A 140,648-nucleotide genomic window follows, 5' to 3' on the forward strand; every position below is an offset into this window, starting at 1 on the left:
TTTTTTTAAGAGCTTTCTACTATTGGTTTAATAGCACAGTCACCACTATCACTTCTCCTCTTCATAAAACGTATAGCTGAGTCAGTTCAGTTTTAGGATTAATCCCAGCACGATTTACTACAAGTAGCATCAATTACAGCAAATCCTCAGTCTCAAACTTTGCCAAGCAGGCGGATGAAATAAAACTATCCATGTGCACTAGGTTGTTGGGGTTTTTTGGTTTGGTCTGTTGTTTGGGTTTTTTTTTGTCGAAGTATTTTAATAGAGCATCTACACCTTCAGCGGTTTATTAGCTCGTATTTAAACTGGATACTTTAAAACATGATTCACCCTCCAATGAATGCAACAGAAACATACAGAATGTTTCTACTGTAATTAAACCCACGCGTGCTACGGTTCATCATCACCAAGGCAAGACTTCGAGGAAGAGATCTCTGCCCAACAGAAACCAGCATCATCAGACACAAGGCCATTTCACTTCTTTTATTAGAAAGAAGAGGCAACTTCCTTCTAAGTCTCAACAGCTTCAGTATTAGCTAAATGTGGATAGAAAATAAACTAGTTGATAGGCAAGGGAAGAGATGGAGAGTATTGCTGCAAACAAGCTGATGGTGTGAGATTTTTGGCCCTTTTTAGTCTAAAAGGTAAAAACGCCTACTACTAAAAGGGATAGAAGACACAGTTTTGGCTCGGAATTTAGACTGAAAAAATGCTTTCTAAATCCTAGCCTAATAACATTAAGAAATTTGGAATATAAAATCATTTAACATCATTGCAAGCTTAAATACCAACCAAGTGGCATTGGGCACTGTGATAAGACAAGAAAGTTGGTAACAAACTACAAGAAACATCAGTTCATTTCTCTAAGTTGAATCAGAAGAAATCTACAGAGCAAAAAGGTACTTGGCTCCTCGTCTCCGTGGGCAGCGCAAGCGGGAGCGCTCATCGGACAGCGTCCCTTTCAACAAAGGGGTGTGGGCGACTCCCAACAGGGGCCACTGCCCCACCCCGGGACTGTGTACCCTAAATATTTCCTTGATCGCGTCCAAACGAATAGATGTCCAAAAGCTCTGCTTACTCCTAGAAAGAGTCCGGACACGAACATATTCCTGCAAAGATACCACTTGCAACTGAAGTGGGAGTTTTGCGCTTAAGCTCCTGATATTCAAAAATATCCTGACATCAAGTTATTCTACATCTTAAATGCCCAGTACTGTATAAACAGTAATAAAATGAACACAAAATAATTTTAGTTTTAACTTTAAAGAAACAAGGTACCAGTTAAAGTAGTCTGTCTATTAAGCTGTTTTATTCAGTCTCCTCTCAGACGTGACTAGTTAAGCTGACTTTGGAGAAGAAAACCAAAACATTCAGAAACTTCTCCCAACGAAAAATAAGTGTTAAAAGCAACACACAGACCAGACACACAGACCTATGAGCTGCACACAGATTACCAATAAATATACAGAAACACCACAATAAAGGACAAGGTTCATCATAAAAGAAAAAGTCTGATAACTGCTATTAAGACCACTACAAAAAATGAAAGTGTGTATTTTTTGCAGGCATGTGCAAGCACATTACAGTGTAATCAAAGCAGACCTTTGCTATTATTATTACTTTATGCAGCATTACAAGGTTACTGAGGTGCAGTGTTTAATAGTCTAGTCTACAGCTTTTCCTGACCGGAGGAATGCTCACCAAACTCGCCATGGACCCACACCTTCCTCAACCATCAGAGCGGGGCAGCACCCCCCGCCCCGCCGAGCTGTTCCCATGCAGAGTTTCAAGCTCCCACCTGGGAACCCGAAGTCCCACCGATACACGCACGTCGCTCCTTTAAACACACGAGCCACACGCGAGGTCTGCTCGCAGCAGGACTGCCCATCTCCTGCGTCTTCGGACAGCTTTCGGTTTGTCTACTTCATCTTTGGGAGCTTGTTACATCTAAGAGCGTCCATCCTTCGATAGCCACGGATTCCCTTTCAGCACCGATTGCCCCGAGAGTCCCGCGCTGTTGCTTCTCCTACACTCCCCCATCCCACCCCCCCGCCCCCTCAATGTGAAGAGGTAAATTGCATTGACTAAACCAAAACCAGTTCTAGCCTACCAGCTGAATTTGGTGATCGCTCCTCAATGCCTCTCCCTCCAAATGAAAACACCGTCCTGGTTATTCTTGGTCCTGACTCAGAGAAGCTGACGCTTGAAAGTACCTGAAAGATACCATCAAACACTTGGCATTTTCAATAATTTATCTTAAATTTTCAGCCACGTACAACTGGAAAATAAAAATCTACAGCACCATCTTCTAAAAAGGCACTTTCTGAGGACTGTCTTGCTTAAAAAAAAAAAAAATCACTCCAAGTTTTAAACAGCGGAACAGATTTGTTTTAAAAGGACCCTACGTTAACTACCCGTGTCAGGTGAGGGGGTACCTCCGACAAGATTTGAAAAGGCCAGGGCACGTGGGATGGAAAGTGGATGGAGTCTTCCCATCAACACCCTTGTTTCTGTAAAACCGACGCGGTGGTATTTTCCCTCGCAACTCCTTCCCCTCCATATGCACCTTTGCCTACTCAGGGACAATTTGGTTTTGTCTTAGTGTCATAGAGATCAGGATTCTTGAGACTCTGCTAGGGAGGTAAAACGTAGGATCCTGTACCTATCCCGTTCATACCTCAACTACTGAAAGTACAAAATCTTCTACTAGCAGAAAGCATCAGTTAGCTCAAGCTCCAACCACTACCTTTTCAGATTTACAAAAAACCATGAGTGAACTGGCTAAGTGAACTTTTATTTAAATATGTGCCGAAACAAAAATGATATCCTAACACCCAGCATCGATCTAAAGTACCATCTTTGGGTAGAAAAGACAGACAGGAATCTTTCCCTTTGACATCCCTATGGATTTTTTCACTAGATCCAATCAACCTGCAGTAGCAGCCACAAAACTCCACAGCACTGAAAGGGACACAGTATCTGTCTGGCGTGACCAGAGACTAAGATGGCCATTTAGAAACAGAGATCTCTGAAAACTGATTTTATAGTTTCAACGTACATACTCCGAGCTTTTGATTCCTTGGTTATAAAAGTGCTTCGAGTACTTTTACGAGTTCACAAAACGGGGAAAATATCCAAAGAGGACAAGATATGAAGTGTAAAAAAAAAAAAAAAGGCCTCAGGCTTTTTTTAAGTGTAGGCTGAGCTTGGAATTTCACCAGAGCAGACTTCAAGACTAGTAGAAAACCAGTAATCGTAGCTGGAATTTGTACAGAAGATGACTATCTGATATCTCATGTTGAGCATTTTATAGGACAAAAATTCATACATGAAGAAGTGAAAATAGTTTAGGACCAATAGCATCTTGAAATAATTTGACTGACAACTTCCAGAAACCCATTTTACTCCTGAAAACCATTTTTGTGGCCAAACAAATTTCCAAAAGGATGCCAGAATGAACCCTATAAAAATAACTTTTGGATACGTTTAACCAGATTACACACTGAACAGTAAAACAGCGATCCTGAGTAAAATGGCCACAGCTGAAGTGCCCTACAAAGGGGGAAAAAAAAATAATAAAAAATAAAAAGCTACTTACAGTGGAGTCAGTCACTCTGTTAGCAGATGTTGCAAGTTTTAATGCCTCAACTACAAAACACTCTACTTCTCTCCAAGTCTGGATCTACTAGTGGCCAGATGGCAGGTTTCGGCAAGGCCTTCTGCTCGGTCAGGAGCAGCAGAGCCGCCAGCCCCGGGCTCTGCCCGCCCGGGCCCCCGAGGCTGCTCCTTCCCCAGCCCGCGCCGGGGCCCTTGTGCGTGCTCCCACCACGGAAGCAATTAGTGGCACTTGTTAAGTACAAGTGAGGTCTCGGTGCAGTCAACTGGTGCAGTGTCTTAGGAGACTGGAACCGTTTTTCTAGGTAGGCATAAAAGCGAGGCCAGTACGTCTGCGGAGCGAGCAGAACCGTCAGCCTTTGCCCACGTCCCTCTTTGGACTTTATACAGACACCTCCCGGGGAGAGGGGGATCTGGTATGCCACTCAAGATTTCCCCAAACAGCACATAAACTTTGAGATTTTTTTTTCTTTTTAAAGGAGAGCAGGTACAAAAATAAAAGAAATCCATATACTCTGAAAATATACTGGAAACTGCCACCACAGATGAGGTACCATTTATCCCGACCCCCCACCCCCAAACTGCAAACATCAAAATATATATGTTTTTAAACAAAGGAAGAATATCTGGCTATTTAATCTCAGTTAAAATGACAGCACCCTTTGTTACACTTGATATTTCACACCATTAATTCTCTTTTGAAAAAAAAAAACAAACCAAGATATCTAACTAACCTTGATTCCTTGCTTATCTCCTCATTCCTTAGTGCAGTAATTGTCCATCTCCATTTAAATAAATATAGCAGCTACAGCATCATAAATGTGTGGCCCTCACAACGCCAGTAACTTGATATCGTAATACAAAGAAGTATCGGCACTTTACGTAGATATTTGCAAAACCAAGAAGAGAGATTAAAACATCCAAATACTCTTCACATGAAAACCAGGTAAAACGCTAGCTTTACAAGTCATTGAAGTCACTTTCCCAATGAAGTTTCTTTAGGGTTGTCTTTTTTTTTTTTTTTTTTTTTTTTTTGGTGAAAGTAGCAAGCGAAAAAGCTTCTCAAATCAGAGTCACTGAGAGTGGGCAGGATGAGAACCGTACAGTGTCTTTGAAAGGAGTGTTAAAAGACTTTTTAAAAAGGGTTTTTTTCTCCTAAACGCCAGAAATCCACAAGAAGTCTTTGTAAAATAGTTTGGGTTTTTTTTTTTTTTGCTTTTAAAAATTCTCTATTTTAAAACAATTTTCTGTAAAAAGCCTAACCTGAACCTTTTATAAACAGAACTACTAGCTAGACCGCTTCTACGAGAAAACTGCCAGGTCACAGACTCAGAGAAACTTTTGAGAGACTCACTCGGAACCCGCCTCGCTCGGGGGCCTGGGGGCGCTCCCCGAGACCCCCCGACACGTCAGGGTCGGCTCGGCTCCCCCTCCTCACCCTCCCACCTCCTCCCCGGGGAGCCCCAAGCCACTAGCCAACTGCCCACCGTCACGACTATTTCCAGTGCAATTTTAACTTTGCAAAGTTAAGTCTTTTTACATTATCTTCCTTGATATTCGGAGATAAAATACGTATATACACTAACCGCTGAGTAAAGCTCTTTGAGACAGTGTTGTGAACAGCACTACATACATTTCAATACAATATACAAATGCACAAAATACAGTACTTTTGTTTTCTGGCAGAAAAGATGGGGGAGATTCATGCCTGTTGAAGCAAACCGGGCTCAGATTTTAGGCTCAAAATACAGTATATTGGCAAACAGCGGATTTCATGAGAACGACAGGAGATAAGCTACTCATACCAACCCACTGGTTTTCATGTGGAGAGCAGGTGGAGTTCAGAAGGGCTGGGATAACAGCAATGCCCATACAAACGATCTGCAGTATATATACTATGAACCAGTGCAAATAAAAACAGTCAAAAATGCAGTTCACGAGTTTACAAAGTGCAAAACTCCCCAGTCCCCCGCATTGAATAAATGCTCGTCTCTGACATCTTAAATATTGTTTTACCTTTAAAGTGGAATGAAAAGAGTCCCATTAATTTGTTTCACATTTCAGTGATTTAACATGTTAGAACTATCCCAGCCCTCTTTATTTGCAAAGTGAAATGAAGTTACCAATAACTTAATTTTAAAAGGAAAGTCATTATCAAAGAGGAAAAAAGCCTAAAAACTTCTATTAATTCCACACATTTTACTGATGTCAAATAGATTTAACTAAGCATGTAAAAACTCAGATCTTAATAAAAAACCCTTTCCATTTAATTCAAATATCCTCCACATTTCAAAGCCAAAAAATACGGCCAATTCCTTTGTTAAATCAAAATACTGCAGTGACAAGTAAAGCTTGCAGAATTCTAGAAGCATTTTTGCTGTTTTTTTTGATTTAAAAAAGGAAAATTCAAGATTCCTTCTGACTATAAAACTTTCCTTTCAAAATTAAGGCTTTTACTTTGTCCTTTTAAAATCATGGAGGTGTCCATTCTTCCACAGTTAGTGGTACAAACACTGCTTTAGTACAGCTCAATGGACACAGTTTTTTCTTTAGAACGCTTATTGCACTAAAAGATAGCAAAACAAGTTGTCAGTTTTTTTTTTTAAAAATAAACATGGTTACATTTCTAAAAAATAAAAGTTGATGTTGACCATATGTTCTGTAATAATTAAATTAAAGCATTATTATTACTCTAATAAATACAAAAAGAAACAAAAGGAAGCTAAACTTCAAAAACACATACGTATGAAATCACATTAAGGTGTGAGAGGCAGCAAGTAAACTAGCATTTTTCTTTTTTTCCAAAAAGACCTTAGCTCTAAAGTTTCAGTTCTGGTGTTTACTATATTTAATCCCATAAAACTTGGGACATCTGATCTCGTGTGAAGCTTCAACGTATTTGACCTGCTAGATAGAAAATAATTGAAACTTTTGGACTAGGTAGAACAGCAGCTTTAGTAAATTCACCAGGGAGCAAGAAGAGGTTGGATCACTACTGCCTGCACATAATACCGCTAGTTTCTTTGCTTTTTAAAAGGGAACTATTGGAGCTGAGAACTCCAAAGCTGTGAATAAAGACACAAAGGCAGCAGTTGGCTAAATCATGTTCAAATTATTGGATTAGTGTGCAAAACATCCTCCCCCCCTCGATTTTTTCCTAGCTAGGGCTGTACATTCAAATGTACTTGGATATGTTCACATTCGAATGCTTGATGGCAACACTGAAAAGATTCCTCAATGCAGTGGGGTAAAAAACTTATTTTTTTTTTTTTTTTTGCACACTTCCCTCCCCCAAACAATCATTGTGATTGCTCCTGTAAAGGTGGTTTGCTTTTTTTTTTTTTTTACATGACACCATCGAGTTTTTTATTTTGTTGTTATTTTTTTTTTTTTGCAAAGATATTTTTGCTGCCGAGCCACTTGAGGTAAAGGCCTAAGAGGATTAAACTACAAGAAATTAAAAAAAAAAAAAAAAAAAAAAAAATGATGGCGGTGCTTCCGTGCCACAAAAGCAGTTGGCTGGTTTCATATTGCATAATAGTGCTGTGTTCCTCGATGAAGTAAACAATCTTCCTTGTGTCAATTTAAGGGTTAGCCTCTCGCCCCTGCACAGTGTCAACTTCAGCACGATCGGAGGCTCACCCCCTAAACCAACCCCACTGGAAACATACATTGTATGTGGATTCATTTCTCAGTTCTTCCTTTCAGTGAGTATGCTTCCATCTTATTGACTTAAGCGAAGTACATCGTGCGTAAGGTGTCTTGGTGAATTTGTACAGCCTTCGCGAGGGCCTGCGGATCTCTGCCGTTGCTCTGTCCTGACACGTGGCTTCCTTCAGCACTGCAAGGGAACGAGAAAGACACAAGCAGGGCTCGTCAGGTCAAAAAGCCACCACATCTCCACAACGTTCAGGAGAGCCACGGGGCAATAGGAATAGAACTGGATGCTGAGAAGAACCTACTTGTCTATTCACCCGGCAACCTCAAGGCTTCTGACAAATCCCTTTACCTTGGCTGCTCAGTTCGTTCATCTAAAAATAAGCCCGTTACAAACATATTGATGGCCCGAAGGTTATAAAACACTTCTGACGTACACAGCAGAGTTAGGTAAGTGGAAGGCACTTAACATTTGCTTCCTTCGTGACTACTCTAATTTTAAAGTGAAAAACTAAATGTGTGCCTTGATTCCCTCAGACCACGTCAAAAATACTTCATTAAATTAAACTTAATTCTTTTAATCTGAGTGTTATTCAGTAAAATCCACCAACCCACTCTTGTCTGATACTGAACTGCAGCTGTCAGCAATGATTCTCTTAAGACTAGTCCCAGAGGTAACAAAAATTAACTGCAAAACAGGCAGTAATTACCTACAGTCAGATGGTTTTATGCCTGACAATGGAGCAAAGACCAATGGAGACAAAAACTTAAGCCCACATTTTCATTTACCTGTCATGTTCTTTGTCCACAAGATGGTATCGTGCTCTGAATGCTACCAGATGAGCATAATAGGCTGGTGCAGGTATAGAAACCGATCGTGTACAGCGCACGTATGTGTGGCAGAGCTGGTAAGTCAGCAGCTGAAGTTCATCTGCAGTAAAACAGTTATCATCCCACAAAACATGATAGTGTGAGGGACGGCTGGTACCCTAAGGAGAAGGGAACATCGATTCACTTATCCAGCTTTTCCATACAATTGAGTCAGATTTTTAAGTTCAGAAAGGGCCAGACTATCTAGTCTGAACTCCTACATAACAGCAGCCAAAAATTCGGTCTTATGTCAGCCCTAAATATGATAAAGATGAATAAGTCTAACATTTACATGATTATGTTACTCTAATTATTCTTGCTTGGAAAAAACCCACATGCCTTCTAAATAACCCTCAACGATCAAAACCTGCTCCCAGCATGACTAAATCGTGATTACACCACCTCTTAACTACCCTCAGTTAAAACTGTTTCTCACCAAGACACATTTCCCAGAGAAATAACTGTTGCTTTTAATTCTTTCCAATTCCTTAGCATCCTAACTTAAAGTATGAACACTAGAAATGGCTCCAGTATTTCAGAAGTCAACTATAGAGTTCTACACAAACACATACACTTCCTTACTTCCATACAGTGTCGTCCTTCCTACAGGTTGAGGAGTTGCACTGCTCTTTGGCTTTATGGTGAATCGGATTTTTACAAGTCACTGGTGTCAAGGTTCCCCCCAGATACACCTCTCACCATCAGTACTTTACCGTAACACGGAGTACAGCTCTTAGGAACTCTCAGGAGTTCTCTGTTTTAAAGGTGTAGCAGAGACCACCTCTTAAACAAATAACACTATTAGTCCCACAATAATGTGCTATCTTGGATAAAACTGAGCTAAATGACATTTCCCTACTAAATAACTAGTTGGAAACACAGGGGTCACAAAGGGAGAAACCCAACATATTCTAAATTCCCATCTGCTTACAAAGAAACAATCATACCTGTATTCCAGCGTGGCTACAGAGGTAAAAATCAAACTCATATGGATGTGTAATGTCTGTATCTACAGTTGTTCCAGCTGGAATATTGCCACTTCGTCCAACCTAGCGAAAAGGTTTTGTTAAAAAGTGCAGCTAACGACTGTTTATACATCTCAACTGTAAGGAAAAATACAAGTTTCTCTTCCACACACACGAGGTTCCAGCGGATGAGCGGCCTCAGCAGTGTCTGGAACGTGTCAGTACGGCAGCCTGGGACGCTGGACCAGGACACACCTCACACAGAACACTCCACCCGCTGCACCTGAACTTCTGATCTCAGGACAGCAGAGCTGTGCACACATTTGTATTCGGGAGTGTCACTTTGAGTTTGGATCGACTCACAAGAACAGAAAAGTTAAGGGTTCCATCATATTTTCTCCTGTAGACTTGGTCCTAGTTAGTTACATGAATACTAACTGCTGTTCACTGACAAAGACTAGTAGCAAGGTGCAACATGAAAAGCCTGATGGGGTTTTATTTTTTTTTTTAAACATACTTAAGGTGAACGATTTTTCAATTTGGGGCCACATTTTTACTTGTCAATTCAACTTCTTCCCTGAATGCAAAGACAATCAGATTGACAGAGAAGCCCCATGCTAATATTTTCTCCAGCAGCGTGTTTGACATCAAGCTTCTCACATGAAGCTACTGTAAGAGGGGGCAGTGATTACCCTTTCTGTTCTGTCAGCACAGAACAATCGTGTATGATGTCGCTTCTGCACCACAATATAGGTTATTCCAGGCTGGTAATCCTTCTCCAAACTGATGCAGGCTTCTCTAATGGCTAGCAGTTCATAATACAAAACCTACAAGCACAAGAACAGAATAGTTTAGGTTTTGCTTACACTGTATTCCACACACAACACCTAATCAATGGTTTGTAGTTAACACTAAGAGCAGTTTTGCCACACAATCAGTAATCTTAGGAAGTTCTTAAAAATATATTGTTTCCCACGTTCTAAGACCTCTCCTTCCCAGACGGGAAAGAAGTTGCAACTTTTCTTACCCAATATGCTTAAGAAATCCTCTCCTTAAAAGTCTCAACTACTTTGGGGTAACATTGTGTAAATGGAAAAACCTCAAACACTACAGCTATTCGAACAGGAGAACTGGAGTTATGTGGTAACACAGTCCTTCAAGAACCCCAGAGATGAACCAACCTGTCGAAACTGTCCTTCAGAGACCCCGTCCCTATAGAAGATGATACGTGTGGGCTTGAACCGTGTGGACTTGTAGAACTGGATGAGCAGCTCCCTCACCATGGAGGCCAGATCTTGGATGATTTCCTGCCGGGGTCGCTGAACTCTCACCGTGGCACAGTACCGGCTTGGATGAGCATCCATACTACCTACAACCTTCAGGGGGAGATTACATGAGTAAAGGCTTCAAGACCAAATCTATTATCAAAAGAAATTAAAAGAGTAAAGGTTCAGGTAACGATGCTTACGTTAAAACAACCACCACCACCGAAACATTTTAAACTGGAACTTGTCATAGGTACAGGTTTAAAACCTTTAAAAAAGAGGTATAAAACTTGCCCTCCAAGCGCCCCAAAATGAATCTGCAGAATTCATCTGCCTTGGAGTCCTCCCCTCTGTCGACAGCACACTAATGTGTATTCTTATAATCCAGACAGACTTTTCCTCTTTGACATTTTCTCATGTTTTACACAGAGAAACGCTTCAGTTTGCCCTAGTTACTTTAAACAATGACAGTTTCCGTAACTGCAACCAATGCCAAGTAAAATATCAAGGGGACAAAATAGGAAGGGACTGACCAAGCATCCGACCACCACCTTCACCTCCTGGGCTGTACCACCACAAAAAGGTAAGAAGTATCAAAAACATTCCTGTCAAATCAGGCCTTTAATTACATTTTTCTCCTTTAAAAATACAAAAATCATAGAATCACAGACTGGTTTGGGTTGGAAAGGACCTTAAAGCCCATCCAGTGCCACCCCCTGCCCCAGGCAGGGCCACCTTCCACCAGCCCAGGTTGCCCAAAGCCCCGTCCAACCTGGCCTTGAACCCTTCCAGGGAGGGGGCAGCCACAGCTTCTCTGGGCAGCCTGTGCCAGGGCCTCACCCCCCTCACAGGGGAGAATTTCTGCCTCAGATCTCATCTAAATCTCCCCTCTGACAGTTTAAAACCGTCACCCCTCATCCTATCCCTCCCCCCATTCCTGCAGCCCCTTCCAGCCCTGGGAGGTCTCTAAGGTCTCCCCGGAGCTTCTCTCCTCCAGCTGAACCCCCCAACTCTCCCAGCCTGTCCTCACAGGGGGGCTCCAGCCCCCCCAGCATCCTCGTGGCCTCCTCTGGCCCCGCTCGAGCAGGGCCGTGTCCTTCTGCTGTTGGTGCCCCCAGAGCTGGGCCCAGCCCTGCGGGGGGGGGGGGGGGGGGGGTGTGTGCGTGTGTGTGTCTCATAAGAGCAAATGTTATTAACTAACATCACAAAGCTGCTTTATTTCCTTTAGAGTATTTTTGCAGAAATATATTATTTAACATGACTGCCGTTCTACCTTGATTTAAAAATTAAAAAGCTAAGTAAACAGTCTGAAGTATCAAGTAGTGGCTTTCTTTTTTTTTTTAGACATGATTTTTAAGAGTATCAGAAACGTGTACAAAGAACCAGCATAAACCCTGAAAGATCTGACATAGTCCATGAGTTGCATTTACTATTCTAATATTTACCAAAGGTGAAAAAATAACACGGATTTAATAAAACTTACAGCAGCTATGGAAGGCTTCTTTCCATCTCCAGCAGGAGGGTGAGTGACATCAGCTCCCAAAAAGATCACTGGCTGCTGGAACACAGAAGGTCTTCAAAAAGAAAAAAGCGCTAAGTCACACTTGTAGATGAACAGTTGGCGCAAGGTTATTGCTCAGTCTGGGGTTTTGTTTCTATTCCAGCTAAGCTGCACAGAGAAGCCTTATCATCAGGTATTTGGCCAAAGCCAAACAAGGAAATCTTTGTGCACAAGACGTGAACTTCGAAACCACCACAGCAGTCATTCCAAAATACACTGCCATTAAACTGTGGCATGATTCCAGTGGAGAAGAGCCACAGAGCTGCCCCTGAATGGTACAGAGAGCTTCTCAGAGACACTGCCATTCCCCAGGACGGACACACTCGTGCTCGGAGGTCAGCGAAGCACCACTCTGGTACTGCAACAAACGGCTGGCTGTGCCAGCACACGCATCCTTCTGGCTTACAGGAGTTAAGCAGCAGGATGGTCTCCCAGTGCCTTTAAAATATTCTTCCACGCACCATTGTTTCACATTTAAACTTTGATTCCAAGCTCTCAGGAAGTCTTAGGAAAGAATTCTTAAGACTTGCACCCCAGAGGTTTTTCTGGCTTGCTACCTTGCATTATGACTGCTTCCACTCAAAGAACAGATCTAGTAAAGGTTAGAGTCAATCCAAATTTCTAGTTTTCAGGACCAAAAGACTTGTGCTTCTCCAGAATGAATCCATGTGAGAACAACGGGAGCACACACGGGTTGAACCTTCTCCCTTGCAACCTTCTCACCGAATGCCCCTTATTAACGGCACATCGATATGTCCAACAGTTACACTGTGATGTTGTACGTTCTTAATCCTGCAAAACCTTTTCTATTTCAGCATCTCTAGATGTGTAGTTTCTCTTCAAATTTTTGATACTGATCAGACATCTGAAATGAACCTTGGCTTAAGACCTAACTCATGGGCCAACAACCCCTCAGAGCCCACACTAGAAGCAATTTAATTCTACCTCAAATACCACATACTATTGCCAGAAGAATATATCATCTTAAAACTCGGCCACATTTACATTTTGGGTGCTAAGTAGCAAACGTAACCACATCTGTTAAACCCCAAACCGGTCTCCACAAAGAGTCTTACCGTTGGTGAGGTACAAGGATATTGTTGATTCCTCCTAGTTTAACGTTAATCTTCAGGCACAGATTTGATAGGGTCTGTGGAGATGTTTTAATGACGTTCTTGACTTGAACACACTGCGTGGCCATGCCCAGCAGTGTATCTCCCACACGCTTCACCTCCGCTGAGAAGCAAATATTAAGATACAACTTGAGTCCATCTCGAATTATTGCTGTTTTGACCTTAGCTTGAGTCACAATAATTGAAGTGTGCATCCTCTACAAAATAACTTCCAACTCATCTGCATGCTCAGACCTGCTTCCAATTTATTTTATCTTCAGACACAAAACATTGGTTTCTAATATCTGAAGACTGGTCCTGAAGTATTTTCTAACATATGCCAGGCAGCAAATGTCTCAGAATAATACCCAACCAAACAGGTTGTATACCAATACAGAGGTATTCCCTTACCGTACACCGGAGTCTTCCCTGGCAGGATGACGATGATGAGCTGAAGCCCCGAATAGGTGTTCTTGAGGTGTCGAAACATGGGCTCCACGCTGTCCGCACCCTGGGCGTATTTACAGAAACAGGGCTGCCCCTGGATCGGCATCCCCGCGTCTTTGGAGATCTTGCGCAGCTGGTCCGTGAAACCCCTGAAGAGAAGAAGTTTTTTGAATTGTTGCAGCAGCAAAGCACACAGCCACCAAAGCAGAAGGGGACAGCAGAACTGCGTTACGCAGATGAAGGCGATTCCAAATGGCTTTTAAAGCAGGATTTTAAAACCGTTCATTGTGTGGAGGCTGCACAGCTTTGAAGCACCACAGGCCAGAATGGGGGGAAAAAAAAGTTTAAGCATCTTTAGTACTTCGTTGAAGATGCTAGAAGGAACCAGCAGTGACACAGGACCAGAACCCCACGGTGAGCCCAGGTACAGCATTTTGACTGTAGCTTCCAGCAACAGCTTGGATCCTGTGCCTAACATCTCAGGGGATTAAAACCAGGTGAAACGCTCATTAGAAGTCCTACACTCATGTTTTCACTAAGATGGCTTCATTAAGAGAACAGTCCAAAGCCTGAACCATGACATGCCTTACTTCAGTATTTCTTCTCTGCATTGCCTCTGTGTTGCAAAGCAAGCTATAGCCCACATTTTGATCTCAACACCAGTGTGAAACTGCTTTCCTCGCATGTCCCATACCCCATGGCTTGGGGTTGCCACCGTCCGATTCTGTGGAAACAAAAGCAACAGATATTCAAGTGACCGAAAAAGAAAAAGCCTATGCTGTTTCCAGTTTCAGGCTAACAAAAAAAAGTTTTACCATTCAAACTCTGATCCCTGTATTGCACAATGCAACTGAACGGACTAAAACAGTCAATGTGCCCGGGAAATCACTCTGTGAAACAAAAGAAAGAAACCTCACCCGTCCCCCGTACTGCAGCATCGGGGCTGGGAGCACGCGCCCCGTCACATGGGCCATCTCATCCCGGACTTTGAACTGGAACTCTTGAACAAATGGATCTGCATCATAATTTGCACTTCTCACCTAGAAGACGAGTTTTTCCATGTTACAGAAATCTCTACTATAATTCATATAACAAAAGACGAACAGGAACGCTGCTCTACAACTATTGTGCTTGTCACTGAGAAAGGCTCAGCCCAACACTATCAACCCATCCCCAGTGAGAACAATTAATACCACGAGATACATCAGGTAAGATTTCTTTCTGTTCCCTTAGTTACTCAAGTGCTCATTTGTAGCATGCTTATCCAAAAGCATTTCGTTTACTCACAAGATAGATCAAAAAGCATTCTCTTTTAGAGACAAGCAAACCCAAGACTAAACAAATTAATTCATTTTGATACTGCATATTCGTGTCTTGTTTATCTTCCGGAACAGCCTTACTTTAATTGAAAAATTTTGGCTAACTTGTCAGCCCAAAAACCAGACTGTTTCAAGTAAGAGCTATCTGTTTATAAGAGTATCCAACTAGAAATATTAAAGTTTTAGAATATTTCAAGTCAGAAAAAACACTGATGCTTAGAATGTCTGGATTCAGCACCAAGAAAAAAAAAATTGGGAGTTATCAGGTGAAAACATTTAGTGTGTACTAAAGAAATCAGTCAAACATCTCACATGCAAGACTGAGGTTCAGGAGACCCAGAATCACTCTTCTACCCCGTTACGGATTCTTGTTGAGTCTGGACAAGTAAGTCACTCCAGTTTGTTTTCAGTGCCTGTTAAATAGAGTGATGCTACCCCCCTCAAGCTACTAACAGAGAAAAATGGGAAATTCTCAAGACCTAAGTCTTCAGAGTCTAGCTCGTGATTTTAAAATTATTTAGCACTGCTACAAATATAAGCATCCTATAATAACAAGAGAAGTATGATGTTCAAATATCAACAGGAATCAAGGAAAAGTACCTAGAACAAAATCTTACTTTCACGAGTTTGTGTCCTAAAACCTAAGCCCATTTCACAAATTTGTTTAAAAACCCTGAGGGCCCAATACAGCAAATCACTGAAGTTTGAACAACACCTACTTGAAATTAATCGTACAGATTATAACACAAGAGCCCACGCTGCTGGGCTCATGCTACTGTTGCAAGCTATTTTAAATAAATCCCATTCAGAAAAATAATAAATATTCAATAAAATAATAAATCCCAATTAAAAAAATAGTTAAAAGCTATTAAGTTAGGAAGGAAGGAATGAAAACGCTAGGATGGTTGTATGAGAAGGTTTTGCATTAACGTAACCTAGTCCAGTGTCATTTAGTAAGCAGTATCACACCAAACGGAAATTAAAGAACTAACCAGTCTGCTTATTTCCTCTTGCCGATCTGGAGCAGATCTCGCTGTGGCCTTTATCATGGTCGACGTCTGATTGTCCGTCAGCTTCTTGATACACCGCTGGCCAGCCACGATGTTACAGACCTTAAGGGAAAATCAGAGGTGCCGATACGCTACAGGAGCACTTACAAACAGATCCCCACGTACCGTACGCTACAGGAGCACTTACAAACGGATCCCCAACGTACCGTACGTACAGGAGCACTTACAAACAGATCCCCAACGTACCGTACGTACAGGAGCACTTACAAACAGATCCCCAACGTACCGTACGTACAGGAGCACTTACAAACAGATCCCCACGTACCGTACGTACAGGAGCACTTACAAACAGATCCCCAACGTACCGTACGTACAGGAGCACTTACAAACGGATCCCCAACGTACCGTACGTACAGGAGCACTTACAAACGGATCCCCAACGTACCGTACGTACAGGAGCACTTACAAACGGATCCCCAACGTACCGTACGCTACAGGAGCACTTACAAACGGATCCCCAACGTACCGTACGCTACAGGAGCACTTACAAACGGATCCCCAACGTACCGTACGCTACAGGAGCACTTACAAACGGATCCCCAACGTACCGTACGTACAGGAGCACTTACAAACGGATCCCCAACGTACCGTACGTACAGGAGCACTTACAAACGGATCCCCAACGTACCGTACGTACAGGAGCACTTACAAACGGATCCCCAACGTACCGTACGTACAGGAGCACTTACAAACGGATCCCCAACGTACCGTACGTACAGGAGCACTTACAAACGGATCCCCAACGTACCGTACGTACAGGAGCACTTACAAACAGATCCCCAACGTACCGTACGTACAGGAGCACTTACAAACAGATCCCCAACGTACCGTACGTACAGGAGCACTTACAAACAGATCCCCAACGTACCGTACGTACAGGAGCACTTACAAACAGATCCCCAACGTACCGTACGTACAGGAGCACTTACAAACAGATCCCCAACGTACCGTACGTACAGGAGCACTTACAAACAGATCCCCAACGTACCGTACGTACAGGAGCACTTACAAACAGATCCCCAACGTACCGTACGTACAGGAGCACTTACAAACAGATCCCCAACGTACCGTACGTACAGGAGCACTTACAAACAGATCCCCAACGTACCGTACGTACAGGAGCACTTACAAACAGATCCCCAACGTACCGTACGTACAGGAGCACTTACAAACAGATCCCCAACGTACCGTACGTACAGGAGCACTTACAAACAGATCCCCAACGTACCGTACGTACAGGAGCACTTACAAACAGATCCCCAACGTACCGTACGTACAGGAGCACTTACAAACAGATCCCCAACGTACCGTACGTACAGGAGCACTTACAAACAGATCCCCAACGTACCGTACGTACAGGAGCACTTACAAACAGATCCCCAACGTACCGTACGTACAGGAGCACTTACAAACAGATCCCCAACGTACCGTACGTACAGGAGCACTTACAAACAGATCCCCAACGTACCGTACGTACAGGAGCACTTACAAACAGATCCCCAACGTACCGTACGTACAGGAGCACTTACAAACAGATCCCCAACGTACCGTACGTACAGGAGCACTTACAAACAGATCCCCAACGTACCGTACGTACAGGAGCACTTACAAACAGATCCCCAACGTACCGTACGTACAGGAGCACTTACAAACAGATCCCCAACGTACCGTACGTACAGGAGCACTTACAAACAGATCCCCAACGTACCGTACGTACAGGAGCACTTACAAACAGATCCCCAACGTACCGTACGTACAGGAGCACTTACAAACAGATCCCCAACGTACCGTACGTACAGGAGCACTTACAAACAGATCCCCAACGTACCGTACGTACAGGAGCACTTACAAACAGATCCCCAACGTACCGTACGTACAGGAGCACTTACAAACAGATCCCCAACGTACCGTACGTACAGGAGCACTTACAAACAGATCCCCAACGTACCGTACGTACAGGAGCACTTACAAACAGATCCCCAACGTACCGTACGTACAGGAGCACTTACAAACAGATCCCCAACGTACCGTACGTACAGGAGCACTTACAAACAGATCCCCAACGTACCGTACGTACAGGAGCACTCACAAACAGATCCCCAGGTACCGTACGTACAGGAGCACTTACAAACAGATCCCCACGTACCGTACGTACAGGAGCACTTACAAACAGATCCCCAACGTACCGTACGTACAGGAGCACTTACAAACAGATCCCCAACGTACCGTACGTACAGGAGCACTTACAAACAGATCCCCAACGTACCGTACGTACAGGAGCACTTACAAACAGATCCCCAACGTACCGTACGTACAGGAGCACTTACAAACAGATCCCCAACGTACCGTACGTACAGGAGCACTTACAAACAGATCCCCAACGTACCGTACGTACAGGAGCACTTACAAACAGATCCCCAACGTACCGTACGTACAGGAGCACTTACAAACAGATCCCCAACGTACCGTACGTACAGGAGCACTTACAAACAGATCCCCAACGTACCGTACGTACAGGAGCACTTACAAACAGATCCCCAACGTACCGTACGTACAGGAGCACTTACAAACAGATCCCCAACGTACCGTACGTACAGGAGCACTTACAAACAGATCCCCAACGTACCGTACGTACAGGAGCACTTACAAACAGATCCCCAACGTACCGTACGTACAGGAGCACTTACAAACAGATCCCCAACGTACCGTACGTACAGGAGCACTTACAAACAGATCCCCAACGTACCGTACGTACAGGAGCACTTACAAACAGATCCCCAACGTACCGTACGTACAGGAGCACTTACAAACAGATCCCCAACGTACCGTACGTACAGGAGCACTTACAAACAGATCCCCAACGTACCGTACGTACAGGAGCACTTACAAACAGTCACCAACGTACTGTACGTACAGGAGCACTTACAAACAGATCCCCACGTACCGTAGTGCTATCGCTACAAAACACACCCCCAACGTGTGTCACTAACTGCATGTTCTTTCTCACAGTTTTAAACTTTAAAGCAGTTTTAAACTTTTAAAATGCAGACAGTCTTTAGTGAAAGAAAAACACATGAATGCGTAAACACGCTGGTAGCGCAGAGCGCACTACTTAACGTTCTGCAGAACGATAGAGCCTACCAGTAACAAGCTGATATATCAGAACAAGGTCCTTACTTCTAAAGGCAGGTAGGTGTGTTTCTGTTCTTGTCCCACTTGTAGGCAAGGAAGGTGAGGGTATTTCAGCTGGAGGTTGTATTTCTCTCTGAAATACTGTGCTACTGTCCTCTCCACAGTCTGGCCATTTTCTAACTGTAAAGGAAAGCTAAAAAGACATACATTTCAATAGAATTACAGAAATCTTAGTTGGCAAGTATCAACACCCCCAAAATTAATAAAATCCTAGGTCCTGTTACACAGTGAGCGTTAAGCTATCACCCATTCAATGCTCTAACAAAAAGCATCTTACGTTTGATGACTTGCAGGCCTTCTGGTTACGTTACAAACACGGTATTTCCTTCTCATCGTTCCACAGTGAGTCACTTCTACCTTTAGACCTGCACAAAAGCACCAAGAATCCTGATATCATAACTACACAAAAATTTGTTCAAGAGACACAAGGTTTCATATACCAGAACACGTTCAACTCCAACAGCTTTGACGGTCGGTGTCAAACAGCACAACATTGATTATTTTATAAATATTTTTCTTTCATTGTAATTTCATTTCTGATTAGGTATAAATTAAGTATTATCCTTTAAATATTATGCATTATGACATCTTTTTACGTTCAGTGTCATCCAAATTTCTTGTAGCAGTCCCATCTAACAGGCACGTGACTAATCTCAGCTGGCTGTTTCCACCATATTCCTTGGTTCTCGATGCTGTATACCAGTTCAAACTACCAGTACCAATATAAATGAAGTTAAACGAGCAAACCCAGCCCTCCGCCTTACTGCTCATTTTCTCCCCCAGCTTTGTGTCCACATTCAGCCTGTAACTTCCTTTAATTTCACGGACCAAGTTTAACCTTGGACTTTGAGCGGCTGAAGATCTCATCTAAGAGCACCCAAGCTACAGGCCAGAGGCTCGGCAGCCTTGACTCCACCCGCAGTGCGGACAGCAATGCTGGCAGCTCCGAGAGGCTTTCGGTGGCCACGTCCATTAAGCGCGTGCCCACGCTCTGGGCTGGACGTTGGGAACAGGCTCAGCGTCTGCGGGAAGCACCGAGCGTATCGCCGCAGAGCATCAGCACGCTGCGACGCCTTTCCCCAGCCCCACGGCAGAGCAGGCAGTTGAAAAGAGCCTGTTACCCAGGAGATTCAACCGACAGGCACAGCCTAAGGTAAAGGCTTTAAAGAGAGCAGCTGGATGACTTGTCCTGTGGAGGTGGGTTGTGGGCCACAGATTGAACACCCCACAGCAAATCCGGTCCCAAAGTACCGAGAGCAGATACTGTGTTTAGTTTAGAAGAGACACAGACATGCCACAGAAGGATCAACTGCACTTCACCGATTCCTGACAACGCTAATTTCAACATTAACATCGGTATTACTTAGAGGAAGGCGTAATCAAAAATAAACTACCGCTGCCCTGATACAGCACTGAGAAATTAAAAGAAACCATGAGGCACTGTGGCCAAGAGAAGAGGGTTGTGCACGTACAGATAACTGGAAGCCACTCACTGCTTTGTCACACCGATCTGCTGTGACACTGCAGAAGGCACCACCCTCCCACAGAGCTGCTCACAGAGCTGCTCACAGACTGCCAACTCTTTAATGCAGGGTTTGTTTCAGTCCTCGTGATCACAACATCTTGCCTCAAGTTCCCAGATACTATAGTAGTAAAAATAAATATTGACAGCAAAGGTAACCTTTCAATATTGTCTAAGTAACAAAGTGTCTGAGGCATCCAAGGTCAAGCAGAGGCAGCTTCTCTTTCTCCAGTTACCTGTTCTCCAGAATGAAAACAGACAGGTAGATGTAAAAAGGAGGCTTGTTAGGACAACTACAAAATAATTCTTTTTTATTTTTCCTTCTCCATTAATGGCTCTTCTATGAACACATCAGTTTGTGACAATAGTTCAGACTTTTTTGTTTGCTGTCTGGTATTTCAATATAGTCTAATTTTGGAGCAAGTAACACAAGCATTTAAGAGAAGGGCTTTGAAGAGCTGAGCTCTTTCAAGGCTTCTCTCTCTGCAAATTACACTGGAATGAAAGGACAAGGAAAAATACAAAGCAAAGTAGCATATATGGAGTGAAACTACTCAAACCACCAGCTTATGCAATTCCTTTGGAATGGAATTTGGCCTTCAGCTGCAAGTCAGCAAGTGGTACTGGTTTTTCCATAAGGCAATCAGTTATTAGAAGTCACTGCAATGGCATACTTTCAAAGAATCAATGACGTTCACTTTGAAATCAATTTTCACTTTGCCTCAATATTTAAACAGCGGAAGACCTTCGATAGCACTATGGCCTCGGCGAGCCTTGCTCAGCAAAGGTCAGCCATCCGGCTAGGCAACAGCCACTTACCTCCATCCAGGCAAGAAGCAACACAATTTCTCTTTCTCTCTGGAAGCCACTGGGAACACATCTCATTTTTAACCTTCCCCTTGTGCGGAGCTGCACTGTTTGACCCAGGACTGGAACTACAGACAGGGCGTAGGGCAATTGTCCTGGCAGTTCCAGGGCCCTTCTGATGCATGCTAACCAGGGGGGCTTTCAATTAAAACAGGTCCCTTGGAAGGAACTTGACTGCGTTACCTGGGACAGAACAGATACGCTTCTACTCACCCTTTATCTCTTTGGTGAATTTTACCCGATGAGAATCAGTCAGAGGTCTCGGTTGTTCATCAATATTATGAATGTCAAGAACTTCACACATAAACTGAATGACAGGTTGTGCTTTGTAGAAGGCAGTGGCAGAAACTGAAAAGAGCAAAATATTGAAGTGTAAAAAAACCCAAGTGAGAATGTTGTGAAGCAGTATATATATAAACAAATGCTTTTTAAAATTCCACATAACCCTCAAGCAAGCGCTGCGAGCACACGTTTTTAAAAACGGATCAGTAGGCCTTGCAAGAGCGTAGTGCGCAAACGCCAGAGTAGGGCCCACGATGACACAACGGACCCCAGCACAGTCATCCTGCAACTCCTTTGCATTTCAGGGGTTTGAAAGGGTTTTTCCCCAGATAACACTTATTTCTAGAGAGCTGTAACGTCCCCGAGGGACATTCTCTTTCGACTCTGCACGGAGCTGCAGCAGAGACGGTATTAATGTATCTCTGCTGAAGACTTAACATGAAAAGCAGATTATTCAATATGCAATATAATTTTGTCAATAATACGATCTGCTCGATTACTGAAACAATAATCGGTAGAAACACAAGCACTACTGTGATTATACACGAATTATGTTTGCGTAGTGGCGCGTGCAACCCTTGCTCTACCAAAATCTCTTGCCCTCCCCATGTATTAACGACACAACGACATTAAGTGACAATATACTGGTTTTAAACAGGACAGTTGACCCATTCCAGGGAAGACCGACCATAAACAATCTGCTTGGCAAAGGTACAAGCAACTGAAACAATACCTTTTAGTAAGAAAGGTGAGGTGGCACTAGGTATAGCTCAAACACAAAGCAAACTACTCCTTACATTTAAAACTTTAGATGGCAACTACAGAAAATAAATACTTGACAAGCATTTTATTAGTTCGTCAGCTCTCATGTACCGAAACCACCACATTTCTGTGCTAATACAATGAAACATTCTTCAGACATGCGTCACTGCAGCAGGCTGCCAACTCCACATGACGCACTCCGGCCAACCCCCCCGGAGGCCGTTGCTGAATGAACACACCGAGCTCCCCGCCCGCGCCCGCCCCTCCCGCAGCCGCACAGGGAGAAGCAGATCTTGCAGAGAACCTCACACAAGTTCAACAACAACAAAATCAAGCGACGGGATTTGAACGTAATCTTCGCAGCCTCAAACCACAACGTAAAGCGATCGCCCCGCAAGTTGTAGCTTAAAGTTCTTAAGTTTCTCATTCACAGAAAGAATGGGAAAAAAAAAAAATGTTTCCTGCAAGAGTTACTACTACGCTTGCTAATGCTGGTAAGAAAAACTTGCTTCACAGGAAGTAACAGAGCAGTGCATCCTAAACTGGGGTGAATTAATACTCTCGTCCTACCTGAACTGTGGTTACCTCAGTACCTGGCATGTAGATACCAGTATCGCTTATTGCTCGGACTGGTAAGATTTTTACATTCATTTTTCAATCAATAGCTGCCCCACAGCCACTGTTTGTAATTTTACAAGAACTAACCCATCTCAAGTCACATCAGCATCATTCACAACTTCGGTAAACCAGAGCACATGGACTTGCAGATTTTCAGTGTGAAAGCTCAGTTATCACCTGCAACATTTTATCATGCTCCAAGACAGACACTGAGCACAACCTGACTGAGAGCGCTCAACCTAGTGCAAAAAAAGACAGACTGTTTACTTCGGGTTTATAAAGCGTTTCAAACAGTGAGAACAGAACATGAATTAGAGAAAACTTTAGGCAGCACCTGCACCTCAAACACTGACATTTTTCAATAGGGGTTTAACATCTAAATAGAGTCGGAGTGCTTACAGCACCAAGGAGTCTGACACAAGCACCGGTTGATCTCAAACGCATTCATCCGGGACTTAATAAAGCGGTGCAAAGCGGATCTGATTTTGCATAAGAAAGCCCATCTCAATTAGCCCTATTCACAAAAGTGTTGGGGATATATTTGACAGTTTCCTTGGAAGTACTGAACACCACCTACCGTGGACAGCTGGAGACACATCTTAAGCAATTTGCCTGTGTCACTGCAGATGTACCAATACAGAAAATTAAGTAGGAAAATAAGCTATGCAAGGCTTTTCCTTCCTATATAGATTTTTTCCTTTTTTTTTTAATTTGGCAGGTAAATTTCTGTTGAAACCCTGACATGATGACAAATCCAGAAGAAAATACTTGGATTTCTAGGTAGCCTTTGCCATATAGGTCTGGTTCAAACTGGCTGAACAGGAAGCCAACGTATGCACACCTACGCTGCGTTACAAATCTCACTATTATCATCATTATAACTTCTACAGTAGACTGACTGCACAGTTAATGTTGTGTTTCATCAGGGTATCGCAAGAGACAATTACTAAATCTTCAAACCAAGCAAGGAAACACAAGTATTTTTCAGGTGAAAACCCCTTGTCTACAAAAAAAGTTTGAAAGTTTTCTTGTTCTAATATAAGTTCTAGCAAAATACCCCAAGATACTTTAACTCTTTATTATTTACAACATGAGTTAAGAAATTGCTGTAGAAGATGGCTTCTGCTTACTAAATCTCTCTTGCACAGATGGCACCGAAACTTATCAGCACACAGAAACATGGTACCACAAACTCCAGCAAAATGACTGAACGGCAACGTGATTATCCCAACGTACCATCGATATTGAGCATCATCTTCCACATGGCAGGCCGAACGGACTGATGGAATCCAAACCAGACCTCCCTACCCCCACCCAAGGGGTGATCATAGCCTTCCGGAGCTGAGAAAAAGGAGCGGCCCACAGGGGTATACCTAGTGAAAAAGATGACCAGACATTTATGCCTTTGCTTTCCAAATTAAAAAATTCTATAATAAAGATTATAAACACACATCATTGTTATTTTTTGGAATTTTGCACACCAGGAATCTGTGCCTAGAATCAAGTATGAACAATATACTCTGAATGCTTCTGTTCCCATTGCAGTGTTTTGAAAATCAAGACAGAACATTTACTAGTTTCAGCAATGCACAACCACTTCCAGTTTTCACAACAAATCAACAGCTAAGTTAACTTACCCTTTCTCACCTTCCACTTCAAGACAGTATAATCTCCATCACAGCGGATTCTGTACAACAGCACTGTGTATACTGGACTGACCCTCAAAACCAGCCTTTTGCACCTTTTACATGGGAATATTTGAACAGACCATACACAGAGAATCGTGGACGGTTCGAGTGGGAAGGGACCTTAAAGATCACTAGTTCCAACCCACCTGCCACGGGCAGGGACACCTGCCACTAGCCCAGGCTGCTCAAAGCCCGCTCCAGCCTGGGCACAGGTAGCTAGTCTCAACCTGAGAAGCATGCACTGTTGATGATATATCAATGAATTAAAGAGACTCATGCTTTTCGACAGCCACTGCCATCAAGTGCACGATACTTGGCTCAACTTGAGCAGAAAACATGAAAGCGGTGCTACTGCATGCTGCGATCTCTCAGTATTTCAATTAAGGCCTATTGGAAGTGTCTCCTGTTTCTTGATCTCTTCAAATACATCACCTGCTTTGGGGTTTAAATGTCTACAGAAACACACACTTCTACACAATTAGCTCCAATCTCCCCAGTTCAGCTAACCGGCTGTGCTGCGTAAGGGGAAATGATCATTTTTTTTTTTCTTTTCACCTGTGAAGAAACAGGGATGAAGCTCTCCCAGTGGGGATACTTCAGGTAAAGACAGACTGCAGGAAGACAGTGAACCTACTTCATGGAGGGTAGGTGTCGTAGCACCACATCGACAGCATGAACAGGGTTAGTGCTGATAGGTTTGTCTAGTTCCAGAGGCTCAGGCAAGGTTCTTCCTGTCAAAACTTCATGCAGCAAGTGCCAGCTCACCCGAGAAACAAACTTTATTGACACTTTGAAGGGACGATCTTTTCCACCTTCTCCTGGTAATGTCACATCCAAATCCACCTGGGTGGGGGTGGGAGGGGAAAAAAAACAGTCTTTTATTCTCGAGTCGGGTGGCCTTGAGTTTCCACTCCTTCCTGTAACTGGGCCAGAGACTTAAAACCTCAGATATTTAGGACACAGCACCTCTGATGGAAGTACGTTATCAAATGCACAAAATAAAGAGAAATGGGTCCTCACCAAGCAGAAGAGGATCACATAACTTTGTCATCTTGAATGAGAAAAACTCTTCATTCCAGAGAAATTGTGGTTTGATTTTTTAATAGTACTTCATTGTAAGATAACGTATTACGGTCTGTAAAACTGAGTATTTAACAGGTTTTGCTGTAGAAAGAGGCTACTGAACTCCAGGGGAGGTTCTGAATGCAATCTTACATGCACATTTACATACACTGGAATCTGCAGAAGATACATTAGAAGGACTTCATTTCTCTACAGCTATTATAAGATACTTCCAGTTTTTCTGAACCCAGCCATATTAGAAGTTGGGCTTGTTCTTCTTCTTTCCTATGAAGCTGATACAAGTACCCTTTTTTCTCCCCGTTATCTTACCCCAGTAGTGGCCACGGGAAGCGGATTGGCTGTATAGAGGCTTCTTTTCCCATCATAAACTGGTCTGCGGTCCCCAAATATTGTCACTTTAAAATGCTGCACCATTGAGTCCACCACCTCCCTAGAAAAGTTGATATATTCACAATGAAGATATTGTCAAAGAAGTATCAGACTGGAACTGGCTCCCACACACCCTGTGTTTTGCTGAAGTAGTTTCAACAAACATATTACTCAAGTGAATTACAGAACACCCACTGGTATTCCAAAAAGGTACTGCACATAATTTAACTAAAAAACAGATAAACACTAAGGAATAAAGTCATAATGCAAATGCTCAAATACTAGCAAATACTGTTACTGAAATAATTTCAGAAAGTCCTAGAAACGACTGAGGCCTTTGTATAACATTTATTACAGAAAACAAGGACACATGTACCTTGGAAGAACACCCCCAAGCTAGGATTATGAAAAACTAGTGCAAACTCACAACTGGAAGCCACGCCAGCTCGCAGGGCCTGGAGTTAATTGTACTGTCTACCTAGGAACATTCTGTAGTCATCTGTGCTCCAATTCATAAGAGTTCTGATTTCTGCCTACATTGTATATAGAAATGAGGTACCCTAACAAAAATGTCTTCGTTTTAAATTATTTCAGAGTTTTTACAATAAAATCTAGTAAAAGCCTGATCAAATCTGCACACAATTACAGATTCTCCTGACTTCCTTTATTATGGGTTGACGGCAATAAAGAAAATGGTAATCTGATACAAGCACTGAAATTACACTTGAAAAAACACCATAAAATTTTCGTCTTACATAAAAAAAATGCTTCTTGTCACAAGCAGTAGATATATCAGGTTCAAAGCAACTTTTGCAGTGCCTCTAACTGAAACATGCCTCCAGGATTTGAATTCTTTGGGCATTCCTTGCTTTCAGTGGCACAACAACCGCATCTTACTTGACACGACGTAACTCCCTTATTCTACAGAAATTAAACACCTTTCTTAAGCATATGCAAAGTAGCATTCTTGCAAAGCAGAAGCTTACTAGTATACTCTTGCCTGATCAGGAAATGTCAGCCTACAGTACTTCAGGAGATAAATATCGACTTCCTCTTCAAGCAAAACTAGTAGCAGCACTTTCACCTCTCAGCTGGGACTGGGGGAAACGGAAGAGAAATTCTCCATTTCACAGTTCTTTACATTACTGGTCTCTCGGGATCCAAGCTCTTTCGTTGGCTAAAAGCACATCAATACACTTAAGCAATTTCAAAATACCTACGTAGTACTCAACTGTGCTCCTGCACAAGCCCACCTCATCCAAAAACCCCCTCCCGCACCGGGGCGCTGCCCCCCCGTCACGCTACGCACAGGGCTACGCGTGCAAAAAATCTCTTTCCATCAGTGCCGGCTTATTGTCACACAACCTGTGACAAAAGCAGAGGGATAAAAGCCAGCGGTGAAGAGTCGGGGCAGGAGGGAGAAAGCAAGAGGCTCTGTCAAACCCAAGTCCCAGGTGCAGCTCCGCTGCCCATCTCGCACGCACGGCACGCTCCCAAGCACGGCGGCATTACCTTCCGCCTGCAGCAGCAGCAGGGGGAAAGAGCACTGCTACAACGGAAAGTGAAAAGGAAACAGAAGACACTCGAGATTTTTAAGCCTCTCTACAGCTAATAAAGGTGCAGGTGAATTTAAAAAAACCCAGCAGCTATTCAGGAACTAAACCCACTATTTATTCCAAATACAAGCATGCAGACAGGGTGTTAGTCAGAAACTATTTCGGAATAGCTGAGTCTGTGTAAATCCACGGAGTTCTTAGAAATAACTATCACAGCATGCAAGAGAAAGGGAAAAACAGTTTCTAAGGGAATTTCTTCAAAGCAGGTATTTCAGCACACTGATTTCAATTTAGACTAATGAAAGCCATTCTCCTCTGCGTAATCCACAACACACCGAAGTCATTTATTCAGCAGACATTAAACTCTTTTATTGGGCTCATTTATACAAGCTCTTGCAGTTTTTAAGTAACATCTGCCGTATTTTTTACACACATGAAAGTTGGTGAAGTAGTAGTATTTTTAAATAACCAATTTCATGGTTCCCTACTTAGAAAAATCCAGTACGTATGCAAGATTTACCCTCAGCTTTCAGATTTTAAACTGCAGTTTATATTAGGATTCGTAATTTACATACTGTGTTGCTGTCAAATTTGAAAGCAAATTTAGTCCTTCATTTGAAAACATTTGACTATTAAAGCAACTCATTAGGCTTGCTGCCTGCGTTCAATTAGTCTTCTCCGTTTACCTTGACAAAAACCAGACAACTGCTTCTACCAGCTGGTAACACAAACAAGGAAAAGCAAGACAGTGTCTTTACTGGGGGAATAGGAAGTCGATGAGCTTCTCGACAGTTACACATGCATCTGACCTAAACAACTAGATTTATGAATAAGAAACTTCAAAAACCATTTAAATTTAACTCCAGTCCACAAAAAGCACTTTTAGGAAACAACCCACCGTCACACAATCTAACAAGAGTCAAAAGCAACGGTTAGATACGCAATCCGAGACTTGCAAAAGGTGGGAAAAGTTGTCTCAGCTGCAAACATGCTCTTCTGGAAATCACAATTATTTAGGTAAGCAAAACTATTGACCATTTCACACAGAGTTACTTTACAAACTCAAACCAAATGCTTTTACCTCTCTCCACATGAACTGAAAACTTCAGAAGACACAGGATTTATCTAAAGCTTAACCAACTAAAGCAAGCTGTGACCAACATCAGTTCTGGTTTGGGAAGCAAGCTTGAAATTACCCTACAAACAGGACAGATGAAAGGGACTTCTTTTTTTCCTTTTAAATCTGAAATAAAATTTAGTTGCTATTTTAAAACAGCTTATTTCAAATGCACTATTTTCACACATCTGTAGTTTCTCCCGCTGGTACAGTACCAACCAACCACACAGAATCACAATCTGGAGCAACCAGAGCTCTTAGAGCTTTGTCTCCCTTTGTCTGTTGTATGGCAGTGCTTGATTAAAATAGACTAAAAAGTGGGTTTAGTCAGGCTATAAGTGAAATCACATTTATCTTCGTTACAAGAGCACCCTAGAAAAGAACTGGACGTACAAGTGTAAGTCAGTGCAGAGTGGTTTGTATTCTCCTTGTATCCCTACGAGCGTGGCTTCACAAGCATTCTTCATTTAACAATACAGCAGTAAATTCACCTTTCATAACAGTAGGATTATATTAAATATTAACTCACAGAATTATTATATCCCAATTTTGGCAATTTATTAGTTTCCTTTTAATCAATACTTATTATAGGCATTTATATAGCCTTCATAACTGCAGGGGGAAAAAAAAAAATCCCCAGCCAGAATCAGGCCCTAGCTATATGTTATTGCTTAAATGTAAAAAAGCAGTTGCAGATGGAAGGGGGAAAAAATGATTTTCAGCTACCCTGAACTTTAACTGATGAAAGATTTCACAAGAGACTAACAAGTAACTCCTAAAAAAAAAAATATTCAATGCAGAGAAGAAATACAGGAAATACAAAATGTTGTAATCTTTAAAAAGCAAAAATGGTTACAGCTCTACTGTCAGGTTTTCAGTTAACTACTCCTTCTGAGGAGGCTTCTCTGGCTCCCAAAATTCATGAGGTTTAGGACAAAAAACCCGAAGACCACATATAAAAAAAACTGTACCAGCAATCTGTTAGGGCTGAAGAACCCAGCACTCGATACGTACAGTTTGTGGGATCACTAAATGAACAGGGATACAGAATGTGAAAATATTCGCTGCATTTAACCAGCAATCTAGAAATAAAGTAGCCGAGCAAGAGATTTCACTGACCCCAACACACAGCAGACATGAAAATAAGATACAGTGTGCTATACAAAATGCTCTAACCACAGAGGAAGGACACAGACGGAGCTCAAACCAAGTCCGATCGTTTCAAATGTACTAAGCTGACTGCGTGAAATCTCTGCGAACAAGGGGGGAACTAGTTTGTCCGCAGTGCTTTCATACCACTACTCCTGCCGGGAGCTTTCCAGCTGAAGGATGTCTCCTGCTCTACCTACAGCGATGGTTTTTAGCCCCTAGCTTCTGACCACAGTACCCGAGTGAATCAAACTGGGGAGCCCTTCAGATTAATCAAAGCTGCAGCGTATCTCAGCATCAGCTGAGGATAAAAACACCCATAGGAGCAGATTCCTGCTAACTCAAATGATTCAGCAGCCGGCACTGCAACCAAAACAGGTAGCTGCCTACAGCTATACTGTATTTATGCTGCCCTGAAGGACAGGGGTTGCTGCCACACAGCAGAAGTACCATGACCAGTACTGGCTGGCCCGCTGCGCGGCGTCTGCTCACAGCTGAGCTGAAGAGAACCTGGGAAAGGTCTGGACCCACCTCACAGACGTTCATGAGAACTCGCCCACAGGTCTCCACAGCATAACGCTCACATTTTAAGCTACACAGAGACTGTATTTACTTCAGCAGGTCCCTCTGCTGTTTATAAATTTCAGTATCTGTCTAATTTACAAGGGCAAATTTCACCGTCTTACCTGTTCACCCTCCGAGGACACTTATCTGGTTTGATATCCACCTCATAGAGGTAGACATCAATCTTTGGGATTTCAACTTGGAAGCAGTTGGCCAGCAGTTTAATGGGTTTGCCCATGGTGCCATAGCCAGGACGTCTGGGCACCATGAGTAGGGGCTGTGCCCCGACGGGTCCTGCGAAAGAAAAAAAGATAACAGATTAGAAGATAAGCACAACACACGAGCTGTGTCGTGAAGATACTACTTGCTTACATTTCAGCAGCTTAAAAATACATAAGGCTCCTTGCATTTGCAGGCACAGACACTTGTCCCCCACTGAGACTTCCCCTTTCTCGGTTTTAGGCAATTCCCTGAACCAACCCGCAGGAGGACTGGGCAGGCACCCGAGCCCGCACATGGAAGAAGGGAAAATGAGCTGCACGGAAGAGCACACATCCAACAGCCCGCTAACCCGGTAAGTTCCAAGTGAACACTTGCCCAATTTTCCTTCACGAGCCTCCACCCACATCTACGCTGTTTTCCCACTGCTGAGTTTCAGATTCTGTGATTAACATGAATAAAATCCAGAGACTTCCTAAACAACAACAGTAAGTGTGCTTTCCCTTGTAACACTTTATTATTGTGGAAAGCCTGTCTGCCACTGAAACACAAAAAGTTTTACAAGTCTTTTCTGAACACCTAGGAATAACAAAGTTGCCACAATACGAAAACTCGGAAGCAGGTCTGGAGCCGTGCATGTTATTTGGGATAAACTCTTAATTTCATTGCCATTATTAGCTTAGTCTTGGAAGACAGATTATTCTTGAACTTTGTCAGCTGAAAATGGATGGAGAGTAAAACCATTAGGTCCTGTCTAATGGCACCAGTAAAGCTTATTGACCACAAGAGGAAAGACTCGGATTAAGACACAGGATGGTAAAACCTTTGAGGACTTATACATTAGAGAAGAATACCCACAGCTGCTCAGAGAAACCATCCCAGTCTGCAATAAGCGATGGGTATTTTGAGAGTCAGTTAAAAGCACCCATCTAGTAATACGTGTTACATGCTCCTCTGGTTATCTTTTCCATTTACTCTGCATCATTTAGATGAGAATCCTCAGTTCAAGATGTGGGTTATTCAGGCCTCAAAAAACCAAACACAGCAGTACACGTAGTCCTCTTTCAAGAATTTCTACTGGTATTTCCACTTAAAAATATCTCTTCCCAGTCAAGAAACAACAAAACCAACATGCTTTGCAGCCCAAGTTTTAAAAAATTACTCATCATACAAATGTCATGATTTACAGAGCATTCGATTAAGTTAGTTAAAAGTTCTCCCCTCTACTCCTACTCAGTGACGCAGATAGCAATTCCAGCCCACTCATTTTCATAGAAGAGTTAAAATGTCAAGTGCTGGTAAAAATGTTTTATTTGCCTTTTGATTAATCTCCACCATTCCTGGAAAAAAAAAATAAATCTCATTATCTTGAAAGAAACCATGTACTGAGAATAGGTGAACATCAAAGCTAAGTTCATCTGTAACATTTGTCTGGCTCTAACCAGAAAACTACCCAAAAGTTCTGAGTGGGCTTGGCTTTGAGCCGTAAGATAAAACAAAAACATAAAACAAGACGCATCATTTAAAACACCCTCACAGACTATGCTTATGCAAAACTTGTTCCAAGCATCTGTTCTCTCCAACTTTTTCTTCATTTTAATACTGTCACATGAGTAAAAGCAGCTCTACAATTTACTCCAGATATATTTTCTGAATATAAGCATATGCAAAAAGTTACTACTAAACATCTGAGTGACACAAATGACTCAATAGCTTATTTTAATATTTTGAAGACGTACGTGCCACAGTTTATACTTAGCTCATACCTGTAGGAAAAGCTAACAAAACTGCTGAAGTAAAGATAACATTAAAAAGGTTGCCATAGCCTGGTCTGCCCTGTCTCCTCCCACCCCACTGGTTAAAATCATGTAAAATGTAAAAACAGCTGTCAAAATCTGTAAGCCCAGAAGAAACAGTCGGCACGAAGACGATCCTTATGAAGGTTAGGTGAAGAAGTCGAAGCGCATGGAACAGGGAAACACACTACGGCTGAAATCTTTGTCACCGTCTCCTCTGGAAGTTGCACCAAGCTGAGTGTTTTAAGGGAGCACTGAGGAGTGGAGAAGAGATAAATCCCTTCAGGGGAACGAATGCTATCCTGCTGTTGAGCCCTTCGCTTAAATTAACAGAATCCTACTGATCGACTGCACCAGGGCAAAAACCTGAAAGGGAGGAATGATATTCAGTTACTAACAGGAGGCAGGGTGTGCTTCAGAACCCTGGGTCGTAACAGAAATGCTCGACCCAAAGCCAAGTATGCGAGCAGGCCTCCCAGCTCTGCTCCCTGGAAAACAGCGGTGAACAAAACAAGAAAATACCAGTTGTTAGACAAAGGCGTTCTTTAGCCTCACTTGTTCGGCCGTACGGCACAGGGCTCCTCAGGAAACAGCTCTTCCTGGAAGAAGTTAAAACCCAGATTTTGGCAAACAGGAATCAAGTGACCAAGAAATGAATAAGCAGTGCACTTCTACACGCTAGTCAGGAGTAATTCTTTCAAAAAATCCAGCTGATTTTGCTAGCATTTTGTGCAACACACATGCTCCCTTGGACAAATTAACTTAAAACCACGAGCATGTTGTAATCCAATTCTGCCATCACTGTCCAAATACACTAGCACCCACTCACAATATCCTGCTTTCAAAATACACTAAATTGCCAGATTGTATGTTGTGAAAGCCCGTGTCACTGGCTTCAAACCTGTGACTCAAAACCCAATAAAACATAAATAACAAACGACGCTCTCTGAGGACAGCTACTGCTCCCGGATCGTATCAGTGACTCACTCAACTTCATGCCTAAGTCCTGTGTCAAGCTAATGGAAATAAACACCCGAACCAAAAATACTAAAAGTAGTATTATTCTAAGTAGCACAGAATGACTATGACTGGCAGACTGATTATTCCTTCGTGTTATTTAACCACTGTGAAAACAAAGCCATTAAAGTTTCAGAAATCCTTGCGGGCAGGACGGCCTGACCCCGCAGCAGATGGGGAACGGCCGGAGTCCCGGCGCCCGCGGACGAGCAGCAGCCCTGCACCCTTCAGGCACCCACCAGTTTTAGAGGAGACACTTCTTTAAGAAACTATTACTGCTCTGCCATTAGAGCATCAGATATGAACATATGCCTAGCGTGTTCTTCAAAAATCCAAGAAAAACCATAAACCAAATCTGTTTAGCATGCCAGAACAGTACTCAATTCATAAACCACGTTACGGAAAGTCCCCAACATCGACAGTCAAGTGATTTATAACATAGAACAATAAAACCAGAAATGGGAACTCAAATCCACGCTTCAGATCCTTGGAAGGCTTTTCTACAGCAAGAGAGAACATTTCAAGAAGATACAAGATCCAGCACTAAATAACTCGAACCTTCTGAACGTGCAGTTACTCATTAGAAAACATAAAAGAAAAACCTGCAGAGAAAACACTTAACTAAGCATTTAAACCAGTAATAATGCAAGGCAGAAAAAAAATCATCTCTTCAGGACCTAAAGGTATATCATTTTATAAATTATTGTTCGTAGCATTTGCTGAAGTCATTATTTATGAACATCCTTCAGCAACGCTGGAAGACTTTTCTTCTCATGAGCGAACAAGCTCAATAAACAAGTAGGAGCAGAAACTCTTACAATATCTCTGCAAAACAGATACAAAACCAGGAAAGTTCCATCTCCCAACAGTGCCCACGGTGCACAAGGACGGGGCTTTGCTCCCACCACCGCTGCCTCGTTGAGAGGTGGGTACCTCGAAGCCCTGCTGCGTCCCACGGGCACCCCACAGCCCAACAGGAGCGTACGCTGGTACCCGTGTCTGCCCCTGGGCTGGGTAACACGCCAGATAACCTACATCCCATAACCACGGAGCTCGCCGATGAGAGATGGAAGAAGGTATTCTGAGGAGCTTTGCTCATATTTAATCCAAGATTTCGACAAAACCCAAAAAGGGATTGAAAAATAGGAATTGGCAATTTTAGAGGGCTCAGTGAGGAAACTAATACTACAAAAAGTTAAAAAAATGCTTGCTGAAATGGCCTAACGTATTGTTTACGAAACTCTGAAGAAAAAGCTCATACCAATACTACTTCTCCAAACAGCTAAAGTTCGCAGTAACATTAAAAAGACACGTACATGAAATTAATTTCAAGTGCGATTATGTGGCACCTCCGCCAACAGAACCATTTGATGGTTTTGTGATTTACACGATTTTACAATTTACTCCAACAGAAAACAGTGGAAATTTGCAGTTGTCAGTATTCAGATCCACAACGTGAAAATTCCTATTCAAGTCAGATCATACTCCAGACCAGTATGGAAGTCCCTCTAATGGTTGAAATGAGCTCTGAATCGGAATCTGTTCTTCTGTGGAATTATAGACGTTATAATAAAGATTAAACACAACAAAAATCAACTGTAATTTCTATGGCAATCCAGCCAGCAGTATAGAACACATCTGGCACGCATCCAAAACACAGGCTTGAATCTACCTAGCAACCAAACGAAGTCCTAATCGGAATAAAGCCTGAGCAGAAAGAGCAGAAGCACAGAAACCTGCAAATACTTTCAACAAACCGTTTTACGGAAAATTGAAGCCTTTGGCAGGCAAGACAGTTTTACAGCGCGAAGCAAGATACCGATTTCTAGCAAGATGCTAATAGAAAATACAGATTTCCTTACATGATCCTTTCCTTGCAGAAAGAGACATCAGTACCAAGCTTCTGGCAAAAAATGATCCTCTTTCCTACTGTGGCTTCAGCATTGTAAACCCAAAAAAGATTAACAGATGATTACTTAATAGTTTTATTTTTGTTTATAAAACAGTTCTAAATCTCTAATTGAATGGGTGACTGAACAGCCTCAAACACATGATAGAGGACTTTACCGGTAAAATATTATTTAAACTCCGGCTCAGTAACACAAGACAGATTTGTCTAACAGATCCTATCCTCAGGCTGAGCTCCTGAAAGCTCTCCATGGAGGGGGGAGAGGATGGAGGGGGGAAAAAAAAGGAAAAAAAAAAAAGATTCCCTTTCAGAGGGCCCCTGGCCTCTGCTTGGACTCAAGAGGCCCAGCCTGTGGAGCTCAAAATCTTATCACTACCAAAAAGTTAATTCTAGATTTTAAAAAATAGATAGGAAAGATTATATTTAAATGTTAGTTTAAAGAATTGAGCTCCTTACGGCAGAAATCATGAATTCCCCGATTTCTGTAGCTGCAGCCTCGCTGGGTGGCATTACATTATTTATGAGTAACGCAATCCACGTTTTCTAAACATTCCTACTTGCAATTTGGGTGCTTTTTTTGTTTTGTTTAAGTTTCCAGATAGTAAGTCGTGTCAAAACTCATCAAAAGCCAACGTTTCGACACCATGCTCAGTGAGAGCCAACTGCACAAGTAAATACTAGTGTGCTAACTTGTGTTATCCTAACGAAGTTACAGAGAACACGGGGAGGTGTTCTGGAAGCATTTACAAGATAATTAATGCTCCTGAAGCATTAAAAAAAATCTAATCATAAAGAAGGTTAAGCTGAAAAAAGCAGGTTACATGCACGTTGTAAAGTTAATATCTAACTGCTTCAGGAGAAGAGAACACGACAACCCGCACGAGCGGAGCAATGCTTTTCCTTTGAAAGTGCTTCCACAGACCGGAATCGGGAAGGTAAACTGACACAATCATTATTGTTGAGTGTAGATACACCACGTTTTGCCACCAAAAGGAACCTGTATCAATATGGACTTGCATTTACGCTAAAAAAAAAAAAAAAAGCACTTTATAAGAAAATATGCAATTCTTAATGCACTCGTATTTATTCTCCTGGTTTCACATTTACGGTTTGAAAACTCCGCAATCCCTTCCCCAAACCCGCTAACTTCAAACTGCTGCTGGGGAGAGTGAAACGTGCCGTCCGCCCACTTGCTAGTGCAGTTTAAATTTAAGATGCAAGCAGTTTCCCTTTTTCTAGTTTACTGCCTGAAAAATATCTAAGAGCAGAACACCAAGATCTGAGACACGGGGTCACGTTACTGAATTTAGAACCATGTTACCAGGGAGCCCCTTGCAGAATAAAGTACAGTTTTAGCAGTTACTAACAAAAGTACTTTAAAACAGAACGTGAAAGTTTACTTTATGTCCTAGCAAGTTTCGCATGTGAACAAAATTAAAAGCAGCAATAAATTAACGACAAATTTCATCATTTTCGGAAAAATGCATTAGAGCACAAAGAAATGAGATCCTACGACTGAAGAACACGAAAAACGGAACCGACTCGGATCTAACCGCAAACTTTAATTCAGAGGTAAACGCTCTGCGTGACAGTTCAGTTATACAGACTACTCTAACGAGAGAGAAAAACTACTTGTTATCAAGATCTCTCTGACCGCTTGGCAAGTCACCCTCTTGCTGCTACTTCTCACTCCAGATTCAATACAAGCCTCGGGACCACCGGCTGAATTTTCACATCGCCCACCAAGACTGGGAGACTGGGAGACACCAGCCGCAGGCTGGCTCCCTGCTGAACCCAGACCAGACGTGTCAAAGGCCATACCAACCCTGCGTCGCTGCCACTGCTTTAATTTTCTACTGGAAATCAGCACAAGAAATGCCCTGACGCCTTTACCACTAAGGAAGCAAAGCTGCGAGGGTCAAACTATTTGTAAAGTTCATTATTGTGAGTCAAACAGCTTCCACCGCAGCTCCAGAGGAAAACTTCCATTGCAGCTCACATCACACGTGTTCTGGAGCAGAATAACCTCTGAAGGCACTTATGATTCATTCCCCTTCCCTTCTCTACCCCACCCACAAAAACATAAACTTTTAATGGTCCTCCCAAATCACTGCTCTTAACACAGACAGAGCAAAGCAAATTCTGAGCGTTTTATCTGCGGGAGGTTTGTACAGAAAAGCGAACAAAAGATTCAAGATGTCTGTAGTGCTTCGTTAAAAGCGTACCACACTAGAGTAAAAAAACCAACAGTTCGTCGCTTCTAACACAAAAAGCTGCACACTTGGAAGGAACAATTTACGCGGTGTAAACGAAGGCAGACACAGCACACTGATTTGACTCGGCCGTACCCCAGAGCACCCCCGGTCCCGCGGCGGCACCGTGTGACCCCCCCGCCCTGGGAAGCCGACGCTCTCCTGGCAAAGCGCGAGGCACGACACCGAACTGGAGCTGCTACCGAGAGCGGCTCTTGCTTCGCTCCGCCTTTTCACCGAGCATTTTATTGCTATTCCTCAGATTATTTGATTTCACCGTAAGCGCACCCTGAAGAGCCAGCTGCACATCCTTCTACTTTAAACTACGTGCAAATCACGTGGACGAAAAGAGCCACGCTGTCTGGACGGTGCAGGCTAAGCCCATCGCACGAATAGGAAGGCACCTACAGAACCGCTTCCCCTAAAACGTCCTGGCACACGCCCCAACACTTTACTCCAGGTATACTCACAACTCTACCTCTGCCTCCCCACTCTGCTTGTCCTACCCCACGTTTTCCCTTCACGCACAGAAAAGGAAGCACGTCTCAACGTCTTTCTCCCATTCCTGACAGAACTTTAACCCTTATTTGCCCCACCAAGGATGGTCTGTGCTCTCCTCTACCAATAGTGATGTCCAAGAGCCAGAAGGTTCCCCAAAACATTAACATGACCCTTAACACTTCCCTCCTTACGCAGCAGACGTGGAAAGGAACATCCATCACGCTGAACGCAACACTCAGCGGGCTGAGCCCACGGGGAGCAGCATCTAATGGGATGTTTTGCCAAAATCTAACCCCTGTAACCTAACAACAGGTAAACTCATACCACAGAAAAACCACAGGGTTTACAGGCTACTCTTGCAAATCTACTACTTATCATGAGACAAGCGGAATCGTACCAGGTTATAATTAAAGTCTATTAAACACATGGTTTATGAGCGTACCACCTGAATTCCACCAGATTGCTAAAATCCAGCATCTTCCTACAAATGGTTTCAGCTCCTCAACACCTCATTAATCGGGGCCACTAGCCTAGGTGGCCAGTTCTTCCAGCCAAACCCAATCGTTAACTCAAATCCCCACGTCTGTTACAAAGGTATCTACGCACAAAGAGATGAAAACACGTTTTGCATCGACACCTGCGGGCTCACACATGTATTTTCGCTACGTGGCACCTCTTGAAGCGACAGAAACGGGAACTCCGAGTAGGTTTTGACATTCCCTTCGGCACCCAGCTACGGCACGAGGGGCCGATCAGACACTGCCCAAATCTGAACTCTCCTTCCACTTTGCTGTCAGACTCAAAGATAAATTCTTCCGACAAACTGAAGCAGAACTTCCTCCTCCAACTCTCCAAATACATTTTAAACACAAAGTTCATAAAGACTAAGCACGTGCTGCCCATATAAAAGGATCAAATGGCCGAAGGCACCGATGTAAAGCTCTTGGGCTGGTCGGTGTGTAGGCACGTGCAATTAGCCTGAAAATTCGAGGGTCCCGCGACTGGCTGCACAACGGCAAAACGCCTCATCTGCGCCCGACGGAAGACGCCGGCACGAGCACTCGACAGTAAGTGTCCGTTCCGCCGGTAACGCTTCGGTTTTCGAGGCGGTATCTCAAAGACATCATCAGTTACAAGATTATGCAAGCTGGCCTACAGCCGCTGCCTGGGAAACACTAGTTATGAAATACAAAAAAAAAATTAATTCTCTACTATCTTCGGCACAGGGAAACGGGCGGCAGAGGAGGGCTGGACGCCCGGCCCTTCCCCGGTTAGCGGAGCTATTCCGGCCGGGCTCCCGCGGCTCCCCCCGCCCAGTTCACCCACGAGGCGAGCCCGCACGGCCCGGACCCTCCGCTCCCGCGAGCAGCTCCGCGAAGCTCCCGCCCTTCAGCACGCGCTGCTCCGCCGCGGCGGGAACCGGGGCGGGTAGCTGGGGATGGAGGGGGGGGCGAGGGGAGGAGACGGGCGGTGAGCCCCGCTCCGGCCAAGTGGCGGCGGGCGGAGGAGGGCCGGCGCCCCTTCCCCCGCGGCCGAGCCCCGGCCGGGCCGCCCCGCCGCCGCTCACCTGCGCTGCCGATTTCCATTCATGGAGCTGGGCGCAGCCGCTCGGGGCTGCGGGCTCCGCCGCTAAACCGGGCCCGGCGGCCGGCTCGGGGCTGCGCGGGGTTACGCGGGGCTGCGCTGGGCGGCGGCCCGCCCCGCTCCCCGCAGGCCGCGGCCCGGCGGCGCCTCCTCCTCGGCCGCCCGCGGCTCCCGTCCCCTCAGGCGGCGGCGGCGGCGCGCGGAGCCCCCCGGGCGGAAGTTGCGTGGCCGCCCGCAGCCCCGGCTCGCGCTGCCGCTCTGCCCCGCCGCGCGCGCGCGCGTCACCCCGCCTCCCGCCCGCCCGCCGGAAGTCCCGCCCCCGCACGCCGGGCCGCGCGCGCGCCCTTCCGGGAGGGGGGAGGGCGGGGCTTCCGGTCGCCGCGCGCGCGCGGGGGAGGTGGGGAGGTGGGCGTGGCCGGAAGGGAGGGGAGACCGCGTGACCAGGGCGCGGTTGCCCGGCAACGGAGCGGGGGTGGGAGGGGCGGGAAAAGCGGCGGGAGCGGCCGGAGCCGCCTCAGGGCCGGGCCCAACTGGGGCGAACTGGGGCGAACTGGGGCGAAGGCGAGGAGCGGGCTGAGGCCGCCGGCCCCTGAGGGCCCCGCGGAGCGTCCCTGGGCGGGAAGAACGGGCCTTCCCCTGTGGGGCCGAACGCGGGCGCCCCCGCGCGTGACAGCACGGGCTCGGGTTTTCCCGGTACCTCAGAGAGGAGAATTTTCAGCTACAGCTGGAAACCCCCACTGCGGCGCTTCTCGGCTTCCCTCCAGCCTGCCGACCCCGCGCCCTGGCAGCAGTAGCCACACGACAGCTTTCAGGACTTCTAGCCCAGTTCCTCACGAATGACGTTGCTGTTTTTTTTCATCCTCACTAAATCTGCCAGGAGCAAACCCACGGCCCGGCCTCAGCCACGCTCAGGCAGGCAGCACGTCTGTAGGAGGCAGCGACACGCTGGCCGGGAGCTCTGCCCGCCGCTGGTGCTGCCAGGAGCGCTGAGGGAGCACTCGGACCTTCTCCTCTCCTGAAAACCCCTAACACACGTATCGTGTCTGACTGCAGCGCGGAGGGGACCCCGCGGAGCAGCAGCTGCAAGAACGCGGGGAGAGACTGGGCTGATGGGGGAGCCCGGAGGGCGAAGCACCGAGCGAGGCAACTGTAGGCAAGGCTGAAACATGAAACGCTGCTGCAGATAGTGAGTGTGCACGTGTTACCGTCCGTACCGGCAGCCGTCCTCCCGCGAGGCTCTGAAGCGGCCTTCTCAGGGAGTGAGGTGTAAAGACATCTGGCAGGTGTACACTCAACTGACTAGAAAACCTGAAAAATGCACACTGTCCCTCGACACCCCCGTAACAACCAAAGGATTGACATCAGGCTTGTGTTTATTCTCCCGATTTGCAGAAGAGCTATGAGACTCTAAGTAACGAGGGTTGATGAGAAAAGACTATGATTCACTGCATCAGCATAAATTCAGAGCATACGTCTGCCCTTTCCTCAGTTCTTGGCAGGGTTTATTACAATGTTTAGTACCACTCTGTTAGGATTTGGTACACAAACTGTCACCAAACAAGCACAGGGTAAAACAACTGTGTGCACGTGCGGACGTGACTCAGATGTACCAGGCTCGGCGCTGGGTCAGGCAGCGGCACCCTCATCTCTATTTCCTCTGCCTCCAGAAGAGCATTTTTTTGGGTAGAAACAGTATATTAAGACTTGCCCGAGCAGGTTTGGACCTGCTGCTTGTTATGAAGAAACAACGTACCCTTTCCTGGTGGGGAGAGGGGCACTACCCCAGACACGCACCTGGGGGGATACTGAAGCACTGGAGCTTTGGGCCAGCAGAAGAGGAGTTTGAGATTGATAATCCAGGTTTCAGAATCATTATTAAGAATGACCATCCTGGAGACTGCCAGCTAAATTCGTCTTAAAATGTGTAAATTTAGTTAACAGGTAAGCTACACTGTAAGTATTCTAAAACCATGCAAATTAAAAGTAAGCTACTAGAATATTTCCTTAACTGAAATCCTGAGAGGGAAGGGGAAATATGATCACCGAGATCAAGCAGATAAGGCGGAGGGAGACATCTCTGCAAAATGCACATACCTTAGAGGCACGCAAGCACTTCTGGTTCTGCAGCTTAGGCCACTGTAATCAGAAACACGGGCCAGGGCTCAAATGCCAGTCTAACATCTGAAACCAAGGAGTCCGACCTGTTTTCCAGGACTCCAGACCCAGCTGTACAAGATGCAGTTTTCTGTTATACCCCTCTCTCTAAAACAGCCCCCTGAAACTGCAAGGGCAGGTTTCTGTTATCTAGTAGGACTCGTAAAAAAATGTGATACAACCTTAAAAGCAGCAGGAGGACGTGTGCAGGGTCTGTACAGGTGCTCGGTTCAGAACAATACATCGTGTGTGCTCCAGTCTGAGTAAATTAGCTAGCGAGTACGTGCATGCCATTAGCAAGCAGTTCCTTAAAACTGCTCAGCATTATTCAAAAACCCCGTTACAGCTCAACTGCTAAATAATTCATCATCTAAAGGTTATGTCAATGCACGTTTGCAAGGTAAAGCGCAAAGAATTCAGAGGATGACAAACAACCTCCAGCTTTGGACCCTGAGACACAACCATGAGCTGTTGGCACTGGAGAGGGCTAGGATGGCCGGAAGGAATTCCAGTGCTGGAACTGTAAACGTGAGGCGGTACAGGAACCCAGAGGATCAAGTTGAACCCCACTCCAAAAGGAATCGAAATCTGTCCCAAAAGCACCTTGGAGCCCAGAGCCTTTCACAGCCCCGAAGCACAGGCAGCTGGAGAAGCAGCACATCTGGGCGCATGCTTCTGGCATCCAACAACCCAAGGAGCTCAAATCAAGTCAGTTCTCAGACAGATGGCATTTTAATGAAAAGTAGAACTGGCTGCCACGTTCTGAGAAGTTTTAAGCGCGTATTTTTCCGCTTGTTTCTCCCATTCGACTGAAATCTGGAAAGTGAGGGGGTTCGGATCCTCCGCCGGACCTGAGGCAGCTCGGCCACAGCGTTTCACCCTTTGGCCCCAAGCCCTTCTCGAGCCAGCAGCCAGGACTGCACATGTACCTTCCCCACGCAACCCGACTCAGGAGTGTCACCCCAACATATTCACATTGCTTTTATTTAGGTCTTCTGCCAACAGTTACAGGGTAACAGACACTTGGGACTGCAAAGTCAAAGTTGCAAGCAAAAATCAGGACCGAGGCAAAAAAAAAAAAAATTAAAAAAAATTTAAAAAATCCACAAAGGCAATCAAATCAAATCAAATATAAATACAATGTTCTGGAGCTCTTTAATCATACCGTTTTCTTTAATAAAGAGGTGGTTATGATCTTACAGTATTTCCTTTTGGCCTAATCCAAGGATTTTGTTACTCTTTACCAGTCTTAATTCCACGCATACAAAAAAAAAAAAAATTGATATTCAACCTTTAAAATATAAGCCATATTTTCTTAATAAAATAAGTTTTGTGCTGCTGCTTGTTTAGTAAGTACTGTACATCAACTGTTCACGTCTATTTAACAAATGGACCATACAGAGTTCAAGCTAAAGCAAAAAAAATAAAAAAACCAAAACCACAAGAAAAATAACAACCCAAACAGAGTGTCTTGTGAACACCCCATGTACAGTTCAACACTTGCTCGTATAAAGGAGGTACGAAAGGGGCTAGAAATTGAACACAAAAGCACTGGAGTCCCGTAAATTTTCTTTCACAACTATTGAAGTGCAAATCACTCAGGCAAGATATGAATTTTCACTTGTTTATTGCTGTCCTGCTGTCTGGCTTCCCTTCCTGAAAGAATCACATTCCTTTATTTCACACTGATTTTCCAAGAAGAAAACCTTCCGCGAGGCAACGTTGAACGCTTGGGCTTTTTGAGACTAAGACATCGGGTCGTACGCTTGCGAACACCAGGACACCCCGACCGCCCCTGGAAGCTCTGGGGGGAGAGAGGGCTGCTCTGCCCCCTCGGCCCCGCTACGTTCAGATATGAGATAAGGGAAACAAACAGCATTCAACAACTGACAGGTAAATGAAAGTTACTCCTCTTCCCACAAAACTGCATGCACCTGGCGATGTTTCCAGTTGCAGAAGGAACACGTGCGCACGGAGAAGGCAGAGACTCGGGAGCCATTCGGGATGTCCGTGGGGGGTTTGTGGCTAACTACAAATCCTGATATGTATCCGGGTTAACACTATCCACTACGGGTAGCAAAACGCACAGCACCTCAACATGCAGTTACTCGTTTGCATCTCGGACAAGAAAAGGGTAGAAATGCTGAATGCTGGAGCCGCGTAGAGGGTACAGTGCATAGTCCGTTATACAAAACATGCGGGTAACTCAAACCCCTTCTCGATTTCTTCAAAATGGAAATAGGGTTTAAAGGGCACAGCAGCTACTGAGTTTGGCTTTTTTATTTATTCAAAACCATGAAAACCCAACGCAGACGGTGAAATAAGGGCAGAACACGATCTGCAAGTCAACAGCTGAGAGTTTCAGAAGCTGTGAAGCTTTTGTGTAGTTAAAATTGCTGTTAAAAGTAGGTGCTACATCAGCGAGTCTTCATTCATAGTTTTCTATGAACAGCCACCTTACAAATGAGTGCAAATCTTAAAGGTCCATTTTACATTTCAAGTCTCAAGGTTAAAAAAAAAAATTGTTACAGAGCAACAAGCTGTTTCTGTAAATGCCCACACTATCTCTTTTCAAATGGTTAAAAATGGCACGTGCTATGCCACAGCTACTAAAAGACATTTCAGAATTCTAGACCCAACTAAAACACTAAAATAAAAACTAGAAACCAAAATACCTTTGCCCCTTGCTGCAGAAGAGCAGCCAGGTGCTTTCCGTTGTAATGCTGGTGAACAAACTGATTTGCAGAGAGAACCTTGACCTTAACCCCAATTTTATTCTTAACGAGGGGCTTTCTAACACAAGGTGAGTGGGTACAGCCCCTCTGAGATCATTTTGCTTTCAACGAACACAAGCCCGAGTTCTGAGGATGAGATGGAGGTGCTGGATTTGTGTCACTATGCAGGCACTTGTGTACAGGAATGTAGGCTTCTCATGTTGACACTTAGTGTTGATGCATTCCCTACGCTCTAAAAGCCTTCCTAGGAGTTCACTACTCTACTGACCATGAATAGTTCCTGGTCTCCTCCCCGTCACCTTGCAGATATACAGCAGTGGAGGTTGACACAAGGTGCAAAGGAGAATATGAACCGAATACTGTAGTCTTGAGGAAAAAACAGGACTGTGCTAAACGTAGGATCTTCACAAAACATGACATCAGAGGGCTCAGCACTTAGTTTGCATAGCATATCGATGTCTTCATTTTTCACAAACACGTTGCCCAAAAAGAAAATGGGTAGAGTGAATTCCCGGTGTTAGGACAGATCAATGGGCCAACATGACCAATGTGGTTTTCATGAAGGCAAGGCAAGTTTGAATGTCAGAAAGTACAAAACCAAGAGGTGTGCTTCTATCCACGCGGACTGACAAGGGGCAGTGCTTGCGGGGGACCTGCCTTGGAAATGCGTTCACGTTTGGCAGTAAAATAACAGAGCTCTTCCCTTTAAGAGCTTGGTAGGAGCACGGGCGTCATTTTTTCTCCTGGAGGAAGCGCTGTGCCCACTTTTGTAGAAAAAACCCCAGATAATCTGCCCACATGATACTGGTAATGAGTTGCTACTACTGCCCTGCTGTGCAGAACGGTCATTCTGTGCAGCAAAATGAGGCTGAAAAGCAGTCACTATGGTACTGTTGGGAAAAAGGCTTTTTTCCTGTTACAAACACAAATCGGTAGGAGTTTCCCCCCACGACAGTAACAAGGATTTCATCATTCTGACTAAGGAACAAACCTGGTGCGCTTTCAGAATAAAAATCCCTGTGCATGAGATCAGTGATACCATGGCACAAAGAGCAGCATAACCTAGCAGCAGAGAGGGTGACAGTTTGGAGGTGCTGGAGTTGGGGGACGTGGTACTTCGGGAAGCAGCCGACCCGGGCAGAGACGTGCCGGAGGCACAGGGCAGAGGGGCGCTGAGGGGTGCCCGGCGCTGCAGGGACTGCAGTTGGTAGCACTCATCGGCCAGGAAACGTCAGAAATCTCTGGTGTGAGCGCACAGCCTCAGGAAGCGCGGTGATGTAAACTCTGAGAATGTTAATGACTTGTGGATTTTGGCAACAGACTCAGTATCGTATAAAAATAATGTTTAGTAAAAAAATCCCGGTGTCCATCATAAAAATTCAGGAAAAAAAAAAAAGAAAAAAAAAAAAAAGAAAAAAAAATCGATTAGCGATTTCTGTCCTCATGGGATGAAGATGCCCCCATTTGTCAGAAAGGGTTTTAAATAACAAGTAGTACACTGGAAACAAAAATGGGTCAGCAGCCATTAAACGTGTCCTGTATGAAAGTGCACATCTTTCAATGGAGTTTAACCACCATGAGGTCGTGATCTAACACAAACTGCAACTTAGGACCGTAGAAATTAACTCCTTCCGATGGAAATATGGACCACCATCAAGACAAGATTACTATTTTCCTTACAAGATTAAAAACATTGAAATTTTGCAGCATCGTAGTAAGGCACTCACCCATGGAAAAGTCTGTGACTGTTGCTTCAAATGGCAGCAGCTAACTAGCTTTTAACACGAGGAAGACAGTTTTCAGTTCTGAGCTAAGTGCTAGGGTGCCTTACATTATATGGGGGGAATTATTCGGGGGCGGGGAACTGTTAGTGTTAGAATTCTCCTATAAACTAGTTGGTTTTTTCCCCCTTAACCCATTAAAGCATCTCATATTCTAAAATATTAGTTTTATAAATCTAGTCTTCTGTTTTAAGGCTCTAAAAATCCCCTCCCCCCAACCCCCACAAAAAATACCTACCAGCGCCTGGTGGGCAACGGAGGACCAAATCCGCCATTTCACAGTCAGGAGTCTATAGTATTGCATCTTAAAAATGAAAACCTGCTTCCGCCTCCTGGGAGTTTTATCCCTTCCTTGAATGCCTTCATGTGTTTGGTCAGGTCAAAATTTTGCAAAGCCAGAAAAAATTAAAAAAATAATCATCAGTCTCTTCCAATCCTACAAAGGTGTTGGATCTTTCTGTCCCGTGGTGCTGGTCTCCTGCCTCGAATTGACGCTGCCTGCCCTGCAGTGATTTCTCATTGGAAAAAAAAACAAGGTGTCCCAATGCTTCCTTTTTTGTATGGCTCCTACAAATCTGAAAGCTTTCTTGAGTGAGGTAACAAAAGTTAGGCTTTCAAGCAAAGTACATGGTACGTAAAGTGTCCTGATGAACCTGCACAGCCTTCGCCAAGGCCTGGGGGTCTCTGCCGTTGCTCTGTCCAGATATATGGCTGCCCTCGCCACTGAAAAATCAAGGAAATCATTGCATAATTATTTCATATTTGCCCCCCAGGAACACTGAGAACCCCCCTGGAGATCAGGGTCCGCGAGCACCGGCAGCACAAGGTGGCCAGGAACGCTCAAACAGCCCAGGGAAGCCCCTCCAGGCCCGGGATGAGCTCAGGAGGGGATTTCACTCCCTTTATCCCCAGTTCCCCCAGAGCTGGCACCGAAGAGGATGCAGCTGGGGGCGGGTCTCCCCCAGGGAAGGGTCTGACACGGGCACTTTCGAACCCCCGGGCAGGGTGCTCATGGCCCCGGGATGGACTGGGAGGTGTGGGACCGGGCACAGCGTACGTGGTGTAAGAGAAGGGGCAGACACGGTCCTAGTTTCAGCTGGGGTACAGTTAATTTTCTTCCTGGTAGCTGGCACAGTGCTGTGGTTTGGATTCAGCATGAGAATAATGCTGATAACAGCTGAGGGTTTAGTTGTTGCCAGGTAGGGCTCACCCTAAGTCAGAGGATTTTTCAGCTTCTGCCCTGCCAGTGAGGATGCTGGGGGGGGCTGCAGGAGCTGGGGGGGGCTGCAGGAGCTGGGGGGGGGCTGCAGGAGCTGGGGGGGGCTGCAGGAGCTGGCGGGGGGCTGCAGGAGCTGGGGGGGGCTGCAGGAGCTGGGGGGGGCTGCAGGAGCTGGGGGGGGGCTGCAGGAGCTGGGGGGGGGCTGCAGGAGCTGGGGGGGGGCTGCAGGAGCTGGGGGGGGGGCTGCAGGAGCTGGGGGGGGGCTGCAGGAGCTGGGGGGGGGCTGCAGGAGCTGGGGGGGGGCTGCAGGAGCTGGGGGGGGGCTGCAGGAGCTGGGGGGGGGCTGCAGGAGCTGGGGGGGGGCTGCAGGAGCTGGGGGGGGGCTGCAGGAGCTGGGGGGGCTGCAGGAGCTGGGGGGGGCTGCAGGAGCTGGGGGGGGCTGCAGGAGCTGGGGGGGGCTGCAGGAGCTGGGGGGGGGCTGCAGGAGCTGGGGGGGGCTGCAGGAGCTGGGGGGGGGCTGCAGGAGCTGGGGGGGGGCTGCAGGAGCTGGGGGGGGGCTGCAGGAGCTGGGGGGGGCTGCAGGAGCTGGGGGGGGCTGAGCCCAACTGCCCAGAGGGATATTCCAGACCATGTCACATCACGCCCAGTATATAAACTGGGGGCAGCTGGCTGGGAGGGGTGGATTACTGCTTGGGGACTGGCTGGGCGCTGCTCAGCAGGTGCTGAGCAATGCATTGGGCATCACTTGTCTGTCTTGGGTTTTATTTCTCTCTCTTTTTGTTATCTTCCTTTTTGTTACAATTATTATTATCATTATGGAGCGAGCAAGTGGCTGCGCGGTGCTTAGTCACTGCCTGGGGTTAAACCCCACCAGTCCCGGGCACTCGTGCCCCTGCCCCCCTGGGGTCTGCCCCCCCGGGCCGCGGGCAGAGCCCCCTCACCTGTCGTGCTCCTTGTCCACGAGATGGTACCGGGCTCGGAACGCCACGAGCCGGGCGTAGTACGCCGGGGCTGGGATGGAGACCGAGCGGGTGCAGCGCACGTAGGTATGGCACAGCTGGTACGTGAGGATCTGCAGCTCATCCGCGGTGAACCGGTTGTCATCCCAGAGCACGTAGTAATGGGATGGCCGGCTCGTACCCTGCGAAGGAGAGGGGGCAGCATGAGGGGTGCTGCCTGCACCCAGACACAGGCAACCACAGGCAGCTGCCTCGTGTCCTGACCACCCGACTGTGACGAGCCCGCGGGCAGCCCGGGCAGGAGAGATGCCCGGGCCTCCCGAATTTGAGGGCCCCACGGGTGCACGGGCACGGCGAGGCCTCAGCACCGAGGTGCAACACTCGGGGCTTCTGCGCCGCCACCCCCAGCTCCCGCCACCACACAACTCCCGGCGGCACGAATCCCACCGACCCGGGCCGGCTCCCCGCTGCCCGCGCAGGGGGAGAGGAAGCCAAGGAGCCTGCCTTGCGGAAGCAGCTGTAGATGAAATAAGTGCCATTTTTTCAGTACAGTTTCTGACTAATCTTGGCTGCCTGCAGAAAGGCAGCTGCGAACAAGCCGCCTGCTCCAGGGACGGCTGGGCCCAGCTCTCCCGCCCGCAGCCAGACAGCAGGTCCCTGCTGACGACCAGGCGCCCCAGCGAGCCCGGCACGCTCAGACACCAGCTGACAAGCTGCTGAATTGGCCACTCTGAAGGAGGAAAATCTCGTAGGAGAGATCCTTGGCTCCAGGAGAGAAACTGAGTACGTGCTACATAATGCAGCAGCAGCGCCATCCTGGCACCTGCTCGCCAAACCCCCGCGACAGCAGCTCGGCTCGAGATGCCCACGGCTCCGGCGCCGCAGGGAGGGAGGGAGGGAGGGAGGGAGGGAGGCTACGACGGGGCCAGCTCGGATGCACGATCTGCAACAGCAGCCACGGCTCCGCGGCGCGGTACCTGAATGCCTGCATGACTGCACAGGTAGAAGTCGAACTCAAAGGGGTGGGTGATATTTGTATCCACTGTTGTTCCTGCTGGGATGTTCCCGCTCTTCCCAATCTACAGGGAATAGAAAGAGAGATCCAAGCGCTGCAGAGTTTGGTTATTTCCAGCTGCCCAGAGCACCGTCCGTAACACACTCGCCCTGCCCCAGGGCCATGGTGCAGGGTCCCCATCTCGCAGCTCAGCTGGGGAGCACCATGCAGAGCCGCTCCCCCAGTGCCTGTTCACTGGAGACAGAAGCAGCTTATCCTGCTCTGCTCCCCGCTCAAACAGCCTTGCTGGCATTTTCCACAGGCACCAACACCAGACATGACACGGAGATCCAGCAAACAGCAGCAGCAGGACAGCAGGCAGGGCGAGGCTGGGCACCGGCCCATCTCACTGCAGAAACGAGGATTAAGTGAGCAGCACTCCAGGAATCTCTGCAGAGCATATGCTAGAGTCTCTGCCCTGAGATGCTGGGGCTTCTACACCCTGATCAAAAACTGCCCTCAGTTCCCAAGATTAAACCTTCATGCTTAGGTAGAGCCAGAGCTTCGTTAGACTAGACTTAACCACTAAATTCAGACTGAGTCTAGGAAAAGCTACAGCAATCAGTGTTACTGCACAGCAGAGACGAACAAGCTGTGAGCAAGCGAGGGGTTTATCATCCTGTCGCGTCAGCGGCTCCAGCTATCACCAAAACAACAGATGTTTTCAAGCTGACAGAGGCTATTTCAAGAGAGTCACCAGGATCATCAGCACCCAGTAACTCATAATAACAGCAAACAGCTGTCTGGGTTTCTGGAGGCTGCCTAATCCGCACGGATGCGGGACTCAACCAAGCAGCACGTTTCATTGAGAAGAGCTCTCTGCCTGCCAGCGGCGAGCTTCCCCCGGCGGAGTCAGGGCTGGCTCGTCCTAAAGGCCGGGGATGAATCAGCTCCGGCCCCGGCCCCCCGCGGCACTCACCCTCTCGTTCTTGTCTGCGCAGAAGAGACGGGTGTGATGCCTTTTCTGGACGACGATGTAGGTGATGCCAGGCTGGTAATCCTTTTCCAGTTTGATGCAGGCGTCTCGGATTGCTAGGAGCTCATAGTGAAGGATCTGGAGAGACAAGGGTGGGCAGTGTGAGGGGACACAGGGGCACCCAGCGGCCCCCTGCACCCTCAGGGAACCCCGCGGGAGCCGGTGCAGCCGGCGGGGATCCGAGGGGTCCCCACCTGCGGGAGCTGCCCCTCGGGAACGCCATCGCGGTAGAAAATGATCCTGGTGGGTTTGAAGCGGGTGGATTTGTAGAACTGGATGAGGAGCTCCCTCACCATGTAGGACAAGTCCTCGATGATTTCCTGGCGAGGACGCTGGACGCGCACGGTGGCACAGTACCGGCTGGGGTGGGCGTCCATGCTGCCCACGACCTGCGGCGACAGAGACGGGCCAGGCCCGCGCGTTACAACGGGAAGGACGGAGGGGACACGGGATGTTCCCGGCCTCTGCCTGCTTCCGACCCCCACAGCTGGCAGCGGGCAGAGCACCCGAGCTCACGGATCAGGGGACGGGACAGCAAATACTGCACAGGCAACTAGAGCCCAGAAGGGACATCCCTGGTCACCGCCACGCCCCGGTTTCACGCTCTGCTGTGCCCTCTGCAGCATTTATGGGAATTTCCACGTGAGACAATTTGGCTGGTGCCACTGAGCGACGTGGCTGTGGGGGCTGCTGCTGTTCTGCCCCGCTTCGCTCCTCCCGCCCAGCAGCAGAGGGGTGAGGGGGGAGCGGGGCTGCCCTTTCCACCTGCCTAAGCCCTTCTCCCTCCATCCCTCACTCGAGAGGTTTTTCCTTCCACAAAGGACTGCGTGACCCCAAACCCTGCTCTGCTGTTCTCATCAGGGCAATGACGCCCCCGGGGTACAGTGACACCCCCGGGGTACAATGACACCCCGGAGACCCTCCGCCCAAAAGGTGCCTGAACCAGGTCAGCGCTGCACGGAGCATCTCCCGGCATCACAGCCCTGCGCCGCCCCTCGCTCGGCCGCAGGCAGCGGAGCTGCCCCAGCCGGCCGCGGGCTGTGCTGCCGGTGCCGGAGGACACGGCGCGGTTGAGCCGTCGAGCGGGGAGTTCCCAGCGCAGGCGGGCGCTCCGCAGGGGAGACCTCAGAGACGTCAGGGCACGCAGGCCGAGAGCAGCCGGGCTTGGCCGTGACGCCGGGCTGGGGGCGCAGCCTGAGTCACGGGTGTCAAGGCAGATGGTGGCCCACGCTGGGAGACAAACGCCCGGCTGCTGCGCTGCACCGCGGCCAGCGGGGACTTCCCCGTGTGGGTCCCCGAGCGGAGGGGAAGCACCCCAGACCCCACACGCCCAGTGCTGCCGAGCCTGCTGCCCCTGCCCGCCGCAGCGGTTTCACTTTTCCTTTGCAAACAGAGCTCCAGGGTGGGGGCTGCACCACCAGACCCAATGCACAACAGAAATGTTTCCTTTGGCTTCAGCCACGGACCCCCTTCTACTGTCTCATTAATAACACACCAAGGACAAGATCAAGGGCATCTGAAGGCTCTATCCTCCTCCTCCCCTGCAGCTTCAAAAAAGCTTTCATAAAAAAATTAAGGAAAAAAACCCCCAGTGGTCCCGCACAGAAAAACACAGAAGATGTTTTCAGAGGGGAAGCACTGCCGCCAGGAAACAGACTGTTCCGTCCCACCCACACCTACAGCAAACAGCCAACAGCATTTCCCAACCCCTTCTAATTAAGGAAAAACACTCCTCCAAAGAAACATCTGCCTGCCAAGGAAAACCCGAGCTATGAGTTCAGGGAAGTTAAGAAGTTAATAGGAAAATGCTGATGTGCTTAATTAAAACAGACACTACAAGAACCTGACACTCTGCTTCGCCGCAGCGAGCACAAGGTCTTACAGCCTGATGGGGGGCATGAGCCCACGGCCTCACCGGCCCGCGGGCAGCACCTCCTCCGTGGACACTCATTACCCATTTGAGAAGGCAAAATCTCCTCCCCAAAAGGCTCAGAAGAAGCCCAGTCCACCCCAGTTTCCCCCCCACCTCCAAAACCCAGCTCTCCCACCTGGGGGCTGCACGGAAGGGCTGGGATGTGCAGGGAAGACCCCGGCACCGCCCGCGGGGTCCGGCACATGGTGAGCCCCATCTGCTGGCAGCCGCCAGCGGCTCCCCAAAACCACAGCTCCTCTGCAGAGACCCACCGCCCCAGGAGCGGGATCCAAACACCCGATGGGGCATGGAGCCACCCCGGGAAGTGTCCCCACAGAGACAGGAGTGGCACAGCCCCTTTATGGATACACGAGTCCGGTTCCAGCTCCCACGTCCCCGCAGAGCTCGTGGGCACCGAGCCCGGCCCCAGACAGGGAACTTACAGCTGTTATGGAGGGTTTCTTCCCATCTCCTGCTGGTGGGTGAGTGACATCGGCCCCGAGGAAGATCACGGGCTGCTGAAAGACGGCAGAGCTGGTGGGAGAGAAGAGGAAGCAGCAGTCAGCCTTTGGGGGCCAGCTCAGGGCGATGCAGAGGCCAGCAGAGGAGCAGATCACACAGAGGACACCTCCCAACCTGTGGGCTCTGGCCTGGCCACATCAACAGCTCATGACAAGGCGAGACACGCTGCGAACCCCCATTTCAAACAGGCTGCGAACCCCCATTTCAAACAGCTACTTTGCGCAGCCGCCCACAGGCCCCCCCCTCCCAAGGTAACACCAGGCAGCCCCCCCACGAGGCACTCGGGAAACAAGCCCCAAAAGCGCGAGAGGCAGCGGCCGTACGAACCGCTGGTGAGGCACAAGGATGTTGTTGATCCCGCCAAGCTTGACGTTGATCTTGAGGCAGAGGTTGGAAAGGGTCTGCGGGGAGGTCTTCACCACGTTCTTGACCTGGACGCACTGCGTGGCCATTCCCAGGAGGGTGTCCCCAACGCGCTTCACCTCGGCTGCGGGCAGAGGAAGCGGGTGAAGAGATGGGCAATCAGCAACGCGCCGCCTCCAGCGGCATCCTTGGAAATGGGGCGAGAAACCACCGCGGGAGGAGCAGAGCTGGCCCTGCGAGTGAGAGCAAAGCCCCTCTCCCCTCCGCTCACCCCTGCCCCGGACTCACCGTACACCGGAGTCTTCCCTGGCAGGATGACGATGATGAGCTGAAGCCCCGAATAGGTGTTCTTGAGGTGTCGAAACATGGGCTCCACGCTGTCCGCACCCTGGGCGTATTTACAGAAACAGGGCTGCCCCTGGATCGGCATCCCCGCGTCTTTGGAGATCTTGCGCAGCTGGTCCGTGAAGTTCCTGTGCCCGAGAGGAGAAGCCCTCAGCCTGAGCCCTTCGGCACGGCAGCTGCGCCGCGCGGCCCGGGCACCGCAGCTGGAGGGCTGCGGCGCAGGACAGCGGCGGGGACATCACTCAGCACGTCTGTGGTTTTACAGCATCCAGAGAGCGCCCGGCACGGGAAACGCAAGACCAACACGTCTTAGAGCTGACCCATCCCCTCTTGGTACCCTCTGCCTGAAGAGTGACAGAGCTGTGAGCCTCCTCCGTGAGAAAGCCGGGGAAGGGGGAGCAGACTTGCCCCATTTCCAGATGATCTGCAAAGCTGAGGCAAGCCTGCACTTACCAAACCTGACAAAGTGCTCTGGATTTTCGGACTGCCAAGGATATATTTGATGCAGGGAGAGCCAGAGGGAGCATGGGGTTCCCAGCTGCGCCCCAGAGGGATCACAGGAGTGCGGTGTCACTCCCCCTCCACCCAGGTACCCAGACTTTGAGCTGCCCCAAACCATCCCCAGCACCCAGCAGAGGCACACGCAGTGCACAGTGCTCCCACTCTCGGTCAGGAGAAACTCGAGTGCCCAGCAGAATCCAAACCTGAGCTGACTGTTTCCCTAAATCAGATAAACTGGCCCCACTCTCTTGTCACTTTGCTACCGAAGCAGAGAATCTCAAAGCTCCCAAAGCTTTTCAAAAAGCCTGACTCCTCTGTAATAAAAATCCACGGTGAGTTAGGATACTTCCTGCATGAATTATATTATTTCAGAATGGGTATTGGGGGAAATTCTAATTAAATATCCCTCACAACCCTGCCTCTCTGAGGAGGTTCAGCCAAGGAGAGTTCAGCACAGCTTTAGGGCTGGCAGTTATCAATCACGACACTGCAGCTGCCCGAGGCAGAGAGCAGGTGGGAGAGCCTGACCGTCAGCTCCCACGTGCTGCAGTGCCGACGTGCTCGCCCCGACCTGGGGGGCTCTGCGAAGGCTCAGGGGCTGGCTGCAGCCAGGATGAGCCGTCAGACACTGGCTAAACTAACAGGACTGAAGAGCCAGCCCTGAGCTGGGTCAGATCTGTACCACAAGCCATTCAGAGCCAGCGTTAACGCTGCGGGACATGCAGGCCCAGGCTGGGAGCAGCAGGGTGGCCGCATCCCGAGCCACGGCTCCCCCACGTCACCCCACCCGCGCAGGCTGCCCCTTTCCTTACTTCAGCACTTCCTCTCGACACTGCTTCTGCGGGGCAAAGCAGGCGATCGCCCAGACTTTGATCTCAATGCCGTTGTAGAACTGCTTCCCTCGCATGTCCCACACGCCCTGGTTGGGAGTTGCAATGGCCCGGTTCTGCGAAGGCAAACGGACGATCAGAGCGCGGCTGCGTCCTGCCCGGCCCCACGCCGGCAGCCCCCGGGGAGCACCCGCACGGCCCCGCCGGAGCCAACCCCCTGCGCCGGCAGAGGCTGCCGCCGCATGTGGCGACGGGCAAGACAGAAGCTCAGCTCCTCAAAGGTGACAGAAAATTCACCAGAGCTCCCTCTCCCCTTCAGCTCCCTCTTTTGTCATCGAGTGATTCCTGCCTACAACTTTCAGAAGAGTTATGTCGCAAAAAAAAAACCAAAACCAAAACCCAAACCCAAGGCACTGTGAGAAAAAATTCCATCTCTAATCGATAACCCTGACGGTAGCACAAGTTTTGTTGAGACCCAGCGTTTCCAGGCGTGAAAGCTTCTCTGTGCACAAGGCCCTGCTTACCCTGCCGCCGTACTGCAGGATGGGCGCCGGCAGGACCCTCCCCGTCACCTCCGTCATGTCATCCTTCACCTTGATCCCAAACTCCTGAATGTACGGATCCAGGTTGTAGCTGGCATTCTTCATCTGCGGAGGGAAGGAAGGGCCATGGGAGGGAGCGACACCAGCTGCTGCATCCCACAGAGCTTCAGCTGGCCGGGAAACGCGGGCACCTGACGTCCTGTTCTCTACAGAGCTGAATCCCCTCAGTGAGGGGGGGCAAGAGGTTCAACGCAAAGGACCAAACCCCGTCCTCCAAACCGACCCGCGGGGGCCTGATTTCTGACTGCACTGACCAACGCAACTGAGAGCAGGGCCTGCTCCTCAGATTTAAGGTTTCTGTGGGAAGGTTCACACTGACGAGACTGTTATCAAGAGTCCCACAACAAATATCGAGTGTCCCCGGCCTGGAAAGCCCAGAGGCAGCGGTGTGGGTGAGACCAGCAGCATTAACCAGCTCCCGCCCGGGCGCTGCAGGGCTGGGTTCCGCTGCCTCGCCCCAGCCTGACCCGGTGGAGCTCCGGCACCGCAGCCCCGCAACGCACAGTCCCCACGGACATCCGGCGCTGGGGCCATTTCTCTAATTTGTTTTTCCTGTTTTTAGTTCCAGCTCCCTTTGGGTCAGGTTCCATCAGCATGAGGACCTGGACTCGCCGCACACGAGTTTCCATGGTCCCTTTGTGCCCACGACACACACGTGGGCATCTCTGACTGGGGATTCCGTGAGAAGAGGGGGATAAAGTCAAGCCACGAGCCCCACCAGCACCTTCGGGGCAGGTCCCACTGTCCAGCGCAGAGCAGCAGAACCCCAACAAGGTCCATCACGGACACGATGCCATAATCTGCCATCAGAGCCGCAGCCCCAACACTGTCCCCCTGTCCCTTCCAGGTACTCGGGCCACCTACCAGGCGACTAATTTCCTCCTGTCTGTCCGGGGCAGACCTGGCTGTTGCTTTTATCATGGTGGATGTTTGATTGTCGGTGAGCTTCTTGATGCACCGCTGGCCTGCCACGATGTTGCACACCTGCACGGCAGGGGAGAGACAGCAGCCACGCGTTAGGGACCGGCGAGACGCAGGGGACCACGGCTGAGCTGCCCCGCGGGCACGGCCCTCGAGCCCGGCAGCCAGCCCCAAACCAGAGGTGCCAAGCTGGCAGCTGCAGGAAAATGGCATTTTTACAGCAGTAAACAGTCTCCTCTCTCCGCAAAAGCGGCTCTTGCCAGGTCAACACTGAGGCAACCAGCGCCCAGGACACGTTAGCTGCAGAATCTTGTCATGCATCTGCCAGCAAAGGCCACTTCTGCCTTTGCTTTGCACAGCGCCCGGCACTCACCTCCAAGGGCAGGTACGTGTGCTTCTGCTCCTGGCCAACCTGGAGACAGGGCAGGTGGGGGTATTTCAGCTGCAGGTTGTATTTCTGCTTAAAGTACTGTGCCACTGTGCACTCCACTGTCTGACCGCTCTCCAGCTGCAGGGGAAACCTGGCAGAGGCAGGACACGAAGGATGCACCTACTCAAAACAGAGACTTCCAGACCTCGAGTACTACTTGCTCTGGCTGGGCAGAGAGGGAGCTGGCAGCTCCCGCTCCGAGCTCCCATAAAAGAAAACAAAAAGCACAACAGTGGTATTTTCAGAAATCGAGTCAGGAATATTCCGACCCCAGCGTGGGACTGAGGTCCCTAAATAAAGCTCTCCCTCACTAATCCAGCTAATCAGGGCAAATGTTTATTGCAGGACGTGCCACGCATGCCGCTGTCAGGTACATAAATACGCTGGCACTCGGGGCTTGTGCCCTCCCGTGGAGCCAGGCTGAGCCCCGGGGAAGGGTTAACCGGGACGGGGCAGCAGCTCCGGGAGGGCAGAGCGCGGCGGGCAGGAGGGGCACAACTCCCTTCACAACCACAGGGAGTAAAAATAAAAATTAACCTTCCCAGAGGCAGGGCTGAGGGGGCTGTGCTGTCTGTAGCCTGAGCATGTGATACCCGGCCTCACCCAGCACCAGCTGCTCCCGGCTCCAGAAAGAGCTCCGTGAAAATGAAGAATTGACCCGATATTCTTTACGGAGCCAAAATTAGACAGACGAGCAGGCCCGAAGGCCCTGGCGAGGCGTCGCATTCCTCCTGCGCTCACCAAGCCCCGGGGCTGGGACCCAAGGATGCTGGAGCGCAGGGGAAGAGGGGTGCAGGCGGAGAGCCCCAAGAGGCCCCCCCAGAGACGGGGCTGAGTGACGAGGAAACGCGGTTGTGGCGCGGGAGGTGCCCCCGCTTCGGTGGGGGCTCTGCAGCCCGACGGGGCCGCCCGGCGCGGGCACTGCTGGTTTGGTATCAGGCACAAATCGGGAGCAGAGATTTTTCTGCCAGCACTTGGGTTTGTACAGCATGAGCCAAAATTTATTGTTGTGTTTTTTTGGTTTTAGGCTGTTTTTTTAAATTATTTTTTTTTTTACTGTTGCCAAAATTTCCAGAAACACTGCAGAAACACAGGGGGCGAACAGCCTGAAAAACACCCCCCGCCTCGCCTCCAGCTCCCCTCATGAGCACCCAGCTGAGAGCACGAGCGCAGCCCCTCCTTCCACTGCCTGCGCGGGGGGGCCCCACCTGCTCTCCCCCAGCCTCTGCCTTGAACCCCATTTTGCTTCCACACCTCCCTGGGGGCAATCCCCAGGGCAAACCCCGGCCATGAGCCCTGGAAACACCCGTGGGCTGTGGCACCCGACAGCTCGGTGCTGAGGGCACCGCGGCCAGGTGCTGCAGCCCCCGTCTGTGGGGGGCTGTGGGGCGCGGGGCAGCCCCCCAACCCGGACGGGTGCCCAGGCCCAGCCTGCTCCCAGGGCACGTAAATCATTTCAAGGCAGGGAATCGCTTTATCCCCAGACAAAGCTTCTGCTTTGGCAGCGTCTATTTTAAGAGAGAAGAAAACCAAACTCGGAGGTAAAAACTAGGGCGCCTCCTGGCACGTCAGCTCCCGCCCGCTGCAGCGTGCCGCCCGCCAGGCAAAGCATCCCCTGAGCTCCGCCCTGCCCGGCACCCCGCTCGCTGCACCGCGCCCCAAAGCGCTGCAGAGCACGGACACGGCTCCCGCCGCCCTCCAGGCTGGAGCTTCCCGTCCCGCTCTCCCTAACGACACCAGCAGCTGCTAAAAAGGAGAAGAGCTCAGATTTTTCCAAGGGCATCTTCCCACCCGCCTTACGTCTGGTGGCTGGCTGGCCGCCGGGTAACGTTACAGACACGGTATTTCCTCTTCATCTGCCCGCAGTGGGTGACCTCGACTTTCAGACCTGGTGTGAGACAGGGAGACGCAGCGGCGTCACTGGCAAAGGCAGGAGCAATGCCCCTTTGCCCAACTTCCCCGGGACGCTGCCAACACCTCCCTTAAATAACAAACAGTTTGCAGAGCGGGTACGCTCGCGGCGAAGCGCACGAGGGACGTAACGGTTTAAATGTGCAACCCCTGTAGCCCCACCTCACCGCAGGGGCCAGGGCCAGGTCCCCCAGCACTGCCCAGGGGCTCTACCTTTGATCTCCTTGGTGAAACGCACTCTCTGCGAGTCCGTCAGGGGCTTCGGCTGCTCATCGATGTTCCGGATGTCCAGCACCTCGCACATGAACTCGATGACGGGCTGGGCTTTGTAGAAGGCGGTGGCCGACACTGCGGGACAGGTACCACGATGCGTCTCTGCTCTCTCCCAGCAGACGGACCCGGCCCGAGAGCCGGGCGGATCCAGCCTCCCCAAACACACCCAGCCCCCCCGCCGCAGATCCCCAGCAGGAAAAATAAGTCACCGTCAATGTTGAGCATCATCTTCCACATGGCAGGTCTGACCGACTGGTGGAAACCGAACCAGACCTCCCTGCCCCCTCCCAGGGGGTGGTAGTAACCTTCGGGGGGGGAGAAGAAGGAGCGGCCGACAGGAGTGTACCTGAGAAAATAAGAAAATTAATACTTCGATCATTTATTGCTGATACGCCTCTGCCTATAGTGCTTCAGGCACATTTCTACAGCACATTAGGACTGTCAGAGCTAACTGATGGCGAGCGTACAAAGCCTTTACTGCCTGCGGTTGGAAAGGCTACAGCAGGTTCCCGTTAGAAAACGGCGTCAAACAGCACAGGGCAGCGACCGCGACACGCCCCCGGCCCCCCCGAGCCACCGCTCACCCCATTTATCTCTCTCGCAGGAGCACCCCGAGCGCTCGCACGGAGCGGGGCGGCAGGCACGGTCACCTCCTCCCAAAGAGCATCAAGGCCAGTGCCAGCCACCACTGCTGGCCGAGGACAGCCGGTCCCCGCCCCGCACGGCCCCCGCCGCCCCCCGGCACAGGTACCTCATGGAAGCCAGGTGCCTCATGGCGACATCCAAGGCCTGGACGGACTCCAGGGGGACGGGGATCTGCCCGCTGACCAGGGCCTCGTGCAGCATGCGCCAGCTCACGATGGCCATCCATTTGATGGAGACCTTAAATATCCTGTCCTTGCCTTCCCCTGGGATCGTCACCTCAAAGTCAACCTGGGTGCAGAAGGGAGGGAAGCCATCATGGCCCCCCCGCAGACGCAAGGGCAGGAGGTTGTTTTTAGCAGGAGGCAGGTCACGCTGCCTGCACGGGGCTCCTGCCCCCCCTTACCCGCTCGTTTCCAATGGGTAAGGCCGTGACAGTGTAGATGTTCTTCTTCCCATCGTAGACAGGCTTTCGGTCGCCGAAGATCTGCGGTTTGAAGTGCTGTACCATGTACTCCACGACTTCCCTACGCAGGCGAGCGGGGCGAGAAAGAGGGGCAGGGAGAAGAGAGGGGTGAGGTTTGTTTTGCCGGTTACTTTACAACCTGTTACCTTCTGCAGCCTGCCCCGTCCCCAGCCCCCCTCCCCAGGGGCACTTCTGAGCCACAGGGCACTAGAGAGTCCGCGCCCCGGGCAGGGGGGCCAGGCAGCCACAGGCTGCATCGGCTGCAGCAGAATGAGTTGACACGGCACACAGGAATGGGCACCGCCGGAGCCGGCCGCAAACCCGCCGCGTGTGCCGGGAGGGCGAGAGGGAGCGACTCGCTGCCCGCGGCCACCAAAAGCATCTGCAGCATCTGCTCGCCGGCCTTCGGGGCACAGAGCTACCCAGGCTGCGAGGCCGCCAACAGGACACCGAAAAGGAAAACAAAGAACAGAAAAGTACGCGATGGCCCAAGGTCTAGGGCTTGCTATTTTTAAATACAGGATTGTTGCCAAAATAGCGCAGCTGCTTTGAAGAAGCAGGGGCCTGTGCTGAGGTTCAGGACCTCCGCAGCTGTCGGGAACCAGCGCTGTGCACAGACAGGGCTGGTGGGGCCACATGTCACCCCGAGGGGGGCTTCCACTGGTGACCACAGGGACAGGCACTTAGGGAGCCTCCATAAGGAAACTGGAAGCGGGGAACACGTGCCAAAACCTCTAATACTTGCCTTACCTGTTGACTCTGCGTGGACATTTGTCGGGTTTGATATCCACTTCATAGTGATACACATCAATCTTGGGAATGTCCACTTCAAAGTAGTTGGCCAAGAGCTTGATGGGTTTCCCAACAGTTCCTATCCCGGGCCGCCGCGGCGCTTGAAAGACCTGCTGCAACGGTGGCAGGTATGCGCCTGCAGCTGCGGGGAGAGAAAACGGGTCAGGAGGGCTGGGAGGAACCCCGCGCCCGGACAGACAGTGCAGAGTCACGGCGCTCCCTGTCACCCCATCCCAAACCTGGGGGTCTCCCACCACTCCCACTCCTGCCAGGAGGCAGCGGTGGCCGGACTGGGACCAGCACAGCCGGACACAACTTCTCTGGGCACCGCTCAGCAAGTGCCAAAGGGCAGCGCCAAGCCCTGCGCCCCGCCGATGTCAAACCATCCCCCGGCAGGTAAATAACCTCGGCTCTGCCTTCGGGAAAGGAACTGGGGCCACGCGTGGCCGCAGGACAGACCTGCGAGGGACAAAGGACTCCCACTGCCCGTCCCGACCACAGGCACCCCCATGTCCTGGCAAACCTCAATTCCCTGGCCAGATGCAGGGACAGGCGGCCACACACGGTTCTCCTGACACCGAAGGGCAGATTGTACCTGATGTCCACATTAAAAGAGTCTGACAGCGCCCGCTCCGCTGCCGCAGACCTGCACTCCAACTTCTGTTTCGCACAAGAAATGTCGCAATACGCAAACAACCAGAACAGCAAGAAACTCTCCAGCCCGGGGAGACGCTGCCGGAGGGTTTCCTCCCGCAGGGGCTGGGGAAGCGATGGGCAACAAAAAGACACGTTTGGGGCTGCAGCAGCAGCAACCTTCACCTGAAGCGTGTGGGAGACGCTGGCACGCTGAGTTTGTGAAGATACACTTAGACCAAGGGCAGCCCTCCCAGGGCTGCAGTGTCTTTTCGTTGCCCACCCCCTCCCCAGCCCCCGCGGGAGGAAACCCTCCGGCAGCGTCTCCCTGGGGCGCCCCCAGCGCCCCCTTCCCCGGGACGGCGTTTGCCAACCAACAAGGGCAGCGGGGGCCGAGCATCGCCCGCACGGCAGCGACGGCGACATCAAAGCCGACCCGCGCTGGGCTCCGGTGCTTTGTTGTAAGGGCAGCTCCAAAAATATCCCCGGCCTGACACCTCCCCAGCGCCGAGCGGGAGGCGGCTCCGGACTTGCTGGGTCACGGAGTGAGGAGAAATGGGAAACTGTTGTGAACCCCAAAGGAGAATGCTCCCCTCTAACGCTGCCCAGGGGCTTTGCCACGAACAGAGCGGTCTGGCCATTCCATCTGCCAGCTGTGGCTGGTGGATACACTCCACCCCTGCCTCCACGCATCTTCCTCCAGCTCACGGAACACCCGGGGCTGGTTTTAGCTGGGAAAGGGTTTGAGGCACCCTCTGCCCCCACGCCAGGGTGGTCCTGCGGCGGGGAGCTCAGCCGGGACGCCCCGGCAGCACAGGCAGCCTTTGTCCCGCTGATTTACAAGCCAACGCCGGCACAATGGGGAGGCTCTGCCCGGCGGGAGGAGGCGAGGGACCACGTCTGCGCCGGGGGGAGAAATACGGAGAAATATGGCCCTGGCGACACCCAGGACTTCTGCTGGGGGCGAAGCAAGAGGCTGAGGAGCCGGGAGTGGCCCCGCTGCCTCGTGTGGCGCAGGCTATGGCAGCTCCACCGGCACGGAGCTGCAGGTCTGCCCCTCTCCAGGGGACACGATTCCCTGGATACTGCCCCGGCAGGGACCTGCAGACACCTGCGTTTCCCCTCCATCCTCCAGCAAATTTCAACTCGCTGCGGGAGGGAGGATGCCACAAGAAACAGGAAACATGTTATTGCATCTGCAGTATGCGATTATTTAACTGCTAGATTTTGCAGGATAACCGCTCACTTCGGGTTTATACTGGTTATTACAATGGTGTTTCAAACTCCAGGTCGCAGGATAACTCAAGTCCCAAGTACCTGAACTTTCCTTTTATCCTTAACCCCTCCCCAACGCAATTCTCAACTGCTGTTCGGAAAAAAAACCAACAAAAGTCACATCGATAAGTAAGGCTAACTCCAGGGAAGTTGCTGATAAAAAACAGAGAAAATTAAAACCACTTTGATGAAAACCTCCTATGGATTGTGGGAGGTAGCAAAACAAAAAAATCAATTCCAAATCCCCTCTTCAAGCAGCACGGGCCCCAAACGTGTGAAGAGGGAAGCACCGGTTTTTGCTAAAGCCCATCACCCAGACCTACTGGCAAAGGCACAGGATGGGCACCAGTGCTCGGCCTCAGGACCGAACCGCCAGCACCCCGGGGCTCAACGGCCTCTTAAAACATTGCCAAGGCAGCAGCGTTCAACGCCGCTGCTCCCCGAGGCGAGATCTGCCCTCCCTGCCCGGTTCCCGCTTTACCCGTCTCCACCCATCCCAGTTTGCATCTTCTGTTCCATTTCTCAGACCCCGCGAGGTCTCGGCCAGCTGGGCCGGGTGCGGGGAGCGCAGCGCGTGGCTGCTCGGCGGCTCCATCTGGGTGGCCAACTGGCCAAGTCGCCCCGAACAGCAGCCCGGCTCTAATTTCAGCTCCTGAACACATGGTGCTCTTAGCACCCCTTGCTCCCATCCACTTTCTTTTTAAATCCAAATTTCAATTCCAGGCTAAAAATATCAGAAGCAGAGAAACAGAAGAGCAGCAAACCAAGCTCCAAATTTGCTTTTTACTTCTGCACCCCGTTTCTGCAAGGCTTTTCCTGCCGATGGAAGGCCACCGCGCCACAGGACGCCAAGGGGACGGATGACCCTCGTGGGCATCCAGGGACCAAACTGTGGCATCAGCTTCTGCAAAGCCAACCTCTGCTCTTGCCTCTGCCCTGCAGAGAGCCCCAAAACCCGCCAGGAGCCCCAGGGCTGGGACTAGCCCGGCCCCAGCACCTCCTCAGACAGGGGCAGCACGGGACTCGGAGCAGTCCGACGGGCAGGACGGGGATCTCCGAGGCCAACGCGGGGCTCAGACCCCCACAGGCACTGGCAGCTGCTCGGGGACAGGGCGGCTGCCAGCACCCCGGGACAAACGCCTGTGCCGCGCTCCAGGGCAGCTCATTTTAAGAAACTGATTTTCAGATGAGCTACTCGAGGTGTAATTCATGTCTCCACATGACAAACATTTCTTGGCAATCGCCAGCTCCCTGGCTGCAAGCTGATGCATTTTTAAATCATGGTTTGCAATCAAAGAGGTATTTGCCAGCGCTGCTGGAGCCTCCGGTCCCTGCTCTGCCTTTCAAGTGAGAAACTGCTCAGCTCACTTGCTGGAGGACAGCAGCTCCCGCTGCCTTCCCTGCAGCCACGGCAAGGCCAGCACCCGCAGCTCCTCTTCTGGACCTTCCCACCACAGAGACACTCCCGGCAGCCGTGCGTGAGCAGGATGGCGTCCCCACGTGCCCACGGTATCCCCATGGACAGAGGGGACACGGGGCAGCAGCCGCCGGGCAGCACTTTGGTGCTGGAGAAGCGCTGAAGCAGGTTTGGGGCTGGCAGAAGTCGTGCTGCAGAGGGGCCACCGAACAGTCCCACACCCACCCTGCACCCCCGTCAGCCCAAAAGTAACGCTTTGCCACACAAACCCTCTCGCCGGAGGATCACCAGATGCTTTATGAACATAAAACCTCACGATTAGGATCGTGAATCAGAGATGGAGGCAGCCTCCAGCAACACAGAAGTTGGCTCAGAAGTTTGACGTGAGCCACGAGAAATTGCAAACACAAGATAATGTAAGTGGGCAGCCCGGCCGGCGGGAGCAGCGCCGCGACGGCGGGAAGATGCTCTGCAAAGGCCAGGGCGGGACACGGAACCAGCGGTGAGGATGGGAAAGTTCACCCCGGGGCTGACTCAGAGGGTTTTATTTTGGCGACCGCAGACACACTGTCCTTGAATGCGACGAGCCGGAGCAGCCGCCCGTTTCCAGCAAAACGGGGAGCGATAATGACTTTTCCTTTCTAAATTACATTGAGATCCAAAGATTTTTACAAAGCCATTATCTCCCAGTGCCTGCGCATGGTGCCTACCCAGAATGTGACAAGGAGCAGTGACACGGGGGGGACCAGGGGTGACACTCAGCGCCCAACGGGAGCCGCGGCACCCGGCACCTCTGGCGCAGGAGACAGGCTCTCGCCTGGCCTTGGCTGCTTCGGCCCAGGCAGGAGAGACCCCAAAGCCCTTGGATGAACACGCAGGACAGGCTCACCCCTTCCCGCACCACATCCCTGCCCCAGGGCGCTCAGGGTCCCCCCACGATCCTCCGGAAAGCCGCCCCGCGCCCGGCTCGGGGGACGCTGTGCCAGGGAACCGACGTGGCATGCCCGGGCCCCCCGCGCCCGCAGCCCCCGGCTGCAGCTCGGAGCAGCACTTCTGGGGCCAACAACAAAACGTGCTGGTTCCTCTTCGGTAGAAGAAGCCTCATTAAAAAACGACCCAAACCCGCCGGGGACAGGGGGGCTTCTGCATACCTCAACTCTCCATGGCAAAGCCGCACAGGCTCCCACTTTGTCATGTAAATGCGGGCGCCCGGGGCCAGGGGCTGGAGGGCGAGTGTTGTTCCTGCAGCACAATGCGGCCAGTGAGCGGGATGAAATCCGCCTGCCATTATAAATTCAGCGGCCCGCGAGAAATCACAGACTTTCGCACACAAAAGCCGTGCCCTGGGGACGCGCCGGCGGCGGGAGCATCGCCACCGCCACCCCTCCGCCGGGCGTGGGCAGAGGCGGCGGCGAGGGCAGCACTGCCCAGGTGAAAGTCCGTTTGGGGCAATTAGTGCTGGAATACGCTTTGTTTCTGTTATTTATCGTAACAGCTGGAGAACACGACCCGCTGCCCAACAGCTGCCTGCGCCCGGGCAAAGCCGCCGGTGGGACGGCATGAAATTACCATGTCATTTAAATCCTCTCCAGCGCCACATTCAGCCGAGGGGCCGCGGGAACGGGGCCCAGACAAAAGGGAGTTTTATTGCGGCGGCGGGTCCGGACGGGCCCCTCCCCGCACACAAATACAGCCAGGACTGGAGAGGAGCAAGCGGGGCCACGGCACCAAAGCCCGGACACGCAGCGTGGTCCGTCCTCGCCCTGAGCCATCTCCCACCCTAAACCAGCCCCAGAAACTCCCCAGGGAAGTGAAACCCCCGTCGGGAGGCAAAGCAAGCGGCAGCACCAGCAGGAAAGGCGGCTGCTGGCGGGGTGAGCAATCGGCTCCATTCGCCCATCTCCAGGCTCGAGGTCTTCAAACCCGCCAGCTCGAAGCAGTGACCGACGCCGCCCCACAAAGCCCAGACTTCGGCGCGCTCCACCCCATCTCCGCCAACCCAGGCATCGCACCCGCCCGCTCCTCCCCAAGGCGCCGCGAGCACAACCAGGCTCATGCAGCTGCAGGCGCTTCTCCATTCCACACTAAACTGAGTTTTAAGTAGATCGCGCCCAGGCAGGACAGAGGGCTCTGGCTGCGGCCGTCGAGCATTAAACCCGTCCTGCGCACCAGAGCCCATCTTCTGAGGGAAACTCTGAGCTGCCCAAGTGCTGCTCCCGCCCCACGCCGTGCTGGCTGTGTCCAAGAAATGCGCCAAAACAGGCTCTAATCTGTTTTGACTGTGGTATTTACTTCTGAAAGCGGTTTAGCTCTTTGTATCCTCAATACTGAGCACCAAGCACTGCAAAGGGCATCGTGGTGCCGTGTCAAACCTCTTGGAAATCACGGGCGATGAACTCTGAAGGGTCAAGTTCAAACCCTGCCCTGCTGCCGCCGGCGCTCCTGCAGCCCTGCGCAGTCCCGCAGCCCCTGGGCCGGGCAGAGACCCGCGGATGCTGCAAGGGAGCCGAAAAACCAGCAGCAAGAGCATTGGCACCTCCATCACACCATCCACTGGGACTGCAAACCAGCTGCTTCGGCTCCTGGGGGAGCGGCACGGGGACGCCAGCGGCGCGGGCACAGACACGGCTCAACACGAGGTGGCACGAGCCGACCCGTGAGGGTCTTGCTGAGCCAGCCCCAGCTCCACGTCCCCTTTTCTGTCCCTCCAATGGGGCGTGAGAAGCACCCAGTATCACGAGTGCCACCACCTCTGCCAGACGCACCGTCCGGCCTGTGTCACCGCCAGCCCGGGGTGCCCACGGACGGCACCCAGCAGGGGCAGAGGCTGGCACCCCCCTGCCCACCCCGCGGGGTCCCTGTCGCTCCCGCAGACCTTCCGGCGGCAGGCAGGGACCTGTGGAGCCGGAGCAGCAGACAAAGGCAGCCCCCGCACTGGAGGGGACAGGACAAAGGCGACGCCAGCTCCCCTCCGTGTCCCTCTGTGTCCCCGTGCCGAGGGTGCTGGCCCTGCAGGGCCAGGGGCTCCCAGGGAGGAGGTTAAAACCCGCAGGCAGCTTCGCCACGGGTCACCCTGCCCAAAGAGCAGCTCTTTGCTGCTCGATTTGGCTTCCTTTTAGTCTGCCATCTTAATAACTTGTCCCTGTTTTGTTCTTCCCACGGTTTAGAGAGAAGCTGCAGAAAGTGTTCAGAGATAAATCATACTGTGCCGTGTCTCGGGGCAAGGTGCTTCTCCCAGCTTTGTTTCTCAGTATAATCCTGTCCCAGAAACAGGCACGCGTGATTTCATGTTTCCTGAAGATAAAGAGATCCAACAGACGGAACAGCTTTGGGGCTTTTACAGGGTTTAGCACAGGAAGACAACGGTTAAGATTAACAGCTTTTAGGAAGTTTGTGACGGATAAAGAAAACTAAAAGCTGGGGGGAAATCGACTTCAGTTTTTAAAAGTAGCACACACGTGCCTCCCCGAGCAGTGCCTGCGGGTCAGAAGACGTCCCAGGTTGCCCCGCCGCCTTTCCTGGCATCTTCACATCAGGCGCATCCAGACACACGCCGGGTTTCTGCTTTCTTACCCCGGCAGGTCCCTGCCCGGCATCAGCCAGGCTCCGACGCGAGGCTCAGCCCCGCGCCCGGGCTCCGTCGGGATGCTGAGGCAGGGCGGGATCCGCGGCGAACCCTGCGACACGGCGTAAACGTCTCCCCTGCAGGCAGGGTGAGCCGGGCGGGAGCAGACGTCCCCCAGCCAGATTTGGGGAGAAAAGGAGAAACTCCCAAGAGCGCAGCATCAGAGCCCCGCTCCCAGCTCAGCCCCCGCCGCCCCGGGGACCCCCCGCGCCATCAGCGGGACCAAAACCCAAACCCGTCGCCCTGCACATGGCCCCGTCGCGCCCGGGAGGTTGTTTTAAAGCACCTTCCCAGAATTAGCCAAGGCTGGAGGGCGCGGGCGGCCGGTGGCGTTATCTACGTCGCCCCGAAGCGCCGGCAAAGCCCGCGACGCCCAGCGCAGCTGCCAAATCACAGCTTCCAGAGGCCCGTAAATCAGCCCCAAACACAAAGCGCCGGCAGCCAGGAGGTAACGCAGACGGGAAGGGATCTCTGTGCCACGCTTCAAACCGAACGCCGCAAGGAAGGACCAAAGTTTGATGGTGACCGTGCGACAGTTTTATGTCAAAAACCTCGCGCTGCTGCCGCCGCGTTACAACGGGCGGCAAAGTTGCCAGCGCGAGGCCACGCAAGGGCAGCGCTGCCCTGTCCCCATCGCTCCCTCCCCTCCTCCCGACTGATCTGAGGGACCCGAATCCTTCTGCGACTCGGAGCACACGAGCACACGAGCTCACGGCAGCTCGCGGCTGCTGACACCACGGGCGGGAGGGCGAGTTTTGGGGGAACCGCTCTGCGAGCCCCCGCCGAGCGGGCGGGTGCGAAGGGGCCGTCAGCTGCGTGCGGAGGTAGGACTGGGGGGGCCGGGGGGGGTTTGGGGGGTGACTGGGAGGCTCAGCCCCCCCGCGGCCCCTCGCCACGCACCGCCCCGGCCCCGCGCATGCCGAGGAGCCGCTTCGTGCTGTCACGGCGCTCAGCATCGCCGGCCCCGCGCCCCGAAACACCGCACGGGGGGGGGGGGGGGGGGTGTGGGGGTGACACGCACACCCAGAGGGAGCGGGGGGGCCGCTGCTGCTCCTCGGTGCTACACAGGCCCCTGGCGCGGGGCTTCGGGGGCACCCCGCGCTCCCCACCCTGCAGCCAGACGCGGCCCCCCGGCCCCCCACCCCAACCCCGCGGGGGCTCTGACCCCCAGACACCCCCCCCCGGCTCCTTCCCCCTGCCCTCGCGTGGCTGCGGCTCCCCAGGGCACCCCGGGGGGGCCCGGCCTGTCCTCTCCTCTGCGCCCACCCCAAGAGCGGGGCGGCCCCGCAGCCCCCCCGGGCGGGCTGCAGCCCCAGACGGGCGCGTTCCCCGCACCCCCCCACCGCCCAGACACCCCCCTTGCCCGGTCTGCCCCTCACCCCCCCGCGCTCAGACACCCCCCCACACACCCCGACACCCCACCGCAGGGCCCCCCCGCTTCTTCCCACAGCACATCCCCCCCCCTCCCCCGCCGCACATCCCCCCACCGCCCGGCCCCCACCCCGCACACCCCACCGCGCAGCTCCCCGTTACAGCCCCCCCCTCCGGGCCCTACAGCGGGGGTCCCCGGTCCGATCGTGCACCCCCCCCCCCCCAATCCCCTCAGTGCGCGCCCGCCGCCCCCCCCGCCGCCGCCGCCGCCGCCCCTACCTGCTCCCGAGGGTCCCGCTTCCATCCCATCCACGCGGGCGCCGCTCCGAGCCGGGGGCCGCGGGCAGGGGCCGGGGCCGCGGGCAGGGGCCGGGCAGGGCCGGGCAGGGCCGGGGCCGGGGCTCCACCGCCGCCCGCCGCAGCCGCCTCTGGCCGCGCCTCAGCGCGCACGCGCCGCCGCCGCCGCCCGGCCCCCCGCGCCCAACAAAGGCGGCGCCCGACGGACCCGCCGCCATCTTGGGCCCGAGGCGAGGCGGCGCGGCCGCCACCGGGGCTGCTGCCGGCGGGGAGGAGGGGACACCCGCACACGCGCACCCCGGGTGGCACCGGGGGAGGGAAACCGGGCCGTGCCGGGGGGCGGCCCTGGGGGGGAGCCCCGGCCCGGCGGAGCACCGCCCGCCCGCCCGCGCTCGGGCCTGCGCTCCGCTCCGCAGCCAGAGGCATTTTTTTCGTGTTTTTTGGTTTTTTTTTTTCCCTTTTTTTGACTCGTTTTGTGCTGTCAAGCGCAGGAGGAAGCGATGGGGGAAGCAGGTCTCGTAGCAGCAGCTTTTTTGTTATTCCTGAGGTGCTCAGGGCCCCCCACGGCCCCACTCCTCCCAACCCATCAGAACTGGCCAGAAAGGGCCCGTCTGCCCCCCCGGTGTTAGACTTGCCCTCCCCAGGCCTGTGCACGGGCAACACCAGACCCTGCGGCACAACTTTGATAATCGAGGTAAAAACCCCAGCAGCCTTGTTTCAAGAGAAGGCTGAAGGAGAAGAGGTTTGTAACCCCCCCGCCTGCGTCGTGTCAGGGAGCGGAAGGTGTTGCCCGAAGCTGAACCATCCCGGTTCCCAAACCCCCCGAATCTCCCTCCGCTGCGAATGAATTAACACCTGGCAGGGGTTGGGGGGAGATGCAGGTTATTTTAAGCGATCACGTCCACATAGAGCCATCACGTTTTCGCCTCCTCCAAAAGTTTTTTCTGTCCTCTGGTGACTTTTAGTGAAGGACGGTTGTCTGAAGAAACAACAAACCCTCACCTGAAACAGAGAAGATGAATAAACAAACAGCTCTTTCATTTATTAATTGGCGACTCTAAGATAGAAGCACTTCTCCAGGCAGATACAGAGTCTGCCGACACTGTTATTTTCTCTAGACAAGTGCTATATAATTTCTGAGAACATTAAAAGAAAAAAATAGGCCCACCCTGAACATCTCCGGCCTCCGGCTCTGAACGAACCCTCCCTGTGGGAGCACTAGAGATGTGATCCCCGAGCACTTCCATCGCTTCCTCAGCCCATCAGAAATAAATAGGTTGTGGCAATGAGTTCCACAGGTTACACATTGTGTACAAGTTTTAATTAAAAGTTAAATAATTTAAGACATTTGTTTACAGGCAACAGTATCAGTTGCTCACTCTGTACATTGCATTTATTAGACATCAACAAGGAAAAACAGAACATTTGGCACAAGAATGCCAATTTTTTTTTATTATTATTATTATTATTATTTTTGGACACATGAACACAAAATATCCCTGCAGGCTAAAAAAAAAAAAAAAAAATTACATTGCAAGTTGTACACGACCAGCATCTTACCGCAACATGGGGCTGCTAACCCACCCATAACAGTTTAGAAAGAGTACCTCGTATTGCTATAGACATACATCCAGTCCAAATTTAATAAAATACAATTTTAAACATTACGAGTCTAACAATATAGAAACAAAAATTACATCGTAAGTCAAAAAGAACAAATGCAAACATTTTACACTGAAGTTTCAGCCTCTAGACATAGAAATATGAAAATGTCAATAGCAAGGTATAAGAAAATCTGAAAGTGATTATTACAAGATCTTTCCTCCAATGCACAAGGAAAAAACCTTGTAGTTGAACCAGTATTGATACAATGCCCTCCAAACCCCGCCTTCCGAAAATGAAAGCGGAGTTACTCCCTTGCTATTGAGCAAGAAAAATCCTACAGCACATCCACAAAGGTAGTTTGGGGGGTGGGTTTTGTCAAACGCTGGATCTGAACCAAGGGGCCCTTCCCCGTCCGGAGAGCGAAGCTGCTGCTGGGGGTGAGGGGGTGCGGCGCAGCGGGGGGCGCGGGGGCCCCTCGGCCCGCGGGGAGCGGCTGCAGGCACGACACCAAACTGGGGACTTAGAGCGAGAAAGAAGCCAGGCTGGTCACAGCTTTGAGACAGGCTAACTAGTGATTGCCAGAGCTTGTTCAGAATTCAGCTGTTCACAAAGCAAGCAGAACGGGTTTGAAAAAATGGGATTTCTGCGCTTTTTTTTTTTTTTTTTTTTTAAATGTCAACCACCCCCTTCCCCAACTCTTTAAACTTTGCTACATTTAAAATCTTTCACACCACATAGCTACAGTGGCCAACAGGCTTTATTTATAAAAAAACAAAACGAAACAAAACACCCTAAGAACTACATCTACAGAATGCACATCTTCCCATTGATTGACACATGCATAACGATTCAGTCAGGCCCAGGGGGTTAATCCAGACCGTCAAGCCCAACCTCCAGACTTGGACTCAGACCTGTGTAGGACAGCGTTGCCCAAACTTTGATCTTCCCGTCACCACCACGCAGGGTCCCGAGCTCTGGGGCTCTTCCCCCAGAGCACCAGCCCCAGGGAAGGCTCTCGCCCTGCGCCCAGGCCTAGCCCAGGTCTAACCACCCCGTAGTCCGAGGTTAAATGTTCAGTCCAGTCACAGGCAAACAAAGGAGAGGCTCTCACTTCACTCAATCTGAACTAGGAGTGCTTGGCACTGGACAACGAACTGGTGATAAAACTAAGTATTTCTTACGCACCCTTGATTAAACCAGTGACACTCCTGCCTAGTGCACAAACCCAAAATAGCGATCTTTGAACCTACAACCTAAAAAGGGTGCTCAGTTTCTTTTCAAGGTGCCAAAGTTCTCCATGTGTGTTGGGTCAGTCGGAGTTCATTCTAAAAAGGGGTTTTTTGTATTCTCCCTGAACGAGTACTGAGAAAAGCAGCCATCTAGCTGAAGCAGCGGTCAGTCTCCCACCCACATGTCCTGATTTTATTACACAAGTGAGGTATTCTTTAAACAAAAATTTAAAAAAAAATAAGAAGAATATTTTCTTTTTTCAATCTAAACCTGTCCACAGTATGTGCCAGGAGCAGAGTTCGCTTCAGTCCCATTTCTAACAGAAATTTTTAAAGTTTAAACTTAATGAGACGTACCACTCGAAAGAAGATTATAAAACTGTTTGAAGACTAAGTTCAGTGTACTCTGGTACAACTGAAAAGAACAGCATTTAGAAATGTAAACTTTAATTTATTTACAAGCTTAAAGACTGAAGGAAACAGCATTTCATATTGCTGAAATTTTGAGGGGGCTGGTTCCTACGCTTTGGAACAGCAGACAACTTAGCAGCAAACCCCACACGACTATCAGAGACCACAGTGCAATCGTTGGACTTCTCAAACCTCCGTTATCAAAGTAGTGGTGTTGGCTCGACTCAGTTTAGGAATAAGCTTTCCACCTGCCCTAACTCAGGTTAACACTAAGAGGAATCTAGTCTTAACGTACTATGGTTGTGGATTCCAAGAGCAGTCAGTGAAACCAAGCCCCTGTTCTTTATTACACGTTGCAGCTGAAAAAAAAGCCAAGCAGATTTAAAAAACCCTAATTTCTAGGCTGGGACAGAATCAGTCTATGGGACTTACACTGGTTAAAACATGCTGTTGGATGCAGTTGTGTGTGCAACCCAGATTTCCAGGGGGGGAAAAAAAGTTTAAAATGCTGGTACAAGTCCTTAGGTTGCCTGTCACACAATACATTTAGACTGTACAGATTGGCAAGCCTTTCCTACACGTAACACCCAGTTTCCAAGCTTATAAAAAATGTTGTAGACAGGACACCAACAGTGAATATAAAACAGTTAAAAAGAATTCTTAAAAAAAGCATGGAAGTGCGTCTTTTCTAATTAGTTTCAGAAACTGCCAAATTGTGTGTTCAGAAAACGACACGAGAATGTCGGTTAAACTCATGCACAATCCTCAGCTAGAAAATTACACTGTTAGGGGGGCTTAAAAAACAAATATTTATTGCCAAAGTTAAACCTTCTATGAGAAAAAAGTTTTAAAATCACTTAGATTTATCAAACCACACAGCAGCATAAAGTGGGCACTTTTGTAAAAGTTTGCAAAATACCTAAAAGCTAATTTTTTTTTTTTTTTTCCTGTTTTTATCATTTTTAGAGGGGGGAATGATGGTTCAGTACTTGTTACGATACCATGGCAGTATTATTTGTAACCATTACAATTAAAATCTACTGACAGGCATCACTATCTGGTTATATTACACATTCACAGAACAAGAACCACCTATTTGAACTCGCAGTATAGTGCAATTGCTTTGCAGCCGAAGTCTGCAGAGATTAAAAAGATAATTAGTAAAACTGACAAAAAACTGCAATACCTGTGAAAGTTATGCTCGTTAAAAGGCATTTACAGTAGTGAAGTCTAAAATCTCCATTAAAAAATCTATGGCCCCACACAATAGAACAATTACATTTAACTGGAGTAAAACGTTTTGCCATAATATGCATATACTCACTAAGCAGTGCGTGGAGACGGGGGATCAGTCGTCATGATAAACTAATGGGATGAGAAGATAACTTAAAAACGACAGCTAGCAAAATATTCAATAGAAACCTTTCGTGCCAAGTCCTTTAAAAATTTCAGGATGATCTGCCTTTTGCGCTTTGAGGTAAAAATTCAGTCCAATGCATCAGAAAAGACAGTCTGTGGATTCCCATGACATAAAACAATGAAACAAATGGCTCAATTGTGTTGGTGCATCAGACATTGCTGTGAAGTACAGATTCAGTGCGACTGGTCAGAGCTGCTGGTAGTGGGCAGTCTGAAATCAACTGGGCCCTAGCTAGAGCAGTAGGCGTTCAAACCGTTTCAGGACTGCGCGGGTTGTTGGTTTTGCCTCGTCTTCCCAGATGCTCTCAAGCAAAATACATGGTATGCTGAGTGTCGTGGTGGATCTGCACCGCCTTCGCCAGAGCCTGAGGGTCGCGGCCGTTGCTCTGTCCCGACACGTGGCTGCCTTCAGCGCTGTAAGAGCACAGACACACGCGGAGAAGCGTCAAGGACCCAGCGTCACCCCTCAGGCCACTCTGCTGACTACCAAGAGGACGAGGACACAGCTCCTCACCTGTCGTGATCCTTGTCCACGAGGTGGTACCTGGCCCGAAACGCCACCAGCCGGGCGTAGTACGCGGGAGCCGGAATAGAGACCGACCGCGTGCACCGCACGTACGTGTGACACAGCTGGTACGTCAAGAGCTGCAGCTCGTCTGCGGTGAAACAGTTGTCGTCCCACAAGACCTGGTAGTGGGAGGGCCGGCTGGTTCCCTGGGGAGGACAGAGCAGCAGTCAGCCGCGGAGCGGCAACACACGCAGAGGCCGTACCCGAGGGCTGTACCTTCTGTCAGGGCACCACTGCTCATCGGGACGACTGTAAGGGTTTAGTCCCACAGGCCGAGCACAGCAGAGCGGAAAGTTACCTGAATTCCTGCATGGCTACAGAGGTAAAAGTCAAATTCGGAAGGATGTGTGATCGTGCTGTCCACAGTAGTGCCTGCTGGTACGTTGCCGCTCTTACCCACCTACGGAGGAAAGGTTATTATTAGCATCAGGGTTTTTTTGGAAGTGACCCAAAAATACCTCCTAAGGTAGGCTCTACTTACAGCTGCTTGAGGATTTACTGCTCAAAAAGGTGGAAAAATATTAAGGTCATTTACATAGGAGGAATGAAAATGTTCTCTGTGAGTTCATTTTTAGAAACTTCACCAAATCCAACTGGTGTGTCATCAGAGAAAAATAAAGTACTTGCCAGTACCATTAAAATCGCAGAGTGGGATAAAGCCCACACAAGTAATTCAGGATCCAAAAATGCAGATTTTCTGAAATAATTTTATTTCATAGCCTTGTTTGCACTCACACCCCCGAGATCTGCCTTTTTTTAGCAAACCCGAGATCAAGAACTTTCCTAAAGAAGGTTCCTTAGCTGGCTGGTGGATTTGTGCCATAGGCAAATCTTACAGATGCATCTAGAGACAGAACAGGCAACAAACTGAACAACTAGTTCAGTTTATAGTCAGGAATCCCAGACTATAAAAACCCAGGCTACAGCTCCAGGCACGCAAAAACAGGGATATAGAGCACGCCTACTCCAAAAGGGGCTGGGAACAAGCTGTTCCATCTGACCGCTTGATCTAGAGCAACAAAAAAAGGGGAGGAACTGGTTATTTTGGTAGAGAAAGCCTGTTACTGCACAGCACCGCTACTGCTTGGGCAGCTGAATTCAGCTTTAGTGGGCAAGACGGATACCACCCCGCTTCACCAAACAATCTTACTTCCCTGCTGCCATCACCTCCTTCTTATGCAGTCAACATTACTTGCCCTTTCGGTTTTGTCAGCACAGAATAGTCTGGTGTGATGCCTTTTCTGCACAACAATGTAGGTTATTCCTGGTCTATAATCTTCTTCCAAACTAATACAGGCCTTCCGGATTGCTATCAGTTCTGGCCAAGCTACCTAGAAGTAGAAGATTTGACTATTAGGTGCTGAACTCAGTATTATTTGTGTTACTTTCATTTTTTCCCTGCGTACAAAAGCCACTTGGTAACGAACGTGACCAGATGGGGTAACTGTACGTCGTGCTTGCCCGGGAAAACTCAGTGAAACCGTTAACTGTCCCCATAACAAGTGCAATCCACGTGAACAGGTAAATTTTCAAGGGCCGATCCCTTTTCACAAGCAGCGAGAAGTCATTAGGCAATACCTGCTTCATCTGTCCTTCGGATACTCCCCCTCTGTAGTAAATGATCCTCGTGGGCTTGAATCGAGTGGATTTGTAAAACTGGATCAATAGTTCTCGCACCATGTTAGTCAGGTCCTGTATCACCTCCTGACTGTAGAGCAGCTCCTGGGAGGTCTCCTGGCGCGAGGTCTGCACCCGCACCGTGGCGCAGTAGCGGCTCGGGTGCCCGTCCATGCTGCCCACCACAGCAGCTATGGAGGGCTTCTTCCCATCCCCGGCGGGAGGGTGAGTCACGTCTGCTCCCAGAAAGATCACTGGCTGCTGGAACACCGATGGCCTGTTTAACGTGATTAAGGTTTATTAAATAATAAATCATGACAACACAAAGAAGGGGTGGGGGGAGCGGTAAGGAAACTTTTACAAATTACAACCGAGGAAGGTGTATCCAAACCATTAAACACAAGTAAAACCCTGTCGGAATCCTGAAAGACAAAGTTCTCTGCCTCAAGCTCTTACAGTCCAAAGGGAACAGAAAGGGAAAAGGACCACAGGCAAAGTTACCAGCATTTATCCCAAGTCGCTCCTGCGCCCTCCGCTCCGTTACACAGTGTGCTGGAGGAGGTGGCAAGAGGAAAAGGAAAACTGAGCAAACCCAACAGCAGGAAAAAGAAACATGGGGGAAAAAAAGCCTTTGTGAGCTTGTTTGCACACACACTGCCGGATGGCTCTAACACTGGAGATGAGCACGGGGCTTTCTGGGCTGACTCCGAATGCGGAAGCATCCTTCTCTGTCCGCTTCAGACCGTCGGTGTTCTAAAGCACGTAATATTTTGAAAGGTATCAGTGAACTAAACAACACCGTTTTGCTTGAGAACCCAGACTTCAAGGAGAGCTGTAGATTTAATCTCACCTTTGATGAGGTACAAGCACATTGTTGATTCCTCCAAGCTTTGCATTTATCTTCAGACACAGGTTGGACAGCGTTTGTGGTGAGGTTTTTACCACGTTCTTTACCTGAACACACTGAGTGGCCATTCCTAGAAGAGTGTCACCAACCCGCTTTACTTCAGCTGTGACAGAAAAATAAGTTAGTGGTTCCAATTACCTGAGCAGTCAAGTCGTTCCATCTGCTTTCTCTCTTTTTTTTTTTTTTCAAATGTTATCATAATTCAGATCCTTAAAAGTTCACTGACAGAGATTCAGTTTGCTCTTTGGCAATACAGAAGCACTCCAATCAGCCCTGACAAACTCATCTCCAAAACCCCCTTTTAAATAGAACATATTGCCTGCTCTGTCTCCTTCCTCCAGCTGAAGTGCATACCGAGATCCCCGCTTGCCGTACAACTAATTAACACGCCACAGCCTCTTCTCCGTACCGTACACGGGCGTCTTTCCAGGTAGAATCACCACGATCAGCTGCAGGCCAACATAAGTCAGTTTTAAGTGTTTAAACATGGGCTCCACGCTGTCCGCACCCTGGGCGTATTTACAGAAACAGGGCTGCCCCTGGATCGGCATCCCCGCGTCCTTCGAGATCTTGCGCAGCTGGTCAGTAAAACTCCTGAAAATTCAATATAAATGGATTGGTCCCGGCCTTTTCACTATGTTTTACTTTGTCATTAATTTTATCAGCAAGATCTAAGCCATATCAGCTATTTCACATCGCTTCCAATTTGACACTACAGTAGGTTTTTTTTAGCAGCTCTATCACTGTAAAGAACTCACTAATATGATTCTAATCCTGTCTGAAGAAGTTTCATAAGCCTCTGTTTCTGTAATTTTAGAGCTCTTGGGGAAAGAAACATACTTTTAAGTTGAATATTCTGAGGCAGATTCCCAAACTAATAGTGACGCTCTGGTAGATCTTCACTCATCCACCAAACTTATCTGAGCATTACTGCAACTACGATTTTTGCCAAACATTTTCAGTGGTTCACACAACCTCTATCTTTAGGATTCTGTAGTGTCATTTTAAGGACAGGGGAAAAAATGTGACATATGTTGCCTGGGAGGTGGTAAAGGTTAAGAAAAAAAAAAAAAAAAAAAAGAGTTCATGTTTTAGAATGAAAGACCATCATCAGTTATTTGTAAAAACAACCCAGGACATGTGGAATGCAGCATCCAGAGCAGGAAACACAGCCTCAGTGGCAAGGGAATTAATGCTTTTCCTAGCTGGCCCATTAGGTTATGAACTTTGTCATAGTCTCCTCCCAAGCTGTAAATATTTAAGACTCTGCAGAACTGTCATTTCCTCTTTTTTACTACTGAATGCATTAAAATCAACTTAGACTGCATATCACCTTTCAGAAATATGAGGAAAATAAACCTTGAAATAGGTATCCTGAATAAATAGGAAAATACTTACTTTAGTAAGTCTTCCCTGCATTGTTTTTGAGGAGCAAAACAGGCAACAGCCCAAACTTTAATCTCAATGCCAGCATAGAACTGTTTCCCTCTCATGTCCCACACACCTTGGTTTGGTGTGGCCACAGTCTTGTTCTAGGTAAAAAACCAAAGGCAAATTAAAACTAAAATGCTGCTTTGTTTTGACTACAGCCGAACAGTGCTCAGAGGAAGCCCTATGAGGCGACACACAAAACACTTAATGAATTTAAATAACCTCAGGACAAGGTATTTTGCATGGAACACTCACCCTGCCTCCGTACTGCAGCATCGGCGCTGGCAAAACTCTGCCTGTCAGCTCTGTCATTTCGTTATGGACAACGATACCGAACTCCTTCAGGTACGGATCAGGCCCACCAACCATACTGTTACTTTTCACCTGGGGACAAGAAACGTGGTTACGTAGCTACACCTTCGGGCGGCTCTGTCCCCTTTGCTATGAACGGGCTTTCGAGTTAAAAGGATTTATTTTGAAGAAGTCCGATTTTTTTAACTTCTGCAGCTCTTGGTCATTCTGCTGAGCATGACGTGCGCTACAGCGCTGCTGGGAGAGCCACGCGGAGTCGCAAACGCAGACTGGACAAAACACTTACTAGTCTGCTGATTTCTTCCTGTCGGTCCGGTGCAGATCTCGCGGTTGCTTTTATCATCGTCGACGTCTGATTGTCCGTTAGCTTCTTGATACATCTCTGGCCTGCCACTATGTTACACACCTAGAGGAGCAGCAGGAGGGGGCGTGAGACCCTTTAGCAGAGGCTGCACCGCAACGCGAGAGGAAGAGTCTTACCTCAAGCGGTAAGTACGTGTGTTTCTGTTCCTGTCCTACTTGGAGACAGGGAAGGTGAGGATATTTTAGCTGCAGACTGTACTTCTGCTTAAAATACTGAGCTACTGTACACTCCATTGCTTGCCCATTTTCCAGCTGCAGAGGAAACCTATAAAGGACATTTGTTCTGGTTAGACTTTTCAAAAAATATTTTTTTTTTTAAAGAAAAAAATGGTATGGAAAAATCTCTTCCAGACTAGAAATGCTGGAAACATTTATTTTCCTTAACTACAGTATCTCTTCTTTATGAAAAGATTTTATAAACTATATACTGAACTTCTCACAGCTATTTTAAAAAAAATATAGCCTTTAATAACTATATTTAAAAGCCAGGATACAGCTTCAGTTTTCCCCTGTTCAAGGAAATAAAGCAGTGGTCTAAACCCACACTGTCCCTCTACTTCACTAAGATCAAACATTCTTGTAAAGCCACACAGCTGCTTCACCTCCAGAATCAACCACTCTTGCACAAGCAATACACCCAGTATAGCTACGAGGTTCAGGGTTTTTAAAATTGTCAGAAAGTGCTCGTATACATACGTCTGATGACTGGCTGGTCGCCGAGTAACATTGCAAACTCGGTATTTTCTCTTCATCTGGCCACAATGGGTAACCTCCACTTTTAGACCTGAAAACCCAACACAAAAGTCATCTAAATCAATTCAGGCGTAGGAGTCACCTTTGAGAGAGACAAAGGCAATAAGGAACAGGCCGGCTTCCCAAGAGCCTTGCAAATTTTCATTACAATGTAATACGAGCAGGTTTCCAGTATTTTGTGGCAGCTTTAGACCAAGCCTTTACCTCTGATTTCTTTGGTAAACTTGACACGCTGGGAGTCCGTAAGAGGCTTGGTTTGTTCATTGATGTTCTGAATGTCCAAGACCTCACACATGAACTCAATGATAGGCTGGGCACGATAGAAAGCAGTTGCTGACACTAAGATTAAAAAAAAAAAAACACAAACCCAGGACATTTAATTTAGAAGCAGAAAGAACTCTGCTCCATTAGCGAGACAGAATTTCCTACATACCATCAATGTTGAGCATCATGTTCCACATGGCAGGTCTGACCGACTGGTGGAAACCGAACCAGACCTCCCTGCCCCCTCCCAGGGGGTGGTAGTAACCTTCGGGGGGGGAGAAGAAGGAGCGGCCGACGGGAGTGTACCTGAGAAAATAAGAAAATTAATACTTCGATCATTCCTTTCTGATACACCTTTTTACATTCAAGCTTATATTGTTTCAAACACATTTCTAGGGTATGTTAGGACTGTCAGAGCTAACTGATGGCGAGCGTACAAAGCCTTTACTGCCTGCGGTTGGAAAGGCTACAGCAGGTTCCCGTTAGAAACATGACCAGCAGATACAAGTCCTGAGTTCAGATCAGATTTCCCTATTCTAGTGCAAATTCGTAAGGCGGGCGTTGAATTACACAACTGCATCCCTCACCCCTTCCACGGTAGGAAAGTGTAACAGCAGTAGAAGAGCAGCGGGTAAGAACGAACACAGACTTAAGCAGTCAGGAAGGCGCCAGAAGTACCCACCTCATGGAGGGGAGGTGCCGCGTGATCACGTCGAGCGCCTGCACAGAGTCCTCGGGAACTTCATTCAAGTGCCCCGCCAGAGCCTCCAGCAGCAGCTGAAGGCTGACGACTGACACCCACTGAATGGACACCTTAAACGTCTGGTCCTTCCCCTCCCCTGGAAGGGTCACCTCCATATCCACCTGACACAGAATTAAGCACAAGCTTTTGTTACAGATGGCAGACTATCACAACGCTAAGCAACATTATGTTTTTCTCCTAGGTATTCTCTGAATCTGTATTTTTGATGATTAGTTTGTTTAATTCTCTTAAAATATTACAATCAGTTTCCTTCCGATTTCGAAAGCATCTGATTTATTCATCGGAGAAACTGCACTGAGGTACCTTTAAATGTAAATTTTAAGCAGTCATTAGTATAGTGACATCAAAGCTCTGGAGAACTATGAGTCATTTTTTTTCAAGTCAGCCAGTTAATAGCAAGATGTCTTATGAACCAAACGGGAAGGCAAGAAAACCTTTTGGTCAAAAAGACGACTCATGGGGAAACACAAATCTCAGGGTTCTAGCACGGTACTTGAGATTATTCTCACACGCTGTCAGCCCGAAGGGCAAACGTGAACTCATCCTACGTACTCCTCGTGGCACTGTACCAGGGCCCCGGGGAGAAGAGCAGCTGGCGGTTAAGCTTTGTGTCAGGCCTGGTTAACCCAGGCTGGGACCTGTCAGGGCCAGGGCGCTGGCGAGCACGGCCCAGGACACGACGGGCCAGGGCAGCCCATCTAGTTGTTCTTAGGGAACGGGAGGACACATCTCAACGGGGCAGCCCATTTGTCATCTACAACTACTTCATCATTTAGCAACAGAACGAGGGTTAGAACAGTCAAAAAGGAAGTTTCTATCAGGGTGGAGAGAAAAAAAAAAAAAAATCTATTTGCAGCTGAAAGAGCACAACATATTAGTTCACACTATCACTGACAAATTCTCCAGCTGAAGAGTTGGGAATTAGACACTTCAGTAAAACACCAGGAAGTTCCTAGAGATCCCTGACGGGCACTGCCTGTCATTTCCAAGACCGTACTAATACGTGTGACAGCATTTTGGGTTTATGTCAATAAAAGAACACTTTTCAAATGACACTGTAACAGTTTTCCCCCAGAAAAACCACTTATTGTACCACTTACTCTATCCCGGCCAATAGGTAGGGGGTGTGCGGTGTACATGTTCCGCTTCCCATCGTACCCAGGCTGCCGATCGCCAAATATCTGCATCTTGAAGTGTCTCACCATTGTGTCCACCACCTCTCTACAGAGGGATTTATCAAGTTAGGTTCAAGAACAGCAAATCCAGCAACGGTCTTACGCAGTTTAAAATTCCTTTTTCCCATTTTCTTAAATGAGCAAGGTACAAGAAACAGCAACGCACCAGAGTACACCCAAGTCAACAGCAGGAGTTTTAGAGGTCACCTCCGCATTAAGACACCCGAGTTTCAGCACAGGGGTGCCTGCACGCCACGCAGGTATCCCTACTGTCCCATCGAAACAGGCCATGGAATCCGGAGAGCTCTTCAAACACTGGAGCAAGCTCAAGCATCTACCCTGGGGTGAGGGGGAAGCTCTGCGGATTGAGTCTATGGACAAAGCGTCCACACGCGGGCCCTAAAACGCTGGCGTCCATCTGCGAGCTGAATGCCCTCCCCTCAGCTGCTGCCTCACCTTTCTGTAAGACTGTGCAACAGTGACCAGGGACATTCACTTGGAGGCTGTTACATAAAACAAGCCGGAGTTCACCACTTTGGACGTCTCCCAGAGCCTCCCAGACTACAGGCTGATTGAAAATATCTTAATAAAAGTAAGGAGAATATTATAGTTCACTGAAAATCAACTGCTAACCTTCACTCAAACGTAAACTGGCCCGTAGCAGATGAAGAATTTCTAGGATGTACAGTTTTCTTAAATGGAGGCATATACACTTTTCAATTTTTTTGTTAAACAGCTCATACCTGTTCACTCTTCGGGGGCGTTTTTCTGGTTTGATATCTACATCATAGTGATAAACATCAATCTTAGGGATCTGAACCTGGAAATGGTTGGCTAGGAGGCGGATGGGTTTCCCAACAGTTCCCAGGCCTGGGCGACGGGGCGGCTGGAAAAGGCTTGCCGGGGGCCCTAGGGAAGTCAGATAAATATGTATGAGATGTAACGGATCATTCAGAGCAGTATCCTTTCAGGTGCACTTTAGCTGACTTTCTGACAGGGCAGAAGAAAATCTTCAGTAGCTTCCTGAGCTTGCAAATGAAGGTGTTCCACGTGGCTCAGCCCTCCAGCTGCTCGGAGCTTCCAGGTAAAAAACCCTGTTCCCTAAAGCATATAGAGGTTAGGGCCATACTTCGTTCTCAAAACTTCAGTAGCATTTATTCATGGCTGTGGTTATGAACTTCACAGAGTCCCGAGATGGAATGCAACCATTTACATATTATATATTTTTATGTAATGTAAAGATAAACGTATTCCTACCACCATTTCTAGAACTAGCCAATAGCCACACAAGCCACATGTTTTCATAGTTTTCACTACAGGCTTAAAGTTCAGATGTTACTGATTGTCACTCTTGGCATACTTAGGACATAGATCCCCAATTTTTATCTGAAAATTGGTGTTATCTGGAAACGGGTAAGGGATATTTTTATTCTAAGCTAAATTAAAAACATATTTTCATGTTGGATCTAAGCTAAAACAGTTCTGTCATTTCCTTTACATTGTGAACACATCACTTTTCTTAGTAGGGAAATACTTTTCCTCTAGAGCACAATTTCAGCCAATTTAAAATTCCAACACAAAGAAAGGAGCGAGGAGAGGTTTGGGCTTTCTTCTAAAAAGAAGAGTAAGCGAGAAGACATAAAGACAGGTATAGACTCCTAACAGACGTGGAGAAGATAATTTATTTGGGCAAAAGTAAAAGCTTCAGGAACAGTTCTAAGGACAACATTACTAGAGGCTTGAGAAAGTACTCAACACGCAAGCTAGTCACTAGTTAAGTCTTCAGCTAACTTCCTCAAAGTGTTAAGATCTGAGATACCATGTTAACAAGTTTAAACAGACCTTTTTTTTTTTTTAAATCTATTACAGCTTCAGCTGACGCTGCACAAAAAGCAAATTGAATTAATATATTTTCATGGGTTTTGTCTATATCTGCCAGTGCTTAGCGCGCTCAAAGTTTCTTTCCTCTGTGGAAAAGCAGCAAAGGAGAGGGGAAAATTATAATACAGGAACACACTAATAAACCGATCACAAAACTTGGGGCAAATTTAGTAAACATGAGACTGTGTCAACCCTCCAGTATCCATTTAAGTCAAGGAGGGAAGAGAAGCAGATCCTGTGGGAGGATGAAACTCATATTTCGGTACACTTCAGGGTGCAGCAATAAACTTTTAACACGGTCATAAACCAAAGCCAGGACCAAATCCAAACAACCTTCTACATGGGGTTTATAAGCCCTCCGATGGCTACCACATTACCAATTAAAATCACCGACCTGAGGACGCTAACCCCAGAATATTTTTAAGCAGAAGTAACACTTGAGAGGACGTAAGCAGCCGCAGCCCACTCGACACGTCAGCGCCCCAAAGCTGCAGCAGCAGGGTGGCTGCCGAGGCCACGGACATCCCACGCGACACCTCGCCGGCCCCGCACCCCCCCGGCTAACTGCGACTCCCCCCGGCGCTCCCGACGCCGCAGCTGAACTGCTTGCGGGGTACAACCTGGGCTTTCAAAACTACAGCTGTCTTGACAAGCGTGAATCATCAAGGGCAATCAAAGTTTGCTGCGCGTATTTGGATACTAGAGAGATGATCCATTAATCCCGCGCTAATTAGTCTGAAGTAAGTGCAGGCACTGACCTCCTGCAAGAGATTAAATGACAACTATATTTACCCATTTTCCTCCCTCGGTATTGACAAATTCTGTAAACAGGCATGGCAACGCTGACCTCAGTCGGTTTTGATCAAAGGAGATAAAACTTACATCTCTTCCTTTCTAAAGTTATTTCTCAAAGGATGCCAGAGGATAAGCTAAAACCTCTTTTCCCATTTGAAGCCAGGCTGCCCTGCAAGTCACACTTATTTTATCAGGGTTTTACCTGCTCAGCCCGACTGGGGTTATTTGTGCTGTTAGTCTTTTAATTTCTGCTACTCTGTGTCGATTACGGACTAAGCACCCTCAACCAAATTACTTCAGGCAGGAAACAGCTTTACAAAACTAAAAGAGGATCTACTTCTACAGTGGGAAGTCAGAGAGGACATGCCACACTGTACCTACGTACAGCAGGCTCTCCAGGTCAGCCCTTCACTATCGTAACATCTGGATTCTTCTGGAATTGCAGCTTTGTGTCAATAAACGTTTCCTATCACACCAAAATTAACACGACTCCGACTACAGCGATAGTTTGAACAGGAACTTGATGGGTAAGGTGCGGCAGACCACTTGGGTCAAGAAATAACGCCTTGCAGGCGTCTGATGGAAGAATAATCGTGGGGTAAGACAGAAGTAGGAAGGTGCCACATGCAAAACAGCACCTCTAGTTAACCGAAGTTTGTTAAAAAAATTAAAAATAACACCCGTATTCCCACAGAGTATCACCTTAGACTCTTAATACCGGCTCAATGTCAAAAATAAAACATTATTGCACAGCTCACAGGGCTCGTGAACACGCCGAGACCTGCGTGTGCCCCCCCCTCCCCTCCGCGGGCTGTCGCTGTCCCGCACCCCGGGCCACCCCCTGTTCACTCTCGGGACGGGACATCACCGGACAGCCCCGGGGAGGGAACCAAAAAAAAAAAATAAAGCAGAAAACTTCCACCGCAGTTCCCAGCAACCTGTTCAGCGGGAGCCGTGCGGGCACACGCGAACCTGCTCGGAAAGTTTAGCGACCTGCTGCAGTTCCTCTTTGAAGGAAAGCGCCCGGCGGCTGCCGAGCCGCCGCCGAGCCCGCCGGCCTGTCAGCCCGCCGCCGGCGGCCTGCTGCGGGGTCCCAGCGGCCCCGGGGCCCGCCGGGCCCGGCCTGCGGCACGGCACGGACCGGACCGCCCGCCCCAGGCCGCGGCGGCTGCCGGCCGGGCCCGGCCGCGAACGCCCGAGGATGGCGGGGGCAGCCCCGCGCCGGGGCCGGCCGGGCCCGCGGCCTCCTTCCCCCCGCGCTGACACGGCCCGCCGGGCCCGGAGCCGGGCCCGCGCCTGACAGGGCCGGCGCTGACCGCCACCGGCCAAGGCCGCGGCCGGCCGGGCCCCCGCGCCGCGGGCTGCCCCCCCTCCGCGCCCCCGCGGCTCTCACCGGGTCCCAGCGCTTCCATGGCGGTGGCGGCGGCCTCGCTGCGGTCCCCCCCGGCCCCGACGACCGCCCCGGGCCCCGCCGCCGGCCCCGCCGCCGCCGCGTAGCGCTTGATCTCCGGAATATTGGCTCCGGGGTGGGGGCCCGGCCCGGGAACGGTGGCGGCGGTGGCGGCGGGGCGCGGGGAGGAGGAAGAGGAGGGGGGGGGGGCGCGGCGGGGAGCGGTCCCCGCGCTCCGCTTCCCCGAGCGGCGGCGCAAACAATCCCCCCGCTGCGCCGCCGAGCCCGCGCGCGCCCCCGCCGCCGCCAGCACGCGCCGCCTCCCCCCGCGCGCGCCCCCCGCCGCCCGGGCGAGGACGAGGACGAGGACGAGGAGGAGGAGGAGGAGGAGGAGGAGGAAGACGAGGCAGACGAGGCCCCTCCACGCTGCCCGGCGCCGCCGGCTCGCGCACGCCGCGCCGCCCCCTGCCGGCGGGGGCGCGCACGCCGCCCGCACCCTTTCCGCGCCGGCGCGGCCCCGCGGCGGCAACAGGTGACGGCGGCGCCTTTCCCGCGCGCGGCCCCGCCCCGGCCCGGTCCCCGTGTCCCCCGGAGCGCCCCCCCCCCGGCACCCGACATCTGTTGGGAGGTTAATAATTAACGGAGCGGTGACCCAGGGCTCGGGCACACGCCGGGACAGCAGCGCTGGCCGGGGCCGCCCGCCCCGGGGCCTGCCCGCCCGCCGCCCACCGGCCCCGGGCTGCGCCCCGGAACGGGGAACTCGCCCGGATTCGGTAATGACCCCCCGACCAACTGCCCGTGCCGGCTAAACCGCCCCGATGCGATTTAAAACACCTGAAAAAAAAAAACCCAGGGGCTGTACCCAGGCCCCCGGGACACCCCGCAGGCACAAGATGGCCTGGCCCGTCTTTTTTTTTTTTTTTTTTTTTAAATCCAACATTTCAGGCCCTTAAATAAGGGAGTTTCTGCCTTTTCGCCTTTTTAAGCAGCTTCTACTGTTGTAGTGAGCTGCTCCCTTGCACACCCCCCGGGTTCTGTTTAGCCAACAGTCCTCAGCTGACTCATGAGAAGGTCAGAAGTCAAAACATTTTATAAATAATAAATGCCGAGTCCATTTTATTTGCCTTTCTTAACCTGCAGGGTTGATATTTTCCAAGTTGAAACATCAAAAACCTATTTTAAAATGAAATCTGAGATCCTCATATAACTGCCTGACAGCAGTTGATGAATACTTAAGGGAAACACTGGTTTTACGAGACCGGTAACAACACCCCACGATGTCTGGCAACATTTCCATGCTATTATTCAGCATATTTATGTATAAAAAACACATATATGTAGGGCTATATAAATAGTATTTTAAAAAAGCAAAGATACAATCTCTACCTCAAAAAAATCTGCAATACAAAGGCTTGGTCCTGCAAGATGCTGAGTATGACAACTCAAGCCTATACTTACTGCATTAGAAATTCAAAAAAGTCAGCAAGGCAATTAACTTGATAAATATGATGTACACACTGAAGCATCCTGACTGACAAAGCTGTCAGAACCTTATTTCTCTATGTTAACCCACCCTTATGTTGAAAACAACTACATCTTTCCAGCAGCAAGACCTAACGTGGTTGTGACAGACAATAGTTGTGAGGGGCCAGCCCCGAAGACTGGCATCTAAACATCTCACCTGCTAGAAGCTGTGGAAGAACTATGTTATTTAGAATAAATAGATTCATAACCTAGCTTTTAACAAATGAATGTTATACTATGGTACTTTATCCAGTGCTAAAAAACCCCCTGAATTGAGTTTAGAATCTCCTTAATGGCAAATGTTCACCACAAGTTACCTATTCTGTGAGACTGCCTGTGTGTGCCAGGTGTAACAGAACCTGGGATCAGAAATAACCCAAGACAGCAAGTAGCTCATCTCTTTGCCACTTTTTTCTTGTCAGGTGACTCTCAAAACTATTCCTAACGTAGCAGTGAGATTACAGCCTCAGGTAAGTACAACAAACTGTTTGCTAGTTGTTTAATTTTTTTTACTGGCAGACTACCTAGAAAGATCCCCAGATTCCAGGAATGTCTGGTGTAATGCCGCACCCTTTCTGCACGGTCAGTTGCCAGTCAGAGAACAGCATCAGGAAGCAAAGGTCTGCATGATTAGTGCTTTTTCAGCAAAGAGCAGCGTTCTGCAGAAAAAGGACAGATGGTCTGAAACACTAGCTGAATATGTTGTTTACACTTGCACGTCTTAAAACTCCAAGGTTTTATTTATTCCGAAAATTGAATACCTTTTTAAAAAGTGGGTCATTTCATTTGTTACTAAAATTGATTGGGTTTTTTTCGTCTTTCTTCAGTAGGTTAGAGGCAATATCTTAATTATATGGATTAATGATGTTACTGTAGAGCCAGCATCTTCCCCTCCCCTTACTAAACATTAATTATTAAATTACTGTAGCTCTTGTAGCAGCTACAGGAAACCCAAATTGTATTATGATTTTTGCAGTGAGTTTCATGGACATTTGCTTTTCTCACTTCCTCCATTCTCAGACTTGTTGGCTACATGAGAATTATTGTAGTAGATCAGTCCATCTGCTCCTCTTTCCCCACAAAACTGTGACTGGTACCAAACACTCCCGAACACATACTTGTTTTTTTCTGGGCTTGCCTTCAGTGACAGCAGATTACTGCTGTTTGACTTGGAAGAAAAAACATTACTGTAGCAGTATGTTCTAGAAAGCAAACATAATGAGGAAAAAGTGCCAGATATCCGTAACTCTAGTTCAGAACGCAGTCCTTGACACTCACTGCAGCTTGCTGCTCTCCCTCCAGCTTGGTGGTCGGAAGTGGGTTGCGAACACCCCTAAAAGTTTCAAGTTCTGGGGAGGGACAGTAGGGGTGACACACTTCTCACAGCCATTTAAGCCGAATCAAGCAGTTGTGTTTTTCCAATGCCTTCCTACAGTTCTGGAGAAGGCTCTTGAGCACCAGGGCCAAGATCTGACGTGCCGTCCCTTTCCCTCTTTGGCAGTGTTGGGCCCCGCATGCTGCAGGGTTGGTGTTACGTGGTGGCAGCACCTTCTATGGAGCGGACGTAGAGAAACACGCTGAGGTGTGAGGCTGCGCTCGGCCTCGTCTCTACTCACTGGTCCTGATCACAAAAGGCCTTTGTACTCCCACTGGCAAATGCCTGCAGCAGGTCTGTGGCCTCCACGGGTGATGCAGCACCAGACTCCGGAGGCAGGGCCGTGCTGTCCCTGAGGCCTCTTCGGGGACACGGCCCAGCCCGAGCTCTGAAGGGCCAGCGTACCTCCGGGGGCCGGGCCCGCAGACCCCTGCGGCACCCACGAGCCGCCCCGGCCGCGGGGCCCGGGCACAGGCCGCAGCCGGGCCCCGGCCCCTCAAGGCCGCCGCCGCGGCGCCTCGCCCTGCCAGCAGGGGGCGCGCTGCCACGGGGCGGCTCTGAAAGGCGCGCGGGTGGCCTGGAAACGCGAGCGATGATTGGGCCAGGCGGAGAGGGGCGGGGCCAGGCGGAAAAACCTCCCAATAAAGAGGCGAGAGGCGGGGCTTGGGGGCGATCCTGGGCAGCCGTTGGCTGTCTGCGGGGTTGGGCGGGGCTGCCGCAGCCCGCGAAGACTCGAAGCGGTTTCCCAGACGGTTGTGAGGCGGGAGCTGTGTCAGGCCGGGGCCATGGCGGCGGATGCGGCTCTCGCTGAGGTGGGTCCTGCCGCTCCGCATCGCCGGCTGCCTGCGGCCGCGGGGCTCCTCCGGCTGTGGCGCGGCGGAGGGACGGGCGGAGCCGCGAGGAGCAGTGAGGGAAGTGGCGGCGGCGGCGCCTCCTCGGCCGCTCTTACGCGCGGGCGGCACAGCGCCGCCACCGGGCTCGCTCCCCTCGCCGCAGACTACGCTTCCCGGCAGCTCGCCCTTCCGCCTTGCTGCCCGCGGTGCCTGCCGGGAAGGCTGCGCTCGGCCTATCCCCGCGATGCATGCTGGGGGGTGTGGGGACCGGCCGCGGCCGCGGGGCAGGCTGGGAAGGCGGTGCCGGGCGCGGGCAGGCGCGGGGCATGCCGGGAAGGGCGCCCTGGCCCATCGCCCGCCCGCGGCGGGTACCGGAGCGGCCTGGCCCCTCAGCCCCGGCCCATCGCCCGCCTGCTCCCTCTGCAGCGCTGCGCGGGGCTGTGACCCCCGCCGGGCCGCGGCCGGGCTGACCCGCTGCCCCTGCAGCGCTGCCGTGACCTGTGACGGCCCGGGGGGTGTCAGCCGCGAGGGGGGGTGCCTGGGGCACAGGAGGGGCCCTTCTGCTGCAGCGGGCCTGCCCGCCGGCCTTGGGCACCTTGTCGTGGAGGAGCCTTGCTGAAGAATCCCCTCAGGTGTCTGCTGGTCCCTGTTTAATTAATTTAGGTGAAATGTGGATGTGGGAGGACAAAGTTTTATTTTTCTCATTATCCTTTTTATTCTAAAAGTTTTGAATATCAGTGGAGATCAGGCAGTATGTTGATTCCCTTTTTTTTTTTCTTTTCTGTGTGCAAGCCCACCGTTAAATACTAATAAAATTGGATGTAGTGTACTATCCCTTCATGTAAATACTGAATAACTCCTAAAATGTAACGATAATGTACGTGTATGTAACTGCATGTAAAGGGTTAGCCAGGATTTTGGAATGAAGTTAGACATGAGTCACTGTGAAATAAATATCACTTACTATAGCAAGGAAAATTTTGTTTTGCTTTGTAGTTCCCGTTAGAAGACTTGAATTCAGACTTGCAGAAAGCCCCTGATAGTGACGCTGACAGCGGGCAGGGCAGCTGTGAAGCAGCCTCTCCAGGTCGCTGCAGCAAGGGGGTAGCGTCTCCTGATGACAGAGGTCTGTAAAATTTTTATGAATTGTGCCTGGTGCTTTTTTTTTAAGAAGTTGTTGCTTGACCTGTTGCAATCCAAACTGCCTTTTTTTTGCAGCTCGTTATGTAGGCAGATATCTGTAAATCTCTGAAAAGCATTTTTGGGGTACAGAAAGGGAAATAGTAAATGGGATGTGTCTTAATTGCTTATTTCATTTCTTTTTATGATTTGCTTAATCTATGTACTTAGTTATTGTGGGTTTTATACTATTTCAAATCACTTGGTGAAGGATTTTCAGCTTTGTTTCTTGTTTTTTTTTAAAGGTTAGGAACCTATAACATCAATTTGGGTCGGTTATATACTGCACTACAGGGAGAAGTGGATTTGGAAAACTTGAGTTCAAGCTGCTTTGCTGTAGATGTTGACATCTGTGAAACTTCACAGATGTGTAACTGTGTTTAACTGATTGATTGTTAATCAACTTGTGGAATTTTCCTCTCCGTAGCATGCAACATTTCTTTTAATATATTTTGTCAGATTCGGAGGAAGAGATTTTTGTACGTAAAAAAGCAAAAAGCAAGAAGGTACTTCAGGACAGTGAGAGCGAGGATGGAGAGGATGGTGGCTCTTTTATGCAAAACGATGCTCCAGGCGAAGACAAGGAAAATGGAGAGGAAAAAGAGAACGTCACTGCCCAGAGGGACAAGAAATCTCATCGGATTCGCCAAGGTCTGCTAGATAGTGATGACAGTGACACTGGTGACCGCTTGCAGATTGAAACCCTTGAAACAAGCAGAAAGTCTGGTTTGTCTGAGAATGAGCTGGAAGAGGAGAGACCCCTAAAGTCTGGGAAAAAGTACAGAAAACATAAACCACATAAACGTGATTTTGAAGAAGAGGTGGCAAAAAAAGCTGTAGGAAAATTAAGAAGAAGAAGAAAGGAGAAGGAGAGAACAACTGAGTCCATTAAACAGCTGAAAAAAGAAAAGAAGCCTAGAGCAGAGGTATATATTTTGGCAGAAAATCTCAGATGTTTTCTCAACTAAGTTAATTTTGTTTCTGCATTTGGCTGTCGCGTTTCAATGCTTCGGCACTGCCAGTGCCCGCATTCCTGCAGCAGAGGTGGGATCCGCGGAACACCGCCCGTGTCTGCACAGAAAGTACAGACCCTAGTGCTTGATTTCATGTCAGTGCGTGTCAGGCCAGGCAGAAATTGAGTTCTTTGGGTTCGTTGGGGGTTTGTTACAGCACAAACTGCTTTGATTTGGTATCCCAGCTTTTCTCTGCATTGCTGGGCTAGTTTCTGGAGGAAGCTTTGGGCTACTTTCAAATCGGAACTCGGGTCTAAAGACATGGCTGCTGGGGAAGTTGCTTATTGTTGCTATTTATGAAACGCAGATTTCAAGTGTTAATTTTTTCTCTCTGAGCCGTTTTGGTCATAAGTAACTGTTGAAGTTCCCTACTTATCGTAGACATGTGAATTACCTTATCAACTTTCCGATGCTGTGAAGTGAGTATGACTGGCTTACAGAGCACACAAGATGGTAGATTAAAGGCATGTACTTCTCCTAACGTCTTTCCTCAAGACCTTTTGACTGTAATCTTAAATTATTATGTCAAAGAACTGAAGGGGCCCTTCTGAAACAAATTACACAACTACTTTATTCTTATGGCAAGCAGGTAGATGGTGGTGAGAGGTATCCTTTTAATGACAGTGGATGTCTTCTGGATGACAAAGAACTTTTTGATAATGGCTTAGAAGAGGAAAATGATTACCCCCCAGAGGATGAAGAGTCGATAGAATCAATACGAGCAGCAGTGAAAAACAAAGTTAAAAAATATCAGGTAACATTTGATAGTGACACGGGATTATTGGTTATTAGTGGGTGGTATTGTACCTGGACATGTATTAAACTCTTTCTGACAGTGGTGCATTTCTGATATGACAGAGGAGAGAAGAGTCCCCTGCTTTTTGTTCTTAAAGATGGAGGGATGTTGTCCTGGGAAGTTATAACGCTTTAGTAGGAGCTTTGGAAATCTACCATAAGTATTAAGTGGGATTTGTGTTGGTTTATGAGAACACTTGCTGGTGTTGCTGACCAGTGACGATTCTGGACAATTATTTTTTACTTGTTTGCCCTTGGTAGTGCCTGTGTACCGAGACAAATTGATGAATCTCTTTTTATGCCCTGTAGAACAAAGAACGGTTTTCTCTGGATGAAGACTACAAACATGTATTTGATGATGAGAACGAGGAACCTGTATTAAAAGAACCAAAAAGGAAGGTGAAGTATTCTGCTTTCTAAAGCTCTCCACTGTTTGTTGTAGTGAGTCGAATATTTTTTTTGTATGCACACTGTCCAGTGTTCTTGTTGATTTTGCTATTTTTAGTCTTTTTATTTAACTGGCTGCTTTATTCTGACTCCCTTCTGTTTGAAAGGGAAAAATAAGCTATTTGGAAAGTATAGATGAAGTCCCATATTTTTGTTTTCTGACTTCAGAAGCCTTTCTTTTCTTTTCTTAAGGAACGGAAAGCAGCAAGGTTAAGTAAGGAAGCCATTAAACAACTACATAGCGAGACACAACGAATTATTAGAGGTAAAACTTAAATTATTTGTGTGTAGAGAGGTATAAACTATTAAGAAATTCAGGGGAGAAATTGAAAGAATTTACTTGAAAGGTTAGAGCCTTCTTTCACCTGGCATGAGTCATTTAGGATTGAGGCATGCAAGATCGTTTTTATTCAAGGACCTGTTAAAAGGCATCTTTGTAACTAATGAAGAAAAAAAATCATGGTGCAAACACTTGAGTCTGTAAACTTGTTGTGTAAAGTTAGTGCAATATTTAGAGAGTTTAACAAGCACGTAATAACATTGAAACTTGTCCTGCCGTTCTGATATTAACATCACAGTTAATTTCCTAATGAATCCATGGACATGTTGCACATTTGGTCTTCAAGACTGTTGCTGTTGGAACTCCTTCCCAACTGCAGTGTTTGCTGCTGTATTCAAGTTTAAACTGTGCTGTTTGTGCCTAGGCAGATGTCTTTGCTGCAAAATACTTGTGTCAAGCTTCTTTGAATCTCAGAGATATCGAATTAATGCCTTGGATAGTGTTTTAAATTTTCTCTCGCCTCCTTTCTCTGGTAGAATCGTCAGTGTCTCTCCCGTATCACGTGCCTGAGACCAAAAGCATTCATGATTTCTTCAAGCGTAGACCTCGACCACTCTGCCAAGGAAATGCCATGGCATTGCTCAAGTAAGGACTTAAACCCTCCTCGTATCTTTTCGTTAATTTTGAGGATATCCCAGCTTTGCTTTGGAGGATAACTGGACTTTTGCATGCTATAGGCGTTGTATGACATAAACACCTGCTCTGTGTACAGTCACAGCTTTTTTCTGGTTTAATTTTAGCAGTTGCTTTGACTGGAAAGTTCTGTTAGAAACTTTCTTAAGCTCCTTTAATTCTGTGGACCCTGGAAATTAGGAGTGTGTCACTTAACATAAAGCAATGCTGCACTCTTCGCAGTCGTACTGCTGAAGTGATCAGGGCCTAGTAGTTAACTCCAGATGAAGTAACATGCTCCTGCAAAGTTCCTTCAACGTGGTTTAGACTGGACCCCAACATTTTACTTGGGCTATTTCTTCTTTTTGGTAATGCGTGGTAAAATATTTAAGCTGCTGTACTCACAAAATCTCTCGGGAATTTTATACTGTGATAATGCAACTAGTACGAACTCTTTACACTTCCTTATCTTCTCAAAATGAAGTTTTCCAGACTTCCGTCCTTTACCTCTTCCCACACATTAATGACAATAATTAGTAAATGATTTCTTTCTCTCTGAGTTTGTTCTCAACCTCTTCTCCCCATTCGCAGTAGCCATGGGTGATACAGTTCTTTCTGCCTTTGTTAGGTCCACTAAATACCAGCTATCCCTAAATGAAGAATCTGCAGACACTAAGAACCTGAGCACAGATCGCAAAGATGGGCAAACAGAAGGTGATCAATCAGCAGCTAATGAACCAGAAACAAGCCTTGGCAGAGATGTTGATGTTACTGTGAAGAAGCCTCTCGGTGACGCAGGGAAGAGCTCGACAGAGGATTGTGCTGAAGAGCCCAGGCAGGACGGTGATGATTCTCCCCCAGTTAGGACTGTAACCGCTGATGGTAATACAGAACAACAGCAGGACTCTGACTTCCGAAACACTGACTGTACTGAACAAAGAGAGAATGAAATTCCTTTAGCAGTTGGAGGAGATGCCCTTGAGCAAAGAGGTGAAACGGCACCAGACGCACAGTGTGACAAAAGCAATCAACAAGTGGGGCCTGGACTGGCGGCACCGCTGGAAAAAGTGAGGAAGTCCAAGTTGGATAAACTTCGTGAACTGGGAGTAGACCTGTCCATCAAGCCAAGAATCTGCTCTGACAACGAATCCTTTATAAACCTCGATGAATCAGATTCAAATAAAGGTATTGCTTTTATTGTTGTTCCTGTCGTGCCTGTCCCCGTAAGCGGAGTTAATCCGACTTTAACTGGAAAATCTCTGAGAAACGCGTAGGTGATAGAACAGTCAGGCATGTTCACTTACCAGTACGGACTCTTTGCTTCATGTTGGGATCCCTTTTCTTTCAGCTGATGTTTAAAAGGGAAGTTCCCAGTCCTTAATAGTTGAAAGCTTGAAGGAATGCTCAGTTGTAACTATTTAACGATGAATGATTTATTTCCATTTTGCTACGGTGGATTATGTTGGTCCTTAAAGCAGATTGGAGTTCTTCTTCAAATTGATTCAAAACAAGGCATACAGTAATTATCTGGAAACAAAACTGGCCTGTAACTGATTTTGTTAGGAGGCGAGGCTGGATAACAAGCAAAAATTTACTTCTGCAGCAAGAATGTTTTGAATGTCTTTTAGGTACTGGAAGTTGAATGTCTATTCATCAATATTAAATAGTTGACCTTGTTTCAGGGAAAGATTGCAAATGATTAAGCAATTTTATAATTCCATTAAATCTATTATGTATTAGATCTTAGGAGCATGTCTGGATTGGATGGTAGTTCTGTGCGTGGAAGGAGCTGACCTCTGCCAAGAAACTGTTTTTGTCAGCTGTCAGTCTGGCTTTGGATGTCTGTGTTAACAGAAGTCTAGAATTGCCTGGTGGCTGGAAGGCTAGACTGGGAGTGAGCTGAGGTCTTGTGGATAAATAGTAGTCAGTGGGAAGGTAATTTATATCGGCCAATACTAAATTAAATACGTTACAGCAAAAATATTCTGTGATGGTTTATTGTTTATTAGTCAAATAGGATGGTTTGCAAATATTTTAATATTAAAGATTCAAGAGTTTGTAACTACCTTTGGAAAAAAAAAATTCTCAAGATCTGCTCTTGATGCAGCTTTAATCCTCACTGCTTTTAAATGCTATCAAATTAATTTAATTTGCATTTTGAAATTGAATTAACATGTATTTTAAAGAATTAGAAGCCTTGAAAGCACGTTTCTTGAAGCACACTCTTGGGACATCAAAATCCAAAGTTGAACGGACCATAAACATGAACATCATCCGTAAGGAGACCACAGCTGAGGGGAAGGAGGAGCTGAGAGCAGACGTGGTACCAGCAGTGTTGGCTGCAGAGAGCCTGGATGAAACAGTCCACACAAAGCCAGGTTGGTTTGGGAGGAGAAGTGATGATTGAATTGGAAAACACCTTGTCTTCTCTCCCTCATTGCCCCTTTCCCAGTGCTGCCCTGTGAAATTAGTATGTGTGTTCCCTCTAATGGATTAGCCCTGTTGTAAAAAAGAATCTTGACAGACCTCTTAAAGAGCACGGGCCAGTGTAGAACAGCCTCAGTCAGATCTTTGGTTCTCTGGATTTCTCCCCATCCGTACCAGAATTTTTATATAAACATATCTCCACGCTGTTGTGTTTCATCAGCCCTCTGACTCTCAGACTTCTTGCGAGCTGCTACTGTTTGTTAGATCTCTCATGCTTCCTTGTTTCTAAACTGCAGTTTTTAATAGAATTAGTATGTATTCGCAAACAAAACCGTGTGGAATGTGACTCTCCCATAGCATCCATTAAAAGAAATATATTTGGCCGGTTCTGTGGGCACACGTTATTTTTAGCTGCTCTTGATTATTTCGTGTGCTGGTGCACATCTGCCCGTGGCACTTGGATGCTCTTGTTCCCACAGGGAGCAGTGGAGAGACAGACCCTGTTCTCCTTCGGAGTGCTGCACCGGTGGCATTTCTGGCTAATGAGGAATGTTGGTAATCCTTGAGACTCTGTGGTTTCTCTAAATGGAGCTGAGCTTATTGAAACTAACTGCTCTAGCTCTTAGAGCCAGCAGGTCAACTCACAAAAACATATAAAAACAAGGAATTTGTTTAGTTCTCTTTTTATGCGTGTAGTTACATTGGGTTGCATGCTTCAGGGTGGTGAATTTAAGGATTCGCTGTGGTGCAGCTGATGATTTAATTTCTTCATTTCTGTCCAGGTGAAAAGCTGCAGGTGCTGAAGGCTAAACTCCAGGAGGCCATGAAACTCCGCAGGACCGAGGAGCGCCAGAAGCGGCAAGCGTTGTTTAAACTGGATAACGAGGAGATGCTGGAGGAAGAGGAGGAGGAAGAAGAGATGACAGATGAGTCTGAGGAAGAGGAGGAAGACAATCACGAGGTCTGTGTGCAACATTTTTACAGAACCTAGTCAGTTCTGGTGCCTCTCCCCAATGAGATGAGACTTTTGTGCACTATTAATACTAGGGAAATTGCCAAGAATTCTTCCTAGAAGCTAAAAACCTGCTACAGTTGGCATGTTCAGTGTTTGCATTGTCTCAAACTGAATTTATTTGTATTCTTTTACTTGTCTAAATAGTATTAAAAACAAATGTAAGCGTGCAGAAGATTCCGGTGCTGTTTTCATATATCCTTGGCTCATTGCTAGCCGGGGACAAACCTGCCTGATCTGGGGTACGATTTGCCATGGCCTTTCCTTTTTAAAAAGGATCAGAACAGCTTGGCTGTTTCAAGCACCTCTACGTCAGTTGTCTGAGTGGAATATTTGCATGTAAGAACTGTGATTGTCACTCAGCTTCATCCTCCATATGGTAAAATGTTTTCTTGAGAAGTACGCAAAAGGAAGTTGACAGATCAAAGCAATAACCACCGTATCTCTGCTATTTTGGGGTTTGGTTTTTTTTTTAGAATGTGGAATTTCTTCTTGGTGAAGCAGAGGAAGATAATGAAGATACGGAAGAGAAACATGTTGAAGATGGTGATAAAGAAACCGACAAAGAATCGATTGATGGAGAAAAGCTGGAAAAATCTGTGCACTGTGATTCTGTTCCCAAACCACCTTCCACAGAGTCTACATTGATGCTTTTTAAGGACAGCTCCTCAAAAATGGGGTAAATAAACCAAGCTTTAAAATTTTAAATTTGATCAATACACAGAGATGTTTGGACTTAAAGTACCTTTTATAGGTATTTTCTGTCTTATTCCAGTAGTTACATGCGAATTAATATATATTTTCTTTAAAAAACTTAATTGTTGTTTAGTGGAATAATCTGTTTTTTAATCACAACATACTAGATATATTTTTGTGTCTTACCTTGGTTTTTTGCAATTAGGTTTGACAGATAATAGCAATTTGTCTTGGATATATTGGCAAATACATTTTATTTGATGAATTGCAGGTATTCTCTTCCTGACGAGAAACTTGAGATGGAAGAAGTTGCAGACAAAGGTTCTACCAAGTTAGGTAAAGCACAACTATTATCATAGCTAGTGATTTTTTCACATGGCACATGTATAGGTTTTTGTTTCAGATTGGGTATTCAATATTTTTTGTTATTTCATCACCTGTATAGTTATGCAGTATGATTATAGAAGTTTAGACTGTTGGAAAAAAAATGGAGGGCTTGAAAAAACTCAGGGCAAATAAAGTTCAAAATTATATTGGAAAAAATAAAGAAACTGTCAGAAATCAATAAGGTGAAATTCAGTAAAAAAGTGTGATATGCTGGCTTGGTGAGGAAAGAAATCCATAAGCATTAAATAATGAATTTTTGGCAAGGTGTCAGTGTTACAGTACGGTATCTTGACGTTGTACTGGATCACAAAAAAAAGTTAAGCACTGTATTTTTATTTTTTTTTTCTAGAGGATGATGATTCATTTTCTCTACCAACACTAGCAAAAGAGAACAGCCATAACAGCAGCTTCGAGTTGATTGGCTCCATGATTCCATCGTATCAGCCCTGTAACAAGCAGGTGTCACGTGGAGGGAACTTTTTATCTGCAGCAGGAGGTTTCAGGTCACCTTCCCCAGGTTTTTTCAAAACAAGCTTTATCAGCTCTGCTTCCAAGGTGAGGTTCTCAGTCCTGTTCCTGTCATATATCAACACAGTGGGTAGTGAATAAATGTATTTTATCCTGACTGTCAGATCTATCAAAAAAATAATACCAGAAGGTGGCATCTAGCCAAATGCTTTTATATGTGTAAGATTTCAGAAAAGCAAACTCTTGGAGTTTAAAATGTCTCCACATTGGAACGGATGAAAATGATATTATAAAAATTTATATTCTAAAACATCAGAGAGGAGATGCTATCATCTGTGTTCTATAGTTAAAATATGTACTTAGTAAATACTTTTTGAAGTGTACTTACACGGGCTACACAACATCTGATGTCAGTGAACTCCTATGATTTATCAGAGCAGTGCAGACATGACTTCTGCATGGCATTAATTCTTTTAAATAGCTTAAATGTTTTATCCCATTCTTGCTTTCGGATTCCAGGCTTGCAAAACAAATATCTTACACGTTTTTGTATTCCTTTGACTAGAGCTCAGGAAAGACATCTGAGCCCTCTCTTCCCATAGAAGATTCCGAGGACCTGTATAATGCCTCTCCTGAGCCCAAGAGTTTATTTCCAGGGGCTGGGGAGTCACAGTTCCAATTCTCTCTGGAAGACGACACTCAGAGCCAGCTGCTTGATGCGGATGGGTAGGTGATAGGTGTAAAGGATGGTGGTTTGTGCCCTTTAACAGAAATCGGGCATACAGGCCAGCAAGATTTTTCTAACTATCAACTTCCTTTCAGGTTCTTAAATGTTGGACAACATAGGAATAAATACCAGCCCTCAAAGCATCAGCTGACTCTGGCCAGCATGGATGAGAACGCGATGGATGCCAATATGGATGAATTACTGGACCTGTGTTCTGGACAGTTTACCAGTCAGGCCGAACACGTGCCAAATCCCAGCAGCAACAAAAAGCAGAACATGGAAGAACTGCTCAATCTTTGTTCAGGAAAATTTGTGTCTCAGAGTACGTCCTGAATTCCGTTTCCAGCTTTGCTGGTGACTTGATTTATATGAATCATGAATTTATACTTTATGTGAAGGTGCCCTTTAGTTGTGGGCACTAGTGCAGAACGTGGAACTTCTGAGAGCTGTCACAATTTGCCAGCTTTGTGAGATTGTGCTAACTGGCATTTCTAGGATGCTCTCTGACATTTATTAGGCAGATACATTCTACTCTTAAAGCTGCCATCTTACTCCTTTTCATAGCAGGTTCCCCAACATGGGCATCTTCAGTGTCTTCCAAGGCAGAAAAAGACAGTGACATAGAAGACCCAATGGCAGAAGCTCTTGCGCTTTGTTCAGGCTCCTTCCCCACAGACAGGTTAGCACTGTTCTTCCTAAAATTACAAACACTTACAGTGATAGTTGTCTCACTCTTAGCATGCTTTTTTGTTTGACATCAGTTCAGAATGCTGCAAGCAGAGGTGTGGTCTGTTTTCGAGGTGAAAAGGAGGAATATTGCAAATTGCTCAGCAATCACTCTCTAAATCGGGAGCATATACTGTTTCCCACAGCTACCGTGAAGGGAATTTCTTCTTTATCTCTTACTGATAGTGAAAGAAGTGTTGAAGAACTTTAATCAGACTGAGAGAAGATTGTTAGAATGTAGGACGTTTGGGCTCTGTTCTGTTGCCAGACTACAGGAACCATAACCAAATGTATTTTTTCCATTGATTGAAATAGAAAGGTGTATGGCTGCCTGACAAAAGAATAATGAGGATTATCAAATGGAACTGTTAGGGGGATCCAAGAGGAATTCTAGAGGGAAACAAACTCAGAAATTAGTACATGTCCCATGGTTTCTGCAAGTGAAGACCTGCAGTCTTAAAATATCAGTGCCAATGGGGATTTGGGGCATTTAAAGGTAAATGCTGTTGAGAGACTGTAGCTCTGAGCACTCGCAGGTGATTGCCTGAGAGCAGCTGATGTGGGGGTTGAAATTTCGCCTTGAATTACTGTGAAGCCATTATTGGAGGTGAAATGAAAATGTATGTGTGTGTGTGTGTTTTATTTCCTAGGGAAGAGGAAGATGAGGAGGAGCAAGAACTTGGTGACTTTCAGCTTGTAACGGATGACAACGCCTTTGATAGTGAAGAGGTACGGACTGATGGAGCAAAGCAACTGCTGCAGCATTTGGACTAAGAGAATTCCATTTATCTACTTATTTTTTTAATATAACTATCAATGCAAAGTATCGCGACTTCCAGAACAAGCTACCGAAATGTTTTTAAGAGCAATGTCTGGATCATTTAGAATTTCTCCTTAATATTATGATATACCAGATAAAGCATAGCAAATCCTCTGAAAAATCTCTGGCGTTTTAGTCTCTGTGACTTGAAGAATAAAAGCAGCTGTCACTACAAAGCCATCCGCTTTCAGAAATTCCTTAATTTCTGGAAACTTTGTCTTTGACAGGATGAAAAAAGTGGAGATAGTGATGCTGAAGAAGCAGAAGTAAGTGATGAAGAAGAGCTGCTGAGACATAGACAGGGCTTGAAGAAAAAACTGTTAAGTACATCTTTTTTGTATCTTAATTGCCAGACAGAATAGAATATTAATAGCACCAGGAATTTACTCTATAATTCTTCCCTCCCAGCATTAGTAGCTGATGTTTATATGGCGTTGGCTCTGACTTTTTGTGCTTTGGTGCTGCCACGCTGCATGAGTTTAACTATGTTGCTGGTGGATTATAGAGGATTTCTGTTAAAATTTTCATTATAGATGGAAATCAGAAGGACACAATGAAAGCAACACAACATTCTTTTGACCAAAAAAAGCAGGATTCGAGGAGTGTTGCTGTCATTCCTCCCATCTTAAGATCTTTATTTGTTCTAGTTCGTAAAACATGTCGTTGGCAGTTATCGTTGCTGTCACATTTGGTAGGCAACGGGCCAGGAATCTGGTGGATGACAATAATCTGGGGTGTTGTGTGTTGGCAGGCTGTCTGTGGAAATGTGCAAGAACTCAAGTCTTAGTCTTTTAAAAAAACCAAAGATGAATCATAATTTCTCATTGAGGATATGTGTTAATTTTATGTCAAAACATAAATCTTGCTTTCAGAAGATTTGTGTGATGATTATTGGTCTACCAAACTGAAGGGTTTTTTTAATGTTCTTTTATAGAAAACTGCAGGATTTCTTGGAAGATGAGGCAGAGCTGTCAGGAAGTGATGTGGGAAGTGAGGAAGAATATGATGGTGAAGACCTGAACGAATATGAAGAGGAGATTATTGATGAGGAACTCCCTAATGAAGTGGAATTAGAAAACCAAGTACAGAAATTACACATGTCAGTGACGGTATTATCTGTATTTTTGTGTGTGGAGTCGCGGCTCTTGGATGTAATCTGGGCTAACCTCCTCCCTCTCGTCTGCACTGACAGGAAGGTGATGCTCGATGACGACAAGCGGCAGTTACGTTTGTACCAGGAGAGGTACCTGGCTGATGGTGACCTGCACAGTGATGGCCCTGGCAGGATGAGGAGGTTCAGATGGAAAAACATAGGTGCCTTTCTGATCCATAGTCAATAGATGATTGGAAAGAGAGTGCGTGGGTGTGAAATACCACTCAGTGTAAATATATAAATAAACTGGGCTGGGAGGGTTCTTTTTCTGGTGGGTTTTTTGTTTGTTTTGGATTGATTGTGGTGGTGGTTTTTACTAGTCTGCTTATTTTATGTCTCTCTTGGTAATTTTTTTTTTCTTTGTCTAGATTATGCTTCACAGACAGACTTGTTTCAGAAAGATTCAGATAATGATGATGAAAACGATCAGTTTGACGAGACAGAAGCAAAATGGAGGAAAGAGCGGTTTGAACGAGAGCAGTGGCTTCGTGAGCAGGTAACAGCTTCCAGAATGGCATCTGCTCAGTGTTTGTGCCGTTGCTAGATGTGAAATTGTTAGTTCCTCAAGTTAAACTCTGGAAGAAAGATCAGTCATATATGTATCTTTGTTTTTCATTGTGAATTCTGCTCTTTCTCTTCTACAATTATTGTACAGAAAGGGAAACTAATTCAGAAGGGAGAGGCAGAACAACTGTGTTCTGAAATAAGTCAGCTTCAAAGCTGGAATAAGTCTCTTATTAAACTTTTAGAAGTTTCAGTAGTAGGTCAGCTTTGTCAGCTGAATGGGATACTAGAGGTTTGCTGTTCATTAATAGAACTAGGATGAAAAGGAGTAATTGCAATAAACTTCTACGGTAGAAAGTAAATAAAAAAAATACAGTTTACATCATGAAAGACTTGGTCTACTTAAAATCCCGAATGAAATGTTCATTCTTAGTATGAACTTTTTCAATTTTACAAAGTGACTTCTCTCTGCTACAGAAGGAGAAAAATAAAGAGCAGGAGGAGGAGGAGGAAGAAATTGGTGAAGACAGCCAATTCATGAAACTAGCAAAAAAAGTAACGGCTAAGTCCCTACAGAAGAAAGGTAAGCTTGCTTCTGATTGAAGGGACAGTCAAGTAAGAGAAAGAAAGCTTAACTTCCAGTTGTCACTCGTGGTCTCCGGTGAAGCAGGCCACGAATCAGATAACTCCAGTGTCTGGGTTTCTTACACCAGTCTGAGCTCGTGTCTTCCAGAACTTGCAAAGCTAAAGCTATAAAATGATTGAAAATGTGGAACTGCAAGGTCGATCATAATTGTGTGTATTTACTTAATAAAATAGTATGCTGCTACTTGAAAAAAACATTGAGGAGTGGAAATAAATTCCTCTACGTCTTTTAGTCTTTTATTCTTCCTTCGCTTGCCTTTAAGTCGCAGAGAAGGAGACTGTAAGTGACATTCAGCCTAGCAGTTTCTCCAAATTATCTGTGACTTAAGAAAGTAAACATAGTGAAAGTAAACATAAGTTTTCCTTGGTTGTGTCAAAAACATGACTCCGAGTGTGCAAAGCTGTTTCAAACCCAAATTTTCCCTTCTAACTGATAGTACTAATTGCCAGTCCTCTATCCGTTGTACGGCTCAGAGTATAATTTGATGCAGATTCTCCCCCCCTCCCGTCCCCCCTGCAGCATTTACTGTCTGTTGTCAATTCTCAGTTCTTCAGTTTGATATAAAATTGTATTCCTTCAATTGAAGTTCAGAAATTGAGACTTCCCTCTCTGTCTCTGCTAGCCAGCCCAGCAGTAGTGGTACAAGACACCGCGCTGCTACCCAGGAACCCCTTTGAAACGTTCCGACCTGCCGGTGACATCCAGGTTGGTAACAGTTCTGAAAAATGCTATTTCCAAACTGTGCCCGTAGAGCACAGCAAAGCCAGCTGACCCCACATTCTGGCCACTTCTGGTTTGTATGGTAGTGAGTAACCTTTTAGTAGTTTCCTCTGTTAAGAGCAACCTACTAAAAGAGCTGTCTTGTTCGTGTGAGTGGTTTAACGTAGCATTTCTTTGTTCTTCAGATAAAAAATGGGTCTCTCTTGAACAGACCTAAAGCTGTCCTTCAGAAACTAGCAGCAATGTCAGACCTCAATCCAAACGCACCTCGAAATTCAAGGAATTTTGTCTTTCACACGCTTTCCCCAGACAAGAGTGAAGAGGCAAAGGAGAAATCAAAACTTCAGGTAAAGGTTTGTGTGGAGTGTGCTGCCAGTTGTGCAGATGCGTCAAACACAGCGGCAGTAAGCACTGCCGAGTAGTTAAGGTCATTGCTGTTCTAAATATTCTCTGTGACTTCCTCGTGCGTGCTTTCACACCAAATAATTCTTTGATAATTCAGAATTTAAACTTTTTGAAGAATTGTTATATTCTAATGTATCCTCCTCCCCTGTAGGTGAAGAAAAGAGGCTCTACTGCAGTAATAACGTCCCTGGCCAAACGGCCCAGGGTGGACAGCACAGAGGAAACCAGTCAAAGCCGAAGCATATTCCAGTACTTGGAGAGCTGAATAGTTCTGTTTAGGGCCAGAGGTTGCATCTTGTCTCTTTGCCGGTTGTGGTTTGTTTTGCAAATCTGCCAGCAGTCATCAGGAAGGTAAACAAATCACTGTGCATCCCCGTGCTGCCACTTGATTCACAAGTTCTGGTAATTTCCAGGCAATGGTCTTGTTTATTCCCCCTTGTTTTTTCTCAGTGCTCCGTGGCAAATGAGAGCCCCAAATCCATGCTTGGTCGGGAATGAAATGCTAACTTGGTCTTTCCCAGGCATTAAGGAAACTCACACTACTGTATACAGCCCTCACAGAATCTCACACGTTTCAGCGGTGTCAGTTCCATCTGAAAGTACCGTTGGTGGGACGAGAATGACACAGAAATGCTGTCGTCAGCCTAAAGCACAGATGAGGAGGGAGTGCTGCCGTTTGGGGTGAGCACTGTTCCCTGGGGCAGGACGCGTGGTGCTTACAGCTGCAGTACGAAGGCAGCTATGCCTTCCTCCAGTGTTTTATTTTCTCTAAGTATTTATTAGCTTGACATTTTAAGCAGCTCTAACTCATATTTGAAATGTATACTTTTAAAAAAGGTCCCAGGCTTTTATGAAGCAGTCTGATAAGGATTTCTTTCCAAGTTTTTATTCCTGTTTGTATTCTTACACGTGCATATGAATGTTTGTGTGCGGAGAGGAAAAGGAGGTGTGTTGGGGGGTATTTTATTTGCTTTTGTTGTAGAGAGTTGTTTGGTTTGGTTTGCCCACCTGAAGACTCTCTTAAATCATCCATTCCCTTGTTTTCATGCAAGCTGTGCTCATCTGAGAGAAACCATCCATTTTTGAACAGCTGCTAACGAAAGGCTTCTTCTAGAATGAGGAAACTGCGTAATAAGGAACCATCATTCACAACTATTCAAAATAGTGTGAAAGAAACTAGAATATACAGCACTTGTGGCATTCCTGATTACATGCTGAGGTAGAGACCAGCTAATGGTAAGACAGTGGCCTGGTCTGTAAAACTAAACATCTGTCTAGGACTCGATGTCACCTGCTTAAGTTGCTGACTGGAGAAATACCCTGAACTGTAAATTTTGTAACATCACAAGCATGCGCCTGGTGTGCTACATGTAAAATATTTTACTGTATATTATGTTTATAAAGATTATGGTACTAATTGGAGTGCAATTTTACAATAAAACGTGTTTTTAATTTTGGAGGCAGTTGGAATTAATTTACAGGACTTCATTTAGTTGTGTATACATGGAGGTTTTTTCCAAAATGTTTGTCTATCTCCTGGCTTTTTTTTTTTTCATTGCTGGTTTTCTTTTGTAGCCACAACTAAGCCCTTCACTAGGAACAGCTGCTGTAACGTTGGAATACAACAAAAACAACCCCTCCTATGTTTATTGGAGTGTAAATTCTCAAGTCCTCAAGTCTTCCACTTAGGTTTGCATAAAATTCTTGGCCCCAAGAATATTTCTTCTTACTGATTCAATGGTTTTGGTTTTGTTAGTTCCTAGACAAAACTTGCTGTATGGTTAGCTTGAGGCGTGCCTGTTCTGTTTCATTCTAGCAGTTCTAGTAATTAGTGTGCCTGGGTTTGGAGTGGGAGGTTTAGGGAAGAGGATGAAGGAGGAAAGGACATTTATCAGATGTTTCTTGAAGAACAGCATCACTGGAAGAAGACAGCTGAATATCCAGTTCATTCTCTATCGTGGTGTTTGCACTGATTTCCAAGTTGTGCTAATTCAAACCTTGACTGAAAAATTCTGCACCTTCTCTTAATTTTGCTAACGCTGCCTGCCACTAGAGAGCAGCAAGTGAATGCCCTTCCTCTAGCAAAAGGGGCCGGAAGAACGATTAAAGCTTAAACTATGCTCTGACTCAAGGGGAAATTCTTAGTGCTCCATGCTCCGTGGCATTGCAAAGGATTGAATTTATACAGACCTGTAATTGCTGCATTTTTGTGTTAGAAGGTAATAGCTTGAAGAGCACCTTTAGGGGGTTGGCTTTGCTCTAGGGGTCTTACTGGCCTTTCCTCAGCGTATGCTAGCCACAGCCACGGCATCTGTTTTGCTTTCCCTTTAGAATTTTCCCTTCAAAATATGTTTTCCTTGTTCCAGAGCCAAGAGCAGAAAAACACTTGGGCCTGAAGAGCTTAGAAATTGAAATACATAGAACAGGAAGATTTCTGGCTGCTGCTGCTCAGAGTAAAGGTTTCCCCCGCGACAACCTCTCAGGAGTTGGGGGGTTGTGAAACGCTGCTGGTAAGCACCTCCTCGCACCCCAGAAATTGCTGGCAGCCTCTTCCCACCCCCCTCAGCCCCCCGCCCCACCTCCTGTCTGGCACTTTAACTCCTCTCGGGCGTCTCATTTTCAAGTATCGATTCAGCTCGCCCCTCCTGGCACCTCCGTGTTGACGGCCAGCAACCCCCCCCAGCTGCTGCTGGAGCACTGTGGGGCTGCTGGGACCGGGGATTCACTGAGGGGAGGGGGCTGAGGGGGCTGTGGGGTCATCCGGGGCTGAGGGAGAAGAGTCCCCTCCGCTTCACTCGCTGCTTTTCCCCTCTCATCCTCTCCTGGGCAAGATCCGAGCAGCTGCAGCCGAGTCGGGGTTGGTGATGTTGGGTTTTGGCTTTCCCTGAGGTGCTCAAGCAGCTGCACCTTGGCAGGACGTCAGCTGGTAGTTTCCACTATCAAGTAACAACAACCTGTCTCTGTGCCTCAGTTTCCCTTCCCAAAGGAATAAAACCTTTGGGCTCTGAGCTCTGGAGAGTCTCGGTGAGGAGCACTGAGAAGTGTGTGAGATCACCTGCTGAGGCTGCGGGGAGAATGAGCTCCTGGGAACTGAAATGAGGGAAGAAATTTAAAGCAGAACTTCGAAGCAGAGGAAGGGCGGGCCTTGGGCCCGTGTTAAAGGTTAACATTGCAGACACGTTTATAATCAGAGCTTTCACCACCGCACGGCTCCTCGGGGGCTCGAGGCAGTCTCTGAATTATGTTTTCTTTTCCTTTTTTTTTTTTTTTTTCCCTTTTTGCCAAGAGACTGAAAGGGGGAGAGGAAAAAAAAAAAAAACTATTTGTTTGTCTTGTCTAATTTAATTTATGTTATTTATCAAATAGACAGGTTATTTGGGAAACCAGATGGACCCAGGCTAAAATCATCTGTATTTCCAACATGTGAAAAATTATGTCCGAGTGGACACATGAAAAGAAGCGTGCTGCATGTTTTGTGTGTGCTTAGCACGTGAGCTGCTGCACCTCATCTGTCCTGGACCTTTAATCAGTTGTCCCAGACCCAATATGAGGGTTAAAGGACAAAAAGACCCCCAGGCACCCACGCGAGTGCAGGCGGGGAGGGCGTCTTCTAGAGCAGCCGTGTCACAATTATTTACCCTCTCTGGCTCTCACCCTGCTCGTTAGCTGGTGCATCCGCTCTCCAGGAGTGATGGATGGGTGTGGGTTTGGGCCTCTGAAGATGTCTTTAGCTTGGTTTTCGGTTTAGCTGTGCTTGTTTTGGAAAGGAGCAGGTGATGTTTTCAGTATCTGCTGCTTTTCCTTGGTGTTCTCCGTTGTCAGAAAACGAAACAGAAGACTTTGTCTTCTGCAGCAGAAATAGGCAGGAAGGGCTATAGCTGGAGTAGATAAATACAGAAATAAAACACAAGAATACAGTAGAAACGAGAGCTGTCTGTTACTAACCGGCGTGTGCTTTCCTCCCTAAGAAGGAAAAGATAACAGCCGGGGGGGGACACAAACTCCAGGCTGCAGGAGTGATGGTGTCAAGGTGTCGCCTTGTGCAGGAAGGAGGGAGCTGGGGGGAGCTCCCCCTGCTCCCCCCCTACTGCTGCTCTGTTACCAGGAGCTGAGCCTGGAGCACCCCCCCAGGTCCCCCCCCAGCCCCAGGGCAGGAGCAGAGCCCTGTGGGGGGGCTCCTGGCTGGGCAGAGTCCGGCCAAGCTCATGACATGGAAAATAGCTGTGACACTTGCAGCGGGGCTGGGTTCGTGAGGTGACCTGTAAAGCAAAAGTTTCATTCTGTGTTAACTATTAGTCATTAATATTAATTATAACACTGCATGTGGTCTGTGTGGACAGATGTTCGGTCCTGGGGGGGGATTATTTTCTCTTGTATCATCCAGAAGCCGAATTTATGGCTAACTCCAGCTCTGCTTCTCCCGGCAGCAGAGATCTCAACCAGCTGTAATTAAGGAAAATGACATAAAAGATTTGCAGCGCAGGGGGGAGGGGTGAGAAGCAAATCTTACAGCTTTGCAAGAGATTAATTTTATTTTTAGCTTTTTTTTTTTTTTCCCCTCTGCTCCTCAAGGCTGTTTTCATGCAACATGCTTCCCTTACAGTGGCCCATTGATTTTCAATATTTGATGATGTTGGAGCAGGCGGGGAGGGAGGATCGGTCTCAGCTGCTTTTCCCTTAGGGAGGGGGCGAGAGGGGACACGCTCACGTGTGTCCTCACACCCCCTGAGCCCCCCCGCCCCTGCGCCCCCCCCCCTCTGCCCTGGGACCTGCTGGGCCGAGCCCCGGCGTCCTGCTGCATCCCGGCCAGGCTGGCTGTGGCCACCGTGCCCTGCCCCGAGGTCCCGGCCGGAGGTGGCCGCGGGCCAGCGCGGCAGCATCGCTCCGTGCTGCCTCATTTCCAGCCGCTGCGCTTTGGGGAGACTCATTTTTACGCGGGGAGGGTAATTAACCGCAGCGGCGCTGCCGCCACCTCCCCGGCAGCTCAGGACAGGCAGGGGTGGTGTTTCCACATTCTTGTTTAACACGAAGCCTGAAGGAGGGCTCTGAAAACCCCTCAACCTTTTGCAATTAAACACCAGATTAGGGGGTGGAAAATAAAAAAGTAATAAAAAAAAAAGGGGGCTCTTCCTTCCTCCCTCCTGCTCCCCAGCCCCGTGAGCCTGGATGGGTCGCAGGGGCCCGATCCTGCCCCGTGCCGGGGAACACAGCATGGCTTCTCCTGGCTTTTTCGTGGCAACGTGGTTCAGTGCCACTGCTCGAGGCTGCTGGGGGGGGCCCACTCGGTGACCCGCGCAGAGCTTTGGGCATCCAGACCCTTCCCCATCCCACCGCGGCCGCCCTCTCCCCCCGGCCCGGCCGCGCCTGCAGCCACCCCCACCACAGGCACTGCGCCCCCCCGCCCCGCTGATGTAAAGGAGATAATTAAAGCAACAGGCAATTATACCTGCCATGTGTTCCCTATTTTGCGTGACGTGAGGGCGACGCTCTCGGTACAAGCTCTGAGGCCGCCGGGGGATGATCTCAGAGGCAGAGCCGCTTTGGTGGCCCTCGCCCCACCTCCGGCCTCGCGGAGCCCGTGCCATCTCCCACGGGGGGGCTGACACGAGCCCCAGCTGTGACAACAGCTCCCACTGCCCTCACCCCCGTCCCCTTCTGCTGGGCAGGGAGAAAAAAGGAAGGAAGAAGAGATGAGACGGGGTCAACGCGGTTGGCAAAGACCCCGAACGTGTGCAGGGGGCAAAAGCGGGGCTGGAGGAGCGGGGTTGATGCTCGGGCCCCGAATCCTCCTGAGGGCTGGAGGGGTTGGGGTCTGGCCGTGGGGCTGGATCTTGGCCGTGGCTCCTGCTAAAAGCCTGGGAGTGACGCTGCTGGCGCCTCCAGCTGGAATGGAAACAGGAGATGTCAGAACAAACCCCGTCGGGGTCCTGGCCATGACCTCGCGTCCCCAAGACCTTGAGAAACCCTCAGGCAGTGCAGGAGGGTGCAGAGGGACCCCCAAGACCTCGGGAAACCCTCAGGGGCTGGCGGGTGAGCCAGGTGCCGGATCTGCTCCGTAGGGGATCAGCTTCGGCCCTGGCCCTGGGCTGCCTTGGCCCCAGGGTGTTTTTAGTTCGAAGGGCAGGAACTCGACAGCAAGATCCACCCCAAACTTCACCAAGTCCCCGTCCCCACTGCCAGATGCTGGCGAGCAGAGGGGGGGCACGTCCCCACACCCCGTGAGCCCGGCGCTCGCTGGGCTGCCAGGAGTCGCTAACGGGCTGGCGCGGGGCTGGGGGTGCTGGTGTGAGCCCCAGCCAGGCAGGGGGGGCCGAGCAGGAGGGGACGTCGCTCCCCACGGCCTCGGGGCTCTGGGGGTCGGGGCGGCAGAGCCGGTGTCGCTGGGAGCCGCACGCGCATCCTGCGAGGGGAAGAGTGTCGCTCCCAACATCTGCTCGGCGTTTGTTTGTCTTTCATTCCCATTCCTACCCTGCCTCCTCCCTCCTCTTTCATCCTTCCATCTGTACCGGCCTAAAAATAGGGCTCAAGCCTGACTTGATCTGCTCCTCGTCAGCCCTTCGTGACTTCGGTGAGATCCCGTCCGTGGCCCAGCGAGGAGGGGACGGCACCCGCTGGTGTCCCTCCCGTGTCCCTTCCCCGCCGCAGAGCGGTGAGGCCGAGCGGCCGTGCCGGGGTCCCTGCACCCCCTGATTTTTTGCCCCGCGTGAGCCAACAGACGCGCCCTGGCCCCGCACACGCCGGGACGGAGCCGGCTGGGGCCGGCGGCGGCCGCTCTCCCGCCACACACCCCGCCACGTGCTGCTGCCGTTCCCACGCTGAGCCCCGGCTTTGTCCGGCCGCTTCTCCCCGGTTCAGCCCATTCGCTTCGGATCTGCTTTGCGTGCGCTCCCCCCGTCCCCGCTCCATGAAGGTTTCTCATGTTCAGCGCCGGGCGCAGCTGGGGGGGGGCGGTGGCTGAGCCCCGTGTCCCCACCGTGTCCCTGCCAGCCTGGGGATGCTCGGCCACCCCCTGCCAGCCCGGGCTCCCCACCCCGGGGGGACGAGGGTCCCGTCCCGGGTTCAGCGTCCTTCGGTGGGGGCGGCAGCACCAAACGCTTCGTCCTGGGCATGGGGGGTGTCACACACCAAGCCCCGTGTCGGTCCCTACATCCGTGCCTGTGCGTGGCCCCAGGGCACAGGGAGCCATCGGCTGCTCCCCAGCTTTGCAGAGGTGCCCATGTGGCAGGGGAAGAGCAGAAGGGGTGTCCCCCAGCCCCTGGCTTGTGCACCCCCCCAAAAGTCGCCCAGGGCTGAGGGAGCGGGGCTGCAGGGACACCCTCACCACGTGGCTGGGGCTGCAGCGGGGCCTGGCGCTGCCACCTGGGCTGCTGTGGGGTCCCCGTGGGCTTCTCTGGGCTCCCCAGGGGCTACTTGGGGGTCCCCATGGGCTGCTTGGGGGTCCCTGTGCCTCCTGCTCCCCAGGTGGGCTCAGCCCCTGAGCCTCTCCCGGGCACGGAGCAGGGCGAGCATCGCTTTGGCACTTCCCCGCATCCCCCCCGCCGCCTTCCCCAAGTCACTATGAATAAATCATTGTTTTATTAAAGAGAAGCAGCTGCTTTTTTTCTTTTTTTTTCTTTTTTTTTTTCTTTTTGACACTCCATCCATACCCACGCGAGCCCTTTGGCACATGCTCGAACGCCAAAAGCCCCATTGAGGGCCCCTGAAGCATAGCAATTGATACACAGAGATCCCCAAATCCTATTCAGGACCCGCTTTTCTGCACGAGCAGCCTCTAAACAGCTAATTCACTGCTCTTTTTGTCGCCGGGGTTAAGTGGTTAAGTGTGTGTGGATCCCATAAAAGGCCTTTACTCCATGAAAAGCTATATTTACATTGTAATCACCAAAGAACTGTTTAGGCAGTCAATAGCGGGGATAGAAAGGGGCAGCGCTGGCGGGGGTACCCCCTCACCTCTCCCGCTGATCCCCCCGGAGCAGGATTTTTGTGGGATTACGTCCCCCCGCGCCAGCTGCCGGGGGGCCGCGGGAGCCGACGCTCTTTGTCTGGGCACGGAGCTGGGGACAGCCCGAGCACCCGACCCGCCGCGGCACCCAGCATCCTGCACCTCGGTGGCCCCCCAGGCAGGGACGGCACTGTGGGGTCCCCCCCCCGGTCCAGGGGCTGATCCTGCTCATCGGGGCCAGTAGCTCAGGGCAGGAGCTCCTCTCCCATGCGGGGGAACCGAGCCCCCATCACCCCATCAATAACTCACCTCTTGTCCGCGTCAGCCCGGGCCTCCCCGGTACCCCCGTGTGCGAAGCACAAGCTAAAATTATATCACTTTAACAAGATTAATTGAGCAGAGCGAAGAATGGCAAAAGCTAAATTAATTCACTGAGAGCAAGGCGAGGGCTTCCCTTTCCACCAGGAGCAATTTCCACGTAATCAATTAGATGATGCTCCAACTGATATCCCCGTCGGGGAACGCGCCTGCTCTCCCCACGCGGGTGTGAATATTCATAACGGCTCCACTTTAAGAGTAAATAGAGTAGAAATCCCACCGTGTCCCCCCCGCAACCCCCCCGGGGGATGCTGCATCCCACCAGGGACAGGGACAGGGATAGGGATGGGATGGGGATGGAGATGGAGATGGGATGGGATGGGATGGGATTGGGATGGGACGGATGGGAAGGGATGGGATGGGATTGGGATGGGATGGGATGGGATGGGGATGGAGATGGGATGGGATGGGATTGGGATGGGATGGGATGGGATGGGGATGAGATGGAGTGGGATGGGAAGGGATGGGATGGGATGGGATGGGATGGGGATGGAGATGGGATGGGATGGGATTGGGATGGGATGGGATGGGATGGGATGGGATGGGATGGGGATGAGATGGATGGGATGGGAAGGGATGGGATGGGATGGGATGGGGATGGAGATGGGATGGGATGGGATTGGGATGGGATAGGATGGGATGGGGATGAGATGGATGGGATGGGATTGGGATGGGATGGGATGGGGATGAGATGGATGGGATGGGATTGGGAAGGGATGGGATGGGATGGGATGGGATGGGATGGGGATGAGATGGATGGGATGGGAAGGGATGGGATGGGATGGGATGGGATGGGATGGGATGGGATGGAGTGGGATGGGATGGGATGGGGATGCTGCTGCTGCCAGCCATGTGCCAGCAGAGATCCCTGTTGGGAGCCGTTGCAAACCACGCTGGTCCCATTGCAAACTGGTCCCATTGCAAAGCCTGTGGGACACTGCCCCCGGCCACCGTGTGTGCCATTGGTGGGTGCTCCGTTCCCCCTGCCGTGTTTGTCTTGTCTGCTCCTGAAAAACGGAAATGAAAATGTTTTTATAGTTATCAATTACACACTCCGACTTTTTCTGGTGCCTAGTGTGAGCTTTATGATAGAACAATTTTTAAAGTGTTTTACTGCACCCTCCAGCCCTATGGAAATTGTAATTATGAGGCTGAACGGGCTGGTTAAGCAGAGGAGGTGATTTTCCCCAGTGGGCAAAGCCCCCACCATGGACGGGGCTCTTGGCTCCAGGATGGCCTGAAGGATAATTTTCCCCCACGACGAGCTGGGACGCGGGTGCCCGGAGCCCCGCGTGTCCCTGTGCCGAGCCTGCGGCCCCGACACCGGCCCCGGCCCCGGCCCTGCGCCGCCGAGCCATCCACATCACTGCGGGGTTTTGTTTTCCCTCTGGTTTGGCTCCCGTCTGGATTTTTCAAAGGCTCCGGAGCAGCGAGTGCCCTTCCTCCCCCGTCCGGCGCACATTGTTCAAATTAGTGCCTAAATGAAAGGATATTGTTGGTTCCTGTTCGGAGATAATAACCTCGGTAGCGGAGGGAATTTCACCCATGCAGAGAGAATTTGCCGGGCTGTGTCCGCCAGGAGAGCCCCTCGCCAGGGTCCGTCTCGCTGGGACGATGGCGGATGGGAACAGACCCGCCAGGAAGCAGGGGTTTATCTTAGCTTGCTGCTCTAATTGCTGAAAACTCTGCTGCCCGACCCCAAAAACGTGTCACCGCTCCCCGTCCGGTCCCGGGGCACCTGCGGCACGGCAGCGCCCGCCCGCCGCCGGGATTGACACCGAGAAGCTGCCCCGCGCCCGCGGGACTGCGGCTTCCCCTCTCGCTTCCCATCCCTCTGCCTTCCCTCACAGCTCAGGGGAGCTGAAACCCCCTCACCCCGCCGTGGAAAAGGGAGAAAGTGGAAAGTGGGAGGAAAATGAACCCAACCCTGGAACTCCAGTGTTTCTGTTGTTATTGAAGAGGATTTCAAGCTTAAGGAAAAACGTCTTTTTTGGTTCAAAAGGCACCTTCTGCCACATAAAAGACTTTTCTGCTGGGGGAACCCAGTTGGCACCAGCACACACCGAGTGACACGAGGGGCCGGTGGCACCAGGGGGTGGGACAAGCCCCCGCAGGACCCCGCTCCCACTGCGGCCGTGCCGGGCAGCCCGACACCCTGCGCGCCGAGCCCGCGCCCACCTGGCTGCAACGTGGACACTCCTTTAATTGTACACTCCGAATTTTAATTTTTTTTCAGCCAGTTTTTCTCTGATTGAATTTTAACAGATGTTATGACTTGTGATAGGTGAAGGGGAAGCTGAGAAAAAGAAAAAAAATCAAACCCACAACCGAAGTGTTTTTTGATTAGAGCTTGTTCAAAGTTCTTCAGTGGAGCCGTTTCCACATCAGAAAATTCTGACTATGTGCAATCAAACATTTAATTTCCACAAACGCAATATAAGACGGTTCCTCCAGGTTAGAATCTGTTACAGTTATTAATCAAAGCAGGTCAGCTGAAATGAAACCTTTTATTGAATATTGTGACAAAGGGATAAATTAAAGCATTTACGGAATGTATCAGATTTGTGTCCAAGACTGAAATTTCAAAATCCTGAAGTTTTCTGTGTTATGAGGTCCAAATGTGGAGCCTTTCTGTTTCAGGACAAGTGTGCAGCAGTTGGGGGGGTGCAGGGAGATGCTGCCGCGGCCGTTTCACCGGCAGGGAGAGAAGGGATGGTCCCATCGCTGGGCCTGGCTTGGGCTGAGCCTGGCTTGGGCTGGGCCTGGCTTGGGCAGGAGACAGCCCAGGGACACGTGGAGCTCGGGCCCGAGGGTCTCGTCCAGCTGCAGGTGGAGAGATTTCACGCAGCGCCGCTGCCCTGGCGCAGCCGATGGACAGAGATCAAAGGAAAGAACAGACGCTTCAGCACGATTTTCATCCCCAAATCCTCGCAGACAGACAAATCCATCCGCGGAGTGAACTTTGGTTGTCGCCAGGCCCGGAGAGCCCCTGGGCTGGGGATGCTGAGGGAGGGGACACGGAGGGACGAAGCCACCCAGAGCCACCGGCCGAGGCAGCCAGTGCCCGTGTCCCCCCCTCTCCATTTCCCAAACAATTTCCTAATCAGACCTTTCTGTCTGGAGTTTATTAGCGATTCACAGGCCAAGAGGAAATGGGGATTCTTTGGGTCCTGGTCTGACGAAGGGCTGGAGCTGTGTCAATATTCCCCTTTCGGAGCTCAGCAGCAGAGAAACCCCCGCGGAAAGGGCTGCGAGGCGCAGCCCCCCGCTCCGGGCGGGGCGCATCTGCGCTGGGGCTCAGGGGAGCCGAGAGGGCGGCGGCTTCTCCCCAGCTCATCCCTCCGGCGGGGGGGTCACACCACGGCCCCTTCCTCCTCCTCCTCCTCCTCCTCTCCCCGCTGTCCCGACGCATCCCAAGGGCTGATCCTCGGGGCTGGGAGCTGCCGGGGGGGAGCAGGCTCTGACCCCCCCAGTCCCGTGGAAACGGTTTGGCCTCCGCGGGATTCCCGGCTCCTCTGAAATCCAATCTGGCTGCGGATTCCTGGCATTTTTCGCCAAATACAGCGCATCTGGCACTGCCTTTGATTCTGATTGAAATATCAGTTGTGTTACAGGTAGATGGCAGCAGCAGGGACCGGCCCGGGGGCTGGGGCGCGGGGCGAGCCCGATCCAGCCCCCTCTGCCCCCTTCCCCTGGTTTTGAGTGAGAAAAAACCCCCCCGGGAAATGCAGGCGATGGGGTGCTGCGTGTGGGCAGGGCAGGGATGGGGCCGGGGATGGGACAATGGGGACGGGGATGGGGACAATGGGGACGGGGATGGGCTGGGGCCGGAGCAGGGCTGGGCCCGGGCTGGCAGCGATGCCCCGCTCCTGCTCCCCCCCTCGGCGCCGGGGGCTCTGCCGGCCCCTCCCCGGAGAGGAGCACCAGCACTGGACACCCTGGGGTTGCTTTTCTTTCCCTCAGCCTACAAAAACGACCAGAATCTACAAAAATAAGAGCCTTGTTTTTAAATATTGTGAGGCCAAGAGGACAAACCCTCTATAGCATCCTCCCCCCCCCTCCATCGCAGGACCCGCCGGCGCTCCTGACATCAGGTTTTCCAGCCCCAACTCTGCCATCACGGGGCAGCACGATGGTCCCAGTGGCTCCCCAGTGGCTCCTGCTCCCACTGGGAACGTCGGACCCGCGGCCTCGGCCGTGCAAAGCCCCTCGTGGCCGGGGATGTGCCACGGCCACGCAGCCGGGAGCCACGGTGGCCACGTCTCTGCCCGGCTGACCCGACGCTCGGCCCCGGTTCCTGCCGGTTACGGGGAGATCTGCTCCCACCCGGCCACCGGCCCCCCCGGGACCCCCCCGCCGCCCCCTCCCTCGTATTTACCCGAATGTGTTTACAATTACACCGAATGCCGATGCCGAGCCGCCGGTGGCCGCCGCAGCCGGGCCGAGTCAGCAGCGGGGCAGCGCGGGGTTGGAGGTCAGCGCGCTGTTTACTTTAATTTCTCTGAGAGCTTTTTGGGAGATTTCCCTCCTCCGTTATTAAACTCAGATGAGCCGCTGGGGAGGTTAGGTCGCATGTGGTTCAGGGCACTTTTTTCTTTTGTAATTCTTTTTCCCTTTTTTTTGGGTAATGTTTCACCCTTAACTCTTTCGGGACGGGTTCCCCATCTCAGCACCGGGGACCCCGGCAGTAGGACGGTGGCTCCCTGGGTGACCTCTGTCCCGGCTGGGCTGGTGCCCAGGGGCTCTTGGCCACAAAGGCGTCGCTGCTCAGGCCCAGCGTCGCGGCGTGGCTGAGCACGACCCCCCCACGGCCACCACCCGCGCAAGGGGCCCTGCCCAGCTCCCAGCACCCACAGCCAGGCCGCTGCCCCGTGCAGGACCGGGCGGGAGATGGGAACTGATGGGAGCCCGGGCAGGGGAAGAATGTGGAAATCTCCCAAAAAATATGTTTCATTTCCTCCTAGCGCTGCAGCTGCCAGCCCACATGTCTCCCCCCGCGCGCCAGTGCTCGCTTGGTCTCCCGGCCTGAGCGCTGCTGTGCACAGACTGAGTGTGCAGTGGGTGTGCACAGACTGAGTGTGCAGTGAGCGTGCAGTGGGTGTGCACAGACTGATCGTGCAGTGGGTGTGCGTTGCACGCGCACACTGGGCAGAGGGGCTGCAGGCAGGACCTGGGGAGCAGCAGCGCCGGCACTCGGCGCCCCCCAGCTCCCCGCAGGCCCGTGGGGTCCCTGCCCTCGGCGCAGCCCCTGCCTGAGGCCGAAGGCCCCTTCCCCTCCCTGCGCCATCCCAGTCCCGAGGCTGGATGCGGCCGCGCACGGGGCCGTCCCCCCCGCGGGTGCTGCACCCCAAACCCACCCCGCGCCGGGCAGGACTCACTCCGCGGTGCCTCCTCCCTGGCCGACGGCACGCGGGCCCGGGGCTGAGCGCGAGGGCTCCTTCTGGGACCAATTTTGTTCAAAGCCCGTGGCACGTTGCATCGGTTAACGGGACGCACGGCAGATGAGAAGCAGACGGGGCCTGCCCTGCGCACGGGGCGAGGGCGGGAGCGCGGGGACCCGGGCGCTGGCTCGGGAGGGTGATTTCCACCACGGCCAGGGCCGAGCTCCCGTCGCCGGCGTTTCCCCGCCGTGTCTCTGCCGGTGCAAGGTCCCAGCGGCCGTGGGAGACCCCCGGGTACACGAGGGGCCCCGCAGCCGGGACAGACGCTGAGCCCAGGGCAAGGGTGCTGCACCCAGGGTGCAGGGACCTGCTTTGGAGGAAAAACCTGGTGCTGGTGCCTTCTGGAGCGGCTCTGGGGGGTCACCCCAGCACCCTCTCCCCTCCGCGCCCCGAGCTGCGCTGTGCTTATCTCTCCCAGGACGCCCAGCTCTGGAACCCCAGCGCATCAGGTCCTGTGCTCAGTCTTCCTAAATGTTTTTTAATTTCCTGGAGGAAGAGCTTTTAATTTATTTCTGGAACAAAGTGGGGGAAGGGGAAGACAACTCTGAAATCCATCACTAAGCCCCCTCCACTTCCAAACCTTCTCTTTCCCACTGCCCCCAAAAGGGTCCCCCCCCGCGTGTCCCCATGTCCCTGCTCTCCCGTGACCCGAGCTGGGGGTCCCCACAGCCGTCCCCGCTGGCAGCATCCTTGGGGCGAGGGGCAGCTGGGGCTGAGGGGACGGCTGGCTCGCAGGGGAACGGAGCTGTTTTCATTGCAAGCAGCAAATCCCTCCGGTCTCCATCAGATACAGATAATCCCGGGGCTGGGGGTGCGGGGCTGAACCCGAGCTGCACCCCTGCAAACGCTGCTCCCGGGTCCCTCCACGAACCCAGCACTGACCTGGCTCCCGCCGCGGCTGGCGTGTGGGGGAGGCACCCCCAAACATGGGGGGTTCCCACCAGCACCCGTGGAGCCGGAGCCAGCGCCGCAGGTTTGCAGCAGGCTCCAGCACGGCCGCACCCACCGGCCCTACGGGAATTCCTGGCGCGGGGACCAGTAAAGCCCAGAGTGAGGAACAAACCCCGCTCCTGCCCCACGAGCCAAACTTCAGCTGAGCTGGTGCTTTTCTTTTGCTTGTTGAAGTCTAAACCAGTGATGGAAAAGGCCTGTTTCGATGTGCCTCCTCTCAGTGACCCGGAGGAGAACGTCCCCGAACGGACGAAACTTTCCTCCTTGCTCTCAGTGACAAATATTTCGCTTTGCTTTGAGTTCAGGCCCCGAACGGGAGCGAAACACAAACCAGCACTAAGAAGCAAAGGCTCAGCTCAGGGCAGAGCAGAGCCGAGCCCATTGTTTACCCAAACTCTTTTTGTTTTCCTGCCCATTCACAGACGCGTCTGAGTCGGTTTCTGCCTTTCCTGTGTGACGGGAAGGTTTTGTTTCTTTAATCTCAGGCTTTCCTAGGAGGAGGGCTGCAGCCCAAGTGCCCCAGTTACAGCTCTCAGTCCTACCTCACCTTGATCTCTCCCCGATGGAGGTGTCGAAGCCTTTGGGGCTGAAGAAGCCCGGCGCAGAGGCTGCCTGAGGGATGTCAGGCAGATGGGAACTTAAAAGAACTTATTTATCACTTACAGGCGTTATCCCACCGCTCTGAAACCGTGCAATGTCATGGGGGAACATCTGCTCTCGGTGCTTCTCCCCGCGTCCCACCTCCAACAGTCCAGGGCATCCGAGGGGATCGTTGTCCACCCCGAAAGCACCTTCATCCCCTCCCTCCTCCTCCTCGGGGCGGGTGGGATGTCCTGAGCCCTCAGCTTTGGGCAGGGTGCTCTGGCCACGTCCACCCCGACAATACCCCGGGATGCTGCTGGAGGCCACGTCGGGTGGACCCACAGGAGACGAAGCCGTCCCCGTGCGGGGCAGCTCTGTGGGTACCGGGGGGTCTGCGGCACCCCGGCTGCCCCCCCCCGGCTCCCAGCCCCAGGCCACCAGCCTCGCCGCTGAGCGGTGCGTCTCCGCCACCCGACCCCCCAACACACCCCACAAAAGCCTCTTTATGTCCCCAAACACTCGTGGTGCTTCATGTGACCCCCCCGGGCCGGCCCAGCGCTCGTGGGAGCCATTTGATGTTGTCGAGCCTTTTCCTTTCCCACGGCGCAGACACCCCGGCTCTGGGGGGGGCGGAATAAAAGCCCCATTGAGAGCGCGGGTCCCGCTGCCCCCCCCCGGCCCCGCGGGGACCCACCGAGGCTCACGGGACATCCCGGTGTCCTGCCCGTGGGTGCACCCACAGCGCCCTGCCCCACGCACGGCCCCGCTCCCACCCCGGCCGGGGCGGGGGGGGGGCTCCCACCCGTCCCCCTGGGCGGGCAGACACGGGTGCGAATCTTCCCCTTTGCCCCCCCGGCAGACACGGGGGAATCTCGCGTGGGATGCTGAGGCTGCGCACGGGCGATGCGCGCACGCAGGCGCGGCGCCGGGCCCGGGGGGGCCCTCGGAAGTGCGGCCGTGACACCTCCCACGGGGGGCCGCTTCCGCTCCCACCCGCGGCGGCGGGGCCGGGGCCGCGGTGAGTGTTCGCTGCCGGGGCCGGGGGTGGGGAGCGGGGCGGGCTCGGGGGTCGCAGCCCCCCCCCTTTTCCCGGTGCCGCCTTCCCTCCCCCCCCCCCCAACCCTGCGCGGGTTCCCGGCGCAATGCGGCTGCGGGCGGGGGGGGGAACCTTCCCCTCCTCCCCCCCGCCCCCCCTCCCGGTGCCCCCGGGGGGGGGTTGTGCAGGTGCAGGGGTGCCCCACGGCTCCCCCCACCCCGGGGGCTGCGCCCCGCATCCTCCCACGGGGCCGCCCTGCCCCACGCGGGGGGTGTCGCGGTTCCAGGGGGGGGTCACCCCGTCCTGGGCAGCACAGACGGCGGGGGGGGGCTGGTGTCAGCGTGCGGGGGCTGCGGTGCGTGGTTTGGGGGGGGGGAGCCAGGCCTTGGGGTGCCCCCCGGCCCCGCGCGGGCTCACCCTCCGCGGCCGGTGCCATCCTTGCCCTTAGAAGCAGCGTTTTGGGGTCCGAGCGCGGCTGCCCCGGGCGTCGACCCGCCGTGGGGCACAACCGGCCGCGGGGCGCGGGGCCGTGGGACCCGGGTTGCCCCACGCCACGGCGCGTCGTCAGGCTGCGGGCTGGCACCACGCCGCTGCCACCGCCCCGCGCCCCGAGCCGGGCGTGCTGCACCCCAACACCTCCTGGGTGAAACCGGGACGCTCGATGGGTGTTTCCGTCCCGGGATTCCCGAGCTGGGAGAGAGGCTGGGAGATGGGCAAGAAACGCTGGGACAGCTGTCTGCCCCCAGTCCCGCAGAGGGCCGCGGCCCAGTGGGGTTACTGGTTTGGGCACTGGTGGAGACAAGACCCAACCCACAGCCCAAGCTGGGTGAGATGACAGTTTGTGCGGAGCAGGCAGCCCCACCTGCTTCCAAAAATTTTATTGCTGTGAGAAGAGCAGCTCCTTCCAAGCAAGCCTCCACCAGCGCTGGATTAATTGCAGCTGCCAGAGGCAGAGACGGAGCCGAGCTGGGTGCCCGCGGCCCGCGAGCCCCCGCCGTCACCTGGGAGAAGCCACAGAAACGTGGTTTTGGGCTGGAGCTCACAGGGAGGAGAGATTTGGGGGGGGGGGTGCCTGCCCCGAGCTTCAAGTCGCCCCTGGACGGACGCGCTGAGGGCAGCGGCCAAGCGCCGGGACGGGCCGAGCCGTGGGTTCGGTCGCTTTACCGAGGGGCAGATACGTGAGGGGATGTTTTATCTCGCTGCGGCTGGTGGGAGTTGTGGCCGTGCCAGCCCGCGGGCGCCTTACGGCTCTGCCTCTCTCTTTTAGGCAGCAGAACGCCGAGATGTTCGCCGTCTGCCCGCCCGGTGCCCCGGCGAACGCCCCGTTCCGGCAGGGCCGGGGGGGCCCGGCGCTGGGCACGGCCGTGGCGGGGGCCGGCTGCGGGCCGGACTCCAACTCCAACTTCGTGGGAGAGGCGTGTGACAGCAACGAGAACTGGAGCCGGCCAGCGCCAGGGTCCCCGCCGGGGGAGGGCCCCAGCCGGAGCGAAAACACGGCAAATCCGTCTGATAATCTGCTGTTATTAGTGCAGAGACAGATGGGCCAGGGCCGGCTTAGGGCCGCCGCCCCGAGCCTGGGCACCGCGCGGCCGCGTCTCCCCGAGCCGGGGGTGCGCAGCCCCCCCGAGGGAGCCGAGGTCGGCGGGGCGGGGGGTCACAACCCCGCCGCCGAGGAGCCGGCCGGAGGATGCGGCAAGCCCCCGAGCTCCCCCGCCGAGGACAACGGCTACGCCAGCAGCTCCCTCAGCATCGACAGCCCCGACAGCACCTGCGGGAGCACCTGGGACCCTCCCGCCGCTGCCCCCCTCCCCGGGAGCCCACCCCAGGCCGGTGTGGCTGAGCCCGAGCCGGGGACCCTCTTCCCGGCGCTGGCGGAGGCCGTGCAGCACCTCCAGGACAAGGAGCGCTTCAAGGAGCGGGAGAAGGAGAAGCACCACATCCAGCTGGTGATGTACCGGCGCCTGGCCCTGCTCCGCTGGATCCACGGCCTCCAGCAGAAAGTCGTGGACCAGCAGAACCGGCTGCAGGAGAGTTTCGACACCATCCTGGACAACCGCAAGGAGCTCATCCGCCGCATGCAGCACGGCCCGGCGTGCCCCGCCGGCGCGGCCACCCCCAGCCCCTGAGGTGCCACCGGCGCGGCCGCGGCCCAGCCCTCGTCCTCCCGGCGGGCGCGGGGCTGGCTGGCGGCGCCAACGTGCCATTCGGGTGCCGAGTGCTCGCCGGGCGCCTGGGTGCCCGCCCTGTCCTTCCCATCTCTCCGACGTAGCTGCGAGTCCCCAAAGCATTCATCTCCGTTTTCCCTCTGCACAGGAATTAATTTTCTTCCGCACCGTGTCCCGCCGGTCTGGGGACCGGGTGGCGTCGGGCTGAGCCCTCAGGACCGTGGGGTTCGCTGAGCCTGGGGTGCCGAGGCTCGTCTTCTAAATCTAATTTATGGGCCTTTGTAGGAGCCCGGCTGAGCCACGTGTGTGCCAGGACGGGCCCTGCGGTGACCCCCCTGCGCGGGAGCCGCCTGGCAGCGAGGGCCTCAGGGCAGCGAAGCTGTTAAACATCCCTGGGCAAAGCCCTTCGCACGTGCTCGGGCACCAGCACGGGTTCAGCCCGTCCCCCCCGTCGCACCCACAACCGCGGTTAAACCCTGCTGGTGCCTTGGGTGCGGGCAGGGTGCCCTGAGCTGCTCCTGGGGACTCGCCCCGCTGCTGCGCGGCTTAACGAAGCCCCAGTTCAAGCTTTGCAGATAAGATCTAAACCCATGCAGAGAGATGGAGAGAGAGAGAAAAAACCCAAGTCATTCTGAAAAGTCACTTCAGAATGCTTAAAAATAAAGTGTCAACTGAATCAAATCCAACATTTTATTAATTTTCAATTCAGTATTAGAGAGGAGTTAATTTAGATTTTTCCTCACAGCCAGTGTGTATGTCGGCACATCTGCCTGTCGCGGGAGACGCTTTCACACGGTGCATGATCAGGAAGCTGCTTGCAAACTTGTGTTCTTGGTGTTTATATTAATTTATCACTCGAAAGCAAAGAGGGTATTTTTTTTTTTCTAATCTACATTTTATCCAGTGAGGACTGCATACAGAACACGAAGAACAGTCTTCTTAAATAGAGATTAAAAAGGAGATGCTGTGTTTGTTTGCTGTGTTTTACCAAGTGTTAACGTGACATGTATTCTGTTTAAGTTGCTGATGTGGAAGGAGCGGCAGCGGGGCGGGGTTGCTGCAAGCCGAGGGCTCCCCGTCCTGCCCGGAGTCGCTGCGCAAAGCCAGGCACTAATTTTGTTCCTCGTCTGCAAAAAAAAAGGAGAATGCTGAGAGATTTCAGAGCTGCCACGTGCCCCCAGCCAAACTTCTTCCTGCCGTCGGCGGAGCGGAGCTGGGAGGTGGCCGTGACTTCGCCGGGACCCCGCTTTGGTGCCGGGGTGCACGGTGGGGCGGGCAGAGCCCGGGCAGAGCCCGGCGCCACAAAGAAATAACCACGGCCCAGCCCGGCCGCTGCACCCAGCGCCCTCCCCTCCCGCACCGGGGCTGGTCTTGGCTTCCGACGAGGACGTTTTTGGTGGCGAAGGGTTCCGAGGGAGCCGGCGGAGCCCGGCAGCACCCTGGCGAGGCCGGAGCTGCCTCCCCGCCCTCCTGCTCGCTCCTGTCCGGCGCCTGCTGCCTGTGCCGTACCCCAGACGTGTGCTCGTGGGCATGTCACGCACCTTAATAAAAGCCGTGGAGGTGAAAGAGCCGAGCCCCGGGTGGATTTGTTCCTTCTCAAGCCTGGGAGTGGGTGCCCTGTGCTCACCGACGGGCGCTGGAGCGGGTGCTCAGGGCAGTGTGGGTGAGCAGCAGGTTGGGGGTTCAGCTCTGGGCACCCTCCGGGTGTCCCCGCGTCCCTGGGCACGCACCGGCCGGCGACACGCTGCGCCAACGCCGGCAGTTCATTCATCCTCAATTTAAAAGCCTTTTTGCTTTTAAAAACCCAAGTGGGACGCTCCTCCTGCTTCCCCCCGCCGTGGCCGTGGGGCGGTGGGTGCCGGGGAGCCGGCGCTGGGGTGCAGTGTGGGTGCAGGATTTACCCTCCGGCCCGGGGGGGCCGCTCCGACCTGATGGGGGTGGCAGATAAAAACACCTGAGTGTTGACCCAAAGGTGACTTTGCCTCAGGCCTCGCAGAGATTAACTAGAGATGAAAAACCGAAGCTGTAGCAGGCCTTTGAACCCTCCTTCACCTTTTTTTCTCCCCCCCTCCCCTTCCTGCTGCTCCCTTACAGCCTCAGTCGGTGGGAATTCAGGGATGCAAGAGCCCCTTTCGCAGAGGCAGGGGCTGGGTCAGCAGTTCAGGAGGGGCAGAGTGGCTGCATTTGTGGGTGCCTTTTTCTGTCCTTATACGTGTCCTGCAGCCGGGGCTGCCGCGAGGTTTGTCCCCAGCCCCTGGCGGGTTCCTTAGGACACGCCTGGGCTCGGCTTTAAGGCCGGTTCCCACCTCGGCTCTGCCCGCGGAGCGCACGCTCCGGCAGGTTGAGGGGAACATGAGATCCCCCCGGCCCCGCAGAGACACCGAGCGGTTTTCTGTTTGTCTTGGTTGAGTGCTTTACACAAATAATTATTTCCAAGGTAAATATTGTGAAAATCCGGATTATTTGCTCAAGAAATGAAAGAATAACTGCGGGGGCACATCAAAGTGGCGGATCTGCTCCCCGAGCAGGAGGCTTCCTCCTCGGTTATTGGGAGCCCCGGTGCTTGTGCCCCCAGAGCTGGTTTGAGATGGCCAGTGCTGATTTGCAAAATCAACTTCAGACAGAGGTTTTTTCCATCCCCCAGCTCCGGTGCCCAAATGAGATTTGGGAATTAATTAAAAACCCAACCAACTGCAGGGGGAAAAACAATAAAGACACAAAAAGCTGCAAGGCTGAGCCCGGGCCAGCTTGGGGGGAGCCAGGGCCCCTGGGCACTCACCCCCCGGGAGCCTGTAACCTCCCCCCGGCACCCGGGGCTCGGCTGCTCTGCGGGTGCAGCCCCAGCCCCGCGCAGGATGGGTGCAATGGGCAGGGACCAGCTCGGGGCTGGGGACCACGCTGGGGACATCTCCATCCGCAGGGATTCCCAAGCCTCGGTAAACGAGGGGCTGGGTCCTCAGCCCGCAGATGGGTAACACGGCTCTCGGGGGGGCTCCGAGGGGACACTCCAGCTCCAAAACCCTCCCTCAGTGGGGAGACTGAGCGTGGCCAGCGGGGCCTGGCTCAGGCATCGTGGGGAGCTGGCTCGGGGCTGGGGCGCGCTCGTCATCGCTTCCCCGGCACACGGGGGGAAGCAGCTACGGACCCGGGGGCATGTGAGCTTGAATTTCCATGCGCGGCAGACAGGGGCCTTTGTTTTTAAGGTCTCCTCTGGAAGTTTATTGTTATTATTATATTAAATCCCTGTAACACAGGGCTGGTTTTACTGTACAAAGCAAGATTTGGCAAACGTTGCCTTACTTTGAAAGTTAAAATAATAGCATTAAAAAAAAAAAAAAAATCAAGTCTTTATGAAGCTTTGGAGGGCAATATTTTACCTTGTAATATGAATCCATTCTAATTCTTTCCAGTATTTTGTGGGCTTAAAAAACAGTCTTTAAAAATAAAAGCGAATGATGTGATAACCGATGCCATGAAAGTACAGAAGAAAATTAATCATCTCGAGCCATTAACATCCAGCGATCCAGACTGGGACACACTTAAAGCATCCCGGGATCCCCTGTTCATTGTGTCTCAGACTTCCAGATCTCACAGGTTCGGTTTACAGCAGGAAAAGGGTTTTCCTTTGCCCTTGGCTGGCAGGGTGAGCCCAGCGGGGGCTGCCCCCCTCACCCGGGCAGCACCCAGCGCGGCGGGGGGCTCCGCACCCCCGGGGTCCCGCCACCGCCGTCCCGCCCCGCCAGTCCCCGGTGCACGGAGGAGCGAGGCTGCCCGCAGAGATGGTCTCAGCCCTTATAGGATCCATATGTGCCGCCGTGGCGGGAGCACCTGCTGCTTCCTGGGAGGTCCGGGAGGGTGGCGGGGAGCAGGGGGGCTCTGTCCTCGCTGTGCCCCAGGCAGGGCTTGGCTGTCCCGCCTGTGGGCAACTGAGCCGGGCGGCCAAGAGCCTTTTCCACACAGCCCCTGGCACGGAGCAGCACGGATCCTGCAACCCGCCCCCCAGCCAGCCGGGCAGCATGGATGGGAGAGGCAGTGGGGAAAAAGGGGTTGGGGTCCAGGGCAGGGGTTGGAGGGGACCTGCCTGACGAGCATCACCCCAGGGTGCCCGGCCGGGCGGCCTGGAGCGAGCGCTGAGCACGAGATGCCTTTGCTGCTCCTGCCTCTTAGCAGAGAGATGCTCCTTGCCCAGCCAGGATTGGTTTTCCTGCAGCCCTGGGCAAGTGGCACTGAGCAGTGGGCACCCGGAGGCTGGGCCTGGGGGCTCGTGTGTGGCCCCGAGCCTCGGTGCATCCCTCCTGTTCCAACAGCATCTGCTGGGACAGGCCCCCCCGCTGCCGCCAGACCTGTCCGTGCAGCGGTTGGGGCCTGTCCCAGAGCGGCGCCGAAGCCGTCCCGCAGCCTGTGCCAGCGCTGCCCCGGAGCTGCCGTCCTTCCTCCGTCGGCTCCGTGCTGGTTGAGGTGCTCCTGCACCCCACGAGCCGCCCCGCAGCCACTGCTCCACCTCTGCGAAACCTGAAGAGAGACCCAGCAGCGCGCTGAGCCGCTCCGCGCCGGCCGAGCCCGAGCACCGCTGACACTTCAGCTTTTTGGGGCAACAAGTACCGTGTTCAGGATTCAACCGAAGCCGCTCAGCCCTTTCCCTGCTCCGGTGCGTGGCTGGACCAAGATTCACACCATTTTCCAGGCTATTCTCACTCCCTGCTATACTGTATTTCATTTTAAATGCATTTCACTGGCAGCACTCACCGCCCGCAGCCGCAGCCGGGGCTGAGCCACACGGGGCCCACGCTCCGGCACAGCCCCGGCTGGGCGCCTGGGTCCTCCTTGCCATGGTTTGGACGTTTCTTTTTTTTCTAAAGCTCTTTCCCTCTCGTCCTTTCCAGCAGTGGCGGGATGGGCAAGACCCCGAGTGCTCGGCTCTGCCAGGGTATCTGATGAAAACACAGTCTGAGCCTGCCTTCTTTAATGATTCCCTTTGAAATGTTGTTGCTTCCGCACATCCCCCTTCAGGGTAGAATATTAAGCAAGAGCAACTCGGCTGGAAATTCAGATTGTTTTCGTGTCTGTTTTCATTTACATTTTAATGATAGAGAAATCTTAGAAATCTGGCTACTTGCAGCACAGCTCCTCAAAAGAAAAGGGGGGAAAAAAAAAAAAAAAAAAAATTCACCTGCAACCATCTAACCTTTGCCCTCTGCAAACGGCACCAGGAGCTGGGGATCGACAACAACTTTCTGTGTGAAAATGCTCTTTGCCCCCTTTTCCCACCCAGGCAGGAGGGATTTCAGGGGGCAGAAAGTGGCTCTCGGGTGCTGGTGCCGTGGCAGGGGCCTTGCCCGGGTTTGGGTGCTGGCGAAGGGGATGAGGGGCGAGCAGCCGCCTGCTCTCTGGTCGGTGTGGTTGGGTGCTGGAGCCAAGGGTGCTGGACGCTGCTCCAGGAGCTCGCTGCACCCACAGGAGGAGGGAGAAAGGGGTCCAAGAAGTGCCGGGGTCTCATCATCTGCCTTGGGCAGAGGTTGGGGGGGATTTTCCCGCAGGGATCCTGCCTGCAGAGCCCCATCCCGGGGCAGGGACGCCAGCAGCCCACGGATGAGGTGCGGGGATCCAGGCCTCCCCGAGAAAACAGCTGGGAGTAAAGATCACTAGAAGAGAAGCAATAAACTCAGTTATTCTTCTGCCATTGAGGCCAATCAAGCTGCAAAGAGTGCCTCAAGGCCAGTTGTACATCATTATTTCATAGCGCGTTCCCCGTATGATGTAGTGGCTGTCTTGCTGCAGGGAATGCCTTCCTGGTTTTAAGCATCAGCACCGAAATATCTGGAGCCCTGGAACCATCGGTTTGAATCCCAGAAGCCTCGATGCTGCACTTTATTCCTCCAAGGGGATAATAATCCGAGTGCCACGCAAGCTGCCTGTCTATGAGCATTTGATTGAGGGCTTAAAAACAAAGGTTCTGCTTCGACGGCCAAGAAACACCCACCCACCCCAAACGGGGCTCGCTGCCACGGGCTGCCGGCTCCTTGCGGCCAGGATGGGGGGGAGACGATGCCCCGGGGGGTGCCGCACATTAGGATGGGGCTGGGGGCTGCCGAGGACGGGCTCCGGCTCGGCCGTGACACAGGTGGGACGGCGGCATCGCCGTTGCCACCCTCTGCGGCACGAACCCCCGGGAGCCCGGCTCAGCAGTGGGGAGCTGTGGCCCCCCCCGGCCCGGCCAGCCTGGCCTGAGCCCCCCGTGGGCCCGGGGCCGCCGCGTGCCCCTGGAAACTGAGACGGGCTGAGGTCGGGGAGCGGGGGGAGGCTCCCAGCTTATCTGTGTTTGGATTCCAACCGAAACCCGGGCTCTGAACAAGCTGGGCTTGGCTGCGTTCACAGCTTCTATCTGTGTTTTCCATCTTGGAATCTCCATTTTCCTCTCTCCTGCCTTAATTTCTCTGCTCTCTGGACAGGGCCGGGAGGGAGAAGGCAGCTTCCAGTTCCCAGTCATGGATAGAGGCTGCCTTTTGCACTAGACCAAAACAACAACAAAATGCATTTGGGTTTGGGGTTGGGGTTTTTTTTTTTTCAAGTCCATTGAGGGCTCAGCTAATTTAGTTTTGCCTTCCAAAAGTCTCCTTCCCCCCATGGCTCCAGCCCTGCCCCGCGAGTGGCACCATCTGTGTTTTTCCGTTTGAGTGATGCTGGCGGGCGGGCGAGTGCCGTGTCACCGCGCTGTGCCAGCAGCCGGGTGAGCGGCGCAGGGCTGACGACCGCCCGGGCCCCTTCATCTGCTGAGCTGCGGGAAATTTTATTTCTCGAGCCATCCAAAAACTTTCCAGGGTGGGGAGATCCAAGCTGACTTTCCATCCCCTTTGTTTTCTCGCGAGGGTGAGGAGGGGGACGCAGAGCCCAGGCAGGCGCGGGGACACGCACACCCCGGCGAACCCACCGAAACCCGGCGGATAAAACGGAGGCGCAGAGAGAAATGGAAACTTTTTAAAAATTCATGAAAAACGGAGGAATACAAAGACGAATTAAGAGAAGCCAGTAGCGTGGGGCTGAGTCTGTTTGGTGTTGATACTGTGCAGAATTAAGCCACGCTGGTCTTTCTTGTGGCCAGAGGGTAGGAAAAGGGCTCCCAGTGGAGAGGACCCAGCCCGGCGCTGGCGATGCTGAGCGGGGATTGATAACCCGGCGCGGGGGGGCCCGGCGCAGCTCTGCCGGATGCTGCTCCGGGCCGAAAAGCCTGCGTTTATCCCTGCGATAGCAGCCAAGCCAGCGCTGCGGGCCTTGGGGGTAAAAAAGGCTTAAAACCCCATCCTTCATTCATCAGGCAGCTGAGACGGAGAGGGGGAGGAGGGGAAGACAAAAATAATGGAGAGCGAATTAAGAGTTGGGGGAAACGGGGCGGGGAGGGCTGCTGTGCCCTCAACAAGGGGCTCAGCCCTGCCCAGACCCTCGTCCCCAAAAGCAGCAGCGGGCAGGAGCCCGGGTGAGGAGCTGCCCACCCCACGCCGGTCCCAGGAGGGCACCAGGACGTGCCTTTGGAAGCCAGCGGCGATGTCACTTCCCAGTCCCCAAATAACATCCCTCCCCAGGCCCCGAGCCACCCGCGCCGCTGGCGGGCAGGGGGGCAGCGATGGGTGCTGAGGTCTGGGGTCCCCTCGCCCGCCGTCCCCCTCCCGCGCACCCGGCGATGCCGGGCAGCTACGGGGAATGTTGCAGGCAGGGGAAAGGTGGGGAGGGGGAAGGTTCATCAGTCACTTCTCGTGGAGCAAATAACACAGAGTGACAGCAAAAGGCTGCTCAGTGCAGCGAAGGGGGAGGCACAACTCTCCCGGACGGAAAGAAACCCGCCACGCGGAGACAACGCTGCCCGAGAGAGCGCAGGCAGGGACCTGCCCGAGCGCGGGCTGGGGGCTGCCCGGGCTGGGGGGTGCGGGGCAGGCAGCATGGAGGGGACGTGGGGGTCACGGGGCTGGACGGGGAGGTTTCTGCTCTGCCCCCAGCCCCCAGCTCTTTGGGACATGCTCCTGTCGGGGCGGCTCGTCACGGAAAACTTTCAAAAGGACTCAGTTTGGTTGCGTGCTGGAAGAAACCCAAGTTTTAAAACCTCGAACATTTGATGAAACAGTTCTTGTTCCCTGGCCAAAGCCACTTCTGAGCCCTTCGAGTGCAGGGCCAGAAGGGACCATGATGGGAATTGAATTTGATGTCTTACCCAGGGCACAGGCCAAAGAAACTCACTCAGTGCCTTCTCCACCAGCCCCACAATTTCTGACGCAGCGTCGCTTTTGGGAAAACGTCCGATGTCGCTGCAGCTACGAATGAGGCCTTGGGCACAGCAATTAACTTCTCTCACCCTCCCAGGTTCAAAATGGGGATAACCACGGCAGGTCTAGGAGCAGATGTGGAAAATCCCCTCCCTATTTCTTGTTACGGGTTCAGATATCTCAAGTACATTCAGGAATCTGCCAGACCCCCGGGAAATCCCTCTCGGGGTGCCGGGAAGGAGCTGTTGGCACCCGGTGATGGTCACCCCCTGGCCATGCTGGTCACCCACCCAAGGAGCCCCCACCCAGCTTCTCCCCGTTGACAAGGGGGTCTCCTGGCAAGTTGCTTAGTAGGGTCCAAAGCTCTAGGATTGCACTGTGGAAATAATTCAAATTAGGCATGCGTGTAATTACAGATATTTTATCCAAACAGGAGGAGCTGGAACATCGCTGGGTATCTGGGGAATCATCGTGCTAGATGCAAAGTGGGAGGCGATGTGGTGGATGGGGGACAGGCTCACCCCCCCCCCCCCGCCCCCAGCACGATGCCGACCGTGGGGTTGCCCCGTGGGACAATGCGCCAAGAAGTGTCCTGAGCCTGCGGCACTGGCTTGGGCATCCCGGCCACGCTAACTCGGGCAGCCGCATCCTGCCCTCTGAAGGCAGAGCCTTCCTCCCCCTCCTCCTCTGCTGTCCCTCCCACGGGCGTGGTACATCACGGTGGGACAACGGTGCAGGCAGCGGGGACCCACCGAGGGCATCCTGCATCCTCAGTGCTCGGAGGTGCCACGCGCATGGCCCATCCTGCACATGGCCACCTCTTTTCAAACCCCGTCGAGGAGAGCTTTCTCCTCCCTGTCCTCTTCGCTGCCTGATTCTTCCTTTCTCCCTCTAGTTTATTATTTAGTTTTCACTCCTATTCAGGGGACGAGGCTTGGCCGAGGAGGTGCTGCGAGCAGCAAAGACACGCTGTGGTGGCCAAGGCTCTTGTGGGGGAGTCGGGGTCCCCCGAGGGTCCCTTCGAGCTGGCACGTGCCGGGCAGGGCTGGGGGGGACGAGGCCGTGGCAGCTCCAGCCGTGGGACCTGTCCCCTGGAGATGTCAGGTCCGAGCCCTCCTGGGCCCACGGCGGGGGCCACCGGGAGAGGCCTCGCTGGAAGCCAGCTTGTGCTCCTCCAGGCCAGCCCGGCTCGGGTTCAGCTCTGAGCAAGTTTTGCATGCCCTGGGTCTTTTTTTTTTTTGTCTTTTTTTTTTTTTTCCCCTTGGAACCAGCCCAATCCACCAAGTTTTGCATGATTTTCTGCCTTCGGCTCCAGGCTCTCCAGAAACTGCCTCTCAGCTCGTGCCAAACGCCTGCTGCCGGCTCCCGGTGCTGCCAAAACCGACCCGGAGGCTGCTCAGGAGTCTCCAGCTTGAAGCCCAGGCGTGAGCCTTGCCCCGTGCTCGGCAGCAGCCCCGTGGCTGCGGGGACAAGGTGAGGACAGAGCCCGGGGCGCGGGCTCGTCCTCGGGGCTTGGGCGGCCGCGGCCGTGGCGGCACGGAGCGTGTCGGAGCAGGTTCCCCGCAATAAAGGTGAAACTCGCAGGGAGCTTCTCTCAAATGAAAGGCAGCCCCTGGAGCAACCTTTCCTCAGGAATTACCCAGCTGATTAATCTCTCCCGAAGTGACTGGTGATAAATGAAGCGATTAAGGGACTGACCTGCCGGTGGGGATGGATTTTTTTGGGGGGGGTGGGCAGGGAGGGGTGCTCTCCCCCCTCGCTGTGTTTTTTGGGCTCTCTGCAGACCTGGCACCTCCTAAATCTGTGTCGCCAAACCAGCCCTCGCCTGGCTCCTGCAGCTCGGGCTGCACCAGGAGAAGGTGATCCATGGCCACCCGCCACGCGGGGTCCGTCCTGCCCGGGGGGGGCTGAGGGGATTCAGGGAGAGGGTGCGGAGCCCGTCGAGGCTGGAGCAGACCCTGTGCAGGAGGGGGCCGGGGCAGAGGGATGGGGGTGCTGATGCTCTCAGCTGCGTTTGGTGGTCCCTGCCTGTACCGGGGGCTAATGTGTGTGAAAAGCAGATTTATTTTTGCCTACGTTTCATATTCTTCACGCTCCACGGCGGGAGACAAAGGATCAGCTCTTCAATGGAGTCCTAAGAATAAACCTTAAACCTCATCAAATCCAATCCGGCAATAAAAATTGCCCGAACAAAAGGCGAGGGACTAAGGGTGGTGGCGGGGGCCTTTTTGCCACGATAACAAGTTTTCACAAGACTGTTTATCCGCACAATTCGGAACGACACTTAAAATCTCTAATCCCAATAGGCATGAAAGTGCTTGTCCTGAGCAAGCAGGTGGATTGTCCCAGCGCGGCCGAGTTGCCAATGATGCTCGGTGGCCGCCGCGGTGCCCGTGGGGGTCACGGGGAATGTGCTGAGACGGGGCAGCTGCAGCCTGAATGCTTCTCTTCAACCTCAAAGCCTCAGCTCCTCTCCCCCCCAACACCCCTCTCCATCCCACCCCCTATTCAACCCGGTTTTAAAAGGCAGCAAAATGGTTACAAGGTTTAAAGCAGAGGCGAGCAAAATGCTCCACAATAGGGAGGACAAAGGAGGGCTGCGGCCGGTCCCTAATCCAGCGCCCATGGCAATGCAGCCCGGACCCTGTGCTGCGAGGATTAAACCCGCTGCCAAGGGGAGGGTTTAGCCGCAGGGCTGGAGGGGGTGCAGAGGGGTGTCTCTTTCTGCAGCAAGAGCCCTCCGGGACCATCGTCTGCCTTTCCCGGGGGGTGCAGTGCTGGTTCTCGGGCTGGTGTGGACCCTGTGGAGGCAAAACCACTGGTGCCACTGGGCTCAGCAGAGATGCTGAGGGTGGAACAAGAGCCGCCGTGTCCCCAGCGGCCTCTCCGGCCCCAGGGAATAGTTGCAACAGCCTGGGGAGCCGCAGAGCAGGATCTGGCCCTGGCCACGTCCTGCAGCTCACACCTTGGACCTGGGGTTTCTCCTGGTGGTTAGTGCCCATCTGCCGGCACCCCCGGTGAGACCGTCGATGCCACAAGCCAGGAAGAAAAAGAGTAAAAACATGAATGATCTGAAAAGAAACTGCACGGAGCTGCGCCAAGGGGTGAAAGAAGTCAGCAAGGACTGGCATGGCCACAGGGCCGAGTCATCCTGCCCCAGAGAGTCCTTTGAGCACGGTGGGACGGGCAGCGGGGGCCCTTCGGGTGGGACGGACGTATCTGACACAGTTTAATAAACGTCACTGCTTGGAGTGGGTCACAGCCCCTGCTGACGCCCAGCCAGCCTGCTTCCTCGCCTTCTAATTACTTTCCCCCAAAGAAATCCTTTATTTCTCCTGTTTTTACACAAAATGCTATAAAGTGTTTATAGAAAATGGCAGCTGCTTTGTTGCCCAACTCGGGGCCTGTTGCCTCCAAGCTCCCAACTTCAGTGCCGTGCTGGGAGCCCCAGCACGAGGCTACAGCGAGGGGGAATTTCCCCTTCGGGGCAGGGACGGCGTGAGCCACAACCCCCCGAGACCAGCAGCCCTGTGACTGCCGGGACCGGTGTCTCGGGATGCTCACGTGCCTTCCCCCACGCACCCCAAAGCCACAGCCTCGCAGCGTCCAGCCCAGGCTCCTGGCGCCCGCTGCCCACCCTCCTTTTAAGAAAAGCTCCTTTCTCTGGGCCTGACATTGACCCCAGCGCCCAGGAAAGGAGCCATCTCTCCCCGTAGCATCTCCTCTGTCTAAAGCTGGTCTTGAAATTAAGGTAATTGTTTTCGCAGTCTCCGTTTCCGCATTGCTGCTCCTGCCGGAGCGAGGCGCCGTGCCCACCCAACTGCTAATCCCTTTAGCACCCCGTAACTCTCACCGAGACAGCAACGGGGCTTGGGATAAAACCAAAGCGACATCCCTTTCGCACGTGGAAGCGAGGAGAGAAGCATCGGAGGGTCCTCGCTGGGAAGCAGGGGGGATCAGACCCCGCGGGGTGTCGGGGGACGCGTTACGGTGGCAGCGACACGTCCCACCGGCTCCTCGCCGGCGCTCGGGGCGGAGGCCCGTGAGCACGGTGCCACCGAGCCACGTCTGCGGGTGACAACCGTGGCACTAATAACTGGCACCGCTGCCCCAGCCCTGCACTCGCTGCAAGCCCGCTGCGGTCAGGGCACCGCTCGTCCCCGGAGGAAAGCACGGCTGGGCTCGTGGCCAGCGGATGCCCCGGGTGGCCCAGGGGTGGCCCAGGGGAGGGATGCTGGAGGAGAGGTGAGCCCAGGGCTCGGATCTGCCGCGGTCCCCGGCCTGGGATGCTCAGAGGCTCCTGCTCGCTGCAAAGAGGCATTTAATTAGTGTCAGGGCCCGAGTCCTGCAGCACAAAAACTGCTGCTCCTCTCCCCAGACATGGCGGGGGGCAGGTCGGGGCTTTGGGCCATTTTCAGACCCAGATTTGTGATCCGAAGGGAAGGGCGGGGATCCCGGGTGAGCCCCGGTGTCAGCGCAGGGGGTCTCTAACAGCAGGTAACGGAGAGCGTGAGCAGCAACTCAGGCCCTGCACAAAGCTGCCCAAGGTATTTCTGGTGAGGAAAAAGATCAGAGCAGAAATCCCTTCTGTGCACAATTTTGAACACTGGAACTGTGTTTTGACATACTCAGTCTGAGCCAGGCCACCCTCTCCCTCCCTAAAATAATCCACGTTTAAAACAACCTGTGAAACCAAAGCAAAAGCAATCCCATATTGGGTCAAGCTGTATATTTTTTCCTTCCCAAGTTCATGTCACAATGTAAGCGCTTGAATAAAGTTTTTTTTTAAAAAAAAAAAAGACAGTGAGGTTGTGCTTTAAATTAGCATTAATTTACAAAGCCCAGACAGACCCGCTAAGCAAATTGTGCCCATTAATATATTAACAACAGATTTTCCCCTACTGCTCCTTTGGGTCCGGAGTGTAAACAGGGGCTGGTGATTAAGGGTTTTTCTTTTCTCCTTCTCAGAGCCTCAATGACCAGGCTGGATGCGGCGCGGCGTGCCCACGGCCGCCTGCTTTTGGGAGGGTGTCAGGGTGACCTCAATAAAGTAGGTGACCACGGCACCTCTAATCCCCTCTTTTAATTGATTACTCTCACCCAGCCCCTGAGGCCATGAGAATGGGGGACCCACTCTCTATAGATTAGCACCCTTTAGTTTACAGATCAGCCACTTTTTCAGTCCTTTGCCCTGCAGCAATGCATGAAAATAACACTAATCTCATTAAGGACAGAAGGGAGCCCTTCAAAGTTTATTAATAATGGGAGCAGACAGGGAGAGAGCCAGGCTCTGGGTCAGATTTCAAAGCCGGGGAAGTGGCAGGAGCTTTCCGAGGGCCTGGTTTTGCCAGGGAAGAGGGGTTTTGCCATGTTTTGAGCCGGGTCTAGAGGCTGCAGGAGCTGCTGGTGGGCAGCGAGGGGATGGGGATGCTTCCCGAGCACCTGGGGACCCCCCAGCACCTGGGAACCCCCCAGCAGTGGCTGAGCAGGGCAGGGCAGGGCTCCGGCGCTCCTCCGTGTTCCCCTGCACCGCACAGGCCCCCAGCTGAAGGATTTCTTAACTGACTGCAAGATCTCATCACCTGGAGAAAACTGAGAAACGAGACCTTAAGCTTTAAATGCCGGAATGAAGAAGGCCACGTTAAAGAGATTTTCAAGGCTAAAGCAGTATCAGGGCCCTGGTTTTGGTGCTTTTAGGGAGGGCTGCGGAGTTCCCCCCACGCTCCCCTTGCTGCTGGGCTCTGCTCAGCGAGGTGGGCAGCTGCAGCCCCCGGCCCTGGCTGGGGACGAGGCCGCAGGCTCGGCACACTGCACAGGAAAGCGAAGCTTTGCCCATCTCCCAGCAGGCCAGACCTCTGGGCTTCGCCCTCCATTCACCTTTCCCTCAGCAGGAACAGGACAAGCCCTCTGTGAGAAGATGCCCCGGAGGATCAGCACTATTAACCCACTCCCCATCCATCAGGAGCAGCCCACCCCAGACACCCCCAGACTGCCGGGGCAGCTGCCCAGCCCACCCCCCTCCAAAGAAGAAGCTTCCAGCTCAGTGCAAAAGCCCCTGCTCCTGCTGTGCCTCCTGTTTATGCTCCTTCCCCTCCCCTGCCCAATTATCACCCTGTTAAACTGCACAGCTGTGGGGACTTTCATCTTCAGACTTGCGCACGGCAGGTTTTAACCCAACCTCACACCAGTGGTGTTAATGGGAGCCGCAGGATCAGGCACCGGCGGGAGGCTCAGCTCCGCTCCGCTCCGCGGAGGGGTGGGCTCCTGGAGGGGCACCTCCATCTGCCCGGGCTTTTGCCAGAGCGAGGTATTAATTAGCGGGGAGGAACCCAAAGGATGCTCTGAGCCCCCCAGGACCGGGGCAGCGCGGTCCCTGAGAGCTGATGCTGCGTCACCCCGAGGGGCTGCGTGGGGGGAGAAACCCCTGGAGCAGGGGAAGGGGGGGGATGGCTCTGGTGGGGGCTTCCAGGGGCCACTAGCACCCAGGTCTGGGTTTAGTTACGCCCAGCTTGCTTCCCCTTCCCCTTCCCTCGCTGTGGGGTGGGAGACAAAACACCTTGGTCAAGCGCTTTCAGAGCCAGAGTCCAACGATCTCTGCGAGCGCGGAGCGGGCTGCCAGCGCCCAGCGGAACCGCGTGGTGAGACATCACCCAATTTCTTTCAAGCTGCCCGAGTCCCCACAACAAAGGCCATGCATTTTTAAAGCATATTCCACACGCAGCCTTCCCCGGCTGAGATGCACTCTAAGGGATGAGCCTTGATTTACTACCTGGCTTCAAAGAGGAGACGATGGGACAAATGCTTTTGCACCAGCTGAGCCCGGTTTTCCAGGAGCGGGACCAGCCCCCAACTCCCCTCCCGGGATGGGGGTGCTGGGACCCCTGAGCACCCCTGAGGAATAGCGTAAATCCCGGAGGGGGGTGTTTTGCAGAGCCCTGGGGGGGCACCTGCGAGGTGGCTGAACGCAGAGGGAGGATTTTGTGGCGCATCCCGAGCTGCACGGGCCACGCGGTGGGAGCTGCCCCAGATCCGTGGGGCCAAATCCGTGGGGCTCACAGGGATGCACTAAACCCCATCGGGGCTGGCTATCAGGCTGCGTGTTTGGGGTGTAACACCCCGGGTTTGAGGGGGGCTTGGAGGGAGGATGAGACAGAGCGAGAGAGGAGGGAGGGTCCCAGGCTGCGATCCCTCCAGGCCTAACCTAATCACCATCGCTCTGCATTATTACCCTGCCTAACGCGGCATGCTTTTAAATAAAATATGCAAAGATTTCTCAAATTATTTCCCCGGGGCAAGTGCGTTTTCTATCTTCGCTCGTGCATGTTAATCTGAAAAATGCAAATTCCGCACACACCCCCATCTGTTGGGGCTCGGCCATTTATTAACTTTTTTTTTTTTGAATGCAAAATGTTTCTTTCTTTTATATATATATATATATATGAGAAAGCAATGAGTTTTGTTATCTCTGCCCCTATTCTATTGCATTTAGAGAAAACAGGTTTTAATGGATAATAATAATAATAATAATTAAAAAATGGCCCTGAGGTGGCAGGGATTACGACTCACTCAGCACCGGAGTTTTAATCAGAGATTGGCGCTGGGGAGGATTATGGCTACGGGAAGGCTGGGCCTGTTTTAAGAAGAAATGTTAATGTTCAGGGGACAAGATTTACTTATTTATTTATCCAGCTGACTTTGATACCCTGGGCCGAGCTGACAGCGCATCCCCAGAGGCTGCAGCCTCCCTGGGGCCCATCCCCTGGGCTGCGGGGTTGTCCCTGTCCCTGTCCCCATCGCCTGCCCGGGGTGCTGACTGGCACTCGGGGGGTGACAGTCCCTGGGGTGCAGCGGTGCCGCCAGGAGCCCGAGCAGCACGTGGGGACCCACGAGCAGCTGCCTCATCTCCATCGTTAGGTCTTCTTTGCAAAATCATTAAAAACGTCAAGAAAAAAGCAACCACAGACAAAAAAAAAAAAAAAAAAAAAGAGGGGAAGAAGGACCCCCAGCGCCGTGTTTTCCCTGATAAGAACCCGATCTGACAGAGCTCGGTGTATTGAGCGTAATTGGCAGCCTCTGCCCACGGAAGGCCCACGGACAAACTTGCTCCAAGATGAAGTGATGCCCCGTCCCCCCCCCCGTGCCCCCGGGTCGCGGCGGCCGAGGCTGCGGCGGGGGCCGAGACGGGGACCGCAGCTCCAGCACGGCCGCCTTGGGGAACATCAGCCCTCACCTGAGTAATGAGACAAAACCCAGGGAAAACACACATGAAAAGGAA

The 140,648-nt window shown here is 51.2% G+C and overlaps 5 protein-coding genes across 8 annotated transcripts; 2 read left to right on the forward strand and 3 right to left on the reverse strand.

The window, feature by feature from the left end:
• Positions 1-2,079: 2,079 nt before the first annotated feature.
• Positions 2,080-39,978, reverse strand: AGO3 (argonaute RISC catalytic component 3). Its single transcript, XM_074925946.1, has 19 exons — positions 39,912-39,978; positions 30,773-30,944; positions 26,205-26,325; positions 25,447-25,655; positions 24,361-24,497; positions 21,676-21,810; positions 19,351-19,438; positions 19,059-19,206; positions 15,804-15,923; positions 14,410-14,532; positions 14,083-14,216; positions 13,457-13,641; positions 13,010-13,169; positions 11,856-11,946; positions 10,289-10,483; positions 9,800-9,934; positions 9,090-9,191; positions 8,062-8,261; positions 2,080-7,456 (listed from the first exon to the last, which is right to left on the reverse strand). The coding sequence occupies exons 1-19, from the start codon at positions 39,928-39,930 to the stop codon at positions 7,348-7,350; spliced, it is 2,583 nt and encodes an 860-aa protein (XP_074782047.1). The 5' UTR covers positions 39,931-39,978; the 3' UTR covers positions 2,080-7,347.
• Positions 39,979-43,050: 3,072 nt separating this feature from the next.
• Positions 43,051-70,044, reverse strand: LOC141969778 (protein argonaute-1). The gene is made up of 19 exons (XM_074925857.1): positions 69,917-70,044; positions 61,275-61,458; positions 60,465-60,585; positions 60,168-60,349; positions 59,626-59,762; positions 59,357-59,491; positions 59,033-59,120; positions 57,176-57,323; positions 56,746-56,865; positions 55,804-55,926; positions 55,262-55,395; positions 53,892-54,076; positions 53,568-53,727; positions 53,162-53,252; positions 51,001-51,195; positions 50,750-50,884; positions 49,754-49,855; positions 48,759-48,958; positions 43,051-47,321 (listed from the first exon to the last, which is right to left on the reverse strand). The coding sequence occupies exons 1-19, from the start codon at positions 69,939-69,941 to the stop codon at positions 47,213-47,215; spliced, it is 2,574 nt and encodes an 857-aa protein (XP_074781958.1). The 5' UTR covers positions 69,942-70,044; the 3' UTR covers positions 43,051-47,212.
• A 1,305-nt stretch (positions 70,045-71,349) lies between these two features.
• LOC141970046 (protein argonaute-4) lies at positions 71,350-87,152 on the reverse strand. Its single transcript, XM_074926356.1, has 18 exons — positions 86,821-87,152; positions 83,495-83,660; positions 82,677-82,797; positions 81,496-81,677; positions 80,983-81,119; positions 80,754-80,888; positions 80,493-80,580; positions 79,914-80,061; positions 79,720-79,839; positions 79,377-79,505; positions 79,089-79,222; positions 78,100-78,284; positions 77,634-77,793; positions 76,745-77,060; positions 76,363-76,497; positions 75,465-75,566; positions 75,113-75,312; positions 71,350-75,012 (listed from the first exon to the last, which is right to left on the reverse strand). The coding sequence occupies exons 1-18, from the start codon at positions 86,837-86,839 to the stop codon at positions 74,904-74,906; spliced, it is 2,586 nt and encodes an 861-aa protein (XP_074782457.1). The 5' UTR covers positions 86,840-87,152; the 3' UTR covers positions 71,350-74,903.
• Positions 87,153-90,214: 3,062 nt separating this feature from the next.
• Positions 90,215-107,085, forward strand: CLSPN (claspin). Of its 4 annotated transcripts, XR_012635126.1 has the most exons (26): positions 90,215-90,528; positions 91,546-91,675; positions 92,188-92,654; positions 93,328-93,495; positions 93,846-93,935; positions 94,176-94,248; positions 94,800-94,908; positions 95,564-96,120; positions 97,122-97,313; positions 98,145-98,323; positions 98,851-99,053; positions 99,342-99,406; positions 99,807-100,012; positions 100,491-100,651; positions 100,748-100,974; positions 101,217-101,331; positions 102,029-102,107; positions 102,426-102,517; positions 103,133-103,297; positions 103,391-103,512; positions 103,720-103,847; positions 104,333-104,438; positions 105,124-105,206; positions 105,407-105,568; positions 105,778-105,977; positions 106,077-107,085. XR_012635126.1 is itself a non-coding variant. In XM_074926263.1 (25 exons), the coding sequence occupies exons 1-25, from the start codon at positions 90,502-90,504 to the stop codon at positions 105,889-105,891; spliced, it is 4,020 nt and encodes a 1,339-aa protein (XP_074782364.1). In that variant the 5' UTR covers positions 90,215-90,501; the 3' UTR covers positions 105,892-107,085. The 4 variants fall into 4 exon arrangements, 3 of the variants coding, with proteins under 3 accessions (XP_074782364.1, XP_074782366.1, XP_074782365.1); XM_074926263.1 differs by having other exon boundaries at positions 105,778-107,085; XM_074926265.1 differs by having other exon boundaries at positions 101,220-101,331; positions 105,778-107,085.
• A 14,746-nt stretch (positions 107,086-121,831) lies between these two features.
• C24H1orf216 (chromosome 24 C1orf216 homolog) lies at positions 121,832-126,506 on the forward strand. The gene is made up of 2 exons (XM_074926285.1): positions 121,832-121,938; positions 123,224-126,506. The coding sequence occupies exon 2, from the start codon at positions 123,240-123,242 to the stop codon at positions 124,080-124,082; it is 843 nt and encodes a 280-aa protein (XP_074782386.1). The 5' UTR covers positions 121,832-121,938; positions 123,224-123,239; the 3' UTR covers positions 124,083-126,506.
• Positions 126,507-140,648: the final 14,142 nt, after the last annotated feature.

The sequence above is a fragment of the Athene noctua genome, chromosome 24, assembly GCF_965140245.1.
Source record: "Athene noctua chromosome 24, bAthNoc1.hap1.1, whole genome shotgun sequence".
Lineage (NCBI taxonomy): Eukaryota > Metazoa > Chordata > Aves > Strigiformes > Strigidae > Athene > Athene noctua.

Coding starts and splice junctions, on each gene's coding strand:
- LOC141969778 (XM_074925857.1), bottom strand. CDS start 69,941: ATGGAAGCGGGACCCTCGGGAGCAG. Junction 55,396..55,803: donor TCCTGCAGTACGGCGGCAGG/GTAAGCAGGGCC, acceptor TTGCCTTCGCAG/AACCGGGCCATTGCAACTCC. Junction 54,077..55,261: donor TGTCGAGAGGAAGTGCTGAA/GTAAGGAAAGGG, acceptor TCTCGGGCACAG/GAACTTCACGGACCAGCTGC.
- CLSPN (XM_074926263.1), top strand. CDS start 90,502: ATGGCGGCGGATGCGGCTCTCGCTGAG. Junction 100,652..100,747: donor CAGCTGCTTGATGCGGATGG/GTAGGTGATAGG, acceptor ACTTCCTTTCAG/GTTCTTAAATGTTGGACAAC. Junction 104,439..105,123: donor TAAGTCCCTACAGAAGAAAG/GTAAGCTTGCTT, acceptor TGTCTCTGCTAG/CCAGCCCAGCAGTAGTGGTA.
- C24H1orf216 (XM_074926285.1), top strand. CDS start 123,240: ATGTTCGCCGTCTGCCCGCCCGGTGCCCCGGCGAACGCCCCGTTCCGG.
- LOC141970046 (XM_074926356.1), bottom strand. Junction 79,840..79,913: donor ACACGTACTTACCGCTTGAG/GTAAGACTCTTC, acceptor CTGCTCCTCTAG/GTGTGTAACATAGTGGCAGG. Junction 76,498..76,744: donor CCGAAGGACAGATGAAGCAG/GTATTGCCTAAT, acceptor TTCTACTTCTAG/GTAGCTTGGCCAGAACTGAT.
- AGO3 (XM_074925946.1), bottom strand. Junction 14,533..15,803: donor AAGAGGAAATAAGCAGACTG/GTTAGTTCTTTA, acceptor CTCGTCTTCTAG/GTGAGAAGTGCAAATTATGA. Junction 13,170..13,456: donor AGGGAAGACTCCGGTGTACG/GTAAGGGAATAC, acceptor TTTGCTTCTCAG/CGGAGGTGAAGCGTGTGGGA.